This window comes from Vulpes lagopus, chromosome 4 (genome assembly GCF_018345385.1).
Source record: "Vulpes lagopus strain Blue_001 chromosome 4, ASM1834538v1, whole genome shotgun sequence".
Lineage (NCBI taxonomy): Eukaryota > Metazoa > Chordata > Mammalia > Carnivora > Canidae > Vulpes > Vulpes lagopus.
The window spans coordinates 97,971,651-98,090,491 of NC_054827.1; the positions used below are offsets into that span (position 1 = coordinate 97,971,651).

At 40.9% G+C, this 118,841-nt stretch overlaps 1 protein-coding gene and 1 pseudogene across 1 annotated transcript; both read left to right on the plus strand.

The window, feature by feature from the left end:
* Window positions 1-7,367: 7,367 nt before the first annotated feature.
* On the plus strand, window positions 7,368-108,462 carry TRPM1 (transient receptor potential cation channel subfamily M member 1). The gene is made up of 31 exons (XM_041751111.1): window positions 7,368-7,675; window positions 7,928-8,057; window positions 9,954-10,044; window positions 18,335-18,489; window positions 27,506-27,616; window positions 34,841-34,920; window positions 39,086-39,281; window positions 40,590-40,803; window positions 41,451-41,575; window positions 42,464-42,635; window positions 44,471-44,645; window positions 45,076-45,199; window positions 46,033-46,105; window positions 47,031-47,131; window positions 55,135-55,308; window positions 56,979-57,113; window positions 57,908-57,958; window positions 60,169-60,309; window positions 61,205-61,234; window positions 65,058-65,350; window positions 68,042-68,270; window positions 75,934-76,056; window positions 76,255-76,386; window positions 78,604-78,732; window positions 80,811-81,062; window positions 82,451-82,625; window positions 84,219-84,239; window positions 84,995-85,139; window positions 86,821-87,023; window positions 87,916-88,048; window positions 107,190-108,462. Exons 1-31 carry the CDS (start codon window positions 7,368-7,370, stop codon window positions 108,460-108,462), a joined length of 5,694 nt encoding a protein of 1,897 aa, XP_041607045.1.
* On the plus strand, window positions 86,463-86,637 carry LOC121490311 (annotated as a pseudogene).
* Window positions 108,463-118,841: the final 10,379 nt, after the last annotated feature.

A 118,841-nucleotide genomic window follows, 5' to 3' on the forward strand; every position in this document is an offset into this window, starting at 1 on the left:
ATAAATAACTTCTGTGCCAGGTGTCAAGAGAGCACAGCTTGTAGAACGTTTATATGCTCTGAGGCATCTCGCAGTGCTGATCTGTGAGAAGGCACAGCTGACTTTATGAGGCTCATGCACATCCTTTCATCTCCCAGAGATCTGTTCTTATGCGTCAGCTCCTATACACCAAGTCACACAGAGGTGAAATAACTTCTTGCCATGGCTCCTGCCCAAATTTCTTCTCAGGAACACAGATATCTTAAATGAAGAAAAGTCCATATAACTGGACTCATATTTGGGGAGATTTGCCACTGCTACACAGTAAAGATTTAAGAAGCATGAGCTGCAACTTATGTTTGGAATTTGGAAGTACACCATTAGGTCCTACCAGAGGGCAGAATGTTACATTCAGACTTGAATGGATTCCAGCACTGTGATGCACTGGGGCTCCTTACATGTGGTTGGCAGACTTATAGATGAATGAGATGTCAAGAATTTTGTGAAAAGGAAAACCAGCTCAGATAATGCTCTTTTTATGGAACTTCCAGAAGCTCCACCCATGATGAGGCCACTCCACAGCAGTTCCAGGCATACTATTCTTCTTTGCCCAGACTGGTCCTACCAGTTCTTGACATTTATGCCATTGAGACTTCCACAAAGCTTTGACATAATTGATTATTTCCACAGCAAAGTCACTGGTTTTATTTTCATTGTGGAGTTTATTCTGAAAATTTTAAAATGTTTAATATTTGGCAGGTTTTTCATCCATGTGCTTGTTATCTTAGCTCACATCATCTGCCAACATTGCAACATAATCCACTGCCAAAAATAAATAAATAAAAAAGAAGAGAAAAGAGAAAAAAAATGAAAAGAAAGCCGGTATGATCGGACAGGAAGCCACAGTCCACTTGGGATCCTCTTGATACCTTCATGTTGGACTCTCCAGAGCTTCTGTCCTCCATTGCAGAATGGCCAGCAGTGAAGGCATGCTAAGAACTCCAGCTCCCACAAGCCTGGAGCCATGTGGCACGGGGAAGGGTTATGTAAAGAAGTTGCTGCCAATTTTCAACTGTTGATGGGGCCAAGAATCCTTTGGAGAGAGGCTACATATTTTGACCAACTTGGCTCCAAAGACTCACCAGGACGGACCTCTGCCTTCCAGATTCCACAGCCTGTGTTCCAAATGTTTGAGGATCGTAGTTCCCCCAAGTGGAAAACCCCACTTTATCTGTCAGTCAGTGGAGAATCTACAGAAAAGTAGTTTATAAAGAGTTTATGGTTAAATAAATAAAATCTTTAAAAAAAAAAAAGAGTTTATGGTGATCAAAGCATTGAAGACCTGTAGGCCTCTGCCTAATCTAGTTATTCTTTTATTTATTTTTATGATTACCTTTGATAACAATACCAAAGATTTTAAGTTCCTCTCCCTCTCTACCCTTTTTCACTTGCAGAGGCGTTGTTCAAAGAAATATGAGTTTAATTTACAAAGCAAATATATATTTTAATCTACCACCTCAGCTTCTTTATTTCCAGGAATTCTACCAATTAAGTCATTCAAAAGTCAGCACTATCTTGTGTTTTTTTTTCTAAGATTTTATTTATTTATTAGAGAGGCAGAATGAACAGTGGGGAGGGGCAGAGGGAGAGAGGAAGAGAGAGAGAAGCAAACTCCCTGCTGAGCACGGCTCAGGCTCAACTCAACAGATGTTGGCAAAGATGTCAAGAAAAAGGAGTACTCATGCACTGTTGGTGGGAATGCAAACAGTCACTCTGGAAAACAGTATGGCGTTGCCTCAAAAAGTTAAAAATAGATGCCAGGCTCAATCCCAGGACCTAGAGATCATGACCTGAGCCAAAGGCAGACACTTAACCACCTGAGCCATCCAGGTGCCCCACCACTATCTTGTTTTAAAACATATGTAAACAATCCAGGGATGTGGAAAGTGGAAACTCACCTCTGGAACCAATCCCAGGAGCAATACTTTGTTGCACAGACACAAATCTTATGCCAAATAAGACTTTGAGAAGGAAGGTACTTGGAACAGGACTTCCAGGTCAGGATTCACACACCTGTTGGCAAGTACTTGCCTGAGCCCTCAGCATCCACAGGTATCTCTCACCTTGCTCCCTATTCCCAGTCTGATCTTTCCCCTTCCCCACCCATCATCCCTCCTGGCCTGGGAACTATGCTTCAGTTCACAGGGTCTGCTGACCTGACTGAGGTGCCACTTATCCCCCCTCCAGCTTTTGTGTAAAGTACCTCCTTTCCTCAAATCTGCCATCTAGTTTCCCACTTAAACAAGTCCAGCTGAAACACCTCTCCTCCTCTGATAAGTCCTCTATCCCTTTATATTTTCTTACTGCTTGGCAAGTCTGATTAGAATGCTTCCTATGGTCTGCCTTGTATTTCAAATGTGTTTGTATAGGTGTGGCCTCCCCCACTAGCTTATGAACATTTAAAGTCATATCTGAGTCATTCCCATACCTCTGCACAGCACAGAAAGGGTGTTATCATATCAGGGTGATATCTGAAAAGGGTTAGCATCCAAAATGTATAAAAACTTATACAAATCAAAGACCCAAAAAACAAATAATCCAATTTAAAAATGGGCAGAAGACATGAACAGACATTTCTCCAAAGAAGACATACAGATTCAACAGACACATGAAAAGATGTTTATCATCATTTACCATCAGGGAAATGTAAATCAAAACTACAATGAGATATCATTTCACAGTTGTCAGAATGGCTAAAATCAACAACACAAGAAACAAATGGGTGTTGGCAAGGAGGTGAAGAAAAAGGAATACTGTGCACTGTTGGTGGGAATGCAAAAGGGTCCAGTCACTTTGGAAAACAGTATGAAGATTTCTCAAAAGTTAAAATAAAAAACTACCTTATGATCCAGCAATCCCATTACGGATATTTACCCAAAGAATACAGAAACACTAATTCAAAAGGATATATGCACCCCTATGTTTATAGCAGCATTATTTATAATAGCAAAGATATGGAAGTAGCCCAAGTGTTCATCAATTGATGAATAGACATAGGAGATGTGGTATATTTATACAATGGACTATATTTAGCCATGAAAAGAATGAAATCTTGCCATTTGCAATGACATGGACGGAGCTAGTAAATAGAATGCTAAGTGAAATAAGTCAGAGAAAGACAAATACCACATGATTTCACTTATATCTGGAATTTAAGAAACAAAACACATGGGCAAAGGGAAAAAGAGAGAGAGAAATCAAGAATCAGACTCTTAGCTATGCAGAACAAACTGAAGTTCACCAGAAGAGAGGGAGATGGAAGGATGGGTTAAAATAGATGATGGAGATTAAGGAATGCACTTGTGCTGAGCACCAGGTGATGTATGGACTTGTCAAATTACTATATTGTACACCTAAAACTAATATAACACTGTATGTTAATTAACTGGAATTAAAGTAAAAACTTTAAAAAAGAGAAAGGGTGATGTCAGTGGTGAATTAAATTGAACTATGGATAGCAAGGAAGCAAGAGGCCAAGGAAAATAAGTGCAGTTAAATGACAGATGACAAGAGAGTGGAAAAGATTTGCCACTTTAACACAGTCACAAGTTCATCATCTTATATGAACAAGCTTTAAAAATAAGGAAAAGATTCGATTTTAAAAATGAGCAGAAGATGTGGAAAGTTCACAGAAATAGAAATGCAGATCACCTTTAAACATGAAAAGACGCCCAACTTCACTCCTAGTAACATTAATGCAAATTAAAATTATACTGACTTATAGACATCTAACAGACCACTCCACCCAATAGCAGAATACATATTCCTCTCAAGTTCACATGGAACATTGTCCAGGAAAGACCATATGCTAGTCCATGCAAGAAGCCTAAATAAGTTTAGAGGGATTGAAATTGTACTAAGTATGTTCTCCAACCACAGTGGAATTAAATTCAAAATCAATAACAGAAATTTGTGAAATTCACAACTATACATACACTTATGCAATCAATGGGTTAAAAAGTCACACAAAAAATTAGAGATGTGGGGCAGCCGGGGTGGCTCAGCAATAGTTTAGCACTGCCTTCAGCCCAGGGCCTGATCCTGGAGACCACGGATCAAGTCCCACCTCAGGCTCCCTGCATGATACACACATCTCTCTGTGTGTGTCTCATGAATAAATAAATAAAATCTGGGATCCCTGGGTGGCTTAGCGGTTTGGCACCTGCCTTCGGCCCAGGGCATGATCCTGGAGACCTAGGGTTGGAGTCCCACGTCAGGCTCCCTGCATGGAGCCTGCTTCTCCCTCTGCCTGTGTCTTTGCCTCTCTCTCTCTCTCTCTCTCTCTCTCTCTGTGTGTCTCTCATGAATAAATAAATAAATAAATAAATAAATAAATAAATAAATAAAATCTTATAAATAAATTAAATAAATAAATAAATTTTAAGAATCTTTAAAAAATTAGAGATGAACTACTTTAAGATGAACAAAAATGAAAACACAATATACCACAACTTATGGAATATAGCCAAAGTAATGTGCAGAGGAAATTGATACCTTTAGACACCTCTGTTAATAATGAAAGACTGCAAATCAATAATCGAATCCTCAACTTTATAAAGCTAAAAACGGAAGAGCAGATGAAACTCAAATCAAACAGAAGAAAGGAAATAAGACTAGAATGGAAAGAAGTAAAATAAAGAATAGGAAAACAATAGAAGAAATCAACTCAACCAAAAGTTGATTCTCTGAAAAGATCAGCAAAATTGACAAATCCTTAGCTAGATGGACAGAGGGGTGGGTATGAGAGGGAGAAGACTCAAGTTACTAAAATCAAGAATGAAAGAAGAGATACCACCACTGACCTAAGAAATAAAAAAAGATTATAAGGGAATATCATGCCAACAAATGGAAAAAATCCAGAAGTATTAGACCAATTCTTTCAAAGACACAAATTATTAAAACCATCTCAAGAAGAAATGGAAAAGTCTGAATAGATCTATTAAAGAAGTAAAGAGATTGAGCTATTAATTTTAAAACTTCCCACAAAGAATACATCAGACCCAGATGGTTTCTATGGTAAATTCTACCAAACTTGTAAAGAAGAATTAGTACCAATCCTTCACCAACTCTTACAGAAAACAGAAGAGGGTGAACGTTTCCCAACTCATTCTGTGAGGCTGGTGCTACCCTGATCCAAATACCAGACAAGGGCATCCTAAGAAAGGAGATTCAGACCCAAACTATATACAGACACAACTTCTTTTTTTTTTTTTACATTTGTTTTTATTTAAGTTTGATTTGCCAACATGTAACACCCAGTGCTCATCCCATCAAGTCAGACTCAAACTATATCTCTATATACAGTTTCTTAATAAGATTGGCAAACATCCCAACCTTTCACAATATATTCTGTAGATGAGGCAGTGAGGAAACAGGAACTCTCAAAAAATGTTGGTAGAAACACATAATGATAACCTGTAGGGAAGGGAATTTTTCAATATTAGCAAAATCACATGTGCATTTACTGTTAATTCCAGCAACCTCTCTTTTAGGAATTTAGCCTAAAGATTACTGGAAAAATGCCAAAGAATGTGTGGCATGGCTTTTTGTTGTTATGAGATCTATAAAGACCGAAAGCCACCTAGTGTCCGTCTAATTGAATCAACTTTCATGCATTCACCCAAGGATTTGGTGTATACAGCTACAAAAAGAAATAAGAAGTGGCTAATTAATTCCCAGGAAAAGTGGAGATGTAAAGTACTCTTCCATTTACGCAAAAAGAAGGAGGAGGGACATATATATGGAATTAATACCATACACTAGTGTTTAAAAATGGAAAGATATATGTTATACTTTACTTGTAGAGAGGAAAGGACAAGGAGGAGAGAGAGATACAGTAGCCAGATACTTCTGGATAAAACTTATCTGCAGTTTTGGTTTTGTGATAATAAAAATGTTTTACAAAATTAAATTGAAAACCCAATTCCTAAAAATCCAAAGGAAAATTAAATAAGTGGACTCAACCATGTATCAAGTTTACAGAATAACCCCATGGAGAAGAATCATTTTAAGTAATTTTAAAACTCTAATAGGATATACCTAAGGTCAAAATGAACAACAAAATAGTGTCTTAAACTGCATTTAGTAATTGTATTGTTAACAGTAATATTGGCATTATTGCTCTGAAACTGAACTTAGGATAAAGCAAGAGACAAATTATGTTAATGTCATTAGGAATAAGACTCAGCATAAGCAAAAAGAGACACAAACATAAGATCAGGATATTAAGTAAATAAGCTGTGTTTCTTTTTTAAAAGATTTTATTTATTTATCTGAGAGAAAAAGAGAGCACAAACTAGAGGGAGGGAAAGAGGGAGAGAGAGAAGCAGACTCGCTGCTGAGCAGGGACCCTGACGTGGGACTCGATCCCAAGACCCTAGGATTGTGACATGAGCCAAAGGCAGCCACTTAACTGACTGAGCCACTCTGGTGCCCCTGGTGTGTTTCTAAATTGGAATTGGAACTATCAATATTAACTAATGATGCATTTTCTCTTATATATCTTATATATTATATATAATTGTATATTGTATACAATATGTATATTATATATATGGACACATATAAAACATGACCATTCTGCCAACTGCAAGGACTAGAAAACAATTCAATTCAGAAGCAGATACTTCTTTCTAAGTACCATTTCCCACTAAAATGATATTTAGAAATTCTCCTTGGACAAATGGCCACATCCAGGTCTTGGCCAAGAATTGTACCAGATAAATGTGAAACACCTTTTTGTTCCAGAGAGATAGTCTTGGAGACTCCTGGTGTTGTGCCAGGATTCAAGAACCCATGTGAAATTGGAACAATTTGAGCAACAATAAGGAAAGTTACCGCTGTGAACTAAAATGCACCAAGTACACTGAGGGGGGCACTTGATGGGATGAGCATTGGGTGTTATTCTATATGTTGGCAAATTGAACACCAATAAAAAATAAATTTATATAAATAAATAAATAAATAAATAAATAAATAAATAAATAAAATGCACCAAGTATGTTTCCATGAATTCATGTATGTTTCATGAATCATTCCATGAATTCATACATCCTGACACTCTGAAAAAAGAAACATATGAGTCACCTTGGAATGATGCCAGGGAATCAAGTCATTACTCTGGAAACCAAAACCTTTTGCCTTTCCTGTGTGAACCACACTAACCCCTTTGGTCAGGGGAAGTTTCTCTTCATAAGTGAATTCCATCGAGTAAATGAAGAAGAAATGGTAGAATTGAGGATCACCCTTTTGCAAATTGTATTGATACAAAGGCTCTAGGCGATCATCATCAAGATTCCCCCAACCTCACAAAAGACAGACAAGCAGATATGAGGTGCCTCCTGATGGAAGGACACATGTCACCAGGGGGCCTTGTGAAAAAATCCTTTCTGAATCCAAATGGGTCTCAAGATCTTACTATTGGTGAGGAAATGCAGGGCACAGAGCAGCAAGAGAAACACCATGAACTTGTCTCAGGGTCTCCTCTGAGGGGGACCCAAGCCAAGACCCCGGACATAGAGTGCAAGTGCTGGCTCTACCTTGGGTTGGCTACCTGGTTGCCACTGCCTCCTCAGGGGTCCATACAGGTGACCGCACAGGACACTGTCCTAGCTCCTCTCACCAACTGTGATCATAGGCAAGTTATTCCCAAGGAGCCTTGGAACCTTTATTCCTTACTCAGGTTAAGAAATGCACTACCTCCAAGGCTGGGTGACTGATTGAGTAGGTCACTACACAAGTGGCAGGACCTGGCACCAGCTAACCAGTACATGTGTCTTCCTCATCACTAGTGTTAGTGCTATTATCATTGGTTCAGAGTGCTCACTGGACACCTAATAATCCTCGCACACTAACAGCATGTCCGCAGTTCTTGTGCGTTGCTTCCTAGCACCGGGTTCTTCCGGGTGTCATGCCCAGAGGAGGAGACATCTGAAAAATGGGAATTCTGCTCAGGATACCCTCCCTCTTATGGCTCCAGCTCAGCACCAGTCCACAGGAATATAAGGTATGCCACAGCTGTGAGCCATAGATAGTATTTTAAATTCTCCAGTAGCCACTTTAAAGAAGTGCATAGAAGCAGATAACAAAATTAATAATACATTTTATTCAGTCCAAAACACCCAATATATCATCTCAACATGCAGTCAGTATAAAGTCATTATCACCAGTCTTGGCCATCTTGTGTGTTGCATGCTTGGAGCACGCTTCATTTCAGACTGGCTGAACTTCAAGGTCTCCATGGGCAGCCACATGTGGCTCGGGCCACCATGTTGTACCTGGCAGGTCCAGTTGCCTGCCTCATTGTGCTGCCCCAGAGAGGAGGGTTGCTCACTTTTGGAAGGCTCAGGATCTCATTCTCCCTATGTAATCTGACCTCAGAAAGGGCCTCTTTGATTAGTGACAATAGTGTCCATTGGTTGGAGAGGCACTGACTGGCCGCTGGGCTGGGGCTGCTCATTGGCACAGTGTTCTGTGCCAACTTTCATACTTTGTAGCCATGATGGAGCACGAGTATGCTGTGAAAGATGGCAAGACACTCACTTGCCACCTGGGGCTTCTCAGCTCCCCCCAGCTTTTTTCTTGATTCCCTAGGAACACCCCACCTCTATAATTCTGTCTCGACCTGTGCCACTCAAAATACTGTCATTGCAGATCCCTCTGACCCCTGGGGGAACTCTTTCTAAAAGCTGTGAGTCTATCTAGAGCCAATCATGAGTTTACAAGGGAAGACAATGGTGGCATTGGTCCAGAGTTGCTCCTGGGTGGGCACCTCTCTGTCCCCAGGCTGTGTGCACCAGCAAAAGATGGGCAGAGTCACCCTTCACCCTCACTGGGCCCACTCTCCTGGGACAAGGTTGTCAGCCTCTGGTGGGCACAGACCTGAGGGAAGCTCAGAACTCCCTCTCACAAAGGACAGACTCCCTCCCCAGAAAATGGCCTGGCTCACCTGCCAGGTCTAGCATCCACCTCTCAGGTCAGAAGCTCCCTGAGCCCACTGAGTGTCCTGCAGGTGTGGGGTTCGCCTCCTGGGGGGCATGGTCCCATGTTCAGGCTGCATCACCACCAGGGCTCTATGGCACCAATTTACATCTCTGCTCCACTTCACGAGCTCAGTCAGAGGCCTGTGTCCTCATCTGTAAAATGGAAACTGCCTTAACTTCCCCTGCATCCAGCCTGTCTGCATTTCTGTCCACTCTTCTGGGAGATGAGGGAGGCAGCCCAGGAGACCCACAGGTGTGTGGGCAATCCGGCCCCCTGCCTAGAGGGTCGTGCACAGAAGAATTTCCAAGTTTGGGTTTTCTCTTTCCCACTAGTCTGAGAAAGCTCATTGAAAGCTGGAAAACCATGCACATCCCTACAGCATCCCCCCCATGGTGGTTCTAGGGAGACTGAACATATGGGTCATGCAGGCTGCTGGTAGTGTGGGGACAGTGGAAGTTAGGAGCACCCGGATGGGGACGAGAGTCATGTGGGACTCACACTGCATTTGTAGTGAAGTTCACCTCGACCTCTGGCTCAACCTCAGATGATTTGAGAAAGGATTACAGATGATTAGTGCCATGTGGTGCCTTCTCTGGGCTCCCTGGGGCCCTGGCACTGCCCGCCTGATGAGGGGCTTCTGAAAGAACGATTATGTCCAATTGTCTCAATTATGCAAACCATGCTGACATTTCCACCAGGGAAAGGACTGGCTGGGGGGAGGGTCACTTCAAAGGGAAAGTTCTAGCTCCCCCATCTCTCTCAGATCCCCAGGCTGCTTTCATGGGATCCCACACAGAGCAGCCTAGCAACATGAGGCCCTGGTTTCCTTTCCTGGCCTGGGAGCGAGGTCACGGGGCCATCGCCTCACCAGGATCATGAGGGCCCCGGCACGGGCGCTCACATGCTCCTCATGTGGACTTCTGCTCTTAAAGGGTGGGCTCACCTCAGCCAGCTTCCTGCCTGGTCAGAGAAGGACAGTGGAGGAGGCCCAGCTAGACCCTCTCCGCTTGGCCACTGTAGCAGGTAAGCCCAGGTTAGGGCTAAACTCAGGTGTGGGTTAGCTCAGGTTGGGGAGCCTGCTTCCTGGGGCCGCTAGCTCCTCTACTGCCAGCCAACCAGACAGGGGTGTATCCATTCTCAGCCCAAAAGGCCTCCTGGCTGACTCCGTAAGGGGAGGCTAAGCCCTGCATCAGCCGGCCAACACCAGACTCCAATGTATGGAGACTCCCTCACAGCTGGCTTCTTAATGTAGGTGCTGGGGATCTGCAGAGAAGCCCCAGCTCCAGAGCTCAGGCTCCTCGCCTGTCACTCCTTAGCATCTTACCCTCTGCTCCTTTGCTTCCTGGAGAGTGTGCCTCTTTTTGAGAGCTCTCGTGATTGCTAAAGTTCTTTGGGTTGGGGGTGGTTGGGCAGAGGCTTTTTCAGCTGATATTCCAACTATTAGATAAAAACCCAGGGAAAAGATAGATTCTACTACACAGGGCTGTAAAGGGAGGTGGGGATTCTTTCTCACTGCAGTGAGGGAATAGAATTGGTTTCTGGAAGGCAGTGCAGTAGAATGTACCCAAGTACAATTTTTCATGTAGAGATGGATCCATTCTGAAGGAATAATCCTGAAGGGAAGCCAAGATTTACATAGCATTGTTTCCTGCAGTGAGACACAAGAACAGTCCAATGTCCAAGACATGGGCACATAAATCATGGTCTATTCACAAGATGAAATATAATGCAGCCATTTGCAAAAGGACAGAGAAAAATGTATGATGAAAACGTACAGTATGGACATGTTTTTCATTACACACGCACACACGCACACACACACGCACATGCACACACACACATCTGTCTAATCTACTCACAGAAAAAAAGCCTAGAAATACACTGAAATTCTATCTGTTGTTATTTTAGGATGAAGGCCATCTGGGTGATGTTTATTTATTCCTTGATACATTTCCTCTTCTTCCTTTACTTTAATCATTTTCTATGACAAATACATTTTCGTTTTGTTACCAGAAATTATACGTCTTTAAATTTTTTGTCTTTTTTTTAAAGCCTTAGCAAAAATTAGCAGAAATAGAGGGGTGCTTGGGTGACTCAGTTGGTTATGTCTGCCATCAGCTCAGGTCATGATCTTAGGGTGCTGGAGTGGAGCTCCCCATGTGTCAGGTTCCCTGCTCAGCAGGGAGTCTGCTTCTCTCTCTCCCTCTGCCACCCCCCCCCCCTTGTGTGGGCTCTCTCTCTCTCTCTCTCAAATAAGTAAATAAAATGAGACAATTTGCTCTGTCTGAATTAAATATTTAGAGAGGAATTTAAAAAGGACACCAGTCTCTCTGGGAGTAGACTTTATAGAGGTTTGACTTTAAGGAAAGATTGTCTTTGGCAATCTTCACCAACTATCATTCTGTACACTATCTAATAGTTTTAATTCATGGCATTTGCAATGGTATTTATAGCATAAATTGGCCACTGTCTACAATGTATCTCCGGCCCCCAGAAAATGTAATCGAAAACATCAACTTATGTTGAATGTGTTTAATGTAATTGTTTGTGTTTTATTGGTTCTTTTCTAGGAGAAGTCTGGAATTTTGTTTTGTTTGGCTCTTTGCATTCTCATTTATTTGCTTTGCAAAGTTGTTAAGTACAAGAAATAGAATGACATTCAGGCATTTTAAGTGGCTAGTCATCTTCGTTCTGAACTAAGTTAAAATAAAACATACTTTCTATTAACTTAAAACCCTTGTACTGGGAGCATTTAATATTTTTAGAAATCTCTCTTTTGCTTTGGTTGAAAATGTTTTCAAGATGTCTTATAGTGTGTGTGTGTGTGTGTGTGTGTGTGTGAATTCTGGATCTGGGAAAATAGAAGTCCTCATCCAGGAGAATAATGGGACCCACTCCCTGATTCTCTTCCATGACCTAGAGGTTAATGGGGTTCAACATCTTAATAGCCCCATTAAAAAAGCAGTAGCCAGAGACATGTTGATGTGCAAAGGAACCCAGGCCATCAGGGACTGTGATGCCCCCTCATTCTCTAGCTCTGTTAGACTCTGCAATCAGTGAATGAATTAGAGCATCCACTGGGAGCACCAGTGTCCAGGAAATGGTTGGTTCACTGCCCCAGACACGCATCACATACAGGAGCAATTTTCCCAGGCTCCCACAGAAAATACTTACTAGAATTTATCTTGCTCTTTTCCAGAAACTGTGCCCTCAATTGCTATCCACATCAGAGAGAAGAATGCATTTCCAATGCTAGAGATGGCTTTAAGAAAACAAGCTAGTTGCACTCCCCTTCCTGGCTGCCAGGGCCTTCTTGTTGTTGTGTGCCTCCCCACCCTCCCCCACTGCTTCTGGCTCTCACCCTTCCTGGTCTGCTCTCTGCATGAATGTGGCAGGCAGACAACATGCCCTGCATGTTGGTCATGCTTGATATGTCCCAATGTAAAATTAATGTTGAAATGGCAGGTGGCCTCTCTCCGTGGGCCACAGGCCCTCCCTAGAGATAGGGCATCGGGGAGGGCAAATATGTCAAGCATGGTGAGGTGGAAAGCATTGTGGCCAGGAATCATGGCAATAAATCCTTTTTCTGTTAATTGTTGGGGAGGCTATACACAAATATGTGAAGTTGTATAACCATGCAGAAAAGCTAAGGGAAGGTCCTGCTCTACACACTTCTCCTCCCCTTCCCCCACTTCTGAGCACACTTGGTGGTTTGATGTCTATCATTCTAACTTAGTGCCACCCAGTCATGCCTGAGCAATTGACATAATTTTAAATTATAGAGCAGCCATGTTAAAAAAAAGTAAAGCCATGTTGAAATAAGTGAAATTAATTTTAGAACTTATTTAACTCAATATATCCCGACTATTATCATTTCAACTTGTAGTTATAAAAAAAACTTATCAGTGACATATTTTACATTCTTTTTTCTTGTTACTTCAAAGTCCAGCCAAATACTACGCTCCCCTTTTTTTGGCTCTAATGTCAGACATAAAAAAGGGCAGTTTGCTGTCTTATACTTGAACTCACAGCACATCTCAGTTAAGATTGGCCAGATTTCAAGTGTTTAATAGCCACATAGAGCCAGTGGCTACCATGTTGGACAACATAGCTCTAGACTTTTGCATATCAAGATCTGTTTTTTTAAAGATTTTTTATTTATTTATTCATTTTGGGTGTCTGCAAGCAAAAGCATGAGTAGGGGGAGGGTCAGAGAGAGAGGGAAAAACAGGCTCCCCACTGAGCAGGGAGCCCAGTGCAGGGCTCAATCCCAGGACACCAGGATCATGACCCGATTGAAGGCAGATACTTAACAGACTGAGCCACCCAGTTGCCCCAGGCTAACCCCTCTTAAATGCCTGATTCTACGGCTCAAATGTTGGTGGTTCCAACCCATCTCTGGTTGGAGGGAGGGTGCCTAGGTGAGTGACCTGCTCTACCTTCAGCAGAGCAGGCTCAGAGAGGCAGATGAGCAGAGCTCCACACATACCTCGTCGGAGGTCAGCAGAAAACTCTCCACAAAGACCCAAACTTGATTTTTTGTATAATTACTATTACACTATTTTCTGTTTGTATGATATTGTCTATTAAGTGTTGTCACAGCAAAGGAGCAGAGGAGCAAGACCAGTCCTAGCAGTCTGGCTCCTGAGCTGGCTGCCTCAAGTATCATGTTGAGCTGCACCCACCTCACTCCACTGGCATGTCACCCAGTGTCCTTCCCCACCCTGGTGGCCCCAGCAGTCATCACAGTCCCTGAAAGACACAGTCCTTGTTTGCACATGCCGCCAGCAGTGTGGGGCACCTTCCCAGGTCCTGGGAGTCCTGATAGAGGAAGCCCTTGGGACAGGGACATAGAGCGTGGCAAAAGACCACTGAAAAGGAGAGGGTGCCCCCCATGGAAGCCAGGCAGGCATGAGGTCAGCCCTGGTCTTTCAATCCTCTCTTCCGTGGGCACTGGGCTGCATCCTCCCAGCCAGGGAAGACATACTGGGCTCTCGAGTCATGTCAGGGAGGCCCTATGCACAGTGGCTTCCCAACTTGCTTGCCCTCCTCAGCAAGCCAGCCAAGTGATGCTGGCTGGACTAGGAAGGTCCTTTGTGGCAATCCCCAAGTTCCCAACCAAGGAGGGCAGGGGAAGACTGGGGCAGTCATCCATCCCCAGACCATGGACATGAGGTCTTTGCATTTAGCCATGTCTTCTATCTTCTTTCAGTAATGTCTTATACTTTTCGGCATGCAGATCTTTCACCTCCTTGGTTAAACTTATTCCCAGATATTTTCTTCTTTTTGATGTTATTATAAATTAGATTTTTTTCTTAATTTCCTTTCTGGGTTCTTCACTGCTGGTGTTTGGAAACACAACCAATTTTTGTGTAATGATCTTGTAGTGTGCACTTTTGCTAAATTTATTAGCTATAGCAGGGTTTTTTGTGCACTCTTTGAGAACTGTGCTATTGTTTCATTTTGAACTGCATCTGTATCCCTCAACAATACATCGTTTAGCTGTGTCTGCTTTTGAGCTTCATATAAATAGACTCGCACAGTGTTTGTCCTTAGGGACTGGTTTCTTTTGCTCTGTATTGTGTTTTAAGAGCCATTCAGATGGTGTGGTTTGTCTATTTCCGTGACCATATCATGTTCTCTCGGGTGAATATGTGGTGATAGACTCACAGGTCCTACTGCAGCTGGGCAGCTGGGTTGCTGTTTCTTGGGCTTCTCATAATTGGTGCCATGTGAACATGTGTGTGGGGTCTCCTGGTCCACACATACATGAGCAAATTTAGGGTAGAATTGCTGGACTCAAGCACATGGCTGCCCTGCTTCCCCAGACAATGCCAAAAGGTTTTCTCTCCTCTTTAAGGAAGGAGCTCAGAAGCATCTGCCCATTTTGGAGAAAACATTTGGAATGATCCAGAGGAGACAGATGTGTGAGGAGGGACACAGCTGTGTGTAGGAGACAGGTCCAGCCACCTGGCATGAGGACAGCCTGGACTGGTGGCTTCACCACGATGTGATCTCCTCTCTTGATGTCCATTCACCATCCAGAGCCCTAACCCCTCACCTCTCAGTGTTCTCATCTTTAGAGCCACAGGGAGGGAGCAGGTGCACTCTGTAGACCTATGTCCCCCAATGACCATGGCATCTCAGTTCTGTGTGACAGTGACCGTGACCTCAGTGAGAAATGGGATCAGGTGCTCTGCCTTGTTCCTGCTGTTCCCTCTTCCAAGGGACCATTTTCCCTCCACCGCTGCACCCAGCTAATTTCTACTCAGGCTTCAAGGATAAGCCAAATGCCCCTCCCTGCTTTCCTCATCTCGCAAGTTCCTCCCTAGAGAGAAGTACTTGTTCCTACCCTGGCCCCCCACACTGTACACACCTTTACAGTACCACTGTGTCCACCTGAGAGCTCCTGAGGGCTGAGTGTGCTCACTTCACCTGGACCTAGCACAACCTACCAGGTAAGGGTGCTTCATAAACTACGAGTGTGAAATACATGAATACTGGCTTTCTTTCACATCCTACAAGGTCACTAGGGGCTACAGAGGCCCCACTGAACTTCTGAAGATATATTTTCTCTGATTTAACCCTCCCAAGTTTTAAATACTGAGTCGTATGTGGGAACTCTCATCTATAAATACAGGAACAGTCCAGATACTGGCCTGAGTCACGGTCACTACACACCACATTAGTTGGGACAGCCCTAGAGAAAGACAGCAAATGTGAACCCCATACTCAGCCATGCCCCCTCCTCCACAACCAGCCCCCACATGTCTCTCCCATCCCAGGCCTCCCCTGCCAGGTGCATTCCTTGCTGCTCCCAAGACTGGTCCCCTGCAGGAATGTCTTTGTTGAAAGCCAAGAACTTTTTATTATTTGTTACAAGTAAGAAGACAGGGATGTAGCTCTCAAAGCACTGTTTCCTGTGGGGTCAGTACAGGAAGTTTTTATTCAGTGTACTGGGGAGTACGGGAGGGAGCATGCATATACATTAAGGAACTTAGACATATCCTATCACTTAGGCACTTAGGTTCAATTGTGCATTCCCAATGTGTCAGCATGCTAGTGCACACATTGTATACTTGAAAAGTGGTAGAAAACTCCACCCATAGGAGGAGATCTTGTATCATAATGAGCTAGAGATAACTTCAGGATGACTCCAGAAGGAGTCTCAGGGTCTCAGAACCAGTCTGGCTCAAAGGGGCTCATGTAAGGGGCTATCAGGCAAGACCTATCTAACAAGAGACTCTCAGGTGAAACACCTGGTGGGGGCCTCATTGGCCAGATCTGTTGGTTCTGCAAAACAAAATGCATTCCTTCTCTGCTTATGTCCCTCCCCAACCTCCCTTCTGCTAATAACACTTAGCCCTCTCGTTTGAGTAACTTCCCTTTGCATTGTAGCTAAAGAAACCTGTCCCATCCTGGCTCTCAGGCTCTTGGAGCTGACTATTGCAAACTGGTCAATCTGTCGCACAAACAGTGCTAAAATACGAGAGGTGCTTGCTGATTAATGCATGCACACTGGTCCCCAGGAGCCTCAGGAACCTGATTTAGCATGGATGATAATATTGTCAGCACAGAGCTGCTACAAAGATGAAAGGGAGAATACTGGTAAAAGACAGCCCTGGAAAAACGCAAACCAAGATTTATGTCTGACATTGCTAGGACTGATGACTGAGCTGTGAGTTTGAGAGGGAAGGGTCTCTTTCTCATCAATTATCCCTGATCTCGGAGACAAATAGGCCAGGGCTTGACTCTCAGCCCTGCCATCTCACTGGCCTCCTGCTTCCTCTGCCATGGACCTGGGAATTAGAAACAATGTGTTCCAATGTCCACCAACCTTACCTGACAGATCCTGGACTTTTTTTTTTTTTTAAGTTGTGAAATTCTTTTATTAGTTTCTAATTTATAGGACTCATCAGTGCCCCTGGTGGTACTGTTGAGACCATTTTACCTAGTTTAGAACTAAATGGAGATTTTTCCATTGCAGTCACTTTCTACAGAAGTTGGTAAGACATTTCACTTAGCATTATCATAAATTACAAAGTATCCTGTATGCTTTCTGCCACACTTCAAAGCAGCTTGAGAAATGGATTTCCCTTTCATAAAGCAGAAGTTTTAGGATCAAATAGAGTCTTTGAAGAATGCTCAAATGGTCAAAATCCACATAGCAATATCTCAAATATACCAGTATTAAGCATTTGCCAGCTTTCCAAAGCCAAGAATTTGATAGTTGTCACCCAAATACTGTTAAAATTCACAATTTGTTGTAGGCTACCACTCATTTCTCAAGAGCTCTTTGCTTTTCATCCTGTTTATCATAAACTTCAAACTGTCATCTTTCAGTATTCCCTTCATTAGGCAATGTTACTGGAGTGACACTTAGCAAAACCTCCAAGACATTTTCATACTATAAAGAAAGTTTACCCTACACTCCAGTCCGAAGGAGTCCTTCCTCTCATTACACTCATTACATTATTTCCCATTGCACCTCTTCAAACTCTGGGTTTACTCTCCAGTGCTGTAATGTTCCCTCTTCACCCAACCTTGCTGAATTTCTAAGTTCTTAAGTGACTGAACTCCAGTAGCTGGTTTTCTACAATCTAGATACAATTAACCCTACTATGAAGTAAAATGTTATCAAATGCCTCACATTTTAGGGTACCTCAACATTTTTAAGTGTGACAATGCATTCCAGTAACTGAGAAAACAACAACATGACACTAACAAGTTTACTTCGTAGTGATAGAATACAAATTTTAGATCCTGGACTTTTAAAGGGAAGCTGAAATCTTATCCTGGTTACACTTCATTCAGTTCATGTTCTTTAAGAAACTCAATAACTTTTATTGAATACCAATCTCTGTCAGACAATGGGCTTGAGGTTTTTCACACTGAATTGTATTTAATCCATACAACAATCCCACCTGAAAGAAAAAAATAAAACAAACAAACAAACAAACAAAAAACAATCCCACCTAACAGGCAAGATAATCAAGGCTCAGGAAAGGTAAATAACTTGGCCAGGGTCATAAACATAAAAAACGGTGAATCTAGGAGCTGACAGATATGTCTGCATCCAGAGTCCGTTTCCTTTCACCATGCCTTTGATTGTATTTTTATTTTAGGGACCACCTTCAAAGCCTTAACCCAAAGAAATGGCTTTAATAGGAAAACTTTCAGGCACCAGTGCAAGCCCACTGGAAAGATTCTTTTCAGGGTGTGATTCCATGTGGAATATGCCCAGGAGGTCACAGGGTGGGTTACCATGTCCATTGGTTAAATGGTGAGGAAGCTCTCTGTGCAATTGATACAGGCTGGCCGGGTCCAAGGACCCAGAAGGATCTCAAAAGACCTCTATTAATGCAAGCCAAGAAGAAAGTGAGAGTAGAGTTCATTGAAGACATAGAGCAGACACAGTGTCTGGGAGACTCAGAAAGGAAAGGAGAGTGCATCTCGTCTTTGCTCGAGGTCTGGGTTTTTTATTGAGGATTATGATCTGGTGTACATGTCCTCTCAGGCTCTGGTCAAAAGAAGGTTTGACCTCCATAAGTGTCCTCCATAAGTCATGTATGCCCTGGAGTCAGGGGTTTCGGTGGCAAGGTGGTCTTGGAAAATGTATATGCTGACCTCACCGGATTACTCCTTGCATGTTATCTATTGTGCTGGAAGTCTCCAAAGAAATCATTAGCTCCTTGACCTTTACAAGGAGGACATACATTAAGGCATGTGTAAAGGAGGGGGTGCAAGTTCTAGCAGGATACAAGTAGTCTTTCGTGGCACCTCTCTAGTTTTCCTATTTCACAATGGCTCAGAACAATGCCCACAAATATCACTGAACTGTCATTTTTACAAAGTTCTTTACAAGAGTGTGTGTGTTTGAATAAACCAGAAGGAAATGTCTGAAGGGTTACTGCTGGAAGAAAGGGGAAGAAAGGGGTTGGGGGTAGAAGGAGGGAAAATCACTTTTTAATTTAGCCATTTCTAAATCTTCTTAATTTGCTGCATTGAGCCCATATTAATTTAGGGATGAATGTTTGTTTGTTTATAATTCTAAGCAAAGGGGAAAAAACCCAAACCATCCCCACCCCCTCCACAGGCCCGTGGAAATGGCCATCCTCACCCCCACCCTATGCTCCAGGCACAAAGGTTTTGGGGCCATCTCTTTAAGGAAAAGACTAGAGAAACTGTGAACTCCAAATCAAGTTTCAGGTCTCGGAGAGATGAATATGGGGCCCTATAGCTGAAGTTCTCCGCCCTGTGATAGATCATCGCCCACGCCAGTGGCCTCCATGCCTCTTCACGTTACAGGGTGAACATGTTACATGGTGACTCCCAGGCCACCCAGCACCCATCCACTGTGCCCTCTAGAATGTGTCTTCTCATTATGATCCCAGGCCCCCTTGTAGCCCGGGCACAGGGATACAAGAGCAGCTGGCTCTGGGGCTTCCAAACAAACCAGCTTTGGCCACTCACCACTGACAAAATCTAAAGGCAGGGAGACGAGTGGTGGCAAAACAAGAAAGGAATTTATTTCAGTGATACCAACACTGGGAAGACAGCAGACAACTGCCTCAAAGACTGTCTCCCAAGTGCTGAAAATACTCGGTTCATATAAGGAGAATGTGGGACAAACGTCAGTGGCTATGTGTGATGGGAGTAAAGGTCAGGTTGATCACTCTCTTGGGGTCAATCACGTGGAGTCTTGCTGGTGTCAGGCCAGTCCTTATTGTGGTTCCCATTAAGGGATGTTAGGCCCACCAGGTCTTTGGTCTGAGTTAAGAGATAAGCTGGAAAGAATTTAACTAGTTAGAAAATACAGACTAAGGTCAAAATGGAGGAAGCTGAAGTCCTCTGCCACACTCAACACAGGCTTCCCCACCGTCCTGTGGCAGAGGCGTGGGCCTCGGAGAGCCAACCTGCCATGGTTACCAGTGACCTATTGTGGACACCATGCTGAGCCATACTGGAGTTTGTGAGAGAAGGAACAATGAGTGCCCTATATACACTTACCAAAATATCCTCGCATGTTTTAACCTGTGTGGGAAAAGTGAATAAGAACTCTGCAGTCAAAAACCCATGAACTATATGAAAGTCTCACACTGCCCAGCGTGCTGGCACACCACTGTAAATCCTTGTACACCGCCCAGCGGGGATGGCTGGCTGCACAACCCAAGAGCTGTAAGCTGATGGGAAACAACCTTCACACAATGACGCAAGGTCGTGAAACAAGCAGCCTGTCTTTAAATTTTTGATTTTGTGCTCACAATGGATTCTTTGTACTGACTTGAGTTTTTTTTAATCTTGTATGAAATGTTATTTATCCTAGGTACTAAATTTTGGTCACCCCTTACTGGCCTCTCCCTAACCCTGTCCCTGCCCATCACCCAAGAAAGGCACAGCAGACCCAATAGCCCTATGCCCTCTCTGCAGCTTCTGAGCCCCTCCCTGGGTGTCCAGGCACCAGCGCTGCCATCAGAGGCGCCCCCTCTGACTTACTCCCCTGTACCAGGAATTGGAGTTCCTTGAGAGGTCTGGTTGGAAAGACTCAGAGTAGCAGGAGGCTGAGTGCAGCATAGGCAGTGGATCTCAAAAGCTTGTTAAAATACAGATTCTCACACCCTGATTCTGATTCCAAGTCCTGGCATGTAACCCAGGTACCTTCATTCTTTAAAATTATGTTTAATTATAATAACATACACACTACACACAGCATAAAATATACCAACCTCGCCATTTTTAAAAATACAGTCCACTGTCCCTGAGTACATTTATATTGCTGTCTGGCCATCATCATCATCTTCTCCAGAGGATGGAGAAACTGAAACTCTACCCATGAAATATGAACTTCCCATTTCCCCTCCTCAGCCCCTGGCAGCCACTCTTCTAACTGTCTGTGTCTATGAATTGGATTGTTTTAGGTACTTCATATAAGTATTTGGCCTTTGTGACTGGCTTGTTTCACTCAGCATAACGTCCTCAAGATTCATCCACATTGTAGCAGGTGTCAGGATTTCCTTCCTTTCTAAGACCCATAATATTCCATTGTATGGACAGAACACATTTTGTTTACGCATTCCTCTGTAGAGGGACACTTAGGTTGCTTCCACGGTTTGGCTATTTGAATAATGCTGCTGTGAACATGGATGTACAAATATCTCTTTGAGACCCTCTTTTCAATTCTTTGGGGCATATGCTCAGAAGTGGAATTACTGAATCATATGATAATTCTAAGTTTAATTTTTGGAGAACTACTATACTGTTTTCTGCTCCATTTTAAAATCCCACCCATAGTGCACAAGGGTTCAGATACTGCCCCATCCTCACCAACATTTGTTATTTCCTATAGTTTTTTAATAGTAGCTACCCTAATGGTATGAGGTGATATCTCACTGTGGTTTTGATTTGCATGTCCCTAATGATTAGTGATATTAAGCATCTTTTCATGTGTTTGTTGGCCATCTGTATGTCTTCTTTGGAAAATGGTGATTCTAGTGCTTTGCCCATCTTTAAATCAGGATGTTTCCTCTTGTTGTTGCTTTTGTCATTGTTAAGCCGTAAGGCTTAATATTCCAGATGTTGATTCTTTTTTTTTTTTTTTTTAGGATTTATTTATTTATTAGAGAGAGAGAAAAACAGCATGAGCAGGAGGGGCAGAGGGAGAGGGAGAGAGAATCTTAAGAAGACTCCCCAGAGAGTACAGGCCCCAACTTGGTACTCGATCCCATGACCCTGGATCATGACCTGAGTCAAAACCAAGAGTTGGACACCCAGGACCTATGGAGCCACCAGGAACCCTGGATGTTAATTATTTATCAGATTTGTGATTTGCAAATATTTCCTTGTGTCCTATAGTTGCCAGATATCTTCATTTTTAACCATCTACCCTGCATACTTTGAGGAAGACTGGCACAGACCCTATGGACCCCCTTCCAGAAGTAAGTTTCTGGGCCAGGTTCTGTTGAGAAGCAGGGCTCAAGGGGAAGAGATAGGGAGCTCCTACTGGCCCATTCTGGGAGCAGTGGCAACCCTGACTTGAACATCCAGTCTCTGGCACTGGAGGGGGAAGAGGTATGTAAGGTGGTACAGGTCCTGGCACGCAGAAACTGTGGCTTCCCCTATCTACAGAACAAGGTATCCTCCTTCAAAAGCATGATTCCCCCCCCACCCCAAAAAAAAACATGGGCCACCCCTGGGTCCCATTCTATAATGAGGAAGAGAGGCCACTCACATCTGTGAAGCACAGCTTGTGTTTAGAAGTGCCTGTCTGGCTTACCTTTATGTGATCCTGTAAATGGGGAGCAGAAGCATCTGAGATCCAGATGGGCATGTGACTTGTGGAGCTTTCTGCTCAGATGGCTCTACCAGGAGCTGGGGCTAGAAGCTGACCTTGGCTACCTCTCCTTTTCTCTCTTCATCACCCCTGCCAACCCTGAGCTCCTGACAGTTCACCCTGTGTTTTCAGGCTCACTGGAGAGCCAGCAGCTGGAGTACAAACCATTTATGTTCCTTGTGCATTGGTCCTCATTCATGAGCAGCACAGCTGTCTGGGAGTGGGAGAATTGGATAACCCAACACATGGCCCATTTTTGTTTCCTCTCCTCCTTCAAATAGTCCAAGAAAGTGCATGTGTGAGTTGGTCCCACTAGGCCTTCATTCCAGGACATCAAAATATTGATCTGGGTCCGGGGTCTCTTGCTGCATCTGTGAAACCTGGAGGTCTTTCCTATCAACAGTAAAAATGAAGAACAAGTATCAAAGACTCAGTAGTCTAAGCCCAGCTCCTACCTATGTGGCTGGTCCAGCTGTATAATTAAGTAGCAGAATTACTCTGATGGACTCTCCTTTTCTTTGGTTTTGCTTTTGTTTGTCCTCCTATTTGACTATTGTCACTTTCTCAAGGCAAATACCCACCCTGCACTCCATTTGAAGGTTAGCATCCCCCTCACTTAAGGTGAGGTCAGCCTGGCAGACAGCACATTGAGAAGTGTATTCAGCATCTGTGCAGCACCGCTTTGAATTAAAGACATTATCTTATATGATGTGACTGCCTCAAGAATGATCATCCCAGAAACAAATGGGTGTGTGCTCACATTTTAACAGGAAAACTCAATTTTGATGAAATCCACACACTGAATTCTGGCAAGATTTTGTCTTAGTCTATTCAGGCTGCTACACCACTGTAGACTGGCTGGCTCATAAATTAATTTATCCCAGGTCCGGAGGCTGGGAAGTCCAAGATCAAGGCACCTGCAGATTTGGTGCCTGGTGAGGACTTCCTGGTTCACAGAGGGCTGCCTTCTCACTGTGTCCTCACATGGTGGAAGGGGCGAGGGAACTCTCTGGAGTCTATTCTGTAAGGGCACTAATCCCACTCATGAGGGCTCCAACCTCCTGACCTAATCACCTTCCAAAGGCCCCACCTCCCAATACCCTCCCATTGGGGTTAGGATTTCAACATATAAGCATGGGGGGTGGGGGTGGACATAAATATTCAGTCCATTGAACTTTTTCTACAAGTGTAGAAAATATAGATAATCTTTTGTAATTGTGACTTTAACTACTAGTGACCATTCAAGACCTGTCTATGACTCCATTATTTGCAATCACAGCTCAAAATATGCATAAATCTAAGATGATGGAATGGCAATTAGCTGTGTTATTGGAAGATTACAAAGTTAGTTATGCTACTAAAACCCCAAGGTGTTACCATGAGGCTGCCGACCTCACCCTCCACCTGCGGAGCCAACCGCAGCTGGGAGACCCTGGGCTTAGAGACTGAACACTGGCCAGGTATTATGGCCTCATTCTCATTTTCTCTTTAAGGTCAGTTATAATTTTCCTTAGAGAATTAAAAACCCTGGGAAGCCTGGGTGGCTTAGTGTTTGAGCATCTGTCTTTGGCTCAGGTCATGATCCTGGGGTCCTGGGATCGAGTCCCACATGGGGCTCCCCAGAGGGAGCCTGCTTCTCCCTCTTCCTATGTCTCTGCCTCTTTCTCTGTGTTTCTTATGAATAAATAAATAAAATCTATTTTAAAAAGGAAAGAAAATTGAAAACACAATATGAACAGTAAGAAATGAAAGGGAAATATTCTGCAGCCCCTAGCACAAACATAAGTCATCAAGTTAATAAATTTGCTTCCATTTTTCATGGCCTTATTCAAGGTATCCCCTCTAAAAAGAGAAATGTCTTTAGAGCAGTGCTCTTTTCAATAGCCAAGGAGTGGCAACAACCCAGACGTCCATGAATGGCTGAATTCCTCCAGTGGAATATCAGTGAGGCATTCATAGGAATGAAGCTCAGAGACTACTGACTGCACCCTTTAAAAGATGAATTTTAGGGTGTGTTAATTATATCTCATTTGAAAAAGAAAGAAAGAAGAAAAGGAAGAAAGAAAGAAAGAAAGAAAGAAAGAAAGAAAGAAAGAAAGAAAGAAAGAAGAAAGAAAGAAGAAAGAAAGAAAAGAAAGAAAGAAAGAAAGAAAGAAAGAAAGAAGAAAGAAAGAAAGAAAGAAAGAAAGAAAGAAAGAAAGAAAGAAAGAAAGAAAGAAGAAAGATCACTTCCTACTCTGTTCTTGGGACTCTGGTCTGGAGGATGGTGTTACTGTAGCCCAGGGAAGGTCCCTGGATAGAACAAGGCTGGAGATCTGGGATCTGGGGAGGAGGGAACTCGCCCAGGGGAGCAGGGGACGTGGGTTCTAATGACTCCCCAAGCATGTCCTGCAGACCAGCCCTGTCACCTCCTGGGGACTGTATCAATAAAGCAAAGAAATCAGATCTTGAAGCTCTTATAAGCACTGTCATTGGAGTCTCATGTTGTCATCCCCATTTTACAGATGTGGAAACTGAGGCCTAGTGCCTGAAGGGCAGCCATGCAATGGGTCCCTACTTGAGGCTCCTACTGGTTGTCTTTGCTGTAGGGGCCAGTGAGGCAGCGTCTGTCCTGCAAGAGTCTCCCTGAGGGGCCAGAGCAGGAGTATCAGCCAAACCACTCAAAAATGGCCTGTTGGGTGGGGCTCATGACCTCCTACATGGTGGGGTGAGTGAGTGGCAGGTGGAGTCAGAAGGAACAATTGTGGAGTTTTAACGCTCGTGCACACAAAGATGGGTGGTTTGCGACAGTGCTTTGGCAGGGAAGTTATTTGATTCTTGGGTTTGGAGAGTTGCCAGGCCCATAGGTGCTCCCAGAAGCCAGGCAAGGGTAGGTCAGGGGCATGTGTGGGGACCCACTGGTACCTGTAACTGTCCAAGGATGTCTGCTGGTGTCCCATGTAGCAAGGGCATTCCAGAGAAGCCAGAAGTCAAGATTTTCAGATGTAATCTCCCTCTCAGTTAATAATGGCAACTAATTCTTGTCTTTTTTTTAAAGATTTTTAAAATTTATTCATTAGTGATACAGAGAGAGAGAGAGAGAGAGAAAGAGGGAGAAGCAGGCTCCCTGTGGGCAGCCTGATGCAAGACTCAATCCCAGGACCCCAGGATCATGACCTGAGCCAAAGACAGACACTCAACCACTGAGTCACCCAGGGTTCCCAGGGGTTTTAATTCTCTAAGGAAAATTATAACTGACCTTAAAAAGAAAATGAGAATGAGCCCACAATACCTGGCCAGTGTTCAGTCTCTAATTACTATTAATTTTGGCCCAAGAAACAGGGCCACTGAGTAAACAGAGACTTGCCTGACAGTAAACCAGCTCTTATATATTGGAAGCCACTTCCCAAGGTTGGTCACATCTGCCCAGGCCAAAAGTCACTCCCTATTGTCTTGGCTCTGCCTCCTGCCTTCCCCTGTCGCTTGCACCTCCTCTTCCACCACAAGTTGTCGGCCCCAATCCCCACCCCTCAACTCCCCTCCTTCCAAACCCCACCCCTGACTCCCATCATGCCATCCCAGCCCCACCTTCTCAAGGGTGTCCCCCTGCAGACTCCCCCTCCCTCCTGCACCTCTCCTAAAGGGTCATCCCTACTGTGTGTACAAGTTCCAGAAAGTCAAATTCTCCTGACTCCTTGCACCCCTCTAGCTTCCACCACTTCGGGGCTTCACAGGAAACTTCTCACAGGGGTTGGTGCTGGCTGTCTGTGCATCCTTGGGCCCCACCCTCTAAATCTATGTAAAAGTCCAGAGAACAGTCTGACAGTGAGCATCTGGGTGATTGTACAGAGGTTACCTTGGTCATCTTTACAGCAGGTTTTTCTTTCTTTCTTTTTCCTTCCTTTACAAAAAAAAAAATCATAATAAAGACCTGGTAGACCCTGGATACCTTTGAGAAGGCTGGGGCTGGGATGGGGTGATGGGAGCGGGGGTATGGAGGGGAGAGGGGTGGAGGAGCGAGGGATAGCTTGGCTGGGGCAGGGGAAATGGAGGGGTTCTAAGCCCTTGAGCCATCATCTGGTATAGCCCACCATGGACACACAGCCTCCGGCAGAGGGGCCATCGCCACTTCTGCACCAATGCATCTGTCTTCCAACTCACTGGCCTTTATTCTACAGTCCCCTCCTCGGCTCCTTGGGGCTCAGTGCTAGGGCATCTTTCTCTCTTATATGTGTAGTCTTTCCTCTGCAATCTCAGTAATTCCCATTATCTTAGATACCTTAATAAGGTCCAATGAGACACCTCTGCTGTACCTGGAAGTCTAACAGGTCCCTGGAGCCTGGACTTTCCTCCCAGAATCCATTCCTGAGCTATCCCACTTCCAAAATTGCATCATTAAGCACCCAGCTCCACAAGCCAGAAAGCCAGGGGTCATTACTGGGTTCCCCTTCCTTCAGCCTTATCAGCGAAAGGTCATGCCTTTCCCTGTCCCTCCACCCCCACCATCTATCCCCAATCTGCCCACCCCCACTCCACCTTCATTGCACCCAGGCTAGTCCAAGCCTCCAGCATGTGTTGCCTGGACCACACTCCAGTCTTCTACTGGTGCCCTGCCTCCCTTTTGCCATCTCCATAAGTTCATGTATTCTTCTGCCCACCCATTCCTGAGGCCTAAAGTCCCTGCAGAACATGCCCCACCTGCCTCTCGAGGTCCAAGGTCTGTCACATATCCAGTTCACGCTCTTCAGCAACTGCCCCAGTTTTGCTTGCTGCAGGTCCCTCCATGAGCTATTTCTATCAGCCTAGAATTTTCTTCTGATCTTTCACTTCTCAGTTTAAATGTGTGACCAGGTTAGCCAAGACTTCCCAATCTAACAAGCCCTCCAACCCACCCCGTACGCACACCACATACCTGATCACACACTCTTCTTCATTCCCTTCATATGCTTCCCATTGTCTGCAATGCTCTGGTTTCTTTGTTGCCTTGCTTGTTTGCCGTTAGTTCTTCCTGACCTCAATGGAAGCCTTATGAGGGCAGGGCCACGACGTCCTGGCTTGCCTCCACTACCTGCCCATAGTGATTAAAAAACATTCATTTGGAAGTGGGAAAGCTCAGTGGGATAGCCCCGTGCTGGCCACATGGTGACACCCATAAAATATGTGGACCATGAATAGGTAGCAGCCTGGTTTTTGCCTGCACTGCACTACCAGGAGAAGCCCGTGGTGGGCTCATCACATGATGAGTCTTCTCTTGCCCCTTCACAGCCCACTCCCAATCTCACACAGGTGAGGGGTGGAACGAGAAACCTATCCCCTCCCCTCCATTTCTTTGCCCATCTGCTCCTGAGCATCCACCTCTTCCCTTTAACCACCTGCTCCCCTCCCCCTTTCCACTGTCCACCTGCATCCTCACTCCCTCTGCTGTGCACCTGCTGTTCCACCCACCCCACCATCCTTTGGCCCCAAATGTCTTCAGCCCACCTTTTTAGATATTGCCACGCTATGAGGTTTAGCTCAGTCCCTTTCCTCCCTGTACTTACCCTCTCCAAACTCCTGACACCCAGTGGTTTTTGAACCACCAACCAAAGCCTTGACAACACACTGCCTCTGTTTCTTCATGCATCTACTATCCTGTGCTATCCTGTGATAAAACATAATGACCAGGATTTCTATTTAAATCTAATACCTCCCAGATACTTTACAAGTGTTATTCCAGGTGAGGCTCAATCTATGAAAATCAGTTTCCATCTGATTTTCATCTGAGATGAAAAAGTCACAGGTCAGAGGGCTTAGGGAGCATGATGGTGGCACCACCTCCATGTCCCCTCACTCCACCTCACAGACAGACTTTCCAGTGAGAGAGCATGCTAGCAGGTCAGATTTTAATCCCCAATGCCAGTGTTCCTATTATCTTGCCCTAAAGTGTTTAGAATAATCATTTGTGATGGGCAGGAATATTTTGGTTGAGTGGGCAATATCTAACCTAACAGGGGGATCTGAAGGTTTATAAATGACCCCTAAGAGGCTCTGTTCTTGCATTTCACAAGGACACACTTTGCAAGATTCCATGACTCTTTGTTGTTACCTTGGCAGTACTCAGCCCTGGTAGCAGAAGCTGGAGGGGAAGGAGGAATGTTTGACTAAGAGGTCCTCCACCCTTTGCCTTTCACCTGCATCAGTGCTATGCAGCCACTCAGAGGCTGAGCTCCTCCCCATGGCGAACAGACTTTCCTCAAGTGACCTGGGTTACCTCCCTTCTGCTCTGTGTGCACCCCACTGGGGGAGTGTGGGCCCAGAAGCCAAGATCGTGGTAGGTGGTGTTGATAAGAGCTGAGGGCCCTGGCAATGCTCCTACTGAGTGATTTATTGACTCATTTAGTCATTATAGGATATTGAGCACCTCCTCTCTGCCAGGCATTCCTGGAGGCACTAGGGATAAAGCAGAGAATGAAACAGGGTTTCAGCTTCCATGGCTTTTGTAGGAAGGGAGAGAGAAGGGTAGAGAGGAAGGAGGTCAGTGGGCTGAAGCCTTATGAAGAACAGGGAACAGGGCTTGGGGGTGAGATGGGGAGTCAGAGAACCTCCTTAAAGAGGGGACATTTGAGCAGAGACTGAAACAGTGTGAGAGACTGCATGAAAAGAGTGGCTCTTGTATCTTTTTTAATCCTCAGAAGATTCTAGAACATTTCTGGAGACTCAATAGTAACTTGGAATTTTGAACAAGAATGTTCTTTAGGACTAAATGTTTTAAAATTCAACAGTTAATACTTAAAGCAAAGCACTTTTTCCCCCAGGGCAAGTCTGTTAGTCACATGCTAGCTTATTCATTAGGTGAAAAAAAAAAAAGGATTTTTGGTAAAGCAGAGGGAAATGGGTTTGGCCTGCAGAATGCCAGCTGCTGCTTTTGCCCAGGGCTACAAGCAAGGGCTGGGGCTTGGCACTCTGAAAAGAGCCCCTCCCAAGTTTGGGGGGTAATGTGCAAGCCAATGCTCCCTGAGGGTCACAGATGCCCTGCATCTGCATGTAAAGGAGATGGGGGTGGGGGTGGAGGAGCACTCTGTGATGGAGGCATTTAAATGCTGCTTGAGACAGAACAGATATTAATAAAAATAAGAGGCACATTACTGCTTTCCCAGTCCTTCATCACCTCAGCATATTAAATCTGGTGGGGAAGGTGACATTTCTCCTTTTGATGATATGAGACCTAAGCCTAGTTGTCCAGAAGCTAGATATTGGTTTCTTGATTGCCAACTGTATTGGCACAGGTCTCCTGGAAGTGCCCACTGGCTGATTTGCTGTGTGAGGAGGGCTGAGAGGGAGGACCTATGTGATAGGGAGAGAGGGCAATGCTTAGCAGGGAGCAGGTGGGTGGCACTAGAGAGGGACCAGATAGAAGGCTGTGAGGGGGTGGGGCAAAGAGGCCAGGGTGGAGAGATGAAAGGGCATTCCATGGTCATGACTCTATAGCCTCTAGAACCATTCCCCAATCTTTCCTTGTCTTTCATGGCCTTGACATTTTTGCAGAGTATATGGGGCAGTTATTTTGTAGGATGCCCTTCAGTTTGGGGTGTCTGAAGTTTCCTCTTGATTCGATTCAGGTTATGTATTTTTGACATTTTTATCCTCAGTGCATTTTATTGGGTGGCTCATGGTGAATATTTGTTCCATTATTGATAATGCTCACTTGGTTTTAGGTGGTGTTCACCAGATTTCTCCACTGCCAAGCCATTAATTTCCTCTATGTAGTTAATAAATATCTGTGAGAGATACTACTAGATTATGTAAGTGCACTGTTACTCTTCAAACTTTTATCCACTACTTTTAGTATTCATAAAACATTTGGGATATTCTGATATTCATGCCTTTGAAATTGTTGTGTTGGTCCCAGCCTATTGCTAGTGATGCTTCTGGCTAGGAATACCTGAGGCACTCGTCAGGACCTGTGTTACTCACAGCAAGTCCCCACAGGTATTGCCCCCATGAGACTAATGTTGTGGCTGGACCAGCCCTTGTCATTCTTTTTTTTTTTTTTTTTTTGCCCTTGTCATTCTTATCATGATTCCATGATGCACTTCAGCAAAAACCAACAGGAAACTTTGAGGAACAAGATTTATTACTCACAAGTCTGGAGGATACATGGCACACCCAAGGACCACACAGCAAGGTAGCAGATAAGGTCCAAAGGTAGGTGTCTAGAGTTTTGAGGATTCACTCTATGGCTAATTTCAGGCATGAGTGAGAACTAGGACACAAGAAGGTCAATAGTCAGGTATCTAAGTCACCCAGAGCTTTCTGAAAGAGGGAACTTGGTGAGTGAGGGCAGCCTAGTTCTTTATTTGATTGCTTTGCTAGTAGCTGCATCACACACCTGGCACTGTGTTTATTGGAAATGGATGTCTTTGACATGGATGCCTCAGCAATCAAAAGCTTAATGTCAGGCACTCACATTATAATAGAAAAAGCTTATCTACAGTAATCTCCTACAGTAATCTACAGTAATCTCCTCCATCTGAGTGTGGAGAGCAAGACTGGTGACTCTCTTCCATGGAATACAGCAAAAGTAATGAGATATCACCAAAATATGAGGATATAAAGAGACTGTGATTTCTGTCTTGTGTGATTCTTATGCTTCCTCCTCTGATGGAGGTCATCCACCATGTTGTGAGGCACCCTGTGGAGAGGCTCACATGGCAAGAAACTGAGTGAGGTACTTGGGCCCACAATCCTTGAGAGGAACTGGATCTTGCAAACAGCTACCTGAGGGAGCTGGGAATGGGTCCTCTCCAGTGGATTTCCTTTGGATGAGACCATAGCCCACACCCATGGCTTGATCAAATCCCTGAGAAAGATGCAGAGTCAGAAGAACCCAGCTAAGCCTCATCCAATTCCTAGTCCACAGAAACTGTGAGATAATAAATTTTATTGTTTTAAGTCATGAAGTTTGGGGCCAATTTGTTATGTTAAGCAGCAGATAACTAACATAACATGTTATTATATACTTGTGTGTGTGTCTGTGTGTGTGTGTGTGCAGAGGGACCATAAACACCTATATCTATATAATGGATTCATACTGATCATTTCAATTTCAATTCCCTGCTACAGGAATTCGTTCTAACCTTCTCCATTTTCTGTATTTGTAATCCTCAATAGTGAGAAACTCTGCTCTCATTAACCACAATATACTGATTTCTTTGCTACCCTATGTCTCTGTGAAAAACTAGCCTACTCATGGGAGTTCCAAATTTTTTTAGAGTTCTTATTGTCTTTCACTGAAGGCATATAGTCCAAATACTGTGAACTCTATTTTTTAAAAAGGAAGAGGGGTGTAATCTCCCACCTTTGGGAAGAGAGGAGTGACATGCAAAAGGGAAAGTACATTTTCTCTCCAGATAGCAAATGCTCTGCTTAGCTATTTTGCACTAGATTGTTATAACAGTCCACATGAGAAGGGCTGGGGCCAGGGCTTCAGGGGCCTGCCACTCTGAGCCTTCTCCTCTGGCTGATGTGGCCACTTTTCTCTCACTAGCAATGTGGTTTTCAAGAAGTCATTAAATTATTTGGAGAAAAAAGGTATATAGTGTTGCTTTTTGAAGACCTGTAGGGAAGATTTTGAATTAAAATCATTTCTGTTATTCAAAAAGAAGCCAAGTGTCCAGCCAATGTGATCTTCCCAGAAAACCTGGGGCCCTAAAGGTCCCTCCAGAAGGATGAAAACCCTGATCAGACTGTCTCTGCATCCCTAAGACTAGGACCAGGACTCTGGGGAGCAACAAAAGTAGCATTGTGTCCTTGACATGACCTCACTGGGGAGAGCATCTGTGACATGTGGTTTTTGTTCCCATCTCTGAGAAGGTGACATTAAATCAGCATTGCTACCCAGGTGAGTGAGGGCCACTAGACTCTCAGGTCACACACCTGGCACCTGGCCACTAAACTCACAGGTCACACTGTGCTGCTCACCCTGGAGACTGTGGAAGAGTGGCCAAAAATATGAGGCTCTGTCTTCCATGGTGTCCCCAAGATCTGACTCAGGATTCTGCAGGCTTCACATGCTAGGCTGCTCCATTTCCTTGTGCCTGCCAACCTACCCAACACACCCATGTTATATGCATACCACATTCCACATAGCACACATGCCACATGCATAACAGACACAACATATATTGATCACATCACACATATATGTACTACCACACATGTGTACACGTCATACCATGCACATACACATATACTCCATATACTCTACACTTATACACCACAAATGCATTGTACACATGCACAAATACATCATATAAGCACACATATCACACATACACAAATAGCACAATGTACATTGAGCCAGGCCTCAAGGAGATACACAGAAGGATGCTGGGTCCCTGGTAAAGTGGACAGGTTTTCTTCTTGCCTCCCTCTGCTCCAAAAAGCCACTATGTGCTGCCAACATCTTTCAGCTCATGGAAACACCACACCATCTGACACTTCCATGGGGTGGTGACCCAGCTTGTCCTGGAAGTCCCCAAGCATCCCCAGCACATCTCCTCAGGAGTCCCCAAGCGCCCAGCACAGCACTTTGCACAAAAAAAAATTTTCAACAAATGGATGTAGACGAATAAGAGGTTGGCAAATGAAAATGACAGCACCCAATTGTTAGGGCAGCACAGGGGCTTTTCTCTCTTTTTAAAAATTTGTTTTATTTTACTTTTGCATTTTAGGCAAATTTTAATATTTTTAAATAGTTAATACATTTATGTAATTCAAAAAATTTAAGGGGCAAAGAAACCCCGCAATTTTAAAAGGAAAAACTTAAGTCCATACAAAACCCTGCACATGTTTATTGCATCTTTATTCGTGTTTGGCAGCACTTGGAAGCCAGCAGCCTCAGTGGGTGAATGGGTAAATGGTGGCTCATCCAGACAATAAAATATTCCTCAGCACGAAAAAGAAATGAGCTATCAAGCCCTAGAAAGGCAGAGAGGAATCCTCAATGCAGATTGGAATCCTCAGTGTAGAAAGAGACCAATCTGAAAAGGCTACATACATGTGATTCCAACTATATGACATTTTGGAAAAGGCAAAACTATAGAGATTGTAAAAATATGAGTGATTTCCAGGGGCTCAGTGGGGAGGAAGAGATGAAAAGCAGAGCACAGAGGATTTTTATGATACTGTGTGACACTGTAATGGTGGATACATGTCGTTATACATTTGCCAAGCCCATAGGATATACAACACCAAGAGTGAATCCTACAGTAAACTATGGGCTTTGGGTGATTATGAAGTGTCGATGTAGGTTTAACCTTGGTAAACAATGTACCACTTTGGTGGACAGTGCTGATAATGATGGAGTGTGGGAACAGGGAGCAATGGGAACTCTCTGTATCTCCCTTTCAATTTTGTTATGAAGATAAAACTGTTGTTTAAAAGTAAAGTCTTTTTCAAGACTTTAAAAGAGTACCCAGTCTATGAGTGTCTCCTCCCTTCACCCACATCCTCCCAGCTTCCAGATCCTCCTGCCCTCCAGAAGAACCAGTGTCACCTGCTTCTTGTGAACCCTAGTATAATGTGTCTATTTTCAAGCAAGCGTATTTTCATATTAATACTTCTTCCCTGTAACAGAATGACAATACCCTAGAGATTATTCTATGTCTTGCTTTTTTACTTATCATAGTTTGGTGATCTTTTCCTAATGATACAAAGGAAAAGTCTTATTCTTTTTTAATAGTCATGGGGAGTTCCATCAGTGACTTTTCCCTAACACAGGTAGCAATCCCCTACTGGTAGACAGTGGGTGATGTCCAGTCTTTTGATATCATAAATAGTAAACGCAATAAGTGAACTTCAGCATGTGTCATTTTGCATGCATTCAGGCATATTGGTAGAGTAAAATACTAAACTGCCAAAACGTATATGATTTGTAATTTTGATATTATTGCTAAATTGCCCTCGATAGAGATTGTACCAACTCCCAGCTTCAGATTCAGTGTTATATGAGTACCCATTTCCTTACCACCTTCAATATTTTTAATACAAAAATAGCATTCAGTGAATCTGAGCACCAGTTAAAGGGTCCACTTTTAAAACTACTACGGTGCGTGGGTGAGTCCCTGGAAGTCCAGAGAAGATGAGGTTCTTGACAGCAAAACAAAGTCCTTATTAGAGACTTGCAGACTTTGTTAGCTTCTCTAGTAACTCACATTCACACCAGGGCTTGTCTGGGCAATGGCTTACTCCAGGGTGGCATAATGTCCCCTTTGCAGACTTTGACTTGCATGCAAAGCATAGGTTTTGTAGCCCTATGGAAACCATGAATACATACATCCAAGCCACTTTGAAAAAGAACCAAAGCCAAGATCCTTAGAGAGTTGCATATCCACCATTATTGGAGGTGTCTATTCAGATGTTTGGGCAGACTTCTTATTAGCTGCATAGAGGTTTTATAAAAGTAAAAGAAAGAACTCTGACTATAGTTTGTGACTATATTGGTCTAATTTTCATTTCTTTCTCTTCCAGGGACAGAAAGCTTGGATAGAAAAAACGTTTTGCAAACGAGAGTGTATCTTTGTAATTCCCAGCACTAAAGACCCTAACAGGTAAATTGGAAGTCACAATTAAGACATTATTCAAACCAGCACTTGTCTACCAAGTGCCAGCAACTATTCTTCTTGTGTTTGTGGGAGGAGAAAGAGGATACAAGAAGAATGGGCCAGAATCCATGCCTCATGGGAGGCATTAACCCAGGGAGTATTTCTGCTAAGAAGCTCTCTGTTAAGATGCAGGAAAGATTGCTGTCTGTCACTCATCCTAATCTAATGTGATTTCTCATAACCAGACAGGCCCACAGTGCTCCTCCTAATCTTACAGAGCTCAAGATGCTGACAGTTTTAGACAGGTTTCCAGGATACCTTTGTCACCTCTTATTAAAGTTTCATAATGCTATTTCAATAAACAACTCCATCACAGGAAAGGTCTGAGCAGTTAAGTGAACTATTATGTAACTCTATGAAAAGATGTACTTTGTACACAAAATATGAATTTCATTCATCTACATGAAAATGAGTCTGTTATAAATTAAACAGAAGGTCTTCTAAAGCTGTGAAAGTGATTGGGAATGAATTTAGCTAAACCTTCATATCTCTGAGGACAACAGCTACGAGCTGAGTTTGGAGAGCCAGAGGGGGATGATTTATCCATATGTTTACACAATACGAAATCCATGCAGTTAGGATCACTGACACAGAGTGCACAGACTCTCAGAGAGCACCTAGGTCAAATTTGACACACACGTCAGCCCTGCCATGTCCTCAAGCTCGCTCCCTCCACCACCACCTCATAGATTCTTCTTCCTACTTAAAACCCAGTGATTACCCCCAGGGCAAGAAATATGCATTAGGGGACAATGCCAAAGATCACAAAAGTCTTCCTTTTGTTGCACATAATTGTCCCCCCTTGTTTCAGTAGCACCCAGACCCTCCTTAATGGAAACTACTATGCCAGCCCTCCTTAGCACTTACTGCACTGCAGTCCTCCACACAGTCAAGTTTCTAGGCAGAAGAAGCAGAAAAGGCTTAAGGCATTCACACGTGAGATTCCTCTGTGAGTTGCATGCATCCTCTAGCATGGGCTTTAAAAGCCCTGGAATGAATAAAAAACTATTTAAAGTCCCTGGAAATGGTCCCAAGGGCCAATAGGAAATAAATATCTATTCAAAAAAAACCTACAAAAATTCAATAAAAAAGGCTAGAGTCTGTGGTATTTGAACCAAGAGAGCTCCGCCCCTTTCCCCTTCGGGCTCAGTTAGAGCAAACTAAATCTTAAGGAAGCAGAAGGAAATAAAAAAAGATTAAAATGGAAGTTAATAGAATAGAAAATTTTAAGACAAAATCAATGAAATCAAAAGCTAGTTCTTGGAAAATTCACCAACCTTTAACTAGCTTAATGAATAAACAAAGGGAGAAAACTCAAATTACTGGAATCAGAAGTGAAAGAACATTACTACCAATCTTACAGAATTAGAAATGTATATAAAGAAATGCTATGATTTATACACCAATGGCAATCAATTAAATAACAGATGAAGTGGACAAGTTCCTAGAAAGACACAAACCACCAGACTAATTCAAGAAGAAATACACAATCTGAATAGACCTGTAAGAAGTGAAGACATAGGCTAGTATCAAAAATTACCCACAGGGGGGCAGCCCCGGTGGCGCAGCGGTTTAGGGCTGCCTGGCGCCTGGGGTGTCCCATGTCGGGCTTCCTGTATGGAGCCTGCTTCTCCCTCTGCTTGTGTTTCTGCCCCTCTCTCTGTCTCTATGAATAAATAAAATAAAAAAAAAATTACCCACAAGGTAATGACTTCACTGCTGAATTTTACCAAATATTTTTAAAAGAATTAATGCCAATTTTTTACAAAAAATTTCAAAAAATAGATAAGAGAACACTCTCCAAAATCATACAAAGATACCACAAGAAAGGAAAACTATACAACAATATCTTTTGTGAGTATGGATGCAGAAATCCTGGAGAAATACTATCAAACCAAATCTAGCAACATATAAAAAGAATTATACACTGTAAAAAAAAAAACTACGATTTATCCCAGGGATGCAAGGTTGGTTTCACACTAGAAAATCAATTAATGTGGGACGCCTGGGTGGCTTAGTGGCTTCGGGGTTGAGCGTCTGACTTTGGCTTAGGGTGTGATCCTGGAGGCCCTGGGATCGAGTCCCACATCAGGCTCCCTGTGTGGAGCCTGCGTCTCTCTCTGCCTGTGTCTCTGCCTCTCTCTCTCTGTATCTCTCATGAATAAATAAATAAAATCTTTTTTAAAAAAAGAAAACACAATACATCACATCAATAGAGTAAAAAACAAAAATCATATCATCATCTCAACTGACAGCAAAATAAGCATTTGACAAAATCCAAAACTTTTATGATTTAAAAAAATCTAGAAAATAGGAATAGAAGTTCTTCAGTCTGATAAAGGACATCTATGAAAAATCCATAGTTAACATCATACTTCATGGTGAAAGATTAGATGCTTTGCCCCTAACATCAGAGACAAGACAAGGACGTCCCCTCTCACAACTTCTAATCAAAATTGTACTAGGGGTCCTAGCCATGGTAATTAGGAGAAAGAAACAAAAGGCAACCATAGTGGAAAGGAAGAAGTAAAGCTACCTTTATTGGTAGACGACATCATGTTGTATATAGAAAATCCTAAGGAATCACTAAAAACCTATTGTAACTTACAAGCAAATTCAGCAAGTTTGCAGTGTAAAAAAAAAGATCAGTATACAAAAATCACATGTATTTCTATCTACTTACAATGAACAATAGAAAAATGAAACTAACAAAAACAATTTAATATACAATGCCATCAAAAAGAATAAGATACTGGGGTTCTTGGGTAGATCAGTTGGTTAGGCTCAGGCTCTTTTGATCACAGCTCTGGTCTCCATCTCAGGGTTGTGAGTTCAAGTCCTGCCCTGGGCTCTACTCTGTGCATGGAGGCTACTTAAAATTTTAGAAAGTAAAAATGAACAAATAAAAGAATAAGATACTTAGGAATCAACTTGCAAAAGAAGTGCAAAACCTTTACTCTGAAAGGTACAAAACATAGTTGAAAGAAATTAACAAAGATCTAAATAATTGAAAAACTAGCCCATGTTCATGGGTCAGAACAGTTAGCATTGTTAACATGGCAATATTCACAAAATAATCTAGACTCAATGCAGTCCCTACTAGAATCAGGGGGGATGGAGTAACTGGGTGACAGGCATTAAGGAGAGCACGGGATATGATGAGCACTGCATGTTATACTACGTGTTGGCAAGTTAAATTTAAATTTAAAAAAATCCCAGCTCACTTTGTTAGAGAGATTGACAAGCCAATCAATATGGAATTGCAAGGGATGCAGAATAGCAAAAGCAATCTTACATTTAAAAAAGAACAAATTAGGAGGATTCATGCCACCTGATTTCCAAACTTACTACAGAGCTACAGTAATCAAAATAGTGTGGTACTGGCATAAGAATAAACATGCAGACTAATGGAATAGAATTGTGAGTCCAGAAATACCCGTACATCAATGGGCAATCAATATTTCAGCAAGGCTGCCAAAACAAATAGAGAAAGAATAGTCTGTTCATCAAACGGTACTGAAACAACTAGTACCGTTACTCACATCATATACAAAAATTAGGTCAAAATGTATCAAAACCTAAATAGGGGCTAAAATTAGAAAACTCTTAGACAAAAACATAGGAGCAAATCTTCATGACTTTGGACTTAGCAAAAGATTCTTAAATATAATAAAAATATAAGAAATATATTTTCAATGTTACTTAGAAAAATGTAGAGAAATGTTTTACTAAGCAGAATTCTTACTAACAGAAGAATTCAACAATATTGTAAAATCCCAGAAGGTCAACTCTATATCAGGAGGGCGTGATTATATTTGTCACAAAATGTTCAATAACTGATGTCCATATTGATGTTTTCAAAACATCGAAAAGAGTTAAAACATGTTCAGTAAGGAAGGGCAACCACCCAATGGGTTTTAAATGGACTGGTATATAAATAGTTATAAGTTGATTATCTGGAAAAGCCCATCATAAGGGGCATTTCTATCCCAACAAAGCTGGATAAGTAAGGTGTTAATCTGCCTTGTTTGGGTGCTACCATTCTGTTTAGATTAACTCATTTTAAGGAGAAAAATGTTACAGAAAGACTCTCTTTTGTCTTTGTTTTCAGGTGTTGTTGTGGCCAGCTCACCAACCAGCATATCCCCCCCTTGCCAGGTATAACATCTGGCAAAAATGAAGAGGAGAATAAACAGGTGGAGACTCTGCCCGAAAAATGGTCTGTCAGCAAACACACCCAGAGCTACCCAACAGATTCCTATGGAACTCTTGAATTCCAGGGTGGCGGATACTCCAATAAAGCCATGGTAAGAGAGGTCTTAGGAAGGGATGCAGCTAAGACCACAGTCTCCATCAGAGGCCAGCCTCCTAGACCCCCAGACTGCAGCCTTCAAGACTCCCACCTAGGTCTTCTTTCTGGGGGTGTAGCTCAGTCTTCCTAGATATTTCATTGCAAAAGCAAGAAATATATCTGCACACTCAACTTTGTAGTCATGAGATTTGGAAACTGAGCACTATTATAAAAAAATATATGTAGTGTCACTAAATTCACACTAGAATTGTGAATCCACAAATCATGCTCTGGCCCAAGTCTGCAACCATACTCATTGCTCCATCTGCAGTGATGAGTGGGAAATGATGCTATTTGTTTTGGGGGATTTTTTGGGATTTGGTTTTGTTTTTTATAACTGTGTACCTTCAAGCTCCCACTCCCCCACCCTAAATGGCTCAGGACTGTCTGGAAAAAGTTCCCTCTGAAGTCTGTCCACAGCCTCCCTGGGCCTGCATTCAGCTGGCCCAAGAAGACTAAGGTCTTTCACATTTGCATGTAAACAGGGAGTGCTCTCTGCCTGTCTGATGAGCCCTGCCAGAGAGGGGAGGCGTCAGCACTGTGATCCCTTTCAGCTAATTCTGAATAATACTCCCACATGCCCAGTCAGATCATATTTGCTATTTCATTTTATTCCACTAGCCCAACGTCATTGTGCAAATAAAATTCATTTGTGTTCCAAATAGCACCACATAGGGACTTCTGGAATGGTACCCTACATATTGGCATGGACACAAAGAAGCAGTTCATAGGGGCCAAGGCATCTGATCATTAACTTCTTCTTCATTTTGGGGGTAAGGTCAAGTCCAGAGGTTGGCCCAGGATCCCCATTCTCAGCACCCAGTCAGTGTGACCAGTGGGCCACTCCCTCAACAATACCCTGTCCAAATTCTGGAGCCATGTTTCTAGCTGAGACAGCTTTAGAAGTGATTTTCAAAATTAAGGGTTGCCAGGTAAAACATAGGACACACATTTATATTTGAATTTAAGATAAACAACAGATAACTTTTTAGTATAAATATGTCCCAAATATTGCAAAAGTCATATTTACAATAAGACATTTTTCAATGTTCACATGAAATTCAAATTTAACTGAGTGTCCTATATTTTTATTTGCTAAATCTGGCAACCATTCCAAAGTTCTCTTCCCTCACTTGGCCACAGACTCACACAGAGGAACAGAAATGCAAAATAGCTTTTGCTTGGACAAGAGCAGTAGCCCTGTTCCCCTGTGATACGAAAGGAAAGCCAAGAACCGTACTGAGCATCACACACTCTTTTGCAGTATATCCGAGTATCCTATGACACCAAGCCAGATTCACTGCTTCATCTTATGGTGAAAGATTGGCAGCTGGAACTCCCCAAGCTCTTAATATCTGTGCATGGAGGCCTCCAGAACTTTGAGATGCAGCCCAAGCTGAAACAGGTCTTTGGGAAAGGTCTGATCAAGGCTGCCATGACCACTGGGGCCTGGATCTTCACTGGGGGCGTCAGTACTGGTAAGAGCAGCCTCGTTCCATTTCAGTAAACACACAAACCCAGAACTCACTATGATTCCCAAAGAGCTTTTGAATAATTAAGATTTGAAAAAAAATGTATTGCAACCTGACAATATTTATGACAGAAGTGAAATATTTATCCAGTGGCTTTTTGTTATTTTGATATGATAGTGATAATGGTCAACCTTTCTGATACCCATGATGTGCCATTCCTTGAACTGAGACCTGTTCAAGCCTCATTTTCGCTGAGGCCATTGACAGTCCTTCCCACTGACCTATGGGAGAGGAAACTGAGGCAAAGAGAACCTAGGGACATGCCAGGCAGTCTGACTCTCAACTTTAGCTAACAGTAGCCAAGGACTGCACCCCACTTACTTCCATCTTTAGGTCTCAAGAAATTTGTAAAGGAAGTCTCTGTACTGTGCTTTGGTTTTTGGTTTTTGTTTTCCCTTTTCTAAGAGCTAATGCAGAATGACTAGGTATTATGAACTCAGCTTTTGATGTACTTTGATTTTAATGATGTAGGTCATGCTTCAACCCTATTCCATAGGAAATGGAGTGGCTCAGAGAAGAAGTCCCTAACATTCATAAATAATGGTATGATGGGAGATAACGGTCCTAAAAATATGATTTATGGCTGCTTACAGGTGTTATCAGCCATGTAGGGGATGCCTTAAAAGATCACTCTTCTAAGTCCAGAGGCCGGGTTTGTGCTATAGGAATTGCTCCTTGGGGCATCGTGGAAAATAAGGAAGATCTGGTTGGAAAGGATGTAAGTATTTTCTCCCTAGATATTGGTAATTAAAAAAAAAATCAAAGTCTTTATTTTGAGATAATTGTGGATTCCCCTGTAGTTATAATAATAGAGGTCCCATATGCCCTTCCCACCCTTCCTAATGATAACATCTTGCAAAACTATGATACAGTATCACAATTGGGATATTGACATTGATACAGTCAAGATGCAGAACATTTCCATCACCACGAGGATCACCCATGTTGCCCCTTAATAGCCTTGCCTAGCTCCTTCCCAACTCTACAACCTCCTTAGCCCCTGACAGCCACTAATCTGCCCCTTATCTCTATAATGTCATTATTCCAAGAATTCTATAAATGGGATCATGCACTATGTAGCCTTGAGGATGTTTTTAAATCCACATTCCTAGAGATCAGTCCAGGTTGATGTGTATATCAATGGTTCATTCTCATTCTCTCTCTCTCTTTTTTTTTTTTTTTTGCTGAGTGGTATCCATGGTATGGGTGTACCACAGTTCATTTAGCCACATATCTATTTAAGTGCCTCTGAGTTGTTTACAGTTTGGTTATCACAAATGAAGCTACCATAGACATCCATGTGTAAGATTTTGTGTTACTGTCAGTTTTCATTTCTCTGCAGTAAATGCCCAGGAATGCAATTTCTGGATTTTTACTATCTAAAATGCTGGGTTGTCATTATCTAAAATAATTTCTTTTTTTTCCTAATTTAATATGGAAAGTTGTGAAAAGAAATTCTTCAATAATGAGGACAGGGAAGTGAGAGAAGATTCAAGTGCACAATTAGATGAAGTAGCCACGGCATATGTAGATATTCTTCTTGTTTTCCCTGTTAGTCTTCACATCCTAGTTCTGCAGCTCTAATCTGTGTTGTGCATTTTGTCAGGTAACAAGAGTGTACCAGACCATGTCCAACCCCCTAAGCAAGCTCTCATTGCTCAACAACTCGCACACCCATTTCATCCTGGCTGACAATGGTACCCTGGGCAAATACGGTGCCGAGGTGAAGCTGCGGAGGCAGCTAGAAAAGCACATCTCTCTGCAGAAGATTAACACAAGTAAGTTCCGGCGAAGGCCATGGGTGCTGGGCTGCCACTGCTGCCATGAAACCTGGGCTCACTTCCCAAGGGTGCTGAGAGCTTGCACCTTGATTCTTGTCAGATCAACAGAACAACAGATCAACAGACTTGTCTAGCCCCCTCACCTTGGCCACCTACCAAATCACACCCACTGAGCTATGTGGTGATGCTCTGCCCCAGGCTCGCAGGAGGGATGGTGCAAGAAACAGCCCTGCAGCACTTGTCATGGTGATGGCATTGCCCACTGCATAATTACAGGGTAATTACTGTAGTTATTTTTGTAATATCTGAACAGGAAGAAAGCTTCTCACTCAAAGATGTAGTAGGATTCTTTCTCATCAAGTAAGTGTTAGCATGATCATTACATTAAATAGCTCTGTAGCTCTGGGTCTCTCATCCAAACTAAGGCAGGCTGGGTTGGGAAACTGTTGGAGAAGGTTGCTCCCCAAGACCCCACCTGTCCTGGTTCATGTAGCACAGCTTTACAGTGGAGCTGCCATCCCGGGGAGGATGGTGAGGTCAAGCTCAAGAGAAAGGAACAAACCACAACCAGATGAAATAATAACCAGTTAGAATGAAAATAACTGGTGTCATCTCTTGGAACATGTTCATACTCCAGCAGTTTTTATTGCCAAAATATTATGAAAAGATTTTAAAGAGTATTTTGCTTTTACCATCACTGATGAGATTTTTGTGAAAGCCAGTCTAAGCCCTGGAAATGGTCATGGTCAAGGTTAATCAAGGGCCTAGAAGATGGCACAAATGGTTAGAATGCTTACCTTCTAAGGGTGACTGTGGATTTCCAAGAGTCAAATCTTGATTGATAAACTGCTTGATGACAGGCTTTTTTGTTCTCACATTTTTGTCTTGGACTTTAAGTTTTCACACTGCCCAACTTCATCTGGCCATGTGACTTGTGGGCTTCCCTTTGTCATCCTTTGCCTAGGGTTCTGAGAGGGGCAGGGACAGCAAAGGGGTGCTCAGTTGTCACCTCTCACAGCTTGGAGCTTTGGGGAGTCCAGCCTAAACCAAGAAGAACCAATTTTAACCTGTTTCTAGAAAATAAAGTGATCTGGCCACCATATTCCTGAAGATCTAGAATGCCAAGAGTTGCTTGGGTTGGGAATCTGAAAGGCAGGGCCCATGTCCTCTTGACCCATTTTGCAGTGTCTGTTGGCCAGCGCTTGGCACAACCAAACCCTCATTATATTCTCTGAAATGAACATAACTGATATTATTGTGGTAGAAGACAAAATCGTTCAAAATTTTTAGGAGTTCCTACATATAGAAATGCATTATGGAAGCAAACCAGAAACTCTGAATCTGGCCACTTGAAATTTTTAGATTTCCTCCTAATGTATGCTAGCAGATTTTATCTGAAGGCCATCAGGACTGAAGACAAAGGATGTTTCTCCTACTTGTCATCCTTTGACGCTCATTAACACCCATCACCACCAAGGGACACAGGGTGAAACACGCCCAGAATAAAACCTGTCCTGTCCAATCTGAGTGCCAAGTAGACAAATATGTCTCTGTGGCTCCTCCACTCCCACTGTCTTCCCTCTCCAGAATCTTGGGTTCTTGAGGTCTTCCTCCTGCCCCCTGCTTCTCAGAGTTCACCCTGTTGATTCTGCCTCCAGAAATTAGCCTGTTCCTCCCGAGTTCCCGAAGAGTCCTATTATCTGATGGAGACAGAGAGAGGACTCTGGAAACAAGCATTCACTGAAAGGTTAATAATGGTGGCCCAGCTTTGCCCTCCCAGGTAATTTGTGCTGTGACATTGGTCTCTACGATGAATGTGTTTTATGTTGCAGGACTGGGGCAGGGTGTGCCCGTCGTGGGCCTGGTGGTGGAAGGAGGCCCTAATGTGGTTTCTATCGTCTTGGAATATCTCCGAGAAGACCCTCCGGTCCCCGTGGTGGTTTGTGATGGCAGCGGACGAGCCTCAGACATTCTGTCTTTTGCACACAAGTATTGTGAAGAAGGAGGGTAGGATTTCTGACATGTTACAGAGGGTGGGTTTTGAACTGCCTTCTTGTTAGGCCAAGAAGAAAATTTAAGTGGTGCATTTAGCCATTCCAAAAATGCTAAATAATGATTTACTAGATCTCTTCCATTTTCTGAGGTCAGCATGTGAGGGAGCTGTCAAGAGCATGATGTTTCTTACAGAATTCTTTCTCTGGGGGAATACACTCTCTTCCAACTTCATTTTCCCTTATAAGGTTTCCAACAAGCCTGGAATTTAGGACACATGTGAATGCAGTTTTTGACTGTGGTCCCTTTTTGTCTCCTAGCCTGGGATCCCCTCCAATGGCAAAGATTCAAGTCAAAGACACCAGACGGACATAGAGTTGTCTGATTTATTCATGTACAGATTTAACTCGTGTGTTTTCTTCTCTTTTGCGTTTCCTTTGAACAGAGTAATAAATGAATCCCTCAAGGATCAGCTTCTAGTTACCATTCAGAAAACATTTAATTACAACAAGACACAATCACATCAGCTGTTTGCAATTATAATGGAGTGCATGAAAAAGAAAGAACTTGTAAGTGTCTTGCGTTTATTTCCAAACCAGCTCCATAGAGAGAATTATGTTTCCTTGCTAATTCTGCCCATGTGTGCATGATCGACTTGTTCATATTTAGTCCAGGCTTTTCCAAGGGGCAGTTGACAAATGCCTACCAAACTGGCCATCATGCCCACATGATGGAAGCAGAATACACAAGCACAGAAGAGGGACCCAGGTACTTTCAGATCTTAGCCAACATCAAGTGACACCATGCCACATCACACCAGTTCTGAGGTTTATGACATTAATCATATGTAAAGGCTTGAGGAATGACAGAAACACCCTTTTAGGTATGCTTACAAAATTTTATTCTTTCACTTTCCAAATCAGTAATTATTCTCACTCCTTGCCCTCCCTAAGTATGCTGGTAGAGGAATACACACATAAGGCAGCCCCTTCAAAATTCTAAGCTACAAATTTCACTCAAATGGAGCAAATTTCTGAGTAGTAATGATTGTGTTATCTCCCACAGAGATTTAGATATCAGACTACGCAGATTCTGAATGGGTTCTTCCTTCTTGGGGGTGTTAGAGCAGATTAGGTAAAATAATAAGATAGAGATCCTGGCAAGGACTCAGAGCCTGGATGAGCAATGCTGTCACTTGTGGAAATGAAAAGCACCTGGTTTAAAATTGTTGCACTCAGAATCATTGCATTAAATGTCAGTTTTTTAAACTTGTCCTTATTAAGGACCTTTTAAGGGTCCTTAAAGGACCTTTACATGGTCCTTTTTTAAAAAGACACCCCAATTCTCCCTTTCAATTTCAACTTGGCTTTACCTTGTCTTTTCATAATTAACCTGTTTTCAGGTCACTGTGTTTAGAATGGGTGCCGAAGGTCAGCAGGACATCGAGATGTCTATTTTAACTGCCCTGTTGAAAGGTGAGCTCTTAGGAAACAGCGACTCTTGGCCTCTTGGTGCTGGCCTAGCCTGGGGCTTTGCTCATGGCCAAGAAAACTCACTCTTCTCCTGCCAGGAATTGTGTCTATTGGTGATAGAATCCCAAGCCAGCCAGGCTGCCTAGAGTTATCTCAGTATGAAGCTATAGCAGTGTGACAAAGCTCACAATGGGTTTCCTGGGAAGGGGTGTTTTCTGTGTGTGCCAACGACCGTGATGGGCTCAAGTCAGACCAGTTTCTATTTCTAACTGGTCAATTAATGTTTTCCTCATAGCGGGTGGCCATGAACCATTTTTCATTGTTATCACTGCATCCCACAATGATCTGCTCAATTTCTCCATCCTGCTCCTAATGACAGGTTGCAACCTGGGCACTCATGGGGTCACTCCAGAACACACATTTCCTCCCTGCCTCTTGGCTACTCTGGGATGACTAGGAGGCAGGGGGGATGAGAAAGGAGAATGTCACCAACGGGCCAGCTGCCTGGCAGTCCTGTGCTGGTCTCCCTGAAGCTGGGGGCTGTTGCTCTTGGCCTTTACACCTTTGGCTTGAAGGGGCAGCATCCCTTGTCCTAGCCTGGCAGATGTCAGGGCAGTCCCAGGGCTCCTACCTTCTTGCAGATGAGGGTCCTGGAGTCACCAGGTTCCTCTTCTGTCCTTTGCAGAAAGACTAAGTCACATAGGTATGGAAAGTGGTTGCCTCCAACCTACTCTCAGGCAACTTTGAGAATATGAAGTTCTTAGCTTTGGGGCCTGAGCAGTCACCCAGGGGTAAAAGAAAAAGCAGGAGTGCTTAGTTCCAGGCTGGTGTGAGTCAACTTAGGGAAGCCCGTACTCACCACCTAGCACCTGTCAAACCAGGGCAGTCTAGGCATGGAGTGAGAAAAGCTTCGTTTCTTCCTTTCCAGGAACAAATGCATCGGCTCCAGACCAGCTGAGCTTGGCACTGGCTTGGAACCGGGTCGACATAGCACGAAGCCAGATCTTTGTCTTTGGACCCCACTGGCCGGTGAAACTGTTTTGCATTTCATACATTTTACCATGACTTTGTACAGATGATATATTAGTATGTTCTCCCTCATAACACAGATCTTAGGAAATTACCTGGGGTTTCTGATGATCCAATACGCAATTCATTAGGATTATTAGGAGATGTCACCATTTAACTTCAAAGAACCAGCAAGAAGAGCTACTAGCAGTAATTACAGATTCAAACCAGTGTTCTTGAAGAAATAACCAGCAAATATTTTATCTTTGCTGGTGGAAAGTGGGATTTACCCTTTTCAAGAAAAAGAAGAAAGAAAATGCCCATTAAAATTAAATACAATGATTGCATTGATAGCATTTTTTTTTAATTCAGTTCCATGGTACCCTGGAGGCCTAGAGAATTCTGTGTGTGTGTGTGTGTGTGTGTGTGTGTGTGTATGGTCTTTGGGACATGGGGTGTATGTGTCTGCGTGTAGCATGTGTGTGGGTATATGTTATGTTGTGTGGTGTGGTGTGTGACATACGCGTACGGTTCAATGTGTGTGTGTGGTATATATCTGTGGTATCTCTGTGTGTGTGCTATGTGTAATGTGTAATGTGTAAAAGGATGTTCATGTGTGTGATATGGTTGTCGGGCAGTGCAGGTGTGAGTATGTGTCATAAACAACTCTAGGCTTTCTTCTTTTTTAAAAAATTTTTATTTATTCATGAGAGACACAGAGAGAAAGAGAGAGAGAGGCAGAGACATAGGCAGAGAGAGAAGCAGTGAGAGAAGCAGGCTCCACACAGGGAGCCCGATGTGGGACTCCATCCTGGAACTCCAGGATCATGCCCTGGGCCAAAGGCAGGCACTCATCTGATGAGTCACCCAGGCATCTCTAGGGTTTCTTCTTGATGGTTCCATTTTCATGCCAGCCTGTTTTCATCTCATGAATGCAATACCTAAAGATACTAATTGGATTTTTTTTTTTTTTTTTTTTTTTACTAATTGGATTTTTATAAAATCCTCTTCTGTTCCCTAAATTCTATTTCACTCTCTGGTCAGCTGCTCCCATTAAGTTCATTTTGTCTTTTTCTGTTGCAGATTCTGGCTTGTCCACCCCCATTTCTGAGTGAGGGATGAGACTTATTAATTAGTGTAGGAAGCCTACTTAGTCACTAAACAGTTTTGCTTTGCCATGTACAGATTAGAATAGACTAGTGAGGTTCTAGACCTCTCTAGGCAGATCCTTCCAATTCTTTAGCAGCTCTTCCTCCAGTTTCTGCCTAGGGGTGAAGACTAGGAATGCAGTTATTCTACACCTGCCTACTGGGGTAGTGGCATGGCACACAAGAAGGAATGAGTGGTCCCCTGCTCTGTAGACCGTCCTTCCACTAATCACCATGCTTTCCATCCAACATTAAGTCTCATTCTTTAAAAAATCTGGTTTCACCTCTACTGTTACCTCCACATTACTCCTTCTGGGTTCAGCTTCCTCTCCATGGTTTTAACTGCGTGTCAGCATTTTCAGACATGTGTTAATAGCTCTCGTCTGCCTCTTCTTGAAATAGATTTTTCTCTATCATAGTCTTTTGCTATCATTTCTGTGGGGGGAGAGGGTAAGCAGGAGATGTGTTCAAGACTGCAATCTAGAACCAAAAATGTTCTGTCTCCCCACAATGCAGTATATGGTCTCCAAAAATCTTCCTTTAATGGTTGAACCATTCAATTAATTATGTGGCTGTAAATATATAGTCTTTCTAGAATTCTTGACATAATATATAACTCACAGTAGGGAGGACTTGACAATGACAAGCAATGACAATGACTTTACATGACAAAGCAATCCTAGGTCTGATTTGTTATATTTTACTAGTCAGTATTCTTCTATCTATATTTTTTGTTAAGTACAAAAACAAAAGCTGTCCCAACAAAACCCTTTGTTAAAGGGTTTTGTTAAGAACATAATAACAACAGAGGGGGGGGAGTAGTGTTTGATACGTACATATAACAAGTAATTTATTTATACTAAGTCACAAAAACTTGGACTAACAATTTTTTAAGGAAATAGGCCAAACTCAGTATAAGCATCCAAGAACTAGGTTTGAGAACCTCTACACTGCTGCCCATTTTAAAGACAAAAATCTACAAACCTTAGGCAGCTTCACTGAGATTTCTGAAACAGAAAGAAATGTCTGCTTATTTTTCAGAATGAGAACCATTTATTTGGCTTCCCTCTGTAGGCAAGGGCTTGCCCTTAATGAAACGCATGAACTAAAATCTTATATTCAAATTAGAAATTGATAATAATGCCTGGTGTTTAGATCATACACTGAGCTTTACCCCATATGTTCACATAAATGAGTATTACTGGATTAGCCTTCACAACTCTGAAATAGATCTGATTGTCCTTATTTTATAGTGTAGAAAAAAAATTGATGCTCCCAAGAGGTTAAACATATTTTCCCAAGTTTACTTATCATACTTCTACATAGCATGTAGATCAGAGAAAAAGTCTCAAGAGAAATTTGTAAATATTTTTTGAAATGAAATTTTCATTTCATATATGAAAAGGAAAATACAACTTAACAAAATTTGTGGGATGCAACAAAAGCAGTGCTTAGAGGGAAATTTCTAGCAGTAAATGCATATGTTAGAATAAAAATTAAAGCATAAACCAATAACACTGAACACAGGAAATCAATAGAAAAATCAACCAAAATCTAGTTATCCGAAAACATCAATAAAGTTAATAAGCTACTAGCCAAGCTAACTAAGAATACTAATATCAGAAATGAAAGAGGGAATATCACTACAGACCACATGGACATTAAAAAGATAATAAAGGAATATTATGAACAATATCCCCAGCAAGCGATTGTTTAACCTGTATGTGAGGTTGCAAAGAGGAATCTCCTCTCTTCAGACATGGTCCATGCCATCCCACTTCCTTAGTAGTAGTGTCCACGAATCAACACCTTGTGCAGCTCAGAGTAGGACTGCCACCTGCCTTGTGCTGGAGCTACACTTCTGGTCATACAGCAATATATAATCTTTCACTTGTACAAGTTTCCACCTGCAGAAATTCTCAAGAGTTTTATCATGCTCACACATAATAAACCACATCTTGCTGTTCTGAGGTTAGCTATTCTTGGGCCCAGGTGGACCTGGGTGGGAGACATCATTTCTTGTTACATCTTACCTTGCCAAATTTAGTCCATCATGTCAGCCTCTCAACATATTTAAAATTCCAAATATGTTACCCAATATACCTACCATCTCACTTTCCTCTCAGCCTGCTCAAATGCTAAAGTGCCCTACTCTCTCTTTCCACCCTATTATACCTCTCTTATTATTTGTGATTCCTCCAGAATGGTTGTTTTCAAGGTATTTTAGTTAGAAGATCTTAGTTAGTTGGGTAGAGTAACAACATAAATAGTAGATAAGAGCCAAGCCCACTCTATTGGGCACCTCCCCCCAGGTAGCCCCTGAAGTCCCTCCTCAAAATAAAGGGTGTATTGGCCCAGGTTAGAGGCTACCCCTCTAAGATTACCAACCATGCTCTTAGAATCCCAGGGTGTGGCCCTTGAAGGAAAAATGGATGAGCTTGTTTGAGCATCTAGGAGTTCTCTTATGATGCCTGACCACATCCACTCCATCTTTAATTCTCTCCAATGGTAAAGACAGAAGTTAAAATAGAGGAGGAATTCTGCTCCTCTCATTCACTCAGCAGGAGCAAATGGTAGAACTGATCTCTTCTTTGGCTTTCTTGAACCAAACCAAACTTTAAAAAAAAAAAATCCATGTTTTTACTCATTCATTCACTCAACAAATGTTCACCAATCATCTCCTATGTGCCAGGCCACTATGCTAGATTCTGAAGACACAGAGGTGAATAAAACAGACCTACCATAGCCATTATAGAACTCTCTGCGTGGTTTTGGTGTGAACGTGGTGTGGGAGGGTGGGTAAGAAAAGGGAGGCAGACAAGAAACAGATAATCAGAAGAATAAATACCAGATTATAAATTGTAGTAATAAGAATTAAAAATGCACATTTCCATGAGACAGAATGTGGGGGATGGGAGGGCTACTTTTTATTGAGACACCAGGGAAGACCTTACTGGAAAAGTGGAACTAACACTGAGACCTAACAGGGGAATAGATGCTGGCTGGTGAAGACTGAGGGGTGAGCATCTTCCATACAGAGAGAAGAGCATGTAAAGGGCCTGGGGTGAGAAAGAATGGGACATTTCCAAATAATTATTTAAGAAGGAATAAAGGTCAGAATGCAGAGTGAGAAGGGGTTGACTTGGGAGGAGGCTGCAAGCCAACCAGGACCGTGCATTACAGAGCATTACAGACCTAGTATAGGACAAAAGGCTGGGACCAAGAGTTTGGGGGAACAGCTTAAGGACTTGTCTTTTTGTGAGCAACAATAAATATTATCTCACACAGTGTCTGTGGGTCAGGAATTTGGGAGTGGCTCAGCTGGGTAGTTCTGGCTCAGGTGCTCTCATGAGATTATAATTAAGCTGTAGGCTTGGGCTGCAGTCATTTGAGGGCTTGACTGGGGCTGGAGGATCTACTTCAAGAGGGCTCACTAAATAGTCATCAAGTGGATGCTGCTTATTGACCTCAGTTTCTCCCCATTTGAACTCCCCACAAGGCTGCTTGAAGCTCTTCACAATAAGATGACTGGCAATTTTTGCTATTCCTTCTGGTCTTTCATCCTTTGTTTCCTCAACTGCTGTATCATCCTGTTTCTGCTTTTTTCCCCCAATCTGTTTATTGTGATAAAACACATTTAAAGAAAATTTACCACTTTAAACATTTTGAGGAGCACAGTTCAGGGGCACTAAGTGCATTCACATTGTAGTACAACCATCACTATCCATCTGCAGGACTCTTCATCTTGTAAAACTAAAATTCTGTGTCTGTGAAACAATAACTCCCCATTTCCTACTTTCCACCCCCCCCCCAGCCCCTGGCACCCCGTTCTACTTTCTGTTACTATGAGTTTGACCACTTTAAATATCTCTTACAAGTGAAATAATACAGTATTTATCCTTTTGTGACTGGCTCATTTCACTTAGCTTAAGATACTCAAGGTTCATTTTTATTGTGGCATGTGTTAGGATTTCCCTCTCTTTTAAGGCTTAATCACTGTATGTATAGACCACATTTTCTTACCCATTCATCCATCAATGGACACTTGGGTTGTTTCCACATTTTGGCTATTTTTAATAACACTGCTATGAACATGGGTGCACAAATACCTCTTTGAGACCCTGTTTTCAATGCTTTTGGATATGTACCCAGAAACAGAATTGCTGGATCATATGATAATTCTATTTTTAATTTTTTAAGGAGCTGCCAAGCTTTTCCATGGCAGCTGCACCATTTTACATTTCCTCCAACGGTGCACGAGAGTTCCAATTTTGCCACATTCTTGCCAACACTTGTTTTTGATAGGGGGTTGTCTCATCTTGATTTTGATTTGCATTTCTTTTTTTTTAATGTTTTTAAAGCTTTTATTTATTTATTCATGACAGAGAGACAGAGAGAGAGAAAAAGAGAGAGAGAGAGAGAGACAGAGACACAGGCAGAGGGAGAGGGAGAGGGAGAGGGAGAGGGAGAGGGAGAGGGAGAGGGAGGGAGAGGGAGAGGGAGAGAAGCAGGGTCCATGCAGGGAACCTGATGTGGGACTCAATCCTGGGTCTCCAGGATCACACCCCGGCAGAAGGGGGTGCCAAACCACTGGGCACCGGAGCTGCCCAGATTTGCATTTCTTTGATGACTAATGATGTTGAGCATCTTTTCATGTACTTGGGCATTTGTAGATCTTCTTTTGAGAAATGCCTGTTCAAATTATTTTGTTTTTGAATCATTCTGGGTTTTGTTGTTGAGTGTAGGAGTTCTCTATAAATTCTAGATGTTAATCTCTTATCAGATATGTGATTTGCAAATATTCTCTTCATTAGGTGTGTTGCCTTTACTCTGTTGATACTGTCTTTGGATGCACAAATTGTTAATCTTGATAGAGTCCCATTTGCCTATTTTTTCTTTCACTGCCTCTGTTTTTTGGCACCATATCCAAGAAGTTATGAAGCTTGACTTCATGAATCTCATGAAGCCTTGTCTTAGGTTTTCTTCCAAGAGTTTTGGAGTTTTAGCTTTTACATTTAGGTTTTTGATCCATTTTGGGTTAATTTTTATATACAATGTTAGTAGATAAGGATCCAGCTTCATTCTTTTGCATGTGAATGTCCAGTTTTCCCAGCACCATTTGTTGAATGCTGGGTTACTTTCTCATTGAGGATTTTAATAGTCTTGTCTGCATGAGGAGTCAGCCAGGACACTCATCCATATGTCTGTGTTGACCAGGAATCATATAAACATGCATGGTGCCCTCAATATAATCTCTGCCCTGCCCCACTTAAGGATGTCAAGCAGGAGAGTTACATGGTCGCATGTACATTTTTAGGATCATTCTGAATTTAACATAGAAAATATATTGGGTAGGTACAATGCCAGGTGGGAGGAGTCCTGTTAATAGGCTATTGAAGTAATTCAGGAGAAAGACATCACCTTGGGCTAGAGCAGAAGCAGAGGAGAAGTCAAGAATGGGACAGAATAAGGCCATATTTGGCAGGAAACATGACTGCACTTTGAGGCGGATTAATCATGGAGGAAGGCAGTGTGGGGAGTGAGATAACAGCAATCACTCTCAATTCTCTGGTTCGCCACTTCACTGAATTAAAGGACACTGGAAGAGGAATAGTTTGGAGGGAATGGTTCTGAGTGAGGTTTTGGACATTATGAGCTGAAAGAGCCTTTGAGACATCCAAGTGGAGGTACTAACTTGGCAGCAGGAACTCTAGGGAGAAACATGGACTGAGACACTAGAAAGACAGGTCATGTGCAAATACATGGAGACTGGCAGTGTGGGCCTCAATAAGGTAGCTGAGGGAGAGTACAGAAGAAAGGAAGGGGATTAAGGACAGAGCCCTAAAGAGCCTTAACACTTATAACCTGTGCTGAGAAGTAGAGGCCAGATAGGAAAAGCAGAGCATGCAATACCTGAGAAGCAGGGAGAAGAGGCTCAAGGATGAAGCAGGCAGCAGAAACAGATGTGCTAAGTGCCCAGCACAAGGAGGACTGAGAGACATCCATGAGGTAGCACCATAACAGTCATCCATGGCCACAGCCACAGCAATGGTCAGATGGGAAGAAGCAGCATGGAGTATGTGGAGCAGAGTGTGGGAAGGGAAAGGATGCAGTTCACCAGAAGAGCTTGGCCAGAGAATAGGACAAGTCTGGCAAGATAGCACAGAAGCTGGAGGAGTCAACTTTGTTTCCTTGTTGTTGTCGCTATCTGTACCAGGGCCATATCCAGCCCCTGCTCCATGTTCTCCATGTGACCAGAAGACAGGCCCAGGGGCCAGGTCCCATTTCTGTGCTCTCTCCCATTATCTGAGTGGAGCACATTCTTGTCTTGACGCGTCCAATCTGTCACCACATTGCATTCACCTCAGGAACACCCAGGAGGCCTTCTTTACCCACCAATAAGCTCAGTCACAGTTCTATCCAAACAGGCATCCTTGGGTATACCAGATATATCCATTGTCTCTGATCCCTTCACGATCATTTTCTCCTTTCTACATTAGCAACTGTCTTTGGTGCCTTTGAACCTACCTCTCAGCATCCCTTCCTTTGGGCAAAAACACACATGAATCAAAATGTCAACTCCTTTAAGTATATAAATGTGCTTCATCAAGCCCATTAGTAACAGTGGTTCATGGTATCAGGGCCTCCTCCTGCTAGTGGCAGGCCAACAATGATTGAGTGTGTGTGTATGTGCGTGTGCATGCATGCATGTGTGTACACATATGTGCATGTTTGTGCATGGCTGCCTTGTGCTTATATGTGTGTACATATATGTGTGTACTTGGAGGTGAAAGGGGGGCTAGAGTCCATGTGCTTGTCTTGGGACCAGGGGCAACCCTAACATATTTTCCTAACTCTGTTTGCTGTGGACTGCAGCCCCTGGGAAGCCTGGCACCCCCGACGGATAGCAAAGTCACAGAGAAGGAAAAGAAGCCCCCAACAGCAACTACCAAGGGGGGAAGGGGAAAAGGAAAAGGCAAGAAGAAAGGGAAAGTGAAAGAGGAGGTGGAGGAAGAAACAGACCCCCGGAAGATCGAGCTGCTGAACTGGGTATGTGCAGAGTCTTCACTCCCCTTTCCTGGGTCACAAAGATCACAAGTTGGTGACTGTCATTCTCCAGGGAAAGGGACAGTAGTCCCTGTTGCCTCTGCTTCAGCTCCACCCAGGCTCTGAGTCCCAGAAGGCAGTGGAGCAGTGATGGGATGGTGTCAATATTTCAAAAGGCAGCAGCAGGTTTCACAAACAGCAGGCATTCCTGCCTTGTGGGAGAATGAAGCTCAGAGAGGTGCCCAACATGGCTCTCTCTGCCTGGCAGATACGTAGATGCTTAATACCTGAAAATATGGGAAAACAACCAATTATTAGGAAATAAACATAGTTCAGGGAACAGTAGAAGGAGCCCATGATTGGGATGTGCAGGTAACAGCACTTGTCTGCACCAGGAGGCTGAGCCACATGCTGCAGTGTTCCTGGCCTTGCTGCTCTGACCACATAGACAAGGAAGGCGTGAGGCCTCTGCCCTGACATGTGAATGTGACTCTGACATCGTCACAGCCACTAAACTCTCCCCAGCTGCTCTCTCCAGAAGACTTCTCATTATATACTGAATACTTCAGTTTCCATCATTTTTAAAGGGCAGAAGCAGAAACAATAGATAATAGCGTATAAAATATTATAATCCACTGCCTCAAAATACATTGTGTATGGAGTCCAGGGCTTAGAGGTTCTAGTACTGATTATAGTTGCATTTTGCAAAGAATGCTACCGTTTACGTGGTTTTTCTTTGCCATCTTTATTTCATGATGTTTTTAAATATTTTATTTATTTATTCATGATAGACACAGAGATTGAGAGGCAGAGACATAAGCAGTGGGAGAAGCAGGCTCCACACAGGAAGCCTGACGTGAAACTTGATCCCGGGTCTCCAGGATCACACCCTGGGCTGAAGGCACTAAACTGCTGAGCCACCCGGGCTGCCCGCCATCTTTATTCCAAAAGAAAAGTGAATAAACTCAATTTTTAATTAAAATTAAACTGAGGGATGCCTGGGTGGCTTAGCGGTTGAGCATCTGCCTTTGGCCCAGGGCGTGATCCTGGAGTCCCAGGATCGAGTCCCACATCAGGCTCCCTGCATGGAGCCTGCTTCTCCCTCTGCCTGTGTCTCTACCTCTCTGTGTGTCTCTCATGAATAAATAAATAAAATCTTTAAAAAAAAACAAAACTAAATCGAAACTGGAGAGACCAACACCAGTTTGGTTGTAATTTTGAATCCTCTTCAATTTGTTTTAAAATTTTAAAAATTTGTCAAGCTTTGATACTCTGATAGGAAAGGCAGGGACCAAGCTGAGAAAAAAGAGGGGAGATGGGGAGTATTTACTCCAGACAAACTCAAAGGCAAAGAGAAGCAGATTTAGCATGCTCTAGGGCCTAGGGGGTCAGACTGTACTTTTCCAGATGCTTCCAGTCTGCCTCTTGCCTGGAGTCTCTCTGGGAGGCCACTCATGGGCTCCCTCTTTATTTGAGAGAGAGACAGAGACAGAGATAATGAGAGAGAGCATAAGCAGGGAAGAGAGGGAGAAGCAGGCTCCTCGCTGAGCAGGGAGCCTGATGTGGGACTCAATCCGAGGACCCTGGGATCATGACCTGTGCTGAAGGCAGATGCTCTACTGACTGAGCCACCCAGGTGCTCCTCATGGGCTCTCTCTTGTTGGTTTGTTCAGGTAAATGCTCTGGAACAAGCCATGCTGGATGCTTTAGTCTTAGATCGAGTGGACTTTGTGAAGCTCCTGATTGAAAATGGAGTGAATATGCAACACTTTCTCACCATTCCAAGACTGGAAGAGCTTTACAACACAGTAAGTGTTCTAGAAGGAGGGAGACCAGAGGGAAGCTAGCCATCTGATTATATTTATCACCAGTGCATATTTTTATAAATGCCCAAAGACGAGTGCAGAATCCCTGGAACACTGGTTTCAGTTGGGAGGCCTATCATTTAATGGCAGGTGGCTGTTCTCACCCATGCTGGCCACTGCTTATGTTCACGTTCTTACCAAACTACTGCCATGCCTCACCAGACAGGTGCAGAAAGAACTCGGGTGTGGTATATGAACACTAGTTTATACAAAGAGAGAATCTAGCTTCCTAAGTCATTAACGGAGTGAAAAGTTACCAGGGTGAGCAGTTTCTTGGGACATCCACTTAAAAAGCAGCACTTAAAGCAGCTTCAGAGAAAAATGAACTAAGCTTTCACACCAAAGAACTCCAATATCTGAGAATGCAAATATACGTGCAAAATCCTCTTGGCGTGTATTATTATAACGTGGATTTTGAGAATGTACATTCCCTGTTCCCATTATAAAATTTCACATAATGAAAATAGCCATCAGCAGTTGTTTGGTCCTTGCTGAATTTTTCACACAATATTGCATACCATAAGGTGCTCTTTAAAATAATTCAATGGGAAGCACTTAGTGCATTTTTGAACATGTACTCCTTAACCACAACCAGTCCTATCTTGCGAAAGAAACAGTCTGATAGTGGATTACATTCCAGCTCTCACAGGTCATTAATTCTATAGAGTAGGGTAGGATTTAGTTCCAAGAGTTCAAGAGAAAAACATATTTAATATGGCTGAATGCTTCTCTTTCAGAGGCTGGGTCCACCAAACACACTTCATTTGCTGGTGAGAGATGTAAAAAAGGTCAGTCTGCCATTTTATATTTCTTACCCACTGGTGTCTTTCAATATAACATTTTATAAAGCAATTTTTAAATTTCTAAAATATATTATTGGAGGCATCAGAAATAATGAATTCCTCTCTCCATAAAAGGGTTTACTTCAAACTAAAGCTTTTTGGCTAAGTTTCACATTCATCCCCACACATGGTAGGCTCATGCTGAATGACTGATTATGGCACCATTACCAATGCCTGGGGCAACAGCCAGGGAGGTGTCATCCTACCGCTGACCTGAGCCTCCATGTCAGTAGAGCCTCATGTTCTGCATCTACTTTAAGATCCACTGCTCACTCCTTCACTTGAGCCAGTTCCCAGAAGGAACATGCCTCATGTCACTGTGTGTGTTCTGTGAACTAAAGCAGTTGTCCTCTCTGCTCCCTCATTAGTGATAGATGTTCCCCACCACCCCGTGCCTTCTACTGCTACTAACTACTTACCATCCGTGTTCCTGTAGGATCTCGTTCACTCACTGTTCTGTCGTGTCACCACAGGCTGAAGGATTAGGTTGGATTAATGTAGAAGTGACTCATTCCTCTAGGATGCAGTCTCTGGCTTGCAAAGTGTGGAACGTCTATTCATATTCTGAGCAAGAGAAAAAGACTCAAATGAGAAAATGGAGTTTTCAGAGTCCTAGGTAGCCTGGTCATCCTTTACACAAATGTCTACTTCTAAGAATTCAGGAATTCAGCTTCTACAAATACGCACTGGATCAGCACAGAATCAGTGGATCTGAGAGCCAAGAGGGCCAGTGCCCTTGCTTCCCTCCATTAGGAATCTGATTCCCCAGATCCCATAGATTAGGAAGAGCAAACATTCAAAAGCCACACCTACCCAAATTCAGACCCAACCATTTCTCACCTAAATGGCTTCAAGAATCCTCTTCCCATCTCCAGCCCCATGCCCCCTGACCATCCCAGTCACAGGACTCCCTGACTTTAAAATCCTCCAAAATCTCATGAAGTTCAAAGTCCTTCCAAGACACTTGTACCCCATTGGACTCAGGTCCAGCAACATCCCCTACTCTTTCCCATCCCATCCCCACCCCAGGTACACATGCCATACTCTCTGAGGCCCACAGAGTGGGCCATGCCTTGCTCATGTCTGCAGTGTTCTTCCTCTCTGTCACCCACAGTTCCTGCTTTGTCTGCTCCTGGCTACTTCAGGTAAGCTGTGCCTCAGGAGTTCAGGGCCAAACTCACTGTTTGTAGCTTTGCCCCCTTCTCCAAAAGAGTGAGCTCCTTGAGGGCAGGGCCACCTCTCCTTGTCTCTGCATATGGAATCCCCAACAGGGTGAAGGATCATCTATAGGGGCTAAACAAACTCCTTAATGCCTGCGTGAAGTATTTTGGCAAAATGTGGCCAATTCTAATATAAAACAGAGGACATTTGGAATGTGTAATCTCTGTGCAATGGGCCCCAAGTTCCCACCATCATTTCAGCCATGTGAAGCTAAACAAGCAATAAGACATAACATATAGAAAAGAAAAAAGAAAAAAAAATCCTTACAATCAACTGGTCATCTCTGCCTCCTGGTTAAGTCAACAGTCCAGGTACATGAGTGACTGGCCAACCTTGTCTCAACATATCCTGTTGTATTTTGTTGCAACACTCTACTTCTCCTTCAGAAAGTCACAGGGCACCTTGTGGAGCTTTCCCTAAGAAATTCCCAGCCCTGGGATGCACTGTCTTCCCACTGCCTCCTGTGGAGTCCTCCTTCCCATCAATGTGGTTACTTCCTCCTTCAGCACAAAATCTGGACTCCAGGCTCCTGAAGCTGGCTTCTCCCCTACAGGCAGCTATCAAAGCACCTTCTCAATAGAATTCATCTCTCACAAAGGAGGATCCACAGCAGGTGCACCCTATCTCCTCTACATCTACACGTGCACACAGCAGGCCATTTTGAACTAGCCCACGGACAAGTCCAGGGCTCTACCCTGCAGTCTCATGGCTTTCTAACTTTTCTCACTGGGAAAGCTTAACTCCATTCTCTGAAGTATGGCTTAATCCTCATCTATCTCAGTCATATGGTAATAGACTGAATATTGTTTAATCTGTTCCTTACATCAACATCCAAGTTGTGGCCTGGAATGGCTACTTGTGCCCAAGGTGTGTGATGAAGACCACACTTGGGATGCATTCTTGCAGGGCCTGAGACATGGCTTCTTTTCTTCCAGGGCAACTTGCCACCTGATTACCACATCAGCCTAATCGACATAGGGCTTGTGCTGGAGTACCTCATGGGCGGGGCGTATCGCTGCAATTATACTCGGAAGAGCTTTCGGACCCTTTATAACAACTTGTTTGGACCTAAGAGGGTAGAACAAAGTGAACTTGTGATGTTTTATTGTTCCTAGAGTCACATGTGGTCCCTTGCTGTCCTTCCCAATATAACTCAGCCTATTCAAAGCCAAGTTCATCACCCCATCCTCAAGCACACCTGTCCTTCCTCCAGTAGCAATCCAGGTGTGAGGCTGTACAGCCCCTAGAGATGCCCATGTTTCACCCAGGGCCTTTACACTCTCAGCCCATCAATTACATCTGCCCTCTGTCCTTTGTCCAAAATAGGCTTCCTCCTAGGCTCCCTTGTCTCTGCCCTCTCCAATCCATCCTATTGCTGTAGCTACCTTCATCTTCCAAACCAAGGAACATGGCTGTGCATTCCCTGCTCAAATACTTCCAGTGCTCCCCACCACCTGAGGAATCACTGCCAAACTCATTATATCACAGCATCCAAGGCCCTCTGTCAGCCTGAGAACTGCTCCACACTGTCATGGGACACCAGAAACCTCTGCCAGAATCAAACTGTACTACTGTACTAGCCATGTTTTTCCCCTGATCAAAATTCCACGCATATTGCAAGCCCAACTCAAATATCAGATCTTTCATGAAGCCCTCCTCTCGACCCCCACATAGAGCTCCATAAGTTCTGTGTCTGCATTTCTGTTAGAGAACCTCTCTGATTCCATCTGAAATTGGATTCCATCTGATTCACATCTTTCTCCTTAATTGACTTTGGCTGTCTAGAAGCAGTTTCCATATTAAAGCATTTCCTTTCCTTGAGTATTGCCCTTAATTGTTAATGATATAAAGTACGTTTTAACCTAGGATTATGTCCCCTACTAACAACACTACTAATGTACTACTGATGTTACTGTCACTAACATTAGTTATATGATTAAATCGATGTTTTTATCCTCTTTTATTATGCAGCCTAAAGCTCTTAAACTTCTAGGAATGGAAGTAAGTAAGATATGTTTTCATTGATTTTATATTCACCAATAATCACTTTATGAGTCCAGCCAGGCTTTCTGTTTTAGAGTCAACTTTTGTTATATAGACTTTCCTAGAAAACAATTTATTTAATCTAGACTTTCAAATTCATTGTTATAAACCTTAATATTGTATTCTGTTTCAAATTCCTCAATATCTTAATTGTGCGCCCTTCTGATTTTTAAAAAATTTTATATCTTCTTTTTTTCTTAACCAAACTGGCCTACATATTTGATTGGTATTTTTGCTTTATCAAGCAACTTTCCTTTTCCTGTTTTTGTTCTTAATAATACTTGCTTCATTTTTATTCATTCATTTCATATACTTTCTATAGTTACTGTATTGTTTTTATTGACTCCTTTTGTGAGGCTGACTCATTTTCAATCTTCCCTTTATTGCAATAAATGCATGAAAGGTATAAATTTTTCTCTGAGTATTGTTTTCATGATATTTCACGAATTTAGGTAAGTAGAACCTTCATTGCCATTCATTTCTAAAGTGTTTATAATTTTCTCTCTAATCCAAGAGCATTTAAAGTTTTTTGTTTTTTTTGTTTTTTTTTTTTTTTAATGTGTGAGGTAGAACACAACCAGGGGAGGAGAGGCAGAGGGAGAGGGAGAGGGAGAGGGAGAGGGAGAAGCAGACTCCCCACTGAACAGGGAGTCAGCTGGCTCCTGCAGGGCTCAATCCCAGGACCCTGAGGTCATGACCTGAGCTGAAGGCAGACACTTAACTGACTGAGCCACCCAGGTGCCCCTAACCCAAGAGTATTTAAAATCCATAAGTACATTGAAGTATTTCCAGATGCAGACTTTGTTGTTGTTTTATTCCTTGATATGTAGACTACATGATATCTGGAATCTTTTGAGATACAAAATCTCAAAGGACTTGGAGTATAATGCCTGGTAGAGTTTTGGTAAGATCCATGTATGCTAGAAATAAACATGTATTCTTGGTTTGTTGGGAATATTTCTTACATTTAGCTGTCAGATCAAACTTGGTAATTATGTAATTTAATTTGTTTCTATATTTAGGAATTTTTTCAAGTTCATTTCTAAGTGAGGTGCATTCAGGGACTCTTACTGTGATTGTGGATGTGTCCATTTCTCTTTATACGTCCAGTTCGTATCTTTTGTTATTTTATTGGGTTGTTTCTCTTTTTCTTGTTGATAGTGGTTTCGGAAAATTAACTCCTCCTTATTATATCCTCTCTCTAGCAATCTTAAAACTACTTTAAGATAATTTACATGCAATTAATATTTTGATAATATTATATATTATAGAAAGGTAGGCTTAAAGGGCTTCTGTTTCATAACATTTCATAGCCATTTGTAGATTTATATTTACTTTGGTATATATATTTTTAAATATATAGATATATATTTAAAGGTGGGGGAAGGGCAAGGGAAGGAGAGAGTCTTAAGCAGATTCCACATTCAACATGGAGCCTGACACAGGGCTAATTTGGTATGTTCTTGAAAATAAAGCTATGTTTATTTTAAAATTTCTATATGGCAATTTTTAACCTAAATAGAACAATCTTCCCTAAATTACTATAACTGTAGTTTTATTGTGACAAATTAGAAAAATAGAACAAAAACACTTAAATCCAGGGCAAGGTATGGCAGTTTCAATAAAAATATTACAACGACTCACTAAGAGATTATACCAATTAATTCAGTCATGAATAATGCATGATAGGAATTAGAGAGCCCCACCCCCTGCCCAGCCACTCCAGCTGTGGGAATGTACGCATGTTATCCAGACTTTGGGCCACAACTTCCTCATCTGAGGGAATGGAAGAAATTCACAATCTCTGAGTCATTGAAGAAGTATAGATATTGATGGGAAAGCTGTTTGCAAAAGAATAAATATCCATGTCTATTATTCCACTGAGTATTGAAGTCTTAGTCTGCAATAATCTGAGCCCCACATATTTTTCATTTTGCTTCCATGTTGCACTCCCAGTCCTTGCAGTCATGACCCACCTTTCTTTCATTTTTTTTTATTTTTTTATTTTTTTTCTTTTAATCTTTATTTATTTATGACAGTCACAGAGAGAGAGAGAGGCAGAGACACAGGCAGAGGGAGAAGCAGGCTCCATGCACTGGGAGCCGGATGTGGGATTCGATCCCGGGTCTCCAGGATCGCGCCCTGGGCCAAAGGCAGGCGCCAAACCGCTGCGCCACCCAGGGATCCCCCCACCTTTCTTTCAGATGCTGTTTTATTTTCAGAACCATCGCTCATCATCCCTTTAAGAAATGGAAATTTTGGCTTTTCCTCTGTACCACACTCATGAAAGGACAAAGCTCATTTAAAAAGGAATGTTTGCTCCATTTAAACACTGATAAGGAAACCTACAAGATTTTTCTCTATCCCCTTCTACATTTTCCTATTAATCTCTGGTTCACATATATCTGGCAAATGAGTGTTGATATTGGGAGACTTCCCTGGGGAAATAAACTTTACCTGCCTCTCCCATGGTGCTGTTTGTATTTTAGTGTATTCTTTGTTTCAGTTTTGCAGCATGTCCTCAGGGTTTTATTTTATTTATTTATTCATGGGAGACATAGGGAGAGGCAGAGACATAGGCAGATGAAGAAGCAGGCTCCTTGCGAGGAGCCCAATGCAGGACTCAATCCCAGGACCCCAGGATCATTCCCTGAGCCAAAGGCAGACACTCAACCACTGAGCCACCCAGGCTTCCAAGGGTTTTAAAATATTTATTACTGAAGTATAGTTGACATACAATGTTATATTAGTTTCGGGTGTATGGCTGATTCAACAATTCTATACATTACTCAATGCTCACCCTGACAAGTGTCATCACCATCTGTCACCATACAGCGTTATTACAACATTATTGCCTACATTCCCTATGCTGTAGTTTTCATCTCTAAGACTTGTTTATTTTATAACTAGAAGTCTGTACTCTGAATCCCCTTCACTTATTTCACCCATCCCTACATACCCTCCCCTCTGGCAGCCACCAGTTTTTTCTCTGTACGTAAGTCTGGGATTTTTGCTTGTCAGCTTATTTATTTGTTTTGTTTTCTAGATTCCACACATAAGTGAAAATCATGTAGTATCTTTCTCTTTCTAACTTATTTTACTTATCATAATATCCTCTACATCCATCCATGTTGTTGCAAATGACAAGATCTTATTCTTTCTTATGGCTGAGTAATATTCCATTGTGTATAAATACCACATCTTCATTCATCTGTCGATGGACACGTGTTGCTTTCACATCTTAGTTATTGTAAATAATACTGCAATAAACATAGGGGTATATGTATCTTTTCAAATTACTGTTTTTGTTTTCTTTGAGTAAATGGTCAGCAGTGGAATTACTGGATCATAGGGTAGTTCTATTTTTAATATTTTGAGGAACCTCCATACGGTTTTCCACAGTGGCTGCACCAGCTTGCATTTCCACCAACAGTGTATGAGGGTGCCTTTTCCTCCACATCCCCATGTATACTTGTTATTTGTATTCCCTCAGTTTTTAAAGGCTTGTGAAAAAAAACCTGCCAACCCAGGAGTATAAACTCATCAAACAGTAGTATGCTATTTCCATCCATTTGGGTTTAGATGGTTTACTTATTATAATAAACATGTGCTTCTATTCACAAGAATCAATATACTGAGTGGGAACTGCAGATATATTTACAAAATCTCTTTATTACTGCTGATGAAGGGTTTTCCTTTTTTTTTTTTTTTTTGGTAGTCATGAAATCCTTTGTTGTGCACTTATGGCAGAACCGTGAAAAATGTGTTTGCCTCCCCTCAGGATGATGAGCCTCCAGCAAAAGGGAAGAAGAAGAAAAAGAAGAAAAAGGAGGAAGAGATTGACATTGATGTAGATGACCCTGCTGTGAGTCGGTTCCAGTATCCCTTCCATGAGCTGATGGTGTGGGCTGTGTTGATGAAGCGCCAGAAAATGGCAGTCTTCCTCTGGCAGCGAGGAGAGGAGAGCATGGCCAAAGCACTGGTGGCCTGTAAGCTCTACAAGTCCATGGCCCATGAATCCTCCGAGAGTGAGCTGGTGGATGATATCTCCCAGGATTTGGACAACAACTCAAAGTTAGTGTCTCAAGGGAACTTAAGAACCAGGAGAAATTACTGTGCTGAGTACTTGCCCTTTTGGGGGAGGGTGGCAAATGTATTTCTCACTTAAGTACAATTATGTTTATTTTTTAAATAATCTTTTTTTTTAAAAGAGTTATTTATTTATTCATGAGAGAGAGAGGCAGAGACATAGGCAGAGGGAGAAGCAGGTTCCTCACAGAGAGCCCAATGCAGGACTCTATCCCAGGACCCAAGGATCATGACCTGAGCCACCCAGGCTTCCCAGTACAATTATGTTTAAAGCTTGTTCATAAATCACTTTGTCCTTTATGTCAATATTTTTTCTCCTGTCTCTCTGAGGCATTTCTATACTGTCATTGTTTTTATTGCCCTCTCGTTGAGCTATTGAAACGTAATTCTAATGCAAAGACAGTAAAACGGATTTCCATACAGAAATACACAAAAGAGAACAACTCTCATAAATGTGTCCCTGAACATGAATTTCCCAAGTGCTCCTCCATTTTCCTCCCGTTTAGCTGGGACAGGACAGCTAGAGGGGCCAGTTAGGCTCTGATAACTCCCCAGTAAGTTAAGCTGTGGCTAACTAGTTTCACCTCTTGTTAAGAAGATCAGAGTACTCTGACATATTTCAGGATGCTTCCTTTTCTCCTCCTTGTGTTGACACATGAGGAGATTTTTCTCTCATCTTCTCTATGGGAACTTGTGGAGCTCTTGGTGGTAAAACTCACAAAAGTGTGAGCACACTTCCCTAAGACTGGGCCCCCCTGGAGTTATTAAGTCTCAGATGTGTGCTCACAGAGCCTCCAACAATTTATCAATTATAGTTTGGGTTTTCCTACCCCCTCTGCTCTGGTTCTAGAGGTTTGTGCTCTAGTAAGTCATGAGTCTCTGTATCCACCTGTCTGTCTCTGCAATTTTGGGATAAGTTGGCCCTGTTACCTCAATTCTCTGATGAATTTAGAAGAGTTATCAATTTTTCAGTTTGTCCAACCTTTCACTTACTGTTAGGACAAGTGGTCACTTCCAAGCCCCTTACATGCAGAACTCAAACCCAGAAGTCCCAATACAACTTTATATGCCCATAAACTTGAGGCCTGTACAATCAACTCTGCCAACATCTAACATCTTCGTTTTCTGAGACACACTGCTCTTATTTTGGACTCAATGATTTCCAAAGTCACTAGCTGATTTCTAAACATCAGGAATTCGAGGCTATCTAAAAAAATAAGGAAGTATTCTCCCAATTCAGTGGGTTGCTCAGCAATATCCTTCTGCTTCTTGGAAGATTATCATGGTGCTACGTCACCGCACAGCCTATAGGACCTGAGGCCTGAAAGCATTCCTCTTGAGAGAACAGAGAATGCCATTCCTCCCTTCTATATCCTTCAGTTCATCATTGGACTAAAACTTTACAAAAAATGAAACAAAAACATGAAGGGTGATCACCATGGGACTTTATCTTAACCACATTCCATGAAAATGTTGAAGGTACAGAGCATGTTTATGACTGTTATTGAATATTTGAATGAGGGTCATGTAGAATATGGAATAAATTTTATGTTTACAGGGGCAACTGGGTGCCTCAGTTGATTAAATGTCTGCCTTCAGTTCAGGTCACCATCTCAGGGTCCTGGGATCAAGCCCTGCACTGGGCTCTCTGCTCAGCAGGAAGTCGGTTTCTTCCTCTGTGTTCTCTCTCTCTCTCTGACTTAATCTCTCTCAAGTATTTTTAAAAATATTTAAAAAAAAATATTATGTCTACAATTCAACTTATGTCATCCTCTCCTCCCCCAACTTGGCTCACATTACTTTCCCATCCTCCACCTCCAATGACTAGAACTTCACTGCTCTATGCCCCATGACAGCTAGAACCTGTCTCTTTCATAGCATTGACAGTGTTGAATTCTCTTGTAACCAGCATGTCATTGAAATATTGCACACATGCTGAGAAGGCATACATACAAATGTATGTGTTCACATACCAGTATATGACTAGCACCTAGAACAAGAAACAGGAACTTACTCAGACCTGCCAGCCTTCCCGGTGTCCCCTTTCAATGTCCATCTGTACCCTCCACAAAGGGTAGTCACTATTCTGACTTCCATTGCCACAGAGGCTTTGCTGTCCTTTCTGTCTGTATCCCTGTTCCATGAATACTCAAGGGAAAGAAATTGTCTTCTCATCTTTGTGTCCCTGGGGCCTGAGGGGCAGATGTGGGGTCCAATATGAACTCCATTTGAGGGGCACTTGGGTGGGTCAGTGGTTGAGTGTCTGTCTTTGGCTCAGGTCATGTGTTTGTCCCAGGGTCCAGGAATCAAGTCATCAAGTCCCGCATCAGGCTCCCTGTGCGGAGCCTGCTTCTCCCTCTGCCTATGCCTCTGCCTCTGTGTGTGTGTGTCTCTCATGAATAAATAAATAAAATCTTTTTTTAATTTTTAAAATTAAAAAAAAAAAAAGCTCCATTTGCAGCAAGAACAGTCAGTAGCCCAATATGACCAAGCACAGAGTCCTGGTCCCAAGCCATTCCACTCTGGCAACATACCCCATGAGCTTCCTCACTGCAGAGGATTGGAAATCAAGCATTCTGTGTCCTGTGGCTCCATGATGTCCCTGTCAACATGTCTCTCTAACAAAGAGCATGTGACATTGCAGCTTCAGTTCTGATCTCATATCTTTCCCTCCAGAGACTTTGGCCAGCTTGCCGTGGAGTTGTTAGATCAGTCCTATAAGCATGATGAGCAGATTGCCATGAAACTGCTGACTTATGAGCTGAAGAATTGGAGCAACTCCACATGCCTCAAGCTGGCGGTGGCCGCCAAGCACCGGGACTTCATCGCTCACACCTGCAGCCAGATGCTGCTGACTGACATGTGGATGGGAAGGCTGAGAATGAGGAAAAACCCCGGCCTAAAAGTACGTATGACTTGTGGTTATATCAGTAACAAGTGACACCTGTGAGCTCTTAACGCTGCACCCTGCTTAGCTGGGCACTTCCTGGGGATTATTTCATTTATTCCTCAGAACAACCCCACCAGGCAGATGTTTGTCTTTGAGATGAAAACCTGACATTTCAATATTAAGTAACTTACCTAGTAAAGCGTGGTAAAGCATGGGTCCAGGATCTGAACCCAAGTGGTTTAATGCCCAACCTAATCACAATTCCTGGCTTACAGAGCTTGGAGTCCACCTTAACTAACCTCAAACCCCTGGACAGGCCATCTACCTGCCATTGAAGCAGGCATCTGAACTCTGTTTCTACAGATCCCCTTACAACTCTAAAGTTATGTGATGTTATTTTAATTGGCAATGTTTTCACTACATAGGATTTCCAAGAGAATATAAAGTTATGAAAGGGTTTGCAAAGGATGTAGTGGGTAGAAAAGTGTATTGTGATCAAATCCTAGCTCTGCTGTTTACCATTAATGATTAGGTTACCTTTTTTTTTTCTTTTAAGTTGGCTCTACACCCAGCACGGATCCCAGTGCAGGGCTTGAACTCATAACGCTGAGAGCAAGATCTGAGCTGAGATCAGGAGTTGGACATCTAACCAACTGAGCCACACAAGTGCCCCAACTATTAGGTTATCTTTAGATAACCCAGTCCCTAATGGCAATATTATGCCAATCTCATGAGATAGCCATGAGTATAAAGAAAAGACATTGTATGTTATACTGTGTAGTGTGGTTCTGTTCTGTCAAATAGAAGGCAGTCCATGTCTTAAAAAGTATGAAGGTTATGCTTTATTCCTGTATGAAAAATGAGCAGCAGGATTAAGTCAGTCAGATTAAATGGGTATAAGGAGTCATTGAGATCCAAGAAGAAAGTGCTCAAGAAGAACAGAAATGACTCCAATAGATGGAGGTACTAAGAAGCTACAAGTATCAGAGATATAGGTTAAGGAAGAAAACAAGAACAATTTCCTAATAAGAAAATCCTTCAAGAGAATGTAGAAGGGGAATCCAATCTCAGGAAAAACAAAAATATACACAATAGTTAAGTTTCAGTTATGATTAAAATTAAAATTTGGAATGATTCTGAATGGCTGATAGAGTGTAAAAAATACCATTTGACCTCTGATTCCAAGAACATGATCCTTTAGTGCTGCCAGAATTCTATATTAAAATTGCTATATGGCCATGCAATACACAATATTTATATATTAATAAAAGTGGAAATGCTTGTTCTTGGTTTTCAGCTTTTAGAGTAGGCCCATAGACAAAGCACTGAAGACTCAAATAGGATTCCTAAACAATTCAAATGCCACCAAGTATGAAAACTCAAAAGCAAAGGCACAGCAGGGAAAAATTGGGTGGTGGAAGGCAGAAGGGAGGGCAGTAAGAAGGATAATATCCCATATTATAAAGTGGGAAATTGAGACTATCAAATGTTGTTGACACAAAAGATAAAGATTTCAGCTTATGATGTAAAGTTACAAAGGCAACTTTTTGGGAACTGAAAATATTCATGTTGCTATTAAAGGTGGAACAGAGGAATAGGATGAAAAGGTCAAATCTTGTCTAAAATCATAGGATGTCAATAGGTCATACTTACATTAACAAAGAAATAGCAGTATAAGATATCACTCAGGTTGTTCAAAATGTGAAGTTATCATTAAGAACTAAAATCAGAAATAGTAGGATGCCTGGGTGGCTCAGTGGTTGAGCATCTGCCTTCAGCTCAGGGTATGATCCCGGCCTCCTGGGATCAAGTCCCACATCAGGCCCCTTGCAGGGTGCCTGCTTCTCCCTCGGCCTATGTCTCTGCCTCTCTCTGTGTGTCTCTCATGAAAAAATAAACAAAATATTTAAAAAAATAAAATCAGAAATAGTTCAAAGTTACTATGTCAAAATATAAGTCAAAGATTTCTCTTGAAGATAAATGATTTGAAATTATATATTTAAAAAACACATTCCAAATCTGAGTATATCAAACTGGAACAACCAACATCAACACATATTTTTTTTAACACATATTTTTAAATTATTGGATTTTAGTTAAAAACAAAAAGCTCTCTGGACATCCAGGCAAGATGCAACAACAACAAAAGTGACTTATAAGGGAAAGAAAATTACCATCAGACTTTCAACAGCAATCATTTGTGTCAGGAAAAAAAAAATAGGGTGTGTCATATAAAGATACTCCCAGAAGGAAAATGACAAGTCAGGATTTTATATCCAACAAAAGTGATTGTTAAATATAAAGGGTACACAAAAGTTCTTACCAACAGGCAAGACCCCAGGAAATATTGTTCCTAGGAGCCCTTTCTGAAGACTATTAGAGAATGACCTTCCAAGAACCAAAATAACCAGAGAGACATCAGTATAAGGACTAATGAAAAGCCTCAGATATTTACTTACAGTGCTGAAACTAGGGAAGGGTTAAGACGGAGAGACCATAGTATGTAATGGCTATGTGTTCTAATAATGTAGATATAATATAACCATTTTAAAAGGGAAGAGAGAATCAGAGCACCTATGCAAAAAAAAAAAAAAAAAAAAAAAAGGAAATGTTTTCAGCAATCATGATTGATAGTAGTAGTATTAACAGTGTTATTCTAAAACTATAAAGTTAAAGCAACTGAGCAACAAGGGATATTTTAATTCTATAATCAGATCAGTCCTTGAGAACTAGGACTCGGTGTGAAACAAAAGGAAACACAGCTATAGTCTAGAAAGGTCAGAGTAGAAAGCCTGTAGCACTTATTGGAAGCATCAATATGAACTCATTCCTTCACTGACCCATGAAAAGCCTAGATACAATGACCTACCTAAAAGCCATAAGCATCTCCAATATCATTTCCCACTAACTGGAGCCAGAATTTCTAAGTGATGTGGTCCTTTCCAGATCCAGCAAGAAATGTACAAGATAAGCCTAGAACATCTTGACACACCAGAAGGCAAAGAAGCTATCAAAGACCAGTAGGGTAAGAACCAGAAGACCAGAAGTTTCCACTGGCCAAAGATGGGACAATTTGACTTTTAGTAATATTACTAACAGCAATAGATGGAAATATATTATACATGTTTAAATCCATGAGTTTATAATGATATTTTAATATCTTCAGTGGATAATAAGAAACCAATTCATTATCTGGAAGATAGTTAAATAAGAATCAAGCATTCATCCTGCATTTTCTACAGGAACTCAACCATGAGTAACCACTGAGAAGATGAAGGGAAATGTGAGAGTGTTCATAGATTTATTCCAACTAAGAGATGAAAAATAAATGAGTTAGAACATCACCAACTCTCAACACCCAGTGAGTTAACAAATCTAATGAGCATCAGTGGCTGCAAACATCACCACGCCCTTCCTGATGAAGGAACATACTGTCTACAGTCTCAGCAAGGAGCTTGAACCTGGGTCTGGTCAGGACTCTGCATCCAGCCACCAAGTGGACAAAGGAACACCTTGAATAGTATAAAAGTCATGTAATCCCCCAAATCCACTCCATAATCAACTCTACGGGTCCAAATCCTCGAGCTCTTCAGATAACCATCCAGAAAACATGCATACCAAAAAACAATTTAAAAACATACCAGAAAAAAAATAAAAATAAAAACATACCAGAATTTGGGGGCACCTGGGTGGCTTAGTGGTTGAGCTCTGCCTTTGGCTCAGATGATGATCCCAGGGTCCTGGGATCAAGTTCCACATGGGGCTCCCCACATGGAGCCTGCTTCTCCCTCTGCTGGTGTCTCTGCCTCTCTGTGTGTGTCTCTCATGAATAAATAAATAAAATCTTTTTTAAAAATACCAGAATTTTAAAGGGCAAGATTAAATCATAGTGCCTGCCACAGCACTTTACAATAGAAATAAAATGCAAGCCACCTGTCATTTCAAACTTTCTAGTTACAAAAATTAAAACTTTTAATGGTTATAAAAAGCTTTGTTAAAATACATTGTAATTAGAGAGTATACTTATCATGATGAGCACTGAGGAATGTAGGGAAGTGTTGAGTCACTATGTCGTACACCTGAAAATAGTAAGAGTATATGTTAACTATACCATAATTAAAATTAAAAATATAATAGGGACACTTGGGTGGCTCAGTGGTTCAGTGTCTGCCTTCGGCTCAGGGTACGATCCCAGGATCCGGGATCGAATCCCCCATCGGGCTCCGTGGAGGAGCCTGCTTCTCCCTCTGCCTGTGTCTCTGCCTCTCTCTTTCTGTGTCTCTCATGAATAAATAAATAAATAAATAAATCTTTTTTAAAAATTAAAAATATAATAAATTTAAAAATAAAAGTATATTGTAAAAAGAAACAGTTGAAATATTTTTAATATTTATTTAAATCAGTACATACAAATACAAAGTATTATCGTTTTGACATATCAATTGAAAAAATCATTAATGAGATAGTTAATATTCTGTTTTTGTACTAAGTCTTTGAAATCTGTTGGGTACTTTGCACTTACAAGTGCACATCCCAATTTAGACCAGCCACATTTCAAGTGCTCCATAGCAACATGTGGCTTGTAGCCCCCAAACTGGATAACCCACATCTAGGGATGCACAGTCAGGAGATAAAGCTATAAAAGAACAGAAAGAACTTTGTTCCTTTAAAGTGAGGATGGAGGATCCTTTTGGAGATGGATTTGTGATAGGGACAGGGTACGTGAAAGGGCTTCTACGGTGGCTGATACGAACCAATTTTATAATTTGCAAGGAATACGAGGATGCTCACTTTACAATGACTCATTAATCTTTGCCTTTGTGTGTGTGGTGTGTTTTGTATCTGAATTTTATTTTATGATAAAAAATATTTACAAGAGTTTGCCTTGGGGAACAGGATTGGAGAAGCAGAGAAATGAGCAGTGGTCCTCCTCTTTTTACTAGAAGTCCATTCAGCCCATTCAGATGTTCAACCACATATCCATATTACTCTGATTTTTTAAAGATTTTGTTTATTCATGAGAGACACAGAAAGAGGCAGAGACATAGGCAGATGGAGAAGTAGGCTCCCCACGAAGAGCCTAATGCAGGACTTGATCCTAGGACCCCAAGATCACAACCTGAGCCAAAGGGAGACGCTCAACCACTGAGCCACCCAGGTGCTCCCACTTTGATTTTTAAACTATGAATAAATCATAAATCATAAAATAAAATATGAGTAAATAAAATTCAGAAAAGAGAACCAAGAAAGTTGATTAAGTTGCAAACACTTTCCTTTTTTCACCTAATGCTTCTCTTAAATATTATGTATGCCAAGAGGTAGAAATATTTTTAAGCACCAAATTTCCTTCAAAGCATTTCTACGCTTACAGCATAAAAATATACTTATTTTAAAGCAATAATTATTTGGATCATTCTTTTTTGTTTGTTCTTTTTAACCTAACTTTTTAAAGTAGGTAATATGCACATAGTTCAAAAATTAAAACAAGACTATTTAAAAGTGTAAATGACAATGTGTCCCTCCCACACCTGTTCCACATCTGCCCTGTTCCCACCCAGCAGCAACCACTGATAGTCATTCCTTGTATGTCCTTCCATTTCTAAAGCTACTATGAGTGATCATCGTCTTTGTATTCTCTTTTTCACAAGAGCTGGCATACTCACTATTTAGTATCTTGCTTTTTCACCTAACCCGGGAGCTCTTTCCATATTATTATATAGGAAGTTCTCATTCTTTCCCAGCTGGGTCATATTCCATTATTTCAGATTAATATTTAGCCAGTCCCCTCTGAGGCCATGGAGGTCACTCCCGTCTCGTGGTGTTATACCCAGTGGCAGAATGAATGTTCTTGGACACATATGGTGTCTCACGTATTTGTTAGATACATGTCCAGAAGTGGAATTGGTGGCTCCATGGGGATATGTGCTTGCAATTTTGCTGGGTTCGACCAGCCTCCCTCTGTGGAGATTGTTCAATTTGCACCTCCACCGACAATGTAGGAGAATGTCTGTTTTCCCACAGTCTCACCAACATAGGGGAGGAGTTAACTTTTGAATTTTTCCATCTAATGGTAAACAACAATATCTCTGTGTAGTAACTGCATTTATCTTATTATGAGTGAGGGTGAGAACATTCTCCTCTCAGTACCAATGTCTCAGCTCACAGCCTTTGCTTATTTTTCTGCTGGATTGTTAGATTTTTTTTCTTCTCAATTTCTAGGAACTCTTTTCTAATTAGAAAGATTAGCCCTTTGCCTTTCACATGAGCTGCAAATATGTTTTCCTATGAGTTGTTTTTTACTTCGGTTAAGGCTTTTTTTTTTTTTCTGTACAGAAACTTCGTGCTTTTTTAAATTTCCAAATATAGTGATTTTTCTTTGATTGCTTATTTCATTTTGCTAATTTTTAAAATTAAGGTATAATTACTTCTTGATTTGGGAGCATAATTAGAAAGGCCTTTCCCCAACCATCCTCTTCTGAAAAATTCTTATGTGATTCTTTTTAGTTATTTTACATTCTTCCCACACTACCACTACCTTTTTTCTCTTTCATGAAATCTTTATTTTTTTTAAGATTTTATTTATTTATTCATAGAGACACACACACACACACAGAGAGGCAGAGACACAGGCAGAGGGAGAAGCAGGCTCCATGCACCGGGAGCCCGACATGGGACTCGGTTCTGGGTCTCCAGGATCATGCCCTGAGCTGCAGGCAGCGCCCAAACCACTGCGCCACCGGGGCTGCCTTCTTTCATGAAATCTTTATTTATTTTTTCATGAAATCTTTAATCTTTAATTTATGCTGCTGTGAGATAGAGTCCAACTTAATTGTTTTAGATGATCACCCATGATTTCTCAATACCACTTATTAAATAGTCCATCTTTATTCTTCCAATTTGAAGTGGTACCTTTACCTAATACTATTTTTCTATGTGTATTTGAATCTATTTCTGGACCTTCTATTCTATTCCTTTGTTTGGTCTATTCATGCACCTGTACCATACTAATATTGATTTTTTTCATCATATATCTTTTTAAATATGGTAGAAATAGCCCCTTTGTGGTGTTCTTAATAATGGATCACCATGAGAGATTTTTCTCAGCACTGAACATTGGGAACAAATTTCCATATTGGAGATACACATCACAGCACTGATAAAAATGACAACAAAGTTTTCCACCCACGGGCCAGGGCATCCTTTTGTCTAGGTCAAGCTCAAATTACATTTATCTTTTATCTTGATCCATACCTTCACATTTACATCTAAGTTATTTCCATATAAAATATTTTCTATTTACTTCCCTGAAGGTATTATTTTATTTTATTTTATTTTATTTATTTATTCTCACTTTTATTATTATATTTTAAAAATTTACCTGCTTTGAAACTTAATGTAAGCCCTCTGCTTTTTAAGGATTCCACACAATACTGCTTGCTGTCTATCTGAAATAATTTGGCACAAGTTCTTTTTCACAGTCTGCAACTCCACCAATGTATCAAACCAAATAAGCCACAGGACATCAGGACAGTGATAAACCTGTCATAGGACTGCTTAATTTATTGAGTAATGCTGAAGATCATAATTTTAAAATTTTACGTATACTAGGAAAATTTTCTAGGTTTGCCATAGCTTAAAAATCTAAAAATCTTAACAATTTTTTTCTCATTCTACATAGGTTATAATGGGGATTCTTCTTCCCCCTACCATCTTGTTTTTGGAGTTTCGCACATATGATGACTTCTCTTATCAGACATCCAAGGAGAATGAAGATGGTAAAGAGAAAGAAGAGGAGAATATGGTCAGTGCTACACTTGATCATAAAAGTATCAATTCACTCTCATTCTCAAAATTGTTGAAATTTCTCTTACCACGAGTTTAGAAACCACCATAATTGGGGAACTCTGTATAATTCTTTATTTTTAAAGAGGCCTATCTGTTAAATGTTATGCATTTCCCATTCAGCAACCTGCTTGACATGTGCCATTCTGTTTTCCAGGATGCGAATGCAGACGCTGGTTCAAGAAAGGGTGATGAGGAGAATGAGCACAAAAAGCAAAGAAGCATTCCCATTGGAATGAAAATCTGTGAATTCTATAATGCTCCCATTGTCAAGTTCTGGTTTTACACGGTAAGGCTTCCTCCTTAGCATTTGCTACATAGCATGTTTTGAGCACACAGAATTGTCAGACTTGAAAACATGTCAAAGGCTTTTTAAAATGTTTAAAATTCACAGAATTAAAATGAATTGTGAAAACAAAACCGGGACTCATTCAGATCTTCAGCTAAAATTGTATCTGCATATCTTGTCCTATATTTACACGCATGCAGGAATGTGGCCATCCTAGCCCCAAAAGCATCACTTTGTAAAGCAAAACAGTCCTGTTTGCTTAAGATGAAGGATTTTTTAATGCCTTCAGTAATAGAAACTTAGGGAAATACAGTTTTATTTTTAAGTGAACAAAGTGGACTCGTGGTTTAAAAGAGCGAACTCACAAATGCCATTTTCTTCATAAAACCAGTGGGTTTACCAAAGGAGTGTGGTTGAACCCAAATCATAAGCTCCTAGAACAGAGAAGCAAATTAAGGCCTCTCCACTCTGAAATGCACACCAAACTGACAACGGCTTGGTTGTACATTTTCCTCCAAATGCCTTTGGGGCCCACTGTTTTAACATCCCCAAGAGTGTGGTGCCAGCTACAACAAGAGTGGCCTCAGCCTTACACATGCATGCTATGACTTTTGTAGATAAGCTCCGGTTGCAGGAGGGCCCAGCATGCACGTAGAGGCTCTCACAACCATTGCAATCTGGGGAGGGTGGGGCAAGACTACCCATGAAGTCCCAAGCACCATGTTATAGCCTATGCCAAGCAAGCCCTGTCATGTTGTTCCATTTGTGAGTGACTAGGCAGGAGAAGCAATGGAAGGTGAGGAGACGGGTCCAAGGCTCTGGATGGGGCATTAGGCAGTGGGGCAGGCAGTAGGCAGAGGAAGGCTGCATGGGGACACAGATCAACCATGGGCCTGGGCACCCAACATTTTGGTAGCTACAACTGGTGATGCAGAGAAGCCACTGTCACCCACCTGCTCTGGTCAGAACCAGCTGAGCACCAGTGAGGCACCTGGCCTGCAGGAGAGCTCAACACAGGGCAGAGTTAGGAAGCAGAGGAGCCCCAGAGTCACCCCACACCTCTGAATACTCTGAATGCTATCTCTGGCCTGTGGCAAGATGTTACACATTTTATAGCTTCCCAGGGGATTCTGATGCAGCCCAATTTTGAGAACTCTGGCTCTAATCCTACTGCAAGGAATACATCATGGATACAAGGGACTTTACCTATTTTACTGGTAAAACTTATACAATTTGGAGAGGTGGGGGTGAATCTTTTTTTTTTTAAGATTTTATTTTTATTTATTCACAAGAGACACACACACACACAGAGGCAGAGACACAGGTTGAGGGAGAAGCAGGCTCCATGCAGGAACCCCAATGTGGAACTTGATCCTGGGACTCCAGGATCACATCCTGGGCCAAAGGCAGGCTCTAAACCATTAAGCCACCCAGGGATCCCCTGAATCTTAAAAAGGACAACAACCATTGAATCACAAATACACACTTGTTAGAATACCCCACCCCCACCCCCATTACTCCAGAAGAGCCTGGACCAGCGAGGGGCTCTGGAGGTTAAGATTCATCAACTACGCCATAAATCAACTTTAAGCAATGAACTTCAGACCACCTCCCTCCACCCCATACATCACTCCCATATATCTCCAAACTCTGCATCTTTTCCTGCCAGACAGATAGGGAGCATGCTGTGGCCTCAGCAAACCATAGATATGTCATTCCTAATTGTGGGGACTCAGGACAGCTCTGTGCACCTCGACAGACAGCTCTCACCCCCCACCCCTTCTAACCTCCCACATTTATCAGCAGTGAAAAGATTCAAGAGGGAAATTTGAAAGGCAGGGAGAGTAAGTAATATTTTCCGATTTCAGGAATGTAGAAGACACATCAGTGAAATATTAAAAATTTCCTTATGTATCATCATTTTGTGCAGCTCCATAATTCCCCCATGAAGGTGATAGTAGCCACAAATAACGTCTTCCTTTAGAAAAAGAATGCCAGTGCCCATATCATCCTAAAGTATAAAATGCGTCCTGATCTGCTTCAGAATTTATCCACACTGGCGATGGAAACAGAAGGTTTCCTCTAAATGAGTCAGTCTAGTTGGGAATGCAAACTTGTTTTAGAAGACCTGTCAACCTGAAAATAGGATTTCAAAAGTTTTTTTTCCCAGCACGTGTTATCTCCCCAAACACAGCTAATAGTTGTTCTGCCCTTCAGATATCGTACTTGGGCTACCTACTGCTCTTCAACTATGTTATCCTGGTGCGGATGGACCGCTGGCCCTGTCTCCAGGAGTGGATTGTCATCTCCTACATCCTGAGCCTGGCATTAGAGAAAATACGAGAGGTGATTACCCCAAAGGTCCTTCCTGGTGCCACTGAATGCTAACATTGATTCAGATATAGCTTCTTATTTGCAAAACACTTCATGCAAATCATGAGTGCTCTGGTAACTTTTTTTCTTTTGGGGTATGACAATACCAAGTGTAGCCCATTCTCTTGCTTAAGATTTATATGTCTTCTGCTTCCAACTGAATTTGAATTTGCAAATCAAAACACAAGGCAAAAGTCAATGATATTTAGCAATAAAAACAGTCTCAGTGACTGTAAAAGCAATAGTAAATGCTGCCAGAGGTAAACCAATTACTACAACCGGGTACAGATTTTTGCTGTTTCCCTGGAACTGAAAGACATACAAGATGACTATTTACCTACAACTTAGGACTCAGATTCCACATGCTCCCTGCCACCTGCAATGTGGAGTCTTCCTTCTTATTAAGGAAGGGCTCTTAGGAGGCTCTGAGAGGATGGTAGAGGAAATAGGGACATGTACTTTTAGATGAATTTTCATTCACTTTATTAGTTTGTGAAGGGCAAGCTATATCTAAGAAAAAATGAATCTGAACTAAAAAAGCATACTAAAGGGTTTCCACATGCTTCTTCCAACTGGTATAGAATCAGTACTACTATTTTGCCATCATTATTAGTCCTTTCACTGAACTGGAAAAAATATTACTGGCAACTTCTTCCCAATAGAGTGAGTTCGATGCTGTCAGTCTAATGAGAATCTGAGAAACCAAAAAAGAAAAGTACCAAATTCAACATTTTATTTTAAGTTCTTATTTATTTATTCATAAGAGACACACAGAGAGAGGCAGAGACACATGCAGAGGGATAAGTAGGCTCCTTGCAAGGATCTCAATGGGATCATGCCCTGAACCAAAGGCAGACACTCAACCACTGAGCCACCCAGGCACCCCAAAATCCAACATTTAAAATCCCATCTCCTTTGCTACTAGTCTTTCTTTTCTAGTTGGGCTTCATCAAACTCTGCAAATGTTACAACTGGGATTACCCCCAAGTAGCCTGCCATGCCATCCCTACTGCCACCATGATCCCGGTGAGCATCAGCCATTTGCTAAGATACTATTCTTTATTCTAGGAGCTCACCTTCCAGGCTATAGTGTACACGGGTTGTTAAACTAGTGAATCCCTTCTGTGCTGGCCAAAAAATAGCCACCACCCCATCCCAGTCATAGGGTCCCCAGTCTCCATAACTAAAGAGGTACACCATGGTACAGCAGCCCCCCACCCTGCTGCACACCATAGCCGCATCCATGGGGCTCACTCTCTCTATGTACCTTTACAGGCTGTTTGTTAAATAGTTTCAGTTTTACCCTGAGGAAGTAGTGATTTTTATCAGTGGTGACTTTTTCTTTAGAGATTTATTTGAGAGAGAGAGCATGCACAAGAGGTCAGGGGGAAAGGCAGAATGAGGGGCAGAGAGAATGTCAAGCAGACTCTCCACTAATGGCAGGGTCTCTCGATCTCACGACCCAGAGATCATGACCTGAGCCAAAGCCAAGAGTCAGATGCTTAACTGACTGAGCCATCCAGGAACTCCCAATCAATGGCGATTTTTAAAGGGTAATATCTCAAGTAGGAGAAAATATTTTACTTTCCCCTGACTTCTCACATCTAAGTTGCAAAGGAATTGTGGCAAACAAACATCTCCTAGCCCAATCTGCCTTCTCCATCAGGTGGATTACCCTTTGTAGACCAAACGGGTGTGTCTCTGCTCTAGGCTTTTCTTCCTGGACTAACTCTGGAACGTGGGCTGACCAGCACATATCCAGAGAATTAAAAAGAAATCAAGAGGCAGCTGCTTTTATTTCACCCAGAAAGACATGATTTAGAAGGCATTTCCTGAGAATTTGTGAAACACTGCATCTAGGAATATAGAAGATTCCATGGAATTTCCCTTTCAAGATATCTTTCTCTGCCTGAGAAGATTAGTGTTTAAAGGTCTTAAGCAGGAAATGGGACCAGATGCCCTGGAATGTTCCACCAGTCCTATCTTTCCAAGATTCTAAGAGGCTTCCAATACAGCACTCCCTGTTATTGTTCTTTGGCATTTGTTTTCAGATCCTCATGTCAGAACCAGGCAAACTCAGCCAGAAAATAAAAGTTTGGCTTCAGGAGTACTGGAACATCACGGATCTTGTAGCCATTTCCATGTTCATGATTGGAGCAATCCTCCGCCTACAGAAGCAGCCATACATGGGCTATGGCCGAGTGATCTACTGTGTGGATATCATCTTCTGGTATATCCGAGTCCTGGACATTTTTGGTGTCAACAAATATCTGGGGCCCTATGTGATGATGATTGGAAAGATGGTTAGTACTTACACCCCTTTAGGAGCTAGAGACATTGTGGTTGTGGTTAGGACCTGAGACCAGGCCTTGGGTGTGGCTTTATAAGACTTCATTTGGTCCCTCCTTTGTAGTTGGTTTCTTTCAGGAAATGTTTTTGCTTTAAGATACATAGTTCTTGGGCCTGCGTGGCTACAGTCGGTTAAGTGCCTGCCTTTGGTTCAGGGCATGATCTCAGGGTCCTGGGATCAAACCCCACTGCAGACTCCCTGCTCTATGGGGAGCCTGCTTCTCCCCCTCCCTCTGCCTGCTGCTCCCCTTGCTTGTGCTCTCTCTGTCAAATAAATAAATAAAAATTTTAAAAAAGATACATAGTTCTCCTACATGTTAATACAGTATATAATACTACTATATACTACTTCTATTCTATCCTATACATATATATATACATATACACACAGTATATACTACTTTATATACAAAGAGAGATGCACTGTATATATGTACATTAATACTGTGTCTATACATTTATATGTGTGTGTATATACATATATATACACACACACAACATATATATAATCTGTAGTTAACATGTAGCAAAAGCCAGAAACAAATGGGGCCCAGGGTCACTCCCCCCCTCCTATTCCAGAGAGTCTTCTGCCCATGTACTCTGGCCTGGAATAGACACAGGCAATTCATGTGATTAGGCCAAGACAAATCCATGGCAACATTTCTTCCAGAGTAAATCATACAATATGAAACAAAAAAATGAGCTAGCAGGTAATCTTTACATCACCTAAAATAGCTTCAGTGTTAGGACTGGTCTTGGAAGAAAGGAAGTTATCTTAAGTTACGAATTACTCTTTATAGCATGAGCAGCTTTGAGTGAAGGGATATATGATTTAGCTTATCTTGGCAAGGGCTCTCATCTTCAGGGATATCCAAAATTAGGAATTATACCAATTCTGTAACCACAGTAACCAGAGCATTGCTCACTGTAACCACTCAACAGTTGTGTGATGAATGAATAAATATCATTCTGTACTCTCAATTCATCTTGTTCCTTTCTTATATATCTCCTTCTCTTTCTCTTCAGTTTCCCTTACAAATTCCCATGTTTCCCCCATAATTCTTCCCTTTCTCCATTTGCAGTTGTAGTTATGAGAGGAATATTTGTTTATGGGCAATAATAGAGGAGAAGAAAGAGTAAGAGCAAATGGGGGAGTCAATGTTCTAGAATAAGATGTATGCATTGCATGGCATATAAACACTAGAAGCCTGTGGATGGGATGGAGAGAAGGGAAAGAGGCTCTTTTCATCCTAATTAAACACTCATGAAGAGCAATATAATGAACCAGGCAAACCTGGCCCATGACTCAAGACGGTAAAAGACACATTTTCTCTTTACTCAGATGATTGACATGCTGTATTTTGTGGTCATTATGCTGGTTGTGCTGATGAGTTTTGGAGTAGCCCGTCAAGCCATTTTGCACCCAGATGAGGAGCCGTCTTGGAAACTGGCCCGAAACATCTTCTACATGCCCTACTGGATGATCTATGGAGAGGTGTTTGCAGACCAGATAGACCGTAAGAATAGAATTGATAGTAAGATTCTCTTCCCTGCTTCTGAGGCAGATGATCAGTTCCAAATTAATAGAAGAGCATGTGTTAATTTGGAGATAAATTATTTTTTATTCTGCTCTGAGCACAAAATTATTTTAAGAAGGAATAAATACAGAATATGAAATGTAGGTTTTTGAGACATCAGTCATTCCTTCTATTCTAAAAACCATTAACCAGAATTTTGAGTCTCATATCCCTTTAGCTGGACCTGGTGAATACCTTATCACATGAATGTAGTCCCAGTGCCAATATCCCAATATTTCTTCAACCTCTTTCTACCCTCAGACAGAGCTGGTAGTGTTATGAGTGTAATGAGACAGAAGGCATGACAGGGCAACTGGTGCTTTGTGTCATCCTCTTCTTCAAGCTTCTTCTCCAAAGCTTATTTTCCACATGGCTATCAATCTCCTCTTCACTTATGGAGTTCAACTTATTATTATTATTGTTATTATCAACAATATATCAACAATATCATCCAGATGTTAGCAGAGGAAATGAGCTATAATCCTGCATGGATTTCTGGGGGGCGTAGGCCCCAGCTCCTCCCCAGGCTGAGCCAGCAGGTCATGGTGGTCTCCTGTGTTGTAGGAAGTGAAGCTTAAATGTTCTTATGCCTATTTCACCCGGCCAGTTAATGTATCACCAATAGATTGAGGCTCTTCAGACCTGTTTTTGTCTCCAGACCCTACCTTCATTTGCATGTTGTGCTCTGTCACAAAGATACAGATACAAGAGCACATCTGCTATTTCTGGTGTTCTGCTTCTTGGGAGATGGTTTTGAACATCCTCCCCTTGTATGAAATGCAGGGTTGTCAGTACATCTTCTGCCACTGGGTTACACTGATAACTAGTTCACACAATGCCTTCTATCTAGCTTTTATAATGTGATTCTGAACACATTATTATCACCAGTATTTCAAAGTCAATTATTGAATGTGTTTGTAGCTTGGTAAACTGGAACATAAAAATCTCATTTGGTTTCAAGAGTATTTACTTAGGTAAACATATGATCCAGACATAAATTATGATATTTTTTTATTATTTAATTGGGTAATGTGAAGATAAAGAGGCAAACTTGAGGCTGTTCTCAGTAACATCATTAAATGCAGGTTTTTCATTCTTGATCTGGTTATTGCATAATAATTTTGCATTTATATGTGCTTATGAGGTATTTGAACTGGGATATAGAGACTGCCTGATTGGTTAACCAGTTGGTTAAAATGATCATCTGCCAGTAGCTTCATATCTTTTTCACAGTATTTTTAATGTGTGAGCTTTTTATTGCTTATGACACATGGTAAAATCAATATTCATGAAATATATATGTATTCCCTAGAATTAATAATGTTTACAGTTTCTTCTAAATAGACCACTTTTTCCTGGCATGAATCTGTAATTCCCAAACTTGAATACTTTGCATATCTTGACACCAAAACCATTCTTGTGTTGTTAATCATTTGTTTTACTTTCTTCTCAACTGTTGTCTTTTTTTCTTTCCTCCCTTCCTGTCACAACTAAAAAAATAAAATAAAATCCTGCTTTCCAATCGCTATATAGTCTACGCCATGGAAATTAATCGTAAGTTTACACAGAATCAATGACTCTAGTCCATGAAATGTGTGTATTAATCAGTTTCTCCCTTAGCTAGAAGGAGTTGGTTTTCAATACTTCTCTTGTTTTCTGGTGTCAATGCTCTTTTAAACTATGAGTAAGTAAAAAAGCAGGTAGATTATAAATTCATGGAAGTTATTTCACTTATCACTGTTGGGGTCATTCTATTTTTTAGTTCAGGAAATAGGTCCTATAGGATCGAAGTGGCATTTTGAATGAGCAGAGAGAGAAAAGATGATTTTCCAAACATGACACCAAATCTGTTGATTAATGGATTTGAGGGTAGAGGGCATCCTTATCTCCTCCCTCATAACAAAATTATTTCCAAAGTTTATGTACAAGTGATACCAAGGAGACAACATGAGATGATGTTAAATAAATAATCAGAAGACATAATAACTTTCTAACGGATAACAGTACAGAAAAAACATACAGATTTATTTGCTTAGAAATGAAGGAAAAACTTCTGTATATGAAAAACATAAATGCAGAAATAGGAAAATGTTTATCAATATGACAAGTCAAGAATGACTATCTCTGAGTGTAGAAGTGAGTTTCTTATTTTCTTTGTACAAGTTTATAGTTTTCACATGGAAAATCATTGCTTATGAAATCAGGGAAAAATCATATTAAAAAAGAAAAAGATCATGTAGTGGCATATGTAAGTTACTTACTCTATTCGTTTTATGTAAAAATTACATAAAGATAAACTTTTGTTTCAGCTCCTTGTGGTGACAACCAGTATGATGAAGAAGGCAAGCGGCTCCCGCCCTGTATCCCGGGTGCCTGGCTCACACCTGCCATCATGGCGTGCTACCTACTGGTGGCCAACATCCTGCTTGTGAACTTGCTTATTGCAGTTTTCAAGTATGTGTCAAGTCTGATGACTGGGTGCCTATTATTTATTACATTACAAATTTCCAGTTTAATCTTGGAACACTCGTGTGGCCATGGATTTACACAGAATTTCAGTAGAACTTTAAAATATGCAGAATTTTTGCAATCTCTTTAATTAAAACTTAAATCGGGTTTCATGTATTCATGAATCAAAAGTTGACACTTAAATACATTTAGAAATTTTTTGATGGTTCAATATTTTATTTTTTTATTGAAGTACAATTAACATAGTGTTGTATCAGTTTCAGGTGTACAAAACAATGATTCATTAATTCTGTACATTACTCAGTGCTCATCAGGATGCAATTACTGTACTTTTAATCCCTTTTATCTATTTTACCCATTCCCCCACATAGTTCGCCTCTGGCAGCCACCAGTTTGTTCTCTGACTTTGGGGGGTTTTTTCTTCAAGGCTGTGGGGAGAAAAAAAGAGTCTGGGTTGGTTTTCTTTTTTCTTTTCTCTCTTTTTTGTTTGTTTTGTTTCTTAAATTCCACATATGAATGAAACCATATGGTATTTGTCTTTCTGTTAAATACATTTAATCTCAGTTTGTGTTTTAACATTGTAACAGGTATTTTAATCTACTGAAAATATATCCTTAGATAAAAGTCTCCTGAGGTAGGGAAGATTTGATCAAGATGTGACTATAATTCATTATCAGAGGCACAGAAAGCAATGTGAATCTCATAAGCTGTGACAATTACTGTAATATTATATAAAATACTTTCCTTATCATTTACAGAATAGAAGATAAAATGGCCTAGGAAAGATATGGCTTAAATTATAAAATCAAGTCTCTTGTAAAACTTGCCCATTTTTGCATGATGTGTTGAGCCTATGACCATGCCTAATAAATGTTTCAAAAAATTGTATCTTCTAAGATGAAAAATATGAGGGAAAAATCCTTCATAGAAATATAGAATCTTGGGGCACCTGAATGGCTCAGTGATTGTCTTCCTTAGGCTCAGATCGAGATCCTGGGGTCCTGGGATTGAGTCCTGCATTGGGCTCTCTGTGGGGAGCCTGCTTCTCCTTCTGCCTATGTCTCTGCCTCTATCTCTCTCTCTCTCTCTTTCTTTCTCTTTCTCTGATTCTCATGAATTTAAAAAAAAAAAAAAAGAAGACTACAGAAATTCTGTCCATAAAAAGAAAGAAACAAAGAAATATAGAATCTTAGAGCTGACCAAGGCTTTGGAAAGAATCTGGTTCAAACTCTTGTTCAACTGTATTACAGATTTAAATATTTCAAAATACTTAGTTGGATAGCTCCTACCTTTAAAAATATGAAATAAAGCTTTGCACAGTGGCAGTATCGTAGCCAATGAGGTTTATCCGAGGTGCGATTATTGCTAATTGAAAAATATGAAATAAAATTTTCCTGAGCAATGAGTCAGTAGACCACAGTATGGTGTTTCAAGAGAACAATATGTAGCAGCTTCAATACACTTAATTCTTATTTATATGAGGAAAATGTCCCTGTGTGTAGATAATTCACACTGACAGATAAACCAAAAGACAGGGTAATCTAGTATTCAGAGGTGCTAAAAGGCCATTTCATTGTTTATTTTCATTTCCATGTGAGTAAATGATTGCCCTGGGAAATTTAAATGAAAAGTAAAATAACTAATTAAACATTTATTCTTTTTAAAGCAATACCTTCTTTGAAGTTAAGTCAATATCCAACCAGGTGTGGAAATTCCAGCGTTATCAGCTGATAATGACATTTCATGACCGGCCAGTCCTACCTCCACCAATGATCATTTTAAGCCACATCTATATAATCATTATGCGTCTTAGTGGTTGCTGTAGGAAGAAAAGAGAAGGGGATCAAGATGAGCAGGATCGTGGTCTAAGTACGTGTAGGATTCTTTCGTTTCTCTCTTGGGCAAATTTCAAGAGTGTTCTAACTGGACACCCTCATGGAAATCTCACTAAATTACTTAAATTGTGTGAAAACATAACACTCTAGTCCAACTGTTGTTCTTTGCAGGATGCTTCTCATTTTATGTTGATTTTATTCCAGTACTGTTAGTTTCTGAGTAATTAGTGTTACCCAAAGCCTGCTCATGATGAGATCAGAAACCGAGAGAGCTCTTGAAAATGACTCCTCCAAAACCGGGAAACTGAGTAGGGAAAAATTAGAGAGGAAGACAAGCCAAGATAGACTCCTAACACTGGGAAATAAACAAAGGGTTGCAGATGGGGAGGTGGGCTGGGGGAGGGAGTAACTGATTGAATGGTCATTAAGGGGGACACATGATGAGATGAGCACTGGATGTTATACTATATATTGGCAAATTGAATTTAAATATCTTTAAAAATATATTATTAAATATTTAAATTTAAAAAAAATGACTCCTCTCTCTCTATATATATATACTCCCTTTAATACTGCTTCAATGTGTTGTATCTGAAGAGGGTAGGACAGTAATGATGTCCACCTGACTCTATCCGTAAAATACATGCAAAGGGTTCTCCAGAAAATAGTGCTTGGTTTCACTTTGCAAATAGCTGTCATAGTGGTGTTTTGTGTTAAAAAAAGTAAGCCATTTTGCTCCAGCAGAAAGATGGTTTCTGCATATTACAACCTGTTTAAGTAATAAACCATTGGTGTAGTCAGAGAATTGTCTACAAGTGACAAGTGAGTTCAATTCAGGTTGATTCGTGGAATTCACAATAATGCAACTAAATTGATTATTTATGGTTGGGGCTCATTTCTCGGTAAATGCTTCTCCCTTTACGCAGAGCTGTTTCTCAGCGATGAGGAGCTGAAGAGGCTGCACGAGTTCGAGGAGCAGTGTGTTCAGGAGCACTTCCAGGAGAAGGAGGATGAGCAGCAGTCGTCCAGCGATGAGCGCATCCGCGTCACTTGTGAGAGGTGCGCCCAGCCCGGGGCCAGTGGTGGCCCGTGGTGGCCCTCGATGGCCTATAGGCCAAGGGTTTGCGGGCTCCTCCGCCCCATTCTACAGGGGATGCCAACGTCCATATAAATGTTCACTCCCAAATTCTCTTCTTTGTTCAAACTTTGGATTCTTTGCGTGTTTTCACCCCAAAACAATGTGAAAATATCCACCGTGAAATGGTGATTGTAAATTGTATAGAGAAGGGAATGCTGCATTGCAAATATTCCAGGCCCAAACTAAGCCAAACCAAACTGAAAAAAAAACCCTGACCGTTCTTGCCCACTCCTAAAGTAAGAGGTTTTATTGCAATTACCCTGCATCAATGAGAGAAAATCCAGCTGCAGGGCTTTGTAAATGCCAGTGAAGCCATCTTTTGACTTGGGGTTGCCTTGTCAAGGAATAGTATTCCCCTAGGGACTGACCTGCTCTTCGTGCCTTAATGTTCCTGTTGCTCCTTTCCCAACCTGGCAGAGCAGAGGTAAGGGCTCCCTCCTCTCTGCTTCTATGCCACCAGGAACTTTGGGAGGAGCAGAAGTGTCTGTCTTCCATGAGATGGGAAGGTTCTAAACTAGGGCATGGTGTGTTTTTCAGACAATTTAACATCCTGGGTCCTGGCAAAATCACTATCATCCATATGCTAGTGCTTAATAAATGCAGAACAAATGAATGCATGTGTGCATGATCTATGAATGAGCAAATGAAGGCAGGCCAGGAAGAGCCAGAAAAGGTGACATTTTCTGGACTTTCCAGTGTTGCTCTTCTTGCAGCTGGGAAAGAGTAACCAGCACAGGGCAGACAGAAACAATAAAATTACACTATCTATATCTTTCGAATCATATGATTTTAAGAACCTTCATCACTTAATACAATCAGTGTAAGCTATTGTTATTATTACTCAAAGAATGTGGTAATTGATAAAATATCCTTCCAAAGAGTTTAAGTAGCAATGCAGGTAGAAGGACGATGCCTAAGGGGATACTAGCTTACCATTCCGTCCTTCAGTCCTCAGAATCAAAGTGTCTAGCACAGTTACATGTATTTATTGATAGACATAAAGACATTCGAAAGAATATTTCAGGAAACCATCTAGTCGAGGGTCTCAACAATTACAACACGATTCACAATACACCTTCAGGTCTCCCTGGTGTGCCTGTTTAGGCCGGTGGCTGCCACAGTCCATGGGAGAGACAACGCCCCTGGCAGCTGTAGCTCTCTGGGCCCTTACCCATCCAGCACTGGACACCTTGTAATCCAACCTGCCAAATTTAAGGGTTATCTGTACTAACTTTTGGCCTTAATAAGATACATTTTCAATAAAACTTTTCAGTGCTTCTTTGCTGTTTTAATAGTAATTACTAAGCTTTTAAGATATAAAAATTATTTCTTCCTGAGAAAGATAAGCTACCCCCATCTTAATATTCTAAAATTTCAACTTTTTTAGTTAGACATTAACTTGGATTTGATCACAGCCAGTAATTTACAATGGAAATTGTGTTTTGTTTCACTCTGCCTTTTCCCCTCCTCCCCTCTCCCAGCATTGTTTGGATTTTTACCATTCTTAGAGCAAGCCTCCAAGAATGTGGTTATCAGGTCACTACCAAACTGCATTTTCCTCTTGGGGCTCTGTGCACACGTAATAGGAATGAAAATGTGCTGGGCCATAAAAACATCTACTTCCCGTTTCCCTTCATTGAGATCTCCAAGAGTGATGGGAGAGCATTCCTGCCCCTCCCGTTCACTTGTTGACCATTTCTAGGCTGAATCACAGATGCATATCAAAGACAAAAGGAGGAGAAAGTCTGGGGAGAAGGTGCCTTTCCTTCACCCTTCACCGGGAGAGTTGAGGAACAAGAAAGAAGGTGGAAGAATAGAAATAAAACTAGTTCTTTTTACCTAAATTTGACACCAGTGATTACTTTTTTTTTTTTTAAAGATTGTATTTATTTATTCATGAGAGACACAGAAAGAGAGAGAGGCAGAGACACAGCCAGAGGGAGAAGCAGGCTCCCTGCAGGGAGTCTGATATGGTACTGGATCCCAGGACTCCAGGATCACGTCCTGAGCCAAGGGCAGATGCTCAACCACTGAGTCACCCAGGCGTCCCACCAGTGATTACTTTTTAAAATCAAATTTTTGAGTACTCAGATATTTTTGTCATTTTTAAAAATCTTCTTTACATATTGGGTTGTTTTTATTTTCCGGGTCACCATTTGCCATTTGATGGTTCTCCTGTTCTCTCAGCTGTCATCCCAGCTCCTTTCACTTTGTGGGGTCTGGTTAGGAGGGAGCCTCTATGAAAGGTGCTGTTGGCATCAGTCTCTGCCTGGCCTCTTTCTTGTCAGGTACCTTTCAAAACCTGGGCCAGCAATTTGCATGACTCAGTCTTACAAACATGTTCACACAAGAAGTTTACATACTTGTGCTCCTTCATGCAGGGTGTTTTGAGGCCTTCTGTGGAGGAAGCACATTCATGGCTTTCCCTTAATGTTTGGAAAGTAATATATAAAGTTCTAACAATTTCTCCATCTTGTGAGATCCAACATTTAGTCCCTCAATCAGAGATTTACAGTATGATTCAGTTTTTAGTTAGCAACAACACTGCAGCAAGGTACTTAGCTCAAAGCCCCACCCAGCATGCCCACTTAGCTGACTTAGGGCACTGCACTCACGGATTTCTTCCCAAATTTGGACATGCTCTGGGCTCTAAGAGTGGCTCCACTAGCCATCTCATTTAGCAAGACAGACACTGTCAAATCATCAAATTCTGCTTTCTTCCCCCATGAATGAATCATGATCCCCTGACTCCACCTCTTTCCTTCTCTATCACCAGCACTCTAGTACAAGCTACTAGCATTTTTCACTAGGATTCCTGCAGTTGCTCTCACAGGATCTGAGCTCTCCATAATCATTTCTGCTCTTTCAATTCATTTTGCGCTCACTAACTCGACTTCACTCTGGTTGCATCGCTCCCCCCTAGGTCTCTTTAAAAGCCTTTGAGTGGCTCCCATTGTTCCCAGGTCCAGCCTCACTCTGGACTGTCCTCCTTTCATGCTTGGCATTCAGTTTTCCTAGCCTTCTGTCACTTCCTCTAAGCCACCACTCCCTTCCTGCCATAGGAGTTTTGTACATGTTGTTCCCTCTGCCTGCTCATCCTTTGGATCTTTGCTCAAATGTCAATTCCTTATGGAAAACTTCCTTGATCACCTCATACCTTAGACTAGGTTAGGAAGTCTGCACATCTCAACATAGCAAGAGCTTGAGTTTCTGAATGAATGGATAACTAAAAAATTCATGTACTGATCTGAATGCAATTTCCATCCTATCCTCAATGAATATCAAATAGGATGTCAACTATGCTCCCCCCAGGTTTCAAACCGATTTTGCTGTTGGCAACTAGGAACGGTCTCAATAAACAAATGATTCTGCTACCCATAATTGTCAGGAAGAATCTTTAATATCAGCAATGCCAAAACAACTTGTGATGTTGACAGGTGTTGCTTCTTTGCCTGAAAGGTTAATATCAGATAACCAAGAGGGCTGGTGAAAGAACATTTTATAACTTCTGCCAGCACAACCAAGGTAAAGTTTGTCAACCTAGATATTCTATCTCATCATATCAGACTAATACCTAGTAACATGTATCTTTATCAATCAGAATTTGAAAGCCATCTCTGTATCTCTTGAAAAATCCACTGCTGAACACATCATTCCTTTTGTGGTTTGGCATCCCCTGGTTCACAGGTTCAAGAACAACTGAGTTGAAAAGAATCTTTTCTAAAATAATTTCATCAGAGATTCAACTTCCTTTTCTTGAACAATGAGAATTATGTAAGCCAGTATGTTTTCCTTTTTTCCATGGCATCAAGGAAGCTTAGGACCAAACTTAATATTTAATTATAACAAGTACATTGTTATAGGTTTTTGGAATACATGGTGAACATTGCCTCCTTACTATCTCTTCTTTACTCATTCATATCTTCTATTTGCATAAATTTTATTTTGCATATATGATATTTTCAAGTATGCAGGCTATATAATTCATAAAATATACATTTTCAATGCTGTGGTCTTGTATTTAAGCATCTATGGGTCTCAGACTAGCTAAACCTATAATAGAAGGTTTGGATTCCACCAAAACTTCTGGGTCATATGCTCACATGTTGTATTTGTGGATCTGGGCTAAGGTGTTGGGTTTCCTCTAGGCTTGATTAGGAAAGCAGCAATTTCTGGTCTTGAGATCTTATTTGGCATCCTCTTCCTGAGTGATCAAGAAGAGATGCTGGTAACAGAGACCATAACAAGAAAGACAATAAGGAGAGAAATTAGATAGTCAGTGGAAGAAGACCTGAAAGAGAGATGAGTCTCAGAAAAGAGGTGGGTGATTCCTCTGATATAGACAAGATCATAGAAAGACAAACACGTAGTGATGGGAGAGAAGTTTGGGGAAGATTCCATCTGAATGTCTTAATCTCAGAAATTAACAGGAGTCAAAGTTGCTTGGATTATGGGGAAGGGGTGAGATTAAATGTTAGAATTTGTGTCTGGTAAATGACCATCTTTTCCTTACCTGACTTTGAGAGCCAATTCAGCGAGAGATGCAGACATCAGGCAGATAGAGATAAAAATAGTATTGGCTTTACAGTAATAAATGTGCCAGAGGATATGGTTCAGTTCTCGCCAAATACACAGAATTAGCCAGAATTAGCGATAGCCACTCAGTCACAAGCAACTGCTGGCCTCTCTTCTCACAGGCAGAATCAGCTTTCCCCACTAAGCTTACCATATGAACAAAACAAAGTAAGAATCCATGCTCTATGCAGGCAGCTGGCCCCCAAAGAGAGAGAGAAAAGCAAGCTGGTGTTGTGGTCTTCAAACTCCAATCAGAAAATCAGTCCTCCTCAAGAATAAATAAAGGACTGTAGAGAGGCCAAGAATTTCACACTAATATAAAGTCCAGACACATAGGAAGAATGATAGGAATGGGGAAAGAGTACCCTCTGGTAACATTATAGACTTGAAGCCACTAGAGAGGATTTGAGTTCACCTTTTGGGAAAATATGATAGGAAGGAACTAGCCAAGAGATTGCTCAGAAGGAATACTGAGGACCTAAGTAAAATTAGCTAATATGATTTTGTATTGGGCCAAGTCAAGGTGATTCCCATGACCTTTAACAGTGACTCTCTAGAACCCAAGGGCAAGGATACAGTTAGTGAATGGAGCATGGGGCATAGCAAAAAGGAGGCTGAAAGGGACCTATGTTCCCAAGAACCAATCAGTGGGGATACCACAATGATGTTAGTGTTTGCAAATGGTAGCATAAACATATTACACTACCTCAAGGTACCATTTTTCCCTGCCCAGCTGTTGAGCTCTAGTGGCAAAATGACACGACTATGCTGGAAGGGAGAGAGAACCTAGGATATCACTAAGAGCTTCAGTGAGTGGTTGATCAGAGTCTTGCCTGAACAAGACAAGTGGAATATAGCCAGAAAAGGCTAATGACTTAGATGACTTGAATTTTAGAAACCAAGGATATCTGAAGTATGGCCATGTTGGTATATATAAATGATGATTTTAGCCTAGAGCTAAAATCCTGTAGAGTTTAACATTCTTTTGGTAAGTCTTCAGTATTTTGTTTATTAAAAACAATGAGAAAGCTGGAAGATTTCAGACTTAAGTCTTGATCTTTGTTTAGTCTTTCACGTATAAATACTCTGTAAGTAAGCACAACCAAGTTCCATCCTGAGTGTTCTCACTATAATTACTAAGCTTAAAAGGCAGCCTCATATGAAGAAGTAGATAGAAATTAAAATAGCTGGATATAAAATTTGGACTAGATCAGACAAGTTTATGATCTGTAGACCTGGAATAAAATTACAGGGTAAGAATACTCTAAAAACTCAATATAGAATACCATGCAACCTTGAAACATGGGTTTCTTCAAGTATAAACTGGATTTCCAGTAACATTATGTTTTTAGGTTAACATTGAACTCTATCATTAAGGAAATATTCCCATATAATTTATAAGATGCCTTGCAGGTGAAGGGTAATGATTGCACTTGAAAAGATGACTGCACATAAAACAGGTTTTAGTAACTAGCTTACTACAGAACTCCAAATATCTAAGTTCTTGGTTTTAAGAAACACACACATGGACTCTTATCATGAGACCATGAATTTGGGCCTTATATTTAATAGATAAGAGTCTATGAAATTCCAATAAAGTTATGCCATATATAAGTATTCTCTTGGAAGTTACCACAAAAGTGCCACAAATTTATATACTGTTGTGCCTCTTATTTGAATGAAATGGAAAACATTATTTACAATGCCTTAAAAAAATGTGTTCTAATTAAGCTACATTCAGGTTTAGTTGCATAATGTCCAAAACGAAATATCCTAGATAATAGATGTATGAAGATACAGATGAAAGCATCTGGAGATTTGCAATCACACCTACTTCACATGGTCACATTATTTTACACTTGCATAGCATTTACAACTCACAAGGTGCTTTCACTGACACAATTTCACTTAATTCTCACAACACCATCATGCTACTATGGTTGTTAATTGCTGTTTATTGTCACTGGTGACAGATGTATAATAAAGAGGAGCTGATGGAGCACTTCATCCCTAACATGAATATGGACACATCTCAAAAAGAATCCTGAAGTTAACAAAATATTGATCATAAACAGCCCTTCTTTTTTTCTTGAAAACAAGCTAAAACAAAAAGAGTCCTGATGTGCAATGTCAGTTTCTAATCTGGTATAGTTATCTCTCATTTTCTTAATTTACAAAACAAGTAGAATAATATATGTGCCAGATTTTGAGACTGGTGAGGGAATGTGGGCTTTGAACAGAAAATCCTGTAGACTAATCTGAGCTAATCTCTGAATCAAACAGAAATGTGAAGGTAACAAATTTAGCTATTATTAACTAGGACCGATAAAACCAGTTAGGTTCTGGACTCTCAGTGATTTTAGTAGGAGACATAAAGTAGCAAAAGACAGGGCAAATATTGTCATAAATCAAGTGCGGCTTAAATTTTATTCAAAGACAGGAGAATGATTACTTTGGGTCCAGCCAGTTTATAGATTTCACTTGGTTCTAGTTTCCTCTGATATAAAAGGTTAACCCTCATGAATTGTTCTTCTGGCCTGCCAGCTGAAATTCAGATGTTTGGTAGTTAGAAAAATGGCCTTAGTGACTTTTCCAAAGTATTCTAAATGGAAGAATTTTTGCTGCGAAGGGAATGCCACCATGCTGTGTGAAATAAAACCTAGTGAATCTACTTAGTGATCTATATGTAAATTCAAACAGAAATAATTAGAGAAGCCATGAATTCAAATTGGTGAAATTGTATAGAAGTAGATCTGTAAGAAATCAGTATTTCAGTCTAAGACAGTGCATTTGTAGCACAAAAATGCTATCCAAAGAAATAGTCTCTTTGAACCAAATACTAGTCATACAAGAATAATAGTTATAAGTAATTTGACCAAAGGATTTGAAAATCTCAAAAGCAAATACTGACCTATTTTATAAAATAAGTATTGTTTTGAAAAATAATAAACAATACGGTCATGTTAATCTAATTAAATATTAGAAGCCAGGATAGCAACATAATTTTATCTACAATGGCTGGGATCCCTGGCATCACCATGGCAGCTTTCATTCATCTGGTTCTATAAATATCAGAGGTAGCAAGTTCTAGAACAAGTTTTCTCAAACTGAGGTCATCATGTGCCCTGGCGTTTGGGGTTCTCAAGTTCTAGAAGAATTTTAGTTTTCCATCTTGATGATGATGGAATGTTTGTGAAGCAAATTTGAGGATGAACAACAAGATGAGACAGAAAGGGAGGCTGGGGGCCAGATTCTGAAAAGTCTTGAATGTATATAAGAAAAAGAAATCTTTTTTTTTTTATTTTATTTATTTATTAGAGTCACAGAGAGAGAAAGAGAGAGAGAGAGAGATTGAGAGATATATAGAGAGAGGCAGAGACACAGGCAGAGGGAGAAGCAGGCTCCATGCAGGGAGCCTGACATGGGACTGATCCTGGGTCTCCAGGATCACGCCCTGGGCTGAAGGCAGCGCTAAACTGCTAAGCCACCGGGGCTGCCCAAGAAATCTTTTTTTGAAGATAGTATTTATTTATCTGAGAGAGAGACAGAGATAGTGATAGAGATACCAAGAGAGAACATGAGCTAGGGAGGAGGAAGGGGAGCAGCAAGCTCCCCACTGAGCACGGAGCCAGACACCAGAGCTTGATCCCACCACTCTGGGATCATGACCTGAGCCGAAGGCAGATGCTTAATTGACTGAGCTGCCCAGGCACCCCAAGAAACAAAAATCTTTATAGGATGAGGTTAAGGGCTGCTAAGAAATTGGAAGGGAAAACCTGAAGCTGCATTTACATGACACTTTACATGATGCTGAGACAGTACCAACTGTTTCTATCATAGAAATATACAAGTGGAGATGATAAGGTTTCCTTTTAACACACTCCTTGGTATCCAACATTGTAATAAAATTTGATTTTTAATCTTAAGTGTTATGAGAAACTGCTAGTGTTTTTTTGTTGTTGTTTTGTTTTTTGTTTTTTTTTACTGCTACTGTTTTTAAGCAAGGGGTGACATGATTGAGTACCTGTGTTACTGTTTTGGATTGGAGCAAGAAGCCATTGGAGGCAAGGAGGCTATTCCTAATAACTAACACTTTTTGCTTTATCAGCCTGGGGTATAAAATGAGGTCGTATATCTTTTAATATTAAAGTAAATTATAGTGAGACCTCATCTTGCTTATTCAAAGAGTGCCTTCTTTCCCTTCCTATTGTTCTGCTGAGTCAGTTGTAAGAGATCCAGTGGTCCAGTAAAGTCTCTACCTATTGCATCAAGAATCAAGAAAGTGGGACCAATTCTTTCTTTTTGCTTTCTTGCTCTTTCTCCTCCTGCCACTTGGCCCTGGAAGCAGGCATAGTTGTGGAAGTGAAACGCAGAGTAAATTAATTAAAGCCCCAGATTTTTTAATGGAGGTTGGAAAAGGGGAGCTCCAAGATACTGGAAACACCTAGGAGATTGTAGGGAGGAATGAACTTGCAAAAGTAACCCTACAAAGTTGCTTATGATCTTAAGAGCTCACCCCCAAACTGTGTGTATTTGTGTGTGTGCAAGTGTGTGTGCGTGCACGTGTATTTGTGTGTGTGTGTGGTTCTGCTCTTTATTAGCATCCCTAAAGGATTGAGAAAGACAAAGTGAACACAAAATGGTAGAGTAAGGAACTCTTGGATAACTCCATAAAAGTAACAATAAAACTGTCAAAACTTTTGGAATCAACTTTTTAGAAAGATGGAAATGAACCAATGGCTTGTAACAATTTGTGAAGTGCTTACTCAAGAAACATGGCTTAATATTTTTTTAAGTGAGCTTTGTGCATTTCAGTTTACCTAGTCCCATCCCCCACTCCTCAGTTCACTGGCAGCCATGAAAATAACAGGCTGAATTCCTGGTACTAGTGGAAGCAGAAAGAACCACATCCACAAAAAGTTGCAATTATCTATTTTGACCTGTCTGGTCGCTCCCTGAAAGATTGGTTCAAAAGACTTACCTTAATTTCCCTTGACTTGGAACTAGACCAAGGCTAAATAAAACTGCTAGCCGAGGTGGGGATACGGAGAGGGCATTTGTCACAAACATTTACATGCGAATGTTTTGGTCCCTACTCCCCAAGGTGATAAATAACAGAGTTGGGGTAAATGAGACTAACCAAAAGCTTCAGAAAAAAGGCTGGGAAATGAGATGAGATGTCCATAAGGCTTTGAAAAGTTCTAACATATTCCTGGGAACCTAGAAGGCCATATGCATGCATATGTCTGTGCACATGCTCAGAAAAAACTGAGAAGACAGAAAGCTTCCCGTTCTAGCTGACCTAAAGGCTCTGTGAAAACAGGAAGTGAAGGCTAAGACAAAGATGCAAACTCTGGCTGAGTGTTGATGATGTGCATGCACAGAACCCCTCAACAAAGACTGGGAGATTTTTTTTTAATTCCAGAGATTTAAGGAATTCTCTGTTCAATCATTAGCTGACCACTGAGCTAACAGAATAGAATTTCAGTGGCCACACACTATAAAGAATACAGGCTTTATAGAATCATTTCAGAAAAGTCACTAAATAAGCAACAACTACTATAGTATGAATCAATAATTAACAAACCCTGGGGAAGAAAGAGAATCAGACTTCCAGAGTTGCCATGCAATATTACTCAAAATGTCCAGTTTTAAATAAAAAGATATGCAAAGAAAGAAGACAGTATGGTCCACACCTAGGGAAAAGGCAATAAAAGAAACTGGCCCTAAGAAATCCCAGATGTTGGACTTTCTGACATTTATTTTTTTAAGGATTTTATTTATTTATTCACTAGAATATACAGAGAGGAGAGAGAGAGAGAGAGAGAGGCAGAGACACAGGCAGAGGGAGAAGCAGGCTCCCCACAGGGATCCTGACATGGGACTGGATCCTGGGTCTCCAGGATCATGCCTCGGGCTGAAGGTGGCACTAAACTGCTGAGCCACCTGGGCTGCCCCTGACAAAGACTTTAAATCAGTTATTGTAAACACATTCAAAGAGCTAAAGAATACCATCTCTAAAGATCTACAGGGAAGTTGAGAATGATGTCTCACCATATAGAGAATACAAATAAAGAGACAGAAATTATATTTAAGAAGAGGAAAGAGAAGGAGAAGGTGAAGAACCAGAAATTCTGGAATTGTAAAGTAACTGAAAGTAACTGAAAGGAAAATTTTACTATAGAGTCTCAAAATCATAGCTGAGCAGGCAGAAGAAAGAATTAGTAAACTTGAAGATAAATCAGTTGAGATTATCCAGTCTAAGGAAGAGAAATAAAAAAGAATGAACAGATTCTCAGAGACCAGTGGAATACCATCAGCATGATAGCATACACATAATGGGAGTGCCAGAAGGAAACAAAAAAGAAAGTGGCAGAAAATATCTCAATAAATAAAGGCCAAAGATTTCCCAAATTTGATGAAAAATATGAATTTACACATAGAAGTTCAATGAACTCCCAGTAAAATAAACTTCACTTGATCTTATTCAAAAGGCCAAGAAGTGATCCAAGTAAAATAAACTCAAAGACATCCACACTTATTTAAATAGTCATCAAACTGTCATAAGCCAAAGGAAAAAATCTTGAGAGAATCAAGAGAAAAGCAACTCATCACACACAAAGCATCCTCAATAAAATAAAAGGCTGACCTCTCGCTGGAAATCCGGGAGCCCAGAAGGCAGAGGGATGAAATATTCAAAGTGCTGAAAGAAAAAGACTATTAACCAAGAATAGTGTATCTAGCAAAACAGTGTTTCAAAAAATGAAGGAGAAATTAAGATATTCACAGATAGCAAACACTGAAAGAATTTGTAACTACTAGACCTGCCCTAGTAGAGATACTAAGAAGTCCTTTGGGTAGAAATGAAAGTTCACCAGACTACTAAAATCTACATGAAGAAATAAAAAGCACCATAACTACATACATAAGTATAAAAGACATTATAAGGTAACTACATAGAAAAGTATAAAAGACATTATAAATGTATTTTTTGCTTGTAACTATTTTTTTATTTTCTATGTGATTTAAAAGATAACTGTATAAAGTTATAATTACAAATCTACATTGATGGACACACAACATGTAAAGACATAATCTGTGACAACAGCATAAAGTAAAGGAGGAAGGAATGAACTTTAAAAGAGCATATTTTTAATACTATTGAAATTAAATTGGCACTAATTTGAACTAGATTGTCATAAATTAAGATGTTCATTATAGTCTCTAGGGCAACCACTAAGAAAATGGCTAAAAAATACATGACAAAAGACATGAAAAGGGAATTAAAATGGTACACTAGAAAATGTCTATTTAAGGGGCACCTGCATAGCTCAGTCAGTTGGGTGTCTGCCTTTGGCTCAGGTGATGATCCTAAGGTCCTGGAATCAAGCCCTATATCAGGCTCCCTGCTCAGTGGGGAGTCTGCCCCCCCTGTCCCAGCCAGGCTTATGTTCTCCCTTATTTTCTCTCACTCACCCTCTCTCTCTCAAAAATAAGTAAATTTTCTTTTTAAAAAAAAGAAAGAAAATGTCTATTTAACACAGAAGAAGGTAGTACTTGAGGAACTGAGCAAAAAAAGACATAAGACATGTAGAAAACAAATAGTAAAGTGATAGGGGTAAATTCTACATTATCAGTAATCATATTAAATATAAATGGATTAAACTCTCAAAGCACAAAGACTGTCAGACTGTAGTTTGAAAGTAAAAGTATGGAAGATACTCCACATAAACAGTCATCAGATTTAGTATAGCTGTGGTGCACCTGGGTAGCTCAGTTGGTTAAGTGGCTGATTCTTGAGTTCAGTTAGGATCCTGGGATCAAGCCCCACATCAGGCTCCACCCTTAGTGAGGAGTCTGGTTGAGGTTCTTTTCCTCGTCCCTTTGCCCCTCCCCCTTCACATTCTCTATCTCTCAAATAAATAAATAAATCTTTAAAAAATTAGTATAGCTATGATAAGTATACTAATATCAGACAAAACAGGTTTTCAGACAAGAATTGTTAATAGAGACAAAGAAGGACATTAAATTTTTAAAAAGGACATTAAATTATGATAAAATGGTCAACCTATCAAAGAGAATAATTATAAATATATGCATCTAATAGTAGAGCTTCATAATATATGAAGCAGAAACTGACAGAATTAAAGGGAGACGCAGACAGGTCTACAGTAATAGTTGGAGACTCTAATATCTCACATTAATAATAGAATAACTAGACAAAAGATGTAAAAAAATAAAAGACTTGAATAATACTATAGGCCAACTCAGCATAACAGAATACTTTACTCGACAACAGCAGGATATGCATTCTTCTCAAGAGCATGTGGAACATTATCCAAGATACACCGTATGTTAGGCCATATAGCAAATCTCACCAAATTTCTAAAAGACTGAAATTAATCAAAGTGTTTACTCTGACCACAATGAATAAGATAATAAATTAATAACAAAAGGAGATTTGGAAAATTCACAAATATATGAAAATTAAACAACACTTTAATGACCAATGAATCAAAGAAGAAATCATAAGGGAAATTAGAGAGTACTTTGAAGCTGGACAACAGTGTGAATGTACTAAATGCCACGGAACTATACATTTGTACATTGAAAAATGGTTAAGATGGTAAATTTTATGTTACATGTATTTTACAACAATGTAAAAATTTTTTTAAAGAGAAAGAAAAAGTATACTTTAAGATGAATAAAACTGAAAACACAACCTAACTCAAACTTATAGTACACAGCAAAAGCAGTACTGAGAATAATTACAAAAACAGTAATTATTCTGTATTAATTACTTAAATGCCTGTTAAATTAAAACGTTTTAAATTAAACTAAATTTAATACAGGCATTAATTGAAAATGCCTGTATTTAAAAAGATGGATGCCCGGGTTGCTCCGTGGTTGAGTATCTGCCTTTGGCTCAGGCTGTGATCCTGGAGTCCTGGGATCGAGTCCTGCATTGGGCTCCCTGCACAGAGGTTGCTTCTCCCTCTGTCTATGTCTCTGCCTCTCTCTCTGTGTCTCTCATGAATAAATAAAATCTTTAGAAAAAGAAGAAGAAGAAAGATGTCAAAAGCATTGAGTACTGAACTAATAAATAGACCACTACCAAGATCCCAAACTGATCACTGGGCTGCACACACACAGGACAGATTCCAAAAGCACTGCTAAGATTTTGAAAATTGAACTGAAATTGGAATCATAGCCCACAAAAATTATGGTGGAACTGGCATCTTGAGCCTAACCAGGTCAGTCAACTGCTAAAAGAAAAATATCAACATTCTTCATGAGATTTAAACAGGACTCTGTGTCATACAACATAGTATTAAAAATGTCTACAATATAATCTAAAATAATTTAGAATATGAAAAATTCAGAAAAATCTCAATTTACCTGGTGAAAAAAAGTCAATAAATGTCAAGGCCAAGGTAGTGCAGATGTTTGAATTATTTGATAGACTTTATTTTTTTTTATTTGATAGACTTTAAAGTAACTATTATAAAAGTGCTTGAACATAATGGCAAAGAATGTTGAAACTAATGGAAAGATAGAAAGTCTTGGAAAAAAATAGATGATATATTGGGATCCCTGGGTGGCGCAGCGGTTTGGCGCCTGCCTTTGGCCCAGGGCGAGATCCTGGAGATCCGGGATCAAATCCCACGTCCGGCTCCCGGTGCATGGAGCCTGCGTCTCTGCCTCTCTCTCTCTCACTGTGTGCCTATCGTAAATTAAAAAAAAAAAAAAAAGATGATATAAAAAAGAACCAATGAAAAGTTTAGAACTAAAAAATATAGTAAGTGAAATTAAAATTTCACTGGCTAGCCTCCATAGCATCATCTCATCAGAGATGAGAGAGGAAGGAATCTGTAAACTTGAAGATATATACTATAAAATGGTACAGCCACTCTGAAAGACAGTTTGACAGTTTCTTATAAAACTAAACATACACTCACTGTATTCTCTAGATATGAAATGAAAACTTATTGGTTCAGCCACTATGAACAATGATACAGAGTTTCCTCAAAAATTTAAAAATAGAACTATCAGATGATCCAGTAATTCCACTGCTGGGTACATCTCCAACCCCTACTCTTCCTCCATCTTGCGTCTCTTTCCTCATATCCAAAGGAAATGAAAACAGAGTATCAGGAGATAAATGCACTCTGATGTTTATTGCAACATTATTGTAATAGCCTAGGTCTGTCCACAACAGATGAATGGATGAAGAAGACATGGTTTTATATATACAGTGAAATAGTATTTAGCCACGACAAAGAAAGAAACCCTGCCACTTGTGCCAACATGGATGGCCCTTGGGGTCATGAGGTTTAAGTGAAATAAGTCAAACAGAGAAAGAGAAATGCTGTATGATCTCATCTACATGTGGTATCAGCAAAAGCTAAAGTCATAAAAATAGTAGAATAGAGAGTAGAACAGGGGTTACCATGGGAATTGAGGATATGTTTTTTAAGGGTACAAACTTGCAACCAGTAAATAAATAAGTCCTGGAGGTCTACTGTACAACATAGTGGTTATAGTAAAGAAAATACTGTATTATTAACTTAAGCATTGCTAAAATACTAGATCTTAATTGCTCCTACCACAAAAAATAGAGGATAATTATGTGACATTATAAAGGTGTTAGCTAACACTACAGTGTTAATCCCATTGACATATATAAATGTATCAACACATTTGACATCTTAAAGTTACCCAGTGGATGATTCATACAACTGAATACTAAAAGAAGAAATAGTCCATTTACTGTATGAAAATTTCTAAGAGAAAAATTCAAAAAAGAAAATGTAAAATTAGAAATATGGCATGTAAGGAAAATATTTTTAAGACCGAATCACTTAGCCTGAGAATAGCTTTTTATTCTGTGCTATGCTGAAAAATATTTCACTCTATGCTGAAAGAAAAGCAGAATTAAGACTTAGTAAGAAAGTTCATATCTTGCTCTATGAGAAATGACAGACTTCTCTTATATGTTTTCCTGTCACTCAGTGTGTCAACAGACCTGGGACTCTTGTCAAAGTGTTTCCTAGCTAGCCTGTCTTTCCACATCTGAAATGGAAATCACTCTTCACATGGATGTCAAGATTTGTGAAATGTCTTAAGTTATTGTGGGAAGTCACAAAATATGGCTAGCACAGGAGATGGTTCCTTATCCATCCTTTTTGTTTATCATTTCAGATATAAGTGAACTTAAACTCATTTATTTCTTTCTCCTCTCATACATACTATAAAAACTCAATACAGTGTCCCTTGATTAGGTACAACCATTTAAACTTTGTTGTCTCCATTGCAGCAACTGTCTACAAAGTTGAAATAAGCATCTAATAATTTTTCTTAATCGAAACCACATCATGAAACATTATTTCTTCCACAGTTTCAACTAAGGGAGTGGCAGAAGGAACAGGTGGAAATTTAGAGATACCTGCAGAGTAGTCCTACCCCACTATGGAGATTGGTAGCTTATTCAATGCAAGGGTTGAAGTAGGGAGGCAGAGTAACAGTAAGGGAGACTAAAGAATCAGATGACTTTGAGATTTCCTTTTTGTTTTTTTATTTAAGTGTGGTTGACACACAATGTTACACGAGTGTTAGGTGTACAAAGGTGATCTGACAATTCTATATGTTATGCTCTGCTCACCACCAGTGTAGCTACCATCTGTCATTACACAACACTAGTATAGTACTACTGAGTATGTACCTTCCCTCTCCTTGGCTTATTCTATAACCAGAGGCCTGTACTCCCCCCTCCCCTTCATCCATTTTGCCCATCCTCCCTCCCCCTCCTCTCTGGTAATACCAGTTTGTTCTCTGCATTTAGGGATCTGTTTTCATTTTATTGTTTGTTCATATGTTTTCTTTTTTAGATTCTCCTACAAGTGAAATCATATGGTATTTGTCTTTCTCTGACTTACTTCATTGAGCATAATACCCTCTCAGTCCATTCATGTTGTGACAAATAGCAAGTTTCCTTTTCATGTATGAGTGGCTGGCAATGCTGTTATCTGAATTAGGTAATACAGGAAAAACAAAGGCAGAGAATTATAAATGATGAAAGGAGAGATACTTATCTATATTCTACCAGTGTATTTATTTTTCAAAGTTTGTACAGCTGCATTATCTCTTAATGTAGTATTTGTTAAAGGATCTCAAGTTTGACTTTACAAAGGAGATTATGGATCTTAACACAAAAGGAATCATTGAGGGTAACAGATTTGAAGTAAGCAAGATGACATTACATTTAACCGAGAAAATCAAGTCTTACTTGAAGTAATGTAAGTTTATAGCAAAAGTTCTTTTTTTCCCTGAAATGCAAGAGAAGAAAGAACCCTTAGAACCTGTAGTATCTATGGTACAGAAGTCAGGACTTCTCATACACAGTGAATTTGGTCCTCCTCGTGGCGAATTTCCAGGAAGCCAGACCCTTCCTGCTCAAATGATGTGGTTTCCTAGGGGACATATAAATAGTCTTTTCCTCCATAAAAAAATAGTTAAGAATAGAAGCCAAGGACCCTCCCACACATCAGAGTGCAGCTGTCAATGTGGCCAACAGAAGCACAGCATTGGCAAAAGCAGCTCTAGAAGAATGTAGGGAAGGGTAACCACAGAGGTAGCAGGGAGTAAGGAAAACACAGGAGACATAGTCAGAAGAAACTTAGTGCAGAAAAGAGCAGCAAGCATTCAGGACATGGGTAAGCGGGAAGCAAGGAGAACAGGTGAAAGGATTTATAAGGATATGTAAAGAAGGTAGCAAGGACCTGCTAGACACAGACTCAGTGCAAACTGGGTGGCCCTAGAGACTGCCTGTATGCTTCTAAGAAAAGATCAGAAGGTGGGGAAAAAAACGAAGTATGACAGAATCAGACTGAAGCATTGGTCTTCACCCAGGGATGAACCTGCTGAAACAGAGCACCACACTGCTGGCTCAGAGTCCAGAGGCTTCTGCCTGGGAGCCATGATTCACATTGCCCACCCCTACCATGTCCTGAGGAGCAAATTCAAATTTTATTTTTATTTTAAAATTTATTTATTTATTTATTGACTTACTTACTTATTTGAGAGAGAGAGAGAGAGAGAGAGAGATAGTAGGTGCATGTGTGAGTGGGGTTGGGGGAGGGAAGCACAGAGGGAGTGGGAGAGAGAATCCCAAGCAGACTCCCCGCTGAGTGTGAGCCGAGGAGGGAGAGGCTCCATCTCGTGACCCTGAGGTCGTGACCTGAGTCAAAATCAAGCGTCGGACGCTCAACCAACTGAGCCACCCAGGTGCCCCAAATTCAACCTTTAGAAGGCAGTGCTAGCTGTGGGGCGTACTTCTGCCTCTTAAGAGTTAACTTTCATGAACTGGTTGAAAAAATTCATATTGTATGTTTTTTTGAAACATAAAACATAGTCTATACCAGCAGGCTTTAGTTCCAACAACACTGTGGTTTCATAAGTTGTTGCCTGATCTTCTAGGAGTTAAAAATCTGACAGCAGATATTTATAATCAGCCATGATCCTTTTTTTTTTTTTTAAAGATTTATTTATTTATTTATCATAGACAGAGAGAGAGAGAGGCAGAGACACAGGAGGAGGGAGAAGCAGGCTCCAAGCCGGGAGCCTGACGTGGGACTCGATCCTGGGACTCCAGGATCGCGCCCTGGGCCAAAGGCAGGCGCTAAACCGCTGAGCCACCCAGGGATCCCCAGCCATGATCTTTTTTAAAAGAACCCATTAAGGAATTACTAATTATTAAATATAATGAGCAATTTAAAGTTAGCAGTAATTCTTCTGATAATTAAATGACCTCTTGTCCCTTAAGTAAACCATCTGATAAGCTGTACTAAATTACTAACAATTCATCTTCTGAATCTCCTGAACTTCAAATAGGATTTTAATTAATTTTACCCTCATAACCATTAATTGCTGACAGCTATATTCAAACCTCAAAAACCTAAGTGCTAGTATCTTCCCTTATTCTCAAATGCAACATGATGTACCAGCTAAGAGACAAAAGCTGGAGCAAATGTTAGAGGTACATTGTGTGCATTCAAAAGTACACTGTGCGCAGCTCCATTGCTTACCAGCCATGTGACCTTGGACAAATTATTTACACTATGACTTGATTACCTCATTAAAATGGGGATGATGATAATAATGCTTACTTCACAGGGCTGTTGTGAAGATTAAACTAGCCTAGAACAGTGCCATAGTAAGTACTTATTAGCAAATATATAAGACGTTTAGAGCCATGAATGGTAAATAGTATGCACTGTGTGTTAACTGTATTTCTGTTACTTTCTAATGCTCCTCACAGTCATTTTTAGTAGTTTGAAGTATGAAGTAGTTTGAAGTTTGAAAATATGCCCAATGAGCAATCATGATTCTCAAAAGACAAAAAATCATATGACAATAATGACATTATACTTTTGTTTTTAATATTTAGTTCATCTCAGGGTAATAAATCTATCCCTTTGTGTTCACCAGAGTTGAAAACATGTCAATGAGATTGGAAGAAATCAACGAAAGAGAAAATTTTATGAAGACGTCCCTACAGACTGTTGACCTTCGACTTTCTCAGCTGGAAGAACTGTCTAACAGAATGGTGAATGCTCTTGAAAATCTCGCAGGAATTGATAGGACGGACCTGATACAGACACGGTCCCGAGCTTCTTCTGAATGTGATGCAACTTATCTCCTAAGACAAAGCAGTATCAATAGTGCCGATGGCTACAACATGTATAGATACCATTTTAATGGAGAGGAGTTGCTGTATGAGGATGCTTCTCTCTCCATGCCACCAGGGACAGGATTCAGGAAAAAAGCCTGTTCCTTCCGAATGAAGGAAGATAAGGAGTCAAAAATGCATCTGGTACCAGAGCGTCAGGGCAGCCTTCACCTTTTATCCAGCACAAGTCCACCAGCAACACCAGACTGCAGTCAACTTGCATTAGACAACGTCAAAAATGCTTCAGAAATGAAATTAGGTCCAGATATTGGGATTTCAGCCAAAGATGATGGAAGGCAGGTAGACTCCAAAAGGGAAGAAACTATTCCCCCAATTGTAAATGAAACAGATGTTATGTACGGACAGAACAAATCAGATTTTCAGAACCCTCAGCTAACAGTGGAAACAACACAGATAGAAGGCACAATTTCCTATCCCATGGAAGAAGCAAAGTTGACACGCTATCATCCTGATGAAACGTTCAGTGCTTATAAAACCATGAAGTCCAGAAGCTTTGTATATTCCCGTGGACAAAAGCTGGTCAGTGGGGTTAACAACTGGAATACAGAGTACAGTTCAATCAGGGACCGAGCACACCCCTCCACAGTTCAGCAGTGGACGACAGAATGGAAATATCAAGTTCAAAAGATTACACGTTCTCGAAGTACCGACATCCCTTACATTGTCTCAGAAGCTGTGATGCAAGCCGAGCATAAAGAGCAATTTACCGATATCAAAGATGATAACTGTGTGTCTGAAATGGTCCCTCAAATCTCTCATTTATCTGTAGCTGTAACTGACAGAACTGAGAAGGAAAATTTACTGTCTGTGAAACCAGACCAAACCATGGGTTTCCCATCTCTAAGGTCAAAAAGTTTACATGGCCATCCTAGGAAAGCTAGAGCCACTCAGGACAAACTAGACAGATCAGGACATGCCTGCAGTGTAAGTAACTTAGCAGTTGTGTCTGGAATTACGACAGAAGAACAGAAGGCCAAGCAAGAGAAAACTTCCACAGAAACTGAATGTTGACATATTCTGTTTCTTTGATTTTTAAAACAAAATCACTGATGAATGCCATCTTGGCCATCTAACTAATCATCAATTTCTGAAAACATTTTCACTAAAAATGTTTGGCAATTTGGACTTCAGGTTTAAAATGTAATGCACTAAACGTAAAGTACTTTTTTGCTAGCATGTATTAGTAAACTTAGGTTGTTTTTAGTTGGGGTATGATCAAATGACAGTGAAAATAAATTCCTCAATCAGTAAAAGATTCTATAATCTCTTTATTTCTGAAGGCCACCAAGTAGCCTAAGAAATGTCTTTGTGTGCCACCAGTAGGTTACTAATGGAGTAAAGGGATAAATAAAAAGAGAGACATGTGAAAAAGCAAACATGGAATAAAGAAGAGGAAGGAGAAGAAAAAATTGTGAGGTACAAGAAGTAAGAAGTGGAAAGGAGCCGTCAGCATCATATTTTTATGGGTTTCTAATTTCTGTTTCAATATTTCATGTTTTACAATTACACAGTGAAAACAGAAAGTACACGATTATGTCAAAGATCATACTGTAATAGTTTAGGGTGACCAGGGGTTTTGTTGATGTTTAAAAATAAAGTATCCAATGTGCATTTTCCTGTTGTCATAGAGTCCCTGAGAGCAAACACAACAAAATTGTACTTCTGCCTATACAGTGGTTTGTCCAAAGCCGTGGGTAAAACCTGAGAGATACATACATCATCAAGGTGGGAATTGTTGAAAATCTCAGAGACCATTAATGGCTGAGAATACAAGGTGCTGTGCTTCAGCTTGTAAGTTCAAAAACCTACCAGACTGCTGAGGCCCCCCATGCTCATGTCAGGAGCCGTTGTCTAGGAACCCTTAAAGCCATGCCTACCACCACCACTCTTGACAATACAAACGGGCAGAGAGGGACAGAAAGGGCTCTCCTCTGGCTAGGACATAGGCCACTAAACATTCATGGAAGTTAGAGTTGGATCCTCGGCCCTTACTCTCTCCCAAAAGTCTCTCTGGGGAAGTCTCAGGGAGACTCAGGGAGTCCCTGGAGCACACATAGAAGGCCACCTTCACGCTTGGAGTTATATGCCTACTGTTACTTTAGTGAAGTCCCTCATGGGGGGAGGCAGGTCAGATAGAAATGATGATAATCACCAAACAGCCACTGCACCCATTCTCATTCTCATGTGAAACTCTCGGACTGTCACATCATCAAAAACCAGCAAGGGAAAAGAGAGAGAGATTCACCATAGTTATGTTAGTTACGTAGTTATGTTAGCTATAAAGATAGTGATCAGAGATAATTAACAACTAAATGAGACTGAAATTTTTAATAATCAGGTTAAAAATCCCTGAATCGGGCTGAATTTATCAAAAAGCACTAGAATACCATTGCATGGATGATGGGGCTTTGAAAGAAATGATAATATTTACTTAATAAACAAAGCTACTGCTACATTGAGAGGTTTTTTCCTATTTTAATAGAGCTGATTTTATTTCCTTAATCTTAATTTTATTTATTTATTTATTTATTTATTTATTTATTTATTTATTTATTTATTTTAAATTCAACTTGCCAGCATATACACCCAGTGCTCATCTCATCATGTGCTCTCCTTAGTACCCATCACCTGGTTACCCTATCCCCTGACCTACCTCCCCTTCTGCATGCAACACTTCGTTTGTTTCCCAGAGTTAGGAGTTTCTCATGGTTTGTCTTCCTCTCTAATTTTTCCCCACTCAGTTTCCTTCCTTTCCTTTATGGTCCCTTACACTTTCTTACATTCCACATATGAGTAAAACTATATAGTAATTGTTTTTCTCCGATTGTCTTATTTCACTCAGCATAATATCCTTCAGTTCCATCAATGCCTTGTAAATGGTAGGTATTCATCCTTTCTAATGGCTGAGCAATATTGCATTGTATAGACCACATCTTCTTTATCCATTCATCTGTCGAAGGACATCATGGCTCCTTCCACAGTTTGGCTATTGTGGACATTGCTGCTATGAAAATTTAATCAGTCCTACTACATGTGTTATTTGACCCAATGCTTAACTCATTACATTTTACCTCATTCCTAAATCTTTCCTTTTGGTGCCAAGAAAACTTTCAGCTCTTTGCCACATTCTAGAAAAAAAGGGTTTATCAGAATAAGCTGGAGAACCTATGACTGTTCAACAGAGTGGATATGAAGAAGGCAAACCTTATCTTTGGAACTCCCACTTCTGCATTCATTCCATAGCTCCCCCCTGCCCTTTCTGAGATCTCTCCTATCTTGCCATGGGGCCAAGTCCATTCCCATAAGTTTCATGAGATTTGTGATGCCCATGGAGGTGTTGACTGAAAGGGATGTGATATTTTCCTTTAGATATTCATCTTACAGACCCACGGACATTCTAATGGTGGAATTTCAGAACCTATGGCAGGGACCTGTCTTGCATACCTGAAATCATACTATATACGCACTCTACCACTCAATATAGCTCAAATATTGAATGAGGGCCTATTATATAGGCACTGTGCTAGCTTGCTTATGATATTATTACTCTGTCATTCTAAGTTTGCTAAATATAGAGGATATATGTTAGGAAATAATATCCAATCTAATCAAATCTATTAATATCTAATACAATTAAAATAGGAACACTGTGTATGTTCAAAGCATTTACTATAAAGTTGCCTTAGTAGGGATACCTGGGTGGCTCAGTCAGTTAAGCACCTGCCTTTGGTTCAGTTCATAATCCCGGAGTCCTGGGTTTAAGTCCCACATCAGGCTCCCTGCTCAACAGGGAGTCTGCTTCTCACTCTCCCTCTCCCCACTTGTGCTTTCTTTCTCATTCTCTCTCTTTCTCAGATAAATAAAAATTTAAAAATTGTCTTAGTAAATAAATTAGAAGCATATTTCTGCCCTGTGTAAAACACAGTAAGAAATATACTAAGGCTATTCTTATATACCATAAATTCTGGCACACTCATAAATGTTATATTTGTATAAGCTGAAAGTAAGCTCATTGTTATACTTGATCATTGATCATTGATATACATGATATACATGATATACATGATCATTGATATACACTGATCAAGAGGAATTAAGAATTGAACTCATAAGTGGTTCTCTCCTTTGAGACTGTATTATTGCTTATTTTCTGAATATATATTGTATCATCTTGAGAATCCTATAGGCTTACACAATTTAGGTTTCCAAAATTCAAAATTTAACTCTTAGCATTATCCTAGAGTTATTCCATAACAAAACATGCATTTTGGGGCAGTTAGCTGGCTCATTCGATACAGCATGCAACTCTTGATCATGGGGTCATTAGTTCAAGCCCTAAACTGGGCGTAGAGCTTACATTTTAAAAATAAAAGTTTTTAAAAATGCATTTTTTAAAATTTTTATTTATTTATGATAGTCACACACACACAGAGAGAGAGAGAGAGAGGCAGAGACATAGGCAGAGGGAGAAGCAGGCTCCATGCACCGGGAGCCCGACGTGAGATTCGATCCCGGGTCTCCAGGATCGCGCCCTGGGCCAAAGGCAGGCGCCAAACCGCTGCGCCACCCAGGGATCCCTAAAAATGCATTTTAAGGGCACCTGGGTGGCTCAGATGGTTAAGCATCTGCCTTTGGCTTAGGTCATGATCCCAGGTTCCTGGGATCAAGCCCCACATCAGATTCCCTGCTCAGTGAGGAGTCTGCTTCTCCCTCTTCCTCTGCCCCCCCCTCACTTGTGATCTCTTGCTTGCTCTCTCTCAAATTAATTTTTTAAAAATAAAGACTTTTAAAAATGCATTTTGCTTGGTACATACTGGAAAAAAGACAAATGAAGTCATCACCCTACTATCTTCAACATGAAAAGATTATTTTAAAGAAATGTTTATTATAAAGGATACAGAAAATCACACAAAACAAATATATGACTTCATTACTTTAAGATGAAAATCTTCATAACCACCACTCATATTAATAGAATTTCCAGCTACCCCAGAAGCTTCAGAAGTTCCAATCTCAATCACCTTCCTTCCCACAAAAATGACCACTGTCTATTTAGTCACTTCCTTGTTGTAAAAACATGACTCTGAACCTAGGTGGCTTAAAACACCTATGTTATTATGTTTATGGATGTTGTGGCTCAGGAATTCAGTCAAGGCACAGAAAAATGCCCCTGATTTATAGTATTTGGTGATTTTCATGGTAAACCCTCCTACCACGACCAATTGCAAGCAACCCATGTTACATCTGAATGTGGAGTTGGGAAAAAATGCTGACAATTGGCTCCTGCAAGCCAGTACAAATGCACTAGAGCACACCACTATTTCTATTTCATAGTATTTGAGCTGGGAAGACTCAGTGTCTGGAGATGATTCAACAACTGGAGGCTGACATCATCTAGAAGCATCTTCCCTTCCCTCACATGCCTCGGGGTGGATCCTGTTTGTCAGCTGGGATCTGAATCTCAGCTAGGATGATCCACCAGAGGACCCATGCATGGTCTCTGCATGTGACCTGGGCTTTCTCACAGCACGGCAGCCTCATAGAAATTAGATATCTTACATAGTAGTTCAGAACTTCAAAAGTGAGTGTCCCAGTGAGCCAGGAGGAAATGTCATTGCTTTTTAGAACTTAACTTCAGATGTCATGCAGAGTCACTTTTATTGCATTCTCTTGGTTACAGGTGAGTCACTAAGGCCAGTCCAGATTTGAAGAGAGGAAGGAGTGTTTAGAATTTTGCAGACATGGGGCGTATGTGTGGTGCAGTCAGTTAAGCATCTGACTCTTAGTTTCAGCTCAGGTCATGATCTCAGGGTCCCGAGATTGAGCCCCATGTCTGGCTCTGTGCTCAATATGGAGTCTGCTCAAGATTCTCTCTGCCGCTCCCCTCACACACACTATCTCTGTCTCTCTCTCAAATAAATAAATCTTTAAAATAAAATTCTGCAGACATGTTTTAAAATCACCACACTTGCATTTCATTATAGCTTCATCACCTGAAGGTCCTTTAGCACTATAATTGAGCTTTGCTTGCTCTCTCTCTTTTTTCCACTTGCTGATTCTCTCCCATTCCTTTCTCTTCCTTACATCTATCTGTTAAAGAGCATGGGCCGTTTGTCTTGCAAAGTTTCCCACAATCTGAATTTTACTAGTTGAATATTCATATGCAGTTTGACATGTTTCACCGTTTCTACAAATTGTCAGAATTTAGAGGCTTACTCAGGCTTGGATTCAATTCTTTTAGCAAGGCTATTTGGATGGTGTTGCTTCCTCCCTCATGAGGCACATATGTCTATTTGACTCTTTCTGGGGTGTCTGTAGCTGTTGATACTGTTTGATACTATTAATTAGGGTTACTTAATTCATAGGAAGCTAAAAATTATAATAATCTACCCTATGATTTCTTTTTCTTTTATTAGTTAGGATATTTATAAAGAAATTATTCCTTTCACTTGCTACTTGTTTCATAGTAGTACAGGTCATATCATACAACAAAGACAATGATTGGCTTTTCCCATTTATTTGCTGGTTTTTAGGATGTTGAATAGGTTACCTATTATCCTGAATGGTGACCAATAGATTGAGATACACACACACACAATCATTACCTCATGAATTTTAACATATGGATGTGTTTCAATCCCTTGCAATTATCAAGTTCTCACATTTTTCTCCTTGAGTATATTAAATATGTTGCTCCATTTTCTTCCATCATAAAGCATTGCTGCCAAAAAGTCTGAGGATAATCTCAATTTCTTTCATCTAAGTCACTTGCTCTTTTTGTCTAGGTACCCAAAGAAATTTGCATTATTTTTTTCTTTAAAATCCAGTAGTTTTGGGATCCCTGGGTGGCGCAGCGGTTTGGCGCCTGCCTTTGGCCCAGGGCGCGATCCTGGAGACCCGGGATCGAATCCCACGTCAGGCTCCCGGTGCATGGAGCCTGCTTCTCCCTCTGCCTGTGTCTCTGCCTCTCTCTCTCTCTGTGTGACTATCATAAATAAATAAACATTTTTTAAAAATCCAGTAGTTTTACAAGAACGTGTCTTAGTGTTGACAATTCTAGGTCAATTTTCTCAGGTGCAATGTGTCCTCTGAATGAATAGATGCAAATCTTTTTTTCTTTTTTAATCTCAAGGAGACTTTCTTGAAGTCTAGTTTGTAGTATTTGTTCTGTTTTCTTATCCCTGCTTCCCTTTTTTTCCCCAGGGACTCCTATTACCTGTATGCTGGATCTCCTTTGCATATCTTCAATATTTTCCATTTTTCTCTCTGATCTTTTTTAAACCTCTCTTCATCAATTTTTTAAAAAAACTTCCTCCTCTTTGTCTTCCACTTCTCTTAAGGCATAATCAAATGTGTTTACTAACCCTTGGGTTTCTTTCAGTTTAGTCTTCATTTCCAAAGTATTTTTTTGTCTTATTTCTAATTCTATTCCAAATTGGATAGTTTCATTTTGATTGTTCCTAACTCTGATTTATATAGTTTGTTCATGTCTCATATCATTTTAGTGTCTTTTAAGTAGTGGGTGTTAGCTTTGATCTTTCCTGTGGGCTTGTCTTTCTGGTATGCTTTTATTATCTGTAGAAGTGCTATTCTTTTTTTTTTTTTTAAGATTTTATTTATTTATTCATGAGACACACACACACACACACACAGAGAGAGAGAGAGAGAGAGAGAGAGAGAGAGAGGCAGAGAGAGGCAGAGAGAGAAGCAGACTCCTCGCAGGGAGCCCAATGGGGCACTCGATCCCAGATTCCGGGATCACTCCCTGAGCCGAAGGCAGACGCTCAACCGCTGAGCCACCCAGGCGTCCCTAGAAGTGCTATTCTGTTCTTATTCTCTTTCTGACTATGGTCATCTTCTATGGGATTTGACTTCCATACTTCCCTGTTGCTTATGTGTATGTGAAATGGGTTTTCGTGAACTTTTTGAAGGAGGCAGTTTTCAGGACAGCTTTTCTAATTTCACAAAGAGCCTTTTTCTGTTTTGTTTTGTTGGTTTGTTTGTTTGTTTTATGGTGTAGTATTAACATGTTAAAAGTCAGCTTGCTTTTAGAGGCTTTCTGGTTATTTATTTATTTATTTATTTATTTATTTATTTATTTATTTTTCTGGACCTTCTCTTTCCTTTGTCTCTATCTGGTTCAATTTTGTTTCCATGCCCAGAAGTCTGTCCTCAGTGTTGGCCCCTTTCCTAAGGAAGCCCTGGTTAAGTGAGTTTCAAGAGTTCCTACAGTTATATTGCTCCAATCTCCTCAGACCTTACCATGAGCCCCTCGCACTCCCATGATCTTGGAGATAACAAACACCCCTTCCTATTTCAGCTGCTATTTTCAACTTGACTGGCTGGGCCTTCCAGTGAATACCTTCTGCTACTCTGGAATTTTCTAGATGCCTCACTGATTTCCTCAGTTGATACCATAAAGATCTTGTGACTGCTATTGCTATGTTCTCACTTGCCTGTACTGGAGATTATGGGGATACCATTTCACTTAGATTTGGTGTAGATGTCATCTATGGGTTTTGATTTTACTTTACAATTGCTTTGCCTGTTTTTATGTGGAGAGCAAACAATAATGTTGCTGTTGCAATGTTTCCAGAATCTCCCTCAAGAAATAGATTTTTTAAATTACTTAATAGTCATCCTAAAGGCCCACATACCCAGGCAATGGCATAGTTTTGTGGACAGTATATATAACCATGTTTTACTTTTCCCACTGCTTCCACCATTACTTTCTTTTATCTGGACTATTCTAGTAGCTCCCAATTAGTCTCTTGGCTTCTACCATGCTGTACCTCTACAGCAGTAGGAACAATTGTTTTAAAAATATCAGCCAGATTATATCACTCTCAGCTCAAAATATTGCAAAAGTTTTTCTCAACTTTCAGGCCCTGTGAGATCTGGCCTGTTCTTTGACTTCCTCTTCCAGTGGATTAGGCTGTATCAGCCATATTGGCCTCAAACACACCAGGCAGGCTCTCATCTCAGGGCATTTGCACTGCTATGCCCTCTGTCCCCAAGCTTTCCCTTCTGTTTTCCTCCTGGCTTGCTCCCTCACTTCTTTGGTCTCTGCTCAAACGTCATTTTGTCAGAAAGGCCTTCCATGACCACACCTCACCTCCCATCACAAAATAGAAGTCTCATCCTTTTTCCATGCTTTATTTTTCTTCATGGCTCTTATTATGATCTGACATGTTATATATTCATTTTTTATGTATCATTCTATAATGCCATAAGCAGGAACTTTGTCTTCTTGACCACCTGAACATTTTTTTTTAGCACAAAGGTAGCACTCGATACAAATTTGATAACTGAATGAATATATAAAATACCTAGAATATAACAGGTATTCAAGAAAGGTTAGCACTTTTTTCTTTTCATAGGGGAAAGGAAGTGCTCTGTAGGGAATACCAATATCTATCATGACAGAACCAATTATAGAATAGAATAAAAAAATAGGAGAATAAAATAGTGGCATTAGAGACAAAAGAAGAAGTAGTCAAAGTATCAGGGAGGTCAGGGCTGAATAGAGGCTGTAAGACTAGTGCTATGGACTGCACCGTGTCCTTCCAAAATTCATATGTTGAAGCCCTGTCCCCGCAATGTGACTACATTCAGAGATAGGACCTTTAGGAGGTACTTTTTAGTGAGATCATTAAGGGTGGGATCTGGATCCAACGGGATCAGTGCCCTTAAAAGAAGAGATACCAGAGCACATGTGCTTGCTGTGTCTCTCTCCCACTCTCTCTCTGCTTTTCCCACCCTTGGGCCTATGAAAACACAGCCAACATTGGCAAGCAAGTCAAAGAGCTCTTAGAAGAAATCTAGCTTGTCTGTACCTTGATCTTAGACTTCCTACCTTCTAGAACTGTGAGAAAGAAATTTCTGTTGTTTGAGCATAGAGTCTGTAATATTTTATTATGGCAGCCCAAGTCAATACAATTAGGTATCTGAAAATGTCATAAAATTTAGTGTTAGGTTAATAACAAATCTGGAAATCAAAGTTTTTCTACTTTTCAGTTGTAGGGTCACGTATTAAAGTTGTAGATCCTAAGAAAATCAATATGACAAAATCCAAATCACAAAGTCACTCAAGTATAGAGAAAGCCCACATATTGCTTGAAGAGTATTTGTGGAAAAAAATATCCATTTTCCCCCAGTGTTGAGACATAATTGACATATACTGTATAAGTTTAAGATATATATATATACATATAATATATGTATATATATTCTGTGTAAGTTAAGATGCATAATGACTTGACTTACATATACTGTGAAATGATTACTACAATAAGTTGAGGGAGCATTCATCATCTTATACAGACACAATAAAGAGCAAGGAAACAAAGAAAGCAATTTTCTTGTGATGAGAACTCATAGGATTTACTCTCTTAACAGCCTTCCTATATATATCATACAGCTGTATTAACTATACATTATATCATGCTATACATTACATCCTTAACATTTATGTATCTTGTAACCAAAAGTTTGTATCTTTTGATCACCTTCCTCTAATTCCCCCTCTCCTACCCCTGCTTCTGGTTACCACAAATCTGATCTTTTTTGCATGGATTTTTTTTTTTTTTTAAATCCAGTTCAGGCAGAAAAATCAGACTATTCATAAAAATTTTTAAATGTATGTACACAAGTGTTTTTAACACCTATAACCAAATGAACTTAACACTTTAAGTACAACTTTGGTTCCTGAGCAAATGAAATCATTTGTTACCCAAACAAATTAACAAGACAGATCAGTAGGGTTTTGAACCCAGGATAAATTATTTTCAGAGAGAAAGCAAACTTCCGAATCTTCAACATTTTTTAATGTTTCAATTAGCATTGTCAGTATGATTGTGATTCATTTGGCCACATCACAGCTTCCTTGTGACATTAGTTATAAAATGCTAGACTAGGGTTTTACTCTTCAAAGCAAAATTAAGTCTCAACTAATAGATTCACCAAAATGATACATCACGAGCCTCCTTCCACCAAAGACTGCTCCAGTTCAGAGTTAAGAAATGCCCTGTGCTCCATATGCTGAAATTCATCTATCTGTTCCTTGCAATCAATGGGCAGATTATTTGGCCGACAGCCTGCCTACTGACAGTGTGAGGTCCTCACACTGCTAGACCCTCACTCTCACCGGGCTTCTGATCACTTCTCTGCTCATTAGTATCTGTACCCGAGAGGATGGGCAAGAAAAGAAAGGAAGGTAACTTGCTTCCCATCTTCCCCCCACACTACATTTTAACAAGGAGGGTAGAAGTCCATAAACGACGTTGGGGAGTCTGGCCGGCCCGCCAGTGTCATCTGTCAATAGTCTCGCGGCCGCGCATCCCACGGAAATCAGCAGTCCGCTTGGCCGGTAGGACATCCCGGCCTCAAAG

Bases quoted from the DNA above. Each gene is read 5' to 3' on its own strand.
- TRPM1 (XM_041751111.1), top strand. From the start codon at position 7,368: ATGAGGTGCCTCCTGATGGAAGGACACATGTCACCAGGGGGCCTTGTG. The intron at 10,045-18,334 runs GTAAGCCCAGGT...CAATTGATACAG, and splicing joins CCGCTTGGCCACTGTAGCAG to GCTGGCCGGGTCCAAGGACC. The intron at 82,626-84,218 runs GTAAGAATAGAA...ATCGCTATATAG, and splicing joins GTTTGCAGACCAGATAGACC to TCTACGCCATGGAAATTAAT.